This window comes from Anas platyrhynchos, chromosome 2, assembly GCF_047663525.1.
Source record: "Anas platyrhynchos isolate ZD024472 breed Pekin duck chromosome 2, IASCAAS_PekinDuck_T2T, whole genome shotgun sequence".
NCBI classification, from domain to species: Eukaryota; Metazoa; Chordata; class Aves; order Anseriformes; family Anatidae; genus Anas; species Anas platyrhynchos.
In genome coordinates this window covers 157,896,381-158,040,559 of record NC_092588.1, presented here as the reverse complement: position 1 = coordinate 158,040,559, position 144,179 = coordinate 157,896,381, and the positions used below count along the sequence as shown (strand labels likewise).

Here is a 144,179-nt window from a genome sequence, read left to right as displayed (position 1 = left end):
TTTAATTGCTTGCAAGTTTTGCTGGCCTTAATGGGGAACTTAATGTTCATCTGCAGGGAATATTATGGGTAGGTGCCAAGAAAGTTTGACTGTACTCAGGGCTGGCCATTGGTTAGCCACTGGCCTAGGACACATGGAGCGGGCTCAGAGCATTCACTGGATTCATTGCTGCCTTCCTGCAGTCCTTCGCTTTGGTAGACATCACCAACCTGAGGCTTCCTCAGTGTTTGTGTGTGTGTGTATGTGTTTTGGAAGTCAGAGAAACTCGGGCAAAATAACAGATTTCCCAAATGATCTGTTGTTTGCAGGGCCTGTCCCAAGGATTCCCCCAAAGGACATGAACCTTCTCCTTCTGCCCCTCCTTTAGCGCAGTCTGTACTGGAAAGAGCCACTGCTGGTCTCAGCAGGGCTTCCAGAGCTCTTGCTAACACATAGTGGCAAGATTACGTTTGCAAGGGTGTTTCTGAAACAGGTTTTTGACAGTATTTAGGCCACTACTCTAGTCCGTGGAAATCAGTCTCTGGGCTGCCTGCCTAACATTACTTTGCCTTTTCAGTGATTTACCCCTATGACAGGGAACTGCCAAAATGTAGGAAACTTCTCAGGTTTTGGGGTTGTGAATTAGGTAATTCAATTGAAATGAGGCTGGAGAGCTGTTTCCCTTTCAGCTGTTTTTAACCGTAATAATTGTCTCTTCAACAGGTAAGTCAGGGACACTTTTTTTTTGTGTGTAAAAAAAAAGAGGTTTCTCTCAAAGAATGAAGGAAAAAATGTAGCATATTCTTGTGAAAATAACCATGAAATGGACCATCGAAAAATGACGTCTTGATTTATAACAATGAAATAAGCAAATAAAGATCTAAAAATAACTAGTTCCCCATTGCTCCTTGTGCACCGCACACATTCACAGAGAATATCAGTAAACCCTGTGCATATCTTTAGGAATGGCTTTCCCATACTATTTGCACAGTAAATACCATGTGGCAGATAGACGCTGTGAAGCATGGTAAGATTTCTTTGCAAAGCAAAAGAAGTCCTTAAAGTTGGAGAAATTAAGGGGAGCTCTGCAGCATCTCACAGGTTTCTTTCTCATGCCCGGTGATGCCCGCATGTAAATCATAAGGACCTTGCAAACCTTTCAGTTTAAATATTTATAAATATTTAAGTAAACACCAGAAAGAAGAAGTCTCACTACCAGGAATTCTGTTTTGGGCAAGTTTTTGGAGTCTTGACATCAGCATCTGTGGGCTGTGAGCAGGACTTTCACTATGACCTTGGACAAGTTGTACATGGTGGTATGCAGATCTTTGTTACTGTCCCTGTACTTAACATTCCTGCACTGTAAAAGGAGGAGGGGGCAACTGCAATAACTTCTCTTAAAGGACACTGACACCTTCAGCTGGAATACCATGACTTTATGGCAATATTCACATAGGATATTATGACACTGTGGTATGAAGGGCAGCTAAGTCCAGTAAAGAGCTGAGCTGTAATAAATTAAAAAAAAAAAAAAAAAGGAATAAAAAAGATCACACACAAAAAATAGATATTCATCTTTGTAGTCACAGCAATTTAAAAATCATCAAATACGTTTTCATCCAAATAGGATTTGAAATCAATCCACGTCTGTGTTTTTGTTTTTTTTTTTTTGTTTTTTTTTTTTTTTTTTTTTTTACAAAAACTACTCATTCTACACAGTTATCCATCCAAATTATTATTTTTCCCTCCAGTACAATTTGAAACTATGGACTCTCTTAATGGTTTCTAAAGCACTAAAAAATATGTATTGATTTTCTAAAAAATAAGGAAATCCTGTACTCCCTTGATAATATCTCTTCATCTTTGTGGAGAGTATGCCATTACCTAGAATATACAGACTCAGACCAGGGAACACATTAGCAGATTCATGGTCTGGGGTTGGGGTATTTTTTTTCCCAAAACTCATAGCAAGGGGAGATGATATTCTCAAAAGAAATTTTCATGGGAATTTTCAATTAATTTTTTTTTTTTTCATCAAAAATGCTTTTGTTAAAATTGAAGCTTTTTGCTCACTGGGGCTGGGTCTGGCAAATATACTGCTTCCTGTTCCATAAACCTAGCTCTGGTGGAGCTCAGGCCATCTGGTGTAGATCAGAATACCTCCCTAGATCATTGTACAACATTTGAAAAAAAAAAAAAAAAAGAATTAATGAGATTTGAAGTTCTCCAAACATCCCATTTCTGCATTCCAGAGTGAAACTGGTTCAACTCAGTCTATCACTAAAAACATAAAGAGAAACAAACTTATGTCAAAACAAAATGTTAAAAGTGATCAAAATCTGTGTTTTGATGTAAAGGTCTCAATTATCAATATTCATTCTCAGACATTATTTTGCAATTTTATTTTTGGAGTTTTAAACTTTTTTTTTTTTTTTATTGATTTTAGAGACTAAAAAGTCTCAAAACTATAATATTTCCATGTAAGCGTAAAATACTTCTCATTTAATTTTACCTCACTTTTGCAGTATGCTGTCATGACAATGGTCCATCAGCCTGATTTTGCACTCCAGAATCATATAAGATTCTCCCGTCTTTTCTTTTGGTGTTTCTTGGTCAAGATTAGGGTCTGTATTGGGATCTGAGTTAACCTAGATGTGGGGTACCTTTAAGTAAGTAGCATTATTCTAAAGTTTTATTGTAAAGATTTTAACTCAACATCTCCATAGGACTTGATTTAATACTTACAATTTTTTTTTAATAGATGGGATGTGATTAAATGTTGCTCGAAACTCACAGAAAAGTGGATTTATTTGTTTGCTTATTTGTTTGTTTGGTTTTCCATTTTTTTTTTTTTATTTTTTTTTTTTTCTGTAAGAGTTTGGCTGAATTTGTGGGAATGCTTTTTTTTAAGAAAGTGTTTAACTAGAACAGCCTCTGAGCTTCACTTTGGAGAACAGATTGTCCTTGGGAGATTCTGTAGCAAGAGGATTGTCGTTTCCATATAGGTATCCTTCATTCCCAACTGAAGGCTGTCTAGGGGGGCACATGTTGCCAGAACTAAATTCTTCTCTCCTGAAATCAATTAGGCTGACACAAAACTGGAAAAATCTTTTAATGCACTGAACACAAAAAATGGGAAAGACCGTTGCAAAGTAGGTCATTGACCCTAAATGTCATCTATAACCAGCAGAGAAAAACTCTCTAAAGGCTTGTTGTTTGCCTTCATGCTCAGCACCTATATTGGTATGGATTGGATGCTGATCCATTAAAGGAGGGGATGAAACAGGTAGCTGGGTGCCAACATTTCAGCAACCAAAGTTAGCTGAGGTGAAATGTTCCCAAAGTTCTGGGTACAAAGAGGTCACACAGAGACAGCTGGCCTGTGTGAGAATCTGGAAGGAGCACTGCTTGCTATACAGAGTTAACCTTAACAGCCACGTTGTCCTGTGCCATTACTTGATATGCTTATTGTAGCAGCATGCAGTAATATGGGTGCCTGGGGAAAAAACAGTCAGAGCTTATTTTTGTGGAGCACTGGTCTTGGAGCCTCGTGAAACCTGGTCCCCTCGAGATGCTCTGCAGGCTTCCGAACATCTGCAGGGACAGTCAAAAATAAAAGGGTCTTTTTCTGCAAGAAAAAATGTAAGGGCATCTGGGATGGGAAATAAGCAGGCAAATGGCATTTCAACAACAAATGCCCTTCTAGGTGGGATTGTCAGAGCAGTTTGTGTACATGGCTGAAGAATCTGTTTGAGGCTAAAGTGACTGCAAGGACTATATTCCAGAGTAAGTATGAACACAGGAGAAATTTATGAGTTAGCAGTGAACATATGTGTGAGAAGGGCTTAGAGATGGGGGGAATTAAAAAGCAAGAGTTACTTTGTGCCTAAAAAGGATTTAGTTTGTGGGGTAAATATGTTGTATTGCTGTGCAAGAGAAAGAAAACAAATGGCTCTCTTTAAAATGTGGTTGTATTAAAGAAATTCAGTTTATGGGAGTAATATCTGAATTACTGAATATCTGAATGTGACTACAAGGAAGACAGTGCTGCATGTGACACCTTTGTGTTTGTGGGGAGGCACGCCTATAAGTCACAGGTTTTGTAGGCATGTTTCTGGGGCATTTGTGTATGCAATCAGCAGTTGTGGTGCACATGCCCTGATTTTCTGTATATTTATAGTTTAAGAGTGGTTTTGAGTGTAGCTCTGGAGGAAGAAGGATTTTTTGTGTGTAAATAAGAGTCCCCAGCTTCTGTATGAGGCTCAGCAACAGGTAAACTCATGGCTGACTGGTGGCAGGAGTGCAGGGTGCTTTGTAACACAGATCCTTAGAAAGCATGATACAACAGGGCTTACACTGGAAAGGGGGGGCCTTTTCTTGCTAGAAAAAAAATAAATAATAATTATTGGGCCCAAGGTAAGACAGGCATGATTAAAATTTTAGCATATTGATGAACCTCTTCCCTCTGCTGTCCCTGAGCCACCCGTGTAGCACAGCAATTGCTGTGGGGCCCATTTCTCATAGTCTTTGAGGAAATGATGCTCTGAGACATAATGAAGGCATCCAGCTAATAAGGACACGTCTGATTCAGAAGAAAATCTGCCTGGATATCCCACATAGCGTACCTGCACCATGTCCAGATTGTAAGGTGAAATAATGTTATGTTACAGTAAGACACAGGGAAGATGCAGTCTTGGTCACTTTGAAACCTTTTAGGATGTCTGAAGATCACATTGGGAATTTGGCCAAGTTTTTCTGGAGAAAGAAGTGGGAACTCTGTCCATGTGCATGCCTAAGCCGCCAAGATCAGGCATCGAGTCAGCTGTACGTGGCCTCCACATGGGCTCTACCTCCCAACACCCTCTCATCTTTCTCGCTCTCCAACCTATTTTTCCCCTCGGTTTCATTCCTCACAGGTGTTACATATTCCCATTGTCATCACCACTGTTATTATTGGCCTGCAGTGCATCTCAGTAGAACTACTTTTAGAGAGCAATTTCCCTCCTGTGCTTGCATATTTGAAGGTTTCTGAAGTGGGCAGACACCTGCCAGGCTAAACTTAGCCCGTGCTGGGCCTCTTTCTCTCCCAGTGGTTTCTTCTGAGCCTTTCAAGCACAGAGAAATTTGAGCAGTGAGCTTTGAGGAGGCCCCAGGCCAAAATGACTGAAAGTTCAGCAAAGACAAAAGACCCCATTGCAAACTCCTGGGAGTCAGTGGGAAGTTTTTACTTTCGATTTTTTATGGGATTTTCCTCTGACTCACCGTTCTTGCTGTGGACCAGTGCTCTGGCAAGGTGTGAGAACTTTTGCAAGTTTATTGTGATTTATTTTTAATTTAGTGTGCTGCACATGCCTCCTAGGCATGGGCTCTAAAATTGCATTGATCTGGCAGATACCTTCAGACGCAGAGAGACAAACTCCTTTTCAGCATAACAATGACACAAACTCCCCTAGCTCTAGAATAATATTTCACATGCCACTTATTGTAAATAACAGATATTTTTCTTAGGATAGAATGAGTCTTTATTTGAAAATTGAAGTCAAGGCTGACTTCTAGTGAGGAAATCTGGACTTTTAGCATAGATGAGATATCTCTCAGCTGGTTGTAGTGAAGAAAAAAGAGCTCCAGCCTGAAAGCTTTGGCTGCATAAGTTTGTTACTATCTTAAACACAGGAGCTTAATAAACAATTCATGTAAGTGCAGAGAGTCACTGGAAAATGTGATTGAGTCGTTAAAAATTTTCCATGACTAACAGGTACCCTCATTTCCCTCTTGCACAAGAACATTAAGGAACCAAAGTGCCCAGATATCTTTGTGATGGGCACAAGAATGAGAAAAGAATAAATTCTACTCAACTCTACTCAAACCCCAGCTGGGCAGGGTGTTCTGTCCTGCTCAGCCTATACCAAATGGAAATATGAGGGTGAGTGAGGAAGGCCAAAGGTTCTGACATGATCTTTTAACATTTAATATCACTGAGTGTCTCTAGTTATACAGCTATCTACTTTAGTTATACAGTTAGCTAATTTATGAGTTTAAGATTATTTAATGATCTGATTTGACATTCTGTATTCTGATTTTGATCTGGATGTGCTCTACTGAGCCCAAAGATTTTGGTTAGGGGAAAGCATTTTGAGTCCAATAAGAAAGAAAGTTTTAAAAAGTGCATTTATCTGCCATATTTCAGGCATCTACAAGTTAAATATACAAGACGGAGCTAGTTTCTTCAGGCTCCCATTAAAGAGAAAGAGACAGTTACAGAAGTTCATTAATTTCACCCTAAAATTGCCATACAGCTCAGCAGATTTGGTTTTCTGCAGGTTTGGGAACTTTTCCATTGTATAGACTTTGGCTGGTGAATGTTCTCTGTTCTACCCGAGACTCTGCTCCAAAAGAAATGATGGACCAACTCCAAAATCCTGTCTCTGGGCTGCCCAGGAAAGAGAATTAGATCCTCAGGATCCTGAACTCTCTTTACCATGTCTGAAAGAAAATCCCACATCCTCCCAATCCATCATCCCTATGAAGCTGTGGGGAATCCAATTTCAGTACCAGTGGTTCTTCCTAGGAAAGATCTGAGCTGGGGACTTCAGCTCACGTTGGGCAGCAGTTCCTGCAGGTGGGAACTGGAAGGGGATCATCCTCCTGGAGGGGTTTCCTCTCCTCTGGGACAGCTGAGGTCCATGGCATGGGACTTTCCCTCTATAAACGACACTTTCTCCCATTCTGCCTTGTTCCTGCTGCATAGCAGGAGGCTCAGAGGTGTGCCATTGGTGATGCACGAGGAGCTGAAGCTCAGCCAGAGGTTGCTGTCAGGACTGTCAGCAGCCTTTGTTCCCTCTCCAGAACCTCCTCAGCTGTGAGGATCTGTTGGAAGCAGCTACTTCAAGCTTTTTCTCAAGAGTCAGTGGCTGAGACACCCTGCCGTGTACACAAAACCAGGTGCTGTTCACGCTTATAATGCTCCAGTAGCAATTTCTTTAAGCCCTCCTGGATGGACCCCACTGATAAGCATAGTTAAAATGCCATGCTGCCATAGCACACTTCTAAAGACAGCTCTGCTCTTTTATTCTCTCCTTTATTTATCACAGTCTGTCACTCTGGAAGCATGGGACATTCCCAGCCTGACTTGCCATTGTGGGGCAGCTTTTAATATCACAGAGAGCACCTTTCTCCCTTCTGTCCCTCCCTTTGGAGCAGCTGGCCCAGGTTGACATGAATTTGGCAGCTTGCTTTGCAGAAGTGCAGCAGTGCCTGAAAGGCAAATGGGATATTTAAACATTAGGAAACAATTTGTGGCCTTGACCTGGTGAAATGTTGCATTGGATGGCAGGATGGGGGGATGACTCAAGTCCCTGTGGCTGGGGGCATCCCCAATGGGCAGGGTGCAGAACTGTGCAATGGCAGGTTTTGAAGGGCTGTGATGGGAAAACAAGGGAAAGGGAATCAGATCAGGTGGAAAAAGAGACTGTGAGATCAGCAGGTGGAGAGGGAAGGTGATCTGGAGGATAGAGCCTTGGTTCATCCTCCGTCTTTCTTGCAGACCATGGCAGATCATGGCTCACTCATCAAATACCTGCTCGTGCCTTGGTTCCCCTGGAGAGAAATGGAGGATGATAATCACATTTTGTCCCTTATGGTTTTTCAGCCTGTATACAGGAGATGTTCCTCACCAGCTGCTAGCAAAACGCTGTCTTGAACTAGAAGGGTGAAGAAATAGACATTGAGGAAGCATGCACTCGTATGCAGCAAAAGGGTTTCTTTGTGGTGTATTCCACTCATTCTTAAGGCCAAAACCAAACAGCTCTGGAAATTGAAGTTGCTTTCCAGATGGATTTTCTGGGCCAGTGAAAGTCTGGCTATCTCTGTGTATCTCTCTTGTTCGCAGAGCTGGGCGACGTTTCTCGTAAAAATGTTTTTCGGGGAGATTTGGCAAGTGCAGTTTGGTGGCACTGGAGTGTTTTGCAAACACACACAGATTTTTGCAAAGGGTTTTCAAAAGAATATGAAAAGGATCAAGAAAATTACCAGTTTCAGCTTTTTTAGTTAATCCCCTGTTTAGATTCTTTTGATCTGAAGCAGCTACTAATTTTAGAGGGCTCTTTCCTTTGTATATATATAAAAAAATACCCAGAAATTTTTAATGGTTGAAATTACTACAATTTGGGCAAAAGGGAACATTTTGACCAATCTGGAATATTTTTTTCTCCCTCATTTCCAACTAAAACTGTCATCAAGTAAAACACAAAACCAAAAGCTGTTTTCATTCTTAATGAAAAAGAATTTTTCCCTGAAAAATTGGAAATTGCTCAGTGGCACCCTAAAATACATAGTAGTATGATTTAAAAAAAATATAAAAATAAAGATTCTGGGCAGTTTCCCCTTCCAAGTCTTTGTTGTGCAGCTGCCAAACAATAATTTTTCTGCAATGTCTGAAGTCTGTGGCAGAGAGAAGTACAAATCCAAACCTGTAAACAGCTTGGCCTTATCTAAGGGATATTCAGATGAAAACCTGTCAAGTTTCATATACTCTTTTTAAAATTTGAAGTAACTCAGAGTTGCAGCATTAGTGAATCTCTGGGCCTTAGCAGTAAAACGTGCAGCTTTCTGAGTCTGTATCTGGATCGCTGAGTGCCAGGAGCACAGTAGAATTTTTTGAACATGGCTTTTTTTGTATCTTGTGAAAATAAGACGATTTTTTTTTGTAGAGGGTGTTAACCACCAAAAACTAAAAGTAAGCTTTTCTGCAAACGTGGCTAGAGGTGTTTTTTTCTCACCTCCCTTCACATTTCCCCCTGTACCCCTGCATGTTCCAGTTCTCTCTGTCTGTGCACTCCTCATGTCTGTGCGCCCCTGGTCTCCCTGCAGCATTCCCCAGCCTTTAGGCATGCAAATGCCCCTCAGAACTGAGCCAAGCCAAGAGCAGGTTTGAAAGGCTTTGCACTGCCCTCAGCAGGGTGGTTTAAATGCAGTTACTATTTTTCTGGTTCGTTTTGTCTTTTCAGTCGTTATCTCAGACCAACTAGGACACGAGAGCTGTTTATTTCTGATATTCCCCCAAATGTACTTTACAGCTTCTCAAAAGGATGGGTTGGGAGAATAATAAATAAGCCCTGTTTGGACAGCTTCTGGGGTTTTCAAGTGTTTCTGTAGCAGGTCCTGACCTAGAAAGCCCTCGTGGCAATGCATCCTGCCACAGAAATTTATCTTCTGAGATCTCAGCCAGGGTGTTTGTCTGTTTCTCCAGCACGTGGCGTGGATAAGGGCTCTGTGAGCTTGTTTGCACAGTCTATAGCTGGGCAGGTCTTGTGCTCTGGGTGTTTGCCTACGGTGGGAACAGGGGGAGAGCCACCCGACCCAGCAGCCTGGCCATCGTCCCTCCCAACGGTGCCTCCCAGCTTTGCCTTTTTCTCTCTGGTCCTTTTCCTCTCTCCAATCTGCCCCTGGATAGCAGGGAGTTATTAAAAGCACACTCTGGATACGGAGCAGCTCTGTAATAAGATCTGCATTTCTCACATAACTGCTAAACCTCAATCAATATGGTTTTAATCACCATTTGTGTAACGTGCAATAACTATTAAATTTAAATTAAATGCACAGCTCAGAGCATGGAGAAGGCCCTGGCCAAAGTGCTAACTTTTCCCAAGTTGCTGGAAAGCTGGACTGTAGAGACAGATTATTTATTTCTCTCGTAAACCAGCTAAATCTTAACTTGGAGAAGGGAGAAAAATGTTAAGAGTAGCTGGGGTGGAGGCAGGGAGGAGAGTAGCTCTTAACAAAAACTTTGGTTTTCTCCTAACTTTTGCGAGGATGTTAGCATTCAGGCAGCAGTGCCCAGGTGGACTTTGCCCTGGTGTCAGTGCTGATAGGATGGAAAACACCCATTAGTGACCAAAAAAATATCATTCCCTGCAGGAAGCGAAGCCTCACAAGTCATGAGATGGGCTGAGGACATGACTAAGTGATGAGTGGCTGCCTTCCCTCCTGGTCCTGCACCCGTCCCTTCCCAGGGGCAGGCTGGTGACTGCACTGTTCCCAAAGTGTCATGAAGTCCCTGCCGTGCTGGCCAAGGGCAACGAGTCTCTAAAGATGCCTACAAAGAGCCTTAGCCAAACACTCCCAGTGTGGGTGGCTGAAATGCAGCTCCCTGATTGAAGAGCCCTTAAAAATCATTGTGCACGCCCCAGCGGTGCCCCTGGGAGCAGTCACCTTGGATAGAGACCTATCCCTTCACTTCTACACTCCAGCAGCTAATGGAGATAGCGATAATTACAGCTCTGAGACAGATTTCTGTGAAGGGCTTGGAGGTGTTAGAAGAGTGCAGGTGATGCAAATACCTAAAAGCTGATACAGAGCTCTTCCCCACGGCAGCAGGACAAGGCAGTGTATCTACACTGATTTTCCATCAGAGGCATGCACTCGGTGCCTGATCTGGACTAGCCCAAAGTGGGGAGACCAATTAGCTCTGCACAAAGCCCAGAAGCATAGGAAATTCTGCTTCTCCATGCACATGGCTTCAGCCCAAGCCAGCGCCCACCTCGCTGCACAGGCACTGGCACTTTGGGTCCCAAAGCACCCCAGCCCCCTCTAAAAGCTGTAGTGGCTCTGAATGGCTTCAAACTATGGAGCTTTCTGATGTCAGACTAATAGCAAGCTCCTCCACCTTCATCCTCTTTCCTCCCACAGCTCCTGGGCTAGTTTGTTTGCTTAGACTGCGCTGTAAGGTTTCCAAATAGCAAAAGGATTGGTTAAAGCTCAGGTATTATTAAAAACAGCAATAACAAAGCAATGTCAAAGCATATTTCCTAACAATATTTCATTTTATATATATATGTATAAAATTATCATATGCTGGCAGTAGAAAGAAGTGGAAAGAAATATGGGAAAGGAAATAGATGTAATATTAGTAGAGGGGCAATGCCAATATAATCGCCAGCATTTTTTTTTACTCTTAAGCAAATTTCCTTCTTGAACTTAATTTCACATTACATTGTACGCATTCATCTTACATGGCATTGTTCCCTCCCCTGTCCTATCTGCAATCTGAATCCTAAAAAAAAAAAAGCAGCCGGGGAGAAGAGGGATGTGCTGATTTATCCCAGATCAATACCTGGGTTTTACTTTTTGAAAAATCTGTGTTGGCTTCTACCGAGAGATTGGGCATTTTTATTTATTTATTTATTTATTTTTTTAAGCACAGCTGGAAAAAATGCTTGCCAAGGGAGATGCTCGCCTCTGGATCTGGATTTATGGTGGTCCCTTATAAATGATCATCCCTCACTTCTGTTTTTCTCTGGTGGCTCAGGAGTTAATGTGTGTGTCTGGTTGATAATGTGAGCTGTGCATACTTTACTTGCATGTGGTATGTACGTATATACATACATGCTATATGCATGTATGCATAAGCATATATACATGACAGAAATGAGGGTGTGCATATATATGCCTGTGTATATTCATATATACATATAAATTGATACACACATACATGCAAACATATATGTAGAAGAGCAAATGTTTACATCCATTTATGCCCCTGTGCAATTCGTATTCTTTCTCCAAATGCCCATTCCATGTGTAAGCACAAACCATACCTGCAAGGTGCCTGCATGGTCAGTTTGGAGACCAGTGCCCCCTCTCCAGCCCTCCAACAGGTGTAGGAGAGCCATATCCTGGGGCCTGATCCATGCTGTGAAAGCTGTTTGCTCCAGCAAATTAATGCATCCAAAGCCCAGAATAGAAACAGAAACAATCCATCAATTGTGTTTTCTGGGAAGCAGCAGAACATCCCAGCCACTGGGCAGACGTGGGTGAAATATCTCCTGCGAGAAGCCTGTTCCTGTGAACAGCCTTAGAAAAACAAACTGGTTTATGAGCCACCCAGCCTTAACAAAACAGCACCGGGGAGCAAGGAGATAAAAACAGGCTCACCAAGAACCCGGCTATGGTTAAGAGCAGCCTGACAATAACCACTGAATGTTTGAAAAAAAAATAATAAAATGTCGGTAAGGAAAATAACTTTTCACTGTTTGTGGCTGGTGCTGACTGGTAGGTAACAGTCATAGCCTGGCAAGGGGTAAAAGTGCTGTTTCTCTATGATTTAATGATTGCACAAAGAAACTACCCCAAATGCCCCCCCCCATCTGTCTGTAAATGAAATGTCATCGTGTGCCGTGCTGCTTGGTGACAGCACTTTATAAACACTGCCTCTTGCGCACAGGCTTGACTGCATCCAACGTCATCGCCTCCTCCACCAGGCAAGAGGTGGCTGCAGTGGGTCCCAAAGGGCATCTGGGTCTGAGGCTGGGGAACCTTCACAGGTCTCATGGGTCTCGAATGAAACTCTGCTGCAAAGCCCCAAGAAAACAGCCATGGGTCAGAGCACTTGTTAATGCGATCAGATCTTGGACCTTGACACTGCCGCAAGTGGACTTAAAAAAAAAAGAAAAAAAAAGAAAGCAAAACAAAACTTTTGAAACATCAACTCCAATTGTGGTTGTAGGAAACTTCAGACTTGGCTTCTTTCTGTGTAAGTTAATAAACCTCTAAATCAAGCAAAGGACCCCAGCAGACTGCAGTGAATTGAAAAGAAAACAACTCGTGGTGATGAGAGGGAGAAGGGAAGGGTTTCTCCCTCTTCCTTTTTTCAATCAGAATTTCAAATTTCGATTGAAGGTCAGGCTTCAAAATTTCCATCCTCTTGACCAGCCCCCAGCTGGGGCTCAGCTTTTCAGACTGGAGCTCCCTGGCGATGCTGGGGTCGGGCAGGAACATCCAGTACGGCTGCGGTTGCACCGCGAGATCAGAGCACGCTATGATTTATATTTTTTTCATCTCACAATGAATAATGTCCTGTTTCAGAAAATAATTTAAAAAAAAAAAAAAAAAGAGAGAGAAAAACAACTCCCCCCACCCCCAGCATGAAGCCAAGTGGATCCCACTGACAGATTAGTTTGCGCTCATGGATTTGCTACGGGGAACTTTGGGCCCGTTTGAAACTGGGGCTGAGTTACAGTGTGATTATTTTGGGAGCGGTATGCACGCTGCGCCTGCCAGCTTCGAGAAACAAAAGTTGAACTCTCCCCGCTGCCAGTGTGTTATCGCAATGAGTGTCTGGCAGAGGTGGCTTAATCCTATTTTTTTCAGGACAGTTTCAGGGCAAGGAGTGCGGTGTTTTAAAGGGGTCCAGCTGCCGTTTGACTTTGCAGGAGCTGCAAGGATATGGGGATGGACTGCATTTGCTGGGGGCTGGAGGCTGGTGGCATCCCATCCCTGTGCCAATAGCAGGGGAAAAAATGACACCTGGAGAGTTCAAGCAATGAGCTCTGGGGCTGAGAGTTGTTTGCAACGTGTTGCTGTATGAGCTGGAGCATTAGTACGAGCATGGTATGGTGATGTCGGGGGAAACCTCAATATTTGCTACCCAAGACACCAAGGCTTTTCTGCTTGTGCCACCGGGCTGCCAAAGCCTGCCAGACAAGACCTTGGAGGATGAAAAACATGATAGATAGTTGTGGTGGCCAATGCTGCTGGTGGAGGTACTTTGCCAAGGCTATTTATGTCTGAAGAGGAAGGGTTTCAGCTTCCACCTCCAAGCCCAACTCCTGGGCTTCCAGGAGACTTTGCCTTGAAGGCGCCTTTCTGCTACTTCTTGCCCTAGACCCATCAAGATCCTTTCGTTTAGGCCAGCAGAAGGCCTCCCATGGCCTCATCCACTACAAGCATGACTGGTGTGTCAATCAGCAACGGCGAGGGCTTACACAACCGTGTCATCTGAGAGGAAAAATGGTTCAGCAAAGGGTGCTTGTTTTCAGGCTTGGTGGGGGAATTAAAATATTAGAAGAAAACAGCTTGGATTTTCAGGAGGAGGTTTCAGTGACACAAGAAAAACCCACAAAAATTCTCATTTGGCAACTCGAAATGAGTTTGTTCAGCCTGAAAAGAATTGTTTTGGTAGGGCCTGGAGTAATCTAGTGTGGGGGACTGGGATTTAGTTTTACGTGAAATATGCCACTTCAATATAAAAATGCTTGAATTAAAAAATAAAAGGAAAAGAAAAACCTGCCAATATTTACAAGAGAAAAACATTTGATTTGGGAATGAAAGCCAAGGAAAAAGGCTGTTATCTTAAAATAATAAGAGTAATAATAATAATAATAATGCTTCCTTTTTTTTTTCTCTCTCTCTCTCTCTCTTTTTTTTTTTTTTTTTCCTTACTTAAGCTGTTTACGAAACTAAATACAGAAGTTTTTGACTCTTCCTGGACATTTTTCCAACCTATCGTATCCACCAAATAAATTGTCTGTTGACTGCTTTTACTTGCCCTCTTTGAGACCTTCCATCTTAAGGTGCTTTTACTGTAAGGGGTACAAATGCAGTGCTGACCCAGAATTAAGTGGGGAATGGGGGAATCTACCTGTCTCCATGCCTGTTGTGTTGGGAGATGGGCCTATTTCCTCATTGCCAAGGAGGTTTGAGGGTCTGAAGCCCCCAGGAATTGTTGTAATGATGTCCACGAGCCGCATCCTTGGGACTTTTCCCCATTAGAGACCCAACCCAAGAGCTACTGTCTACTGCAAGCAGACAGTGCAGGCAAAGTCTGACCTCCTTTACACCCCAAGCTCCCCTCCAGGATTTAACAGAGGGTATTTTTTAGCTTTTATAATTTCTTATACAGTTGAGAACATCTGAACAAACATCTGCTGGTGAGGCTGGTGAAGGGGGGGCTGCAGAGAAGGCGGGAGGCCAGCTGTCAGTAAATGGCTGGAGAATCTAAAAACCATGGAGCTACAGGGAGAACAGTCAGTCTACAAAATGTTTTATATTTCTGGTGCTGCCGGTTGCCAGAAGCTGTCTCTGTTCTCCAGAGCATCTGTGTCATTCTCTTGTTGAGGCTCTGGAATTTCCCCTTGCGCTCTGGAAAACTGCGGCAACGCATTCCCCATCCAAAAAAAAAAAAAAAAAAAAAAGAACTATCAATTTATAGGCTGCTGCCAGATTTGGAAGAGAACGGTGGCTGGAAAGTGCCCTGCTCATTAAACCCAAAAAGGTATTTACAGGAAACAAAGAAATGAGGAGGATATGATGTCCTGAGAGGGGACTGCCACCCAGAGCTCTGGCTCAGGCAGAGGACACAGGGCATCAGCACCAAAGGGAGAGCTGCTCTGAGTCACTGCATGGGACAAAGCTGAACCCATGCTCTGCAGACATCTCAGGCTGTGGTTCCTCACTCAGCAGGGATTCAGAGCACCACACTCTGGCAGAGTAGATTTAGTGTGAGCTACAGAAGTTCAGGGTTGTGTTGTAATTCCTTCCTCGTGGAGGAGCCACATGGGTTCCCCAAATCGACCTCTCAGCATGGCTGCACTGCTGATCTCTTGTCTCTCTGTAACCCTTCATCCTCCCATCACTTTTAGTGTCATGCACTTACCTCAGCTTCCCTTCTCCAACTCTGTAACAGCTCTGAGCATCTCATGGAGTGACTCTGAGACCCAAACCAGTGCTTCCTAATCCCAAACCAGACACTGCTCCTCACACAAGGCCTCTATATACACTTCCAGAGGTAATAAAAAGCCACGGCAGACCTCATCCAGATTTATTTCAGGCTGAAATAGGGACCTTAAAGCCATAAAGTCTGCTGAAAGTATAGTAGCAAAAGTTGTGGTATAACGCTCTATTTTTTCAGCTCTTAGGAAACCCAGATAAAAGAAAGATTCGAGGTAACCATATTCTGTCAGATAAAAGTGTGTGCTGGAGACAAATGTGGTTTTGTACTTCCTTATGTGGCAGCATCCTCTGCATGACCTTGATTAAGACTTTCGCTCATTTTTCCTGATCTTAAAGTAAATAACATATTTTTTTTGATTGAAAATCTTTACCTGTTCAGCTACAGATAAATGTTAATTTCTATCCTAACTTCATTTTCATTATCAGTGTAGCTAGATATTGTAAAAGGTCAACTGTTCAGCTCTTGAACTCCAAAAAATATATTTTCTGCCATTCAAAAAACAAAACAAAAACAAACAAACAAAGAAAAACAAACAAACAAACAGCTAATTTCAGGTCAACCTGAAGCTATTTCTCTTCTGAAATCATTAGGGACCAACCATAAAACTGCAGAGAGTGTGGGTAGTATTTTATGTTTGGGCTTCTATCCTGCAAAACTTTCAATGTTAACCCTCCCCCATGGAGACCAAGTGGATCTGGTACTGTCCAGGGTCACAGCTCATGTCCTGATCAAGTGTCTATGCTGTGTGATGCATCCTTACCCACCAGACCATAAGCAGAAAAGAAACAAACAAAAAAGTCCTTGGGAAGCCTGTGAACTAAATGTAGACGTACCAAAAGAGTTTCAGAAGCCAGAGATGATGAGAAATCAGGAGTGGCTAGAAAAAAAAAGCAAGGGAATGAGACTTGACCGTGTGTCAAGGTTTGTCCACGGACAGTGGAGGAGTTTATGTACGTTGTAATTGCTCTATGCATAAGTGACGGGAGAGAGTACAATGGAGATGATGTGTATTAATAGGTTTAAAAGGTCTTAGTGGAAAAAACCCCACATGCTTATGAAATACAAATGCAATCTCAACACAATGATACTGATCTTGATGGTCTTCTGGGCCTCTTTCCATCTGCTGCATTTCTGCTTCCTAAATCGGCCTCCCAAAAGCACAATAATAATAATAAAAATAAATAAATCAAAAAAAAAAAAAAGAACACTTTTCCTTCTCCAAAAGTATCTCTGCCACAGCTAAGTACAAACCTTTCTGTTTGTATTGGGATTCCTCAGAGTGCCATGAAACAAGAAGAACATTGCTTTATTTTTCTGGAGGGGCTCTTTTCTTGCATTGTCTAAATACCTCTCCCCAGATAACCTCTCGGATGTTGGTTAGCAATGGTTTTATTAATAGGACTTCTTTCAAACTTAGCTATTACTGGCTTGTCATGCACAGAGTTATGTGTTTGATTGAGATACTGTGGGTTTATAAAAAAAAGTCCCCGAGATAAGAAGCTGTGAATGACGTTTGTGGCGCCAACGGGTGCACTTATCCTTCTTGGTCTCTCTGGGACAAAAACAGCTTAATGTCATTGTTTAGGCAAAGGGGACAGGAGCATTAAGGCCATAGCTGATGCCACTGGTGACCAGGTAATGAAGCCAAGATTGGTAAAACGTCAGGGAAACTGGCATAACAATTGGTATGAAAAGGATTTAATTCTGTTGCCCGGTTTCTGCATGGAACATGAAACACAGTCCCCAGATCAGGGCAGGGGACAAGAGGAAAGGGGCCGGCAGTCAGCAGCTCTGCCTCTGATGGTGTGGGTGCTTGGCATTCATTTAGAATGTCTTTGCCCTGAAACCACATTGGCGAACAGAAAAAAAAAAATGCCAGAGGAAACTTAACTCTTCTGTAGTGTCAGCATTTTAAAAGCAAGCAAACAAACAAACAATCAAGCCCCCAAGGGCGGTCATCCTAGTTTACATCCAATGAACTGGAAAATGTGAAGCCTATCTGGGAAAGCGAAGTCACACTTAGTCTTTTGCAGCCTCCAGCTTTGGGTGAAGATGGATATGCTGTTGTCTGAGCTGCTGTGAAGCTGGGTACATGCCTGGGGAGATGGGTGGGACTGGGCATCAGAGCTACTGGTGGGGGCTTTCACCAGATAGCATGCCTGCTGCAATAGACCAGCAGAAGCAGAGCTGCCTCTGAGCAGGGATATGGGGCCACTGTCTGTGGCTGCAACGCACTGGGGGTCCTTTGTCCACTGATTATCTTAATCTGACCCCATTTTTACAGCCTGTCTTCTGGATGTCTCTTGTCTGGGGTCTTTGGGCAGTGGCCTTGCATACATAAGAGCCGAGCCTTTGCTGTTACTGCATGGAGATGGCTTTGGTCTTGTGTGCTCCACTCCGTTCTGAGGGAGAGGAGAGGGAAAACCAAACCATCTTCAATCTAAATATAGCCCGACTTCATTCCATCCGTTCTCAATGATACCTTGTGGCCAGCTAAATGATGACTTGCCTTTCCCTTCAACTCCATGGTGGTATGTGCTGAGAGGGGAGAAAATAGCAGCAGCCACCACCCACACATCTCTGCAGCTTTCTTGAGAGGAAGCCGTGTCTGGGTGGTAGGTCTGGACAAACTCTTTGCCACTGCCCTATCAGCTGTCACGCATGGTCCTCCAGCTCTGAGTGGTGTTTTGCTAGGGGCTGTGATTAGAGGTGAGGCATGCTCAGCCTTTCAGCTCAAGCCTTCCCTTTGATCCAGCCATGGGAATTTGCAGGCATCTATTTTATTTATTTATTTATTTTTCCACTCTGGCAGTTTCTCTTAGCTTGCAGCCTGCCAAAGGGCCAGCTCATGCTGGGTGGGATTCACCAGATCAGGAAAGGACATCTCCCTCTGTGCTCTTTTTGTCCTCCTTGTAGAACTGATTGATCCGCTCAGAGAAAATGAGGGCATGATTCATCTCCTCCCCAAACACACACCTAAAGCAAGTCTGATCACCCCCTTGAAGTGTCCATTCCTCTCTGCTGGTATAAATGGAACGTGAGATGGCTGATACTTCTCTCTGACTACATCTAAGTGCAGCTGAGATGAATTCTTCCCCAGAAACAATCCATCACAGTGATTTAAATATGAATTGCCAACAGCTCTGGCCTTGTTTTACCCACAAGGGCTATTGATGCCTAAATAAACTCAATATGCAATTAGATTCAGTCAAATTCTCAAAGATTTATATAATTAGACACACTGATTGCAAGGCCATCTGCTGACAATGCACATGTATAAATGTGTTTCCAAATGGGCATTTACTTCTAATTAAAATGAGGTGTGTGGATTTGGGATAGGTGATTATAATCTTCATGAAAAAAAATAAAATAGTGTGAATCCATGTGTGTGTTAGAAAAAGAAAGAGCATCACTATTCTTTTGGGGACTCCTTGCTAGTGTTTCCTAAATGCTTCCTTCACAGAATCACAGAATCACAGAATCACAGAATCTCTAGGTTGGAAGAGACCTCAAGATCATCGAGTCCAACCTCTGACCTAACACTAACAGTCCCCACTAAACCATATCCCTAAGTTCTACATCTAAACGTCTTTTGAAGACTTCCAGGGATGGTGACTCAACCACCTCCCTGGGCAGCCTGTTCCAATGTCTAACAACCCTTTCAGTAAAGAAATTCTTCCTAACATCTAACCTAAAACTCCCCTGGCGCAACTTTAGCCCATTCCCCCTCGTCCTGTCACCAGGCACATGGGAGAACAGGCCAACCCCCATCTCGCTAGAGCCTCCTTTAATATACTTATACAGAGTGATAAGGTCACCCCTGAGCCTCCTTTTCTCTAGGCTGAACAAGCCCAGCTCCTTCAGCCGCTCCTCATAGGACTTGCTCTCCAGGCCCCTCACCAGCTTCGTCGCCCTTCTCTGGACCCGCTCAAGCACCTCGATGTCCTTCTTGTAGTGAGGGGCCCAGAACTGAACACAGTACTCGAGGTGCGGCCTCACCAGAGCCGAGTACAGGGGGACGATCACCTCCCTAGCCCTGCTGGTCACAGTGTTTCTGATACAAGCCAGGATGCCGTTGGCCTTCTTGGCCACCTGAGCACACTGCTGGCTCATATTCAGCCGACTGTCCACCATCACTCCCAGGTCCTTCTCTGCCTGGCAGCTCTCCAGCCATTCCTCTCCCAGCCTGTAGCTCTTCTTGGGGTTATTGCGCCCCAGGTGCAGGACCCGGCACTTGGCCTTGTTAAACTTCATACAGTTGACCTCAGCCCATCGGTGCAGCCTATCCAGATCCTCCTGCAGAGCCTTCCTACCCTCAAGCAGATTGACACACGCACCTAGCTTGGTGTCATCTGCAAACTTACTGAGGGTGCACTCAATGCCCTCATCCAGATCATTGATGAAGATGTTAAAGAGGACCGGCCCCAGCACCGAGCCCTGGGGGACGCCACTAGTGACTGGCCTCCAACTGGACTTGGCTCCATTTACCACAACTCTTCCAGACAGCCTCCTGGCTGCTTCTTAGGCAACTATGTTATTAATTGGATTTTGTTCAAGGTAAATTGTGACCGAGAATTGCAAACAAAGTGATAATCCCCTGAATGAGCTAGTTCAGATAAGAACGGAACGGGGCAGGCACAAAAGCAGTGGTCTGGTTTTCAACAATTGCGGGATTAGTCATGAATCTTGTCTTCCAAGACCACCAGATGTTTTCTTGTTTTTCTTCTCCTGAACCAGAATATGCTCAGAAACACTATGGCACGGAAAGATAGGCAGGGCTGGGAGGGAATATGCGTGGGTCCAGGGGATTAGAGCTGTTTCGGTGCTTAAATGAGTTACCTAAGTAATTGTCTTCTGCCATTTTATATCAAGACAGATGAAACCAGTAAATCTCTCTGCACCAAATACCCTGTCTTCAATAGTGGCCATCCCTAGCTACTCCAGCAGCTGATGCAGGATACCGTGCAAGAGGGTCAGGGAACTTCTCAGCCACCAATCATGACAAAAAAATAAGAGCTGCCTGGAAGGAGATCCCCATCAGCACAGAGTTACTCACTGGGTGATGTTATGTATGGGTAGAGTGAGTTTGGGGCTGTCTGCAGCTGCCCAGTAGATACTCATTTTGTCCTATCCTATAAGTGCTAGAGCTCCTTGTGCGGCTCAGGGTATCTGGAGACAAAAAACCACCTGGGAGCTGTCCACAGAGACCCTGGTGGAAGAAAGAAATCACAGAATAATAGAATCATAGAATATCCTGGTTTAGAATTGGTGTTGCCATGCCATGTCACGGATGTCCTGGCATCAGGAATAGAGAGCTACAGCAGTTCCACCCTTTAAGAGTGAGAAATCCCAACTAAATGACGAAGGGTTGTGTCACGTTGTATTTCACTTTGAGTGAAGAATGAAATTTCCACTACGATGCTGGCTGCTTTGCTGGCAAAGAATAAAATATGGTATTAAACAATGAGAGGTGGACAGCTCCAAAAAGAAAAGTAGATCCCCAATATATTTATATGTGTATATTTCCATGCAAATTTGTGCATATCAAAATACAGTTTCTCTTCATTTATGTATTCACCATAAAGTCATTCTGTCAGTCTTCCTGCTTTACAGGAATATCCCCATCAGCATAGATGCCAATTATGTTGATATTCCACAAGAGACAGGTGTAGCTGACTCCCTGTAGGCAGAAAAAAATATTTACTGGGGGGAGTGGAGTTTCTCTTTTAGAGCATCAATCTCCCTGTTTCTCTGACAAATTTATTTGGAAGGAGGTAAAAACTGCACCAGTTATATAAATATATAAAAAAATATATAGTATAAAAATATAAATATATAATGTAAATATTATATTAAAAAGTTAAGACCAAATCCACAAGCAAGGAATTCATTAGAAGGGGTGCATCCAAGGGCACCATCCTTCCCTTTAGGGTGCTAATGTCTGGATTTTATTTTTTCTTTCCAGCCATCTTATGTAATTTCTTGTAATTATATGTGGTAAGCTGTGCCTTGTCACATCTGTCAGCAGCAGACTGGTTATAGCAATGGAATCTGGAGAGGGCATCAGTGGTAGGGGAGTAAGTAGGGATAGGGGAAAGAGGTTACAGAAGAAACACAAGAGAAGCAGAAGAATGGAAAAGGGTATCTGCAGCTGCTTTGTGCTGAAGGTGGGGCTGATTGGTAAGGGAAAATAGAGGAGGAAGGAATAAATATCTACAGGTTCTATAAAATTATTTTATTGGATTTATGCCTCTGCCACTTTCAAGCATCCGTACAGGGATATTAAGCAAGGGCTCTCCTTATTTGCTTCATTTTTCTGTTTTTATCTGCCTGTTATTTTTTGTCTCTTTCAGGTTGAATTCACCCCTGATCAGATTGAAGGTGAGGAAGATTTGTTTCTCTTCTATGCAGAGTAAATGCCATCATTTGGAGGTGCTGGAGAGCACAGTGATGTACATGGGTGTGGGTATTGGAGCTCCCTTGAGATAGCTGTGCTTTAACTCATGGTTCTGTCCCTGTCCTGTCCCTCCTCCGAATCCTCTGTTATGTTGGTCAAAGGACAAGGAGGAAAGTCATGCTCCATGCAAATCAGGCACTTATTTCACTAAAGGAAACATCAGCTCCTCTGCCAAGGAGGCAAACTCAAAAATGAAATAAACAATTCACCCCTCCAAACCTCAGTCCAAAGATATGCTTTTTAGTTAAGAAAACCCACCAATAAAATATAAGTACTTTCAAGAGAAAGTCTCCTGACCATGCTTTTGAGAACTTTTCCCTGTATTCAATCAGAATTTAATTTGTTACAGTTTTGTGACAGCTCTCCAGAAACCATCAAATAATGACAGTGATGATGGTTTTTCTTTCAAAGGAAAACATCAGCATTAGTTTCTGAGCCCTTTGTCCCAGCCCAAGAAAATGATACTGAAACCTCATGCATGAAGTCCTGGGAACACTATTTGCTGCAGCTGTCCTCTTTTCCCTCAACTATCAGTGCGCTTGTTACTTAAAGGATAATTGATAGATGGAGTCAAACATCTGGCAGAGTTTTGCTTTGGTCTCTAAACCCTTGGAAGAGATTGGTAGAGCCTATGAAAGATGGTATCAGAAAATGAATTAATGAAAACAAATAAAAAAAAAAATCACAGACCATCCAGGCAGGTTGATTCAGAGAAAGGAGATACAGAAAGAAGGATTTTTTGAACTGTAACCAAATGTCTTAATGCCTCAGAGACTGAGGCTTTGCTACAAACTTCCAATATTACCTTGGGATTTTCAAGCCCCACTTCATGACTTTAGTTCTGATCTTCTAACAACAGGTCAAAAATAACTCACGATTGAAGGCAACTACTAGTTTTGAGGAAACTTCCCCTTTTCTCCTCCCCAAATCATGAGAGAATGACAGGAGAGGCCTAGTTCTGAGCCACAGACCTTTGAGCTATTCCAGCATCACAGAACAGTTGGATTGCTGATCAGATAATGCCTTGGGGATTGGATAGGACCCTCCTAGTGTCTATGCTTTATTTCTCCTCCCTGAGGAGAATAAGCCCTAGAGGCTCGATCAAAAACAGTGAAAATAATAGGATGATTCTGGGTGAAGAAAAAAAAAAAAAAAGGAACGATAAAAAAAGAAAGAGAAAAAAAGAAAGAAAAAAAAAGGCCATCAGCTCATTGGAATGGCTTGGAAAAGGCAAATCTGGAACAATTCCAGGGCTGCCAAAGAAGGTAGAAAGTCTGGAGCAGATGTAGAATATCTCTAGAAACAGAAATGTGCATTTGCTTTCTTTACAGCAGCCTCTGCTGCCGTCTGATGTATCTGTACACACTGAGCAAAGCTGGGAATCTGGGATTTGTGAAATAGGATATCCTTGTAGCATCAAAGGGAAAGCCATGAGGCAGGAAGCAGATAACATCACCCGTGCGAGAAATGCAGGGAGACCTGCATGTCAGCCACAGCAGGATAACAGAAAGTTAAATTGTGTACTAGCACCAGGGAATGACACTAAACACACCTACAGTTAACCCCACAGATGTTTCATCAGTTCTGCCCTGGATCACTGGAAAGAGTGCTTAATGGTCTGAATGTCACCTGGGGAATGAGCTGAAAGGCACTGCTTATCTGTCAGTTCCTCAATTGTCAGTTCCTCAATGCCTTTCCTCTCTGTCTCTTCTGGTTCTTTTTTTTTTTATTTTTTTATTTTTTTATTTTTTTTCTCTCCTCTCCTTAGCTCGACCTTTAGAAAGTTCTTGGGTTCATACAGGAGCAGACACACAGTTTGCTTGAAGATAGGCAGATACTCACTCCTAGATAGAGTTCAGATGCTTCAGGTGTGGCATTATATCTGTGGCATGGCCCGCAGCTGCTCCCAGGTTGTCCCTAGCATGCACTGTCCTCTGTGCTGGTGTTCACCTTTGAAAACCTTGTCAGGAAGTGAGCTACTGGTTTTACAAAGTGGGCAATCATCATCCCAGTTCTTGAGACTGTTTTATTTTGTGTTAAAAACACAGGTCAGGAAACAAACACCACTTGCCATAATATATAGCTGTTATACTGGCTGCTGGCCAGACTTGAGAAGTGGGACTCATGGGAGCTCTAGATTATTGCCTTTTCAATTTGTTTTCTCCTCCCCATTCTCTCCTTTCTCAGACATACAATATCTCCATCTCTCCCTTTCTTCCACATTTCACTTGCAAAGTTTTTGTACTGAGTTCATTTTCAGATCTGTATTGCACTTTTAGGTTTGTCAAACTTTTTGGAGAAAGTCATCAGGAGGTCAAAGTCACCTGTCATACTTTTATGGTGTTTATTAATAATGATAATAATGATAATAATGATAATGTAACAACAACAACAACAACAACAACAACAACAACAATAATAATAATAATAATAATAATAATAATAATAATAATAATAATAATTTGTTTTTCTTTTTAACCCTCTACTGTATAATAACATTATCTCTCTGTTTACCAGATGGGGATCTAGCTGTCTTACTAGGACTAGATACTTACCTGTTAGTCAGTTGAAATTAGCTCAATATGAAATCCACACTATATATTAGACATTACTGATTCCATGGTGGTGGAGAACAAAGAGATAACACACTTTTTTAAGGCCTTTTCAATCTGTACCCTCTAGGATACTGTGAACCTGTTTCTTTTGTTAAGGAAAAGATGCTGCTGTGCCAGACTTATTTCGCTGCAAGGAGTCGGTGCTAGGGTAGCCCCCCAGATGTTACCATCAGAGGAGGAAGGATGGTCTTTGGGTGAAGCCACGTGTTACATATCCATCCTTACACGTCCTCCTGCCTACCCTGCCAGTGAGGTTCAGTGGTTCTGGCAATGTATATTTATTAAACTGAATTCCTGGCCTCTTCTGAAAAGAGAAGAATATGAGCTATTCAACTGAGAAGATAGGTAGTAATTAGGCATATGAAAATATAAACTGCTCCTGCCAGTGGTTTAATGGCTAGAGAGAGGACAAAGGAGACCATAGCTGTGCTGGTTTCATTGCTTTGATGGAAACTTGCATTAAGCCAGCAAATGCAAAAGCAAATAAAAAAATAAAAGCAGAAAGGCTTCTGCATGTTGACAAAATGGAGTTTCCAAGCCCACAGGCGAATGCTCTGGTCAGAGATGATTACGTCTGAATTTAAATTGAGAGAGAGACGTGAGCTGTCAGCGACTGTGAGGAACTGTGAGCCTTTGGGAGGTAGAGCAAAGGGTGCTCAGGCGGCTGGGCTCCTGGATGAGGTAGGTGGCAGGCAGATGAGTAACTCCTGTGTTTCCCATCCACCTTGGCTCCTGAGACCCCCAAGGAAATGAGATTGCTCAGAGTGGGCTCTGTCCCCCTTCTCCTGTCAGCAAGGAGCCCATGAAAATCCACTATTGCCCTCTGCTGGAGTGAGGGCTGCTGGTGGGACCTGGGCTCCAGCTGGGGACAGGGAAGGCCAAGGTCCTCTGAGAGAGGGGCAGGGAGAGAAAACAAGGGAAAGCAGAGAGCAGAATGCAAAGAAAACAAGGGGAGTGTTGATTAATCTGAAATGAGAAGATTGGATACCTCCTTGAAAATATTGGATGAGGAAGGAAATGAATAGGATATGAATGGAATGATAAAAATGAAAAAGAGGGGAGGAAGGAGGGAGGGGGGAAAAACAGCAGCATTGGAAGAAAGGAGGAGAAAGGGAAATAAGAAGATAAAGAAGGAACAGGGAGAAGGGAATAATCTAGAGGATAAGGAATTGAGAAGAGAAAGATGGAGAAAATCCAGTGTGCAGAATAAGTGGCTGAATAAATGAATTAGTCAAGATCTAGGAAAGAAAGATAGCCTTGTGTTCGGAGAGTGGGAGGAAAAATTCAGAAGAGTAACAGCAGGACAAAGTGCAGATTCAAATCCAGCTTAAATCCAAAGGGATATTTAGGATCACTCATAGACCACGCACCGTGCAGTGTGTTTGGTAAAGGACAGCAGCTTGCACCCTGAGCTGCTCCTGTCTGCAACGTGTCTGCAGTTCCAGAAGGGAGAGGCAGACCTGGGCAACTGGAGTGTCTGAGGGTCTGCCCTGGTACCCTGCCTGCCCCCATTAATTAGTGGAAGAACAGGGATCCTCTCCCATGCCACTGCTCTTGTCAGGGTATTGCTGCTTGCAGGGGTAAAGGACTCAGTCTTTGGGTAGAAGAGATGAGGATATGCCCACAAAGATGTAGCAGAGGAGGTCTGGCTGTCTTTCAAGGGAAGGGCTCTGCTTGGGCACAAAACTGGAAGCAGGCAGGTGTGAAAGCACTGGAGAGAATGATTGCATTTCCACGCATGAGATCCGGCCTGGGCTCAGTAGCTGACAACCAAACCTGAATTTTCCAGACACGATTGGATCTGGTGCTGGAAGAAAGAAAAATCAGAGGATTCTTTGAGATCTGTTCCTTGGCATTATTAAACATAAGCGAGCAATTACAAGTTTTCAATATACATTCACCTTCCCCCACCAACAACATACCATTGTGTGATTATTCCACTAATTGATCATGGCATATCTTGTTACCTGCTAATGTAGGTGCTCCTTCATCTGTGGGCTGTCAGAGCTCTCCAAGTGCGTAATGCTGAATACGATATCCAGTTAGCTCAAGAGCAGAACTGCTACTGAATTCTGTGCCATCCTCACTGCTCCTGCTGAACTGGAAAGATCTCAAGGCCAACCATCTCTGTGAGGTTTTCTGCACTTTCTGATGTTCACGAAGACGGAAATACCATGAGAAAAGCATTTGACCTCTCTGATTCCATTCCCTGGTTGAACCGGAAAATGCAGGGGAGGAGGAACACAAACATTGCTGATAACAGTGACAGCAAAGCTCATCAAACTTGTTCCCAAATTGCAAAATAAAGGGGTTACACTGAGTTAATTAGGGGGAAGGTCTAGGCTTGCTTTGACTTAATCTGACAGAACATGGCATGCATTTCTTTCTATCTTTTTGTCTTTCAGAATTTAAGGAAGCCTTCTCACTCTTTGACCGGACTCCCAAATCTGAGATGAAAATCACATACGCACAGTGCGGAGATGTCTTGAGAGCTTTGGGGCAGAATCCAACCCAGGCTGAGGTCATGAAAGTGCTTGGCAGACCCAAACCAGAAGGTTGGTGTCCTCTGTCTTCATTTTGAAAAAGATCTTTCCAAGAATTAATAATGAAGCTGATGAGGTCTTCTTTTTTTAATGGAAAGATTAAATGTGAAACACTGAAGGGTATGGAACAGCTTCTAAAAATCTCTAGCAGAAAAGTAGTGAAGGAAAAAATAGATCTGTCTGTCAATATAATTGTCTCAAATTTAGGAGACTGAATTCATGTGATGGCCAATGTGTGTTAATACATTTTACAATTACATGTTTTCACCTTTTGAAATTGCTTTGCTGACAGACATTCACTTGTGTTTACTAAAAACTCAGACACTTTGAAGACATCTAAAGAAACAAAAGGATAGACTGAAAGTAAGGACACAGTTTGTTCTAGCAAAGTATATGTTAGATGCACTGTAATGACTGCGATTATATCTCTCTTCAACATTCACCATGCACAGGATATGTGTTTAGAGCAAAGGAAATCTCTCCTGGACCATATCCACATTCAGGCATATTCTAGATGACTTCTCCATCCCTTCCTTTTGCTGAGATTAGTGGGAACTGACAATTAGGCCCATATTCAACAACTGGCATGTATCAGGATATGGCAATGGCACAGTGGCGGATGGGACAAGCAGTCAAAATGGACTATAACATCCAGTGATGCTCTTGAAAGGCAAAGAATCAGGAAAACAGGACTCACAGACCCAGTCCTGCCATCCTCTATTCACTCTGAAGTTCCTGTCCCAGTATGGTTTTAAACACCTCTGTTTTACAGAGATGTAAAGCAAAGCTGATTTCATATCAGGATTGGCCTCTTCTTTTATTGTCTTTTGCTTAGGTTCGTACTTTTATGTTGCATTAAATGCTTTACAATTCTAACTCCACTTTCTGTCCTTGCCATTTACATATGTCAGATACTAGGAGATATCAATTTATTGGTCTGTTAAAAACATATTTTTGTCCTTGCCAGAACTCTTTTTCCATCTCTGACTATCCGTTACTCCATCTGTACTTATAATATTCCCATGTGCTTCTCTTACTTTTAGCCAGAATTTATTGCCATGATTCTCCTACTCCTGTTACCTGCCCATGGTGCATGCCCCAGCTCTCCCAGAATCCTCCAAAACTTTAATTTCCATCTGTGTCTTTCTAGACATGAACTCCAAGATGATTGACTTTGAAACCTTCCTGCCCATGCTCCAGCATATTGCCAAGACAAAAGACACGGGCACCTATGAGGACTTTGTGGAAGGTCTGCGTGTGTTCGACAAGGAGGGAAATGGAACAGTGATGGGGGCTGAACTCCGCCACGTTTTGGCTACTCTGGGTAAGGTGAACCTTATCCGATTTCATCACCCAGGTCTTTCCCATACAGCTTGTGGCGATTTTTCTGCTCAAAATGACTGGGCAAGACTTCAGTCATTATATTGTCCTCAGAAATAAAGACAAAAATAAAAATAAAATTATCCAAACAATGGAAAACCCATCTATTCCTACAATATATGTCTCAATTTTTCTGCACCTTTTTAAACTGTCATGTATTTAACAGAATTGTTTCTGAAATTCAAAAGCTCTGTTTTTAAAGGAGGAATCAGTATTTCACTGTCTTCTCAAATCCTGACTTCAGACACTCTGTTTTTCATGAATAGTGACGAAAACAGCATGAATTACAGTCAGAAAATTTAATGTAACTTAATGACAGGTTTCAAATTTGGATTAGAAGGCACTTAAATATTGTCATCTGAATCCAGTAAGCATTTCTCAAGATCAGCCTTTTCTAGTGGGGTTTGTCCACTATTTTTAAAAAAGGATGACCTATTGCAAAAGAGATTTGACTTAGATAAAAGGATTCCAACAATCATGACCTGGGATATATGACAATCAATTGACCTGGGATATTGATTTAAAAAGCCAAATCTTTTATGCTCAGGGATTTCTATTCCATGACACATGTTTCTCTGTTGACATATGCTATAAAAAGTAATGTTATATTCATTTTCATCACTGATACTTTTGAATAATTTTGGGAAACAAATTCAGTGATGACCAAAAAAATAAAGAAAGAAAGAAAAACAAGACAACAACAAGAAATCCTCACCACCACCTACAGCAACAACAACAACAACAAAAAGTCAGGATTGATATCCTACCTAAGCTTACATTAGGCAATGTAACCATTCTTGACAGTTTTGATAGTTTCACTGCACTAAAAGAAATGATTTTGAAGTCGTCCTTCTGTTTCCAATAATCCAGAATAACATGGCAATATCTGATTTTCCAACATTTTTAGGAAGTATTTCAATCTGAAAGACAATTATATTTAGAATGGTATTTTTTTAGTATCGCTCAAATCCTAGGCACAACCAAGTATTCTGTAAATTGGCATGTTTTTCTGTTTGATTTTGAAAAAATCAGTTGAATTTTCAGAGGTTTACATCAGCTGAGGACTTGTTCCTTTGTGGCAGAGATCAATGATGTAAAAGCAGAATGTAAGTAGTAGGACACATCCAATGAGCTTTGTTTTCATTTCTAATATTTCAGCTGATATTACCTTAAAATTTTTCCCATGCCTTTTTAGAAGTCATTTGATCTCGTCAGTGCTTAATATCAGAATAGAGAGATCTATTGGATTGATTCCTCTGTTCAAGCAGAATGAAGCCTTATGGGTAAATACGTGCCTAATATTTAGATAATTAAATTAAATTAAATGGATCATTCATTCAATTCAGAGATCCCCAAATTGATCTTGGAATATTCCTGAATCGCAGAATCACAGAACCTCAAACTCATAGGCATACTAGAGAGTGACTTTACTGAGAATTTGTTTAGTGAGGACTTGGTTAAGGACTGACAAAAGCCTTAAGGATTTGGCACTTAGAGAAAGCTTATTCTTAGAAGAAAGAGTATGTGGGTTTCCATACTTATTCTGTCTCTTTTCAGATCAAATTTTCTCAGTTTGCAATTTCAAAAGAAGCTTTCCTAGCAGTCAGCACCACAAATTAGCTGAAGAGAAATTCTCCCATATTTCTGTCTCACTCTTTTGTATTCTCTGGTTCTTTGAACTGTTCTTTAGAAATTCTTTAGAAGGGCTTAGAGGTACTCAACAGTTATTTTGCTTTCCCCCCAGGTGAAAGGTTGACTGAAGAGGAAGTTGATAAACTAATGGCTGGTCAGGAAGATGCCAATGGTTGTATCAACTATGAAGGTAGGTAAAACCAGTCTGGTCTGAACAGTGGTCACGTACTAGAAGGTTTTGTTGCATTTTTTTCTGTGAAGACTTAAATCAAGGAAAATCTTGCTCCCGTAATAAGTATGCATGCTTTTCCAGATTTTAGATTAATTGAGACTCTATAGTTCACCTGATGTGTTGTATCTGTAGTAAGTTTACTTGCATTTTCCATAGCTGAATAGCCAAGGCCTTTTCAGGAAGCAGGCATAGGTCTTCTTTTGATTTATTTTTTTTTCTTCCCTATTTTTAATACCTACACCCAATATTTCCTTGTCATCTCAAAATCAGGTACTCTGTTGAGAGCTCCCTACAGAAAATCATTAAATTTTCTTTCAAAATCTCAGCAAAAAAATAAAAATAAAAATAAATAAATATATATATCCATGTATCCTCATTGGTCCTCTGACCTAGGAATTCCACAAGACCTTCCAAAGACCTTTCAGTTTATTTCACTGCTTGTAGAAAACCTGAATGAAAGGATTTTTTCATGAGTAAACGGACCATGTTTCTCTCATGCATCTTGCAAGTATACTTGCTTCAGACTCTTCATTACAATACAATATTCTAGTAAAGATCATGAAAATATGATCTTCATGTTACTGTACACTTTTGAGTCCTTCTTTGAAGGTTACCTAGTGACTGACTGCTGTATTGTCCGGTGATTCAACTGGTCTGTCATCTTCATGGAGTCTGTTACATTTTTGCTCGGTGCTCTCCTTTGTTTTACAGATGCTAGTGATCTGATCTCAGGGAAACCTTTCTTATAAGCCAATAAGTAGACATCTGTAGATTTAGCAAACCCAAATGACCCGTGATCTTATGGCAAATTCAGAGAAATTAATTGTAGAGCCAGATTATTAGGAAAGAAAAAAATATGCTGCAGTAAGTGTTTCTCTCTTTCCTTTTGAATTTCAATATCATGAGTACTTTTTTAATGATGAATGCTTTTTCAAAATGCAAAAAAATCGAACGCAAAACCTTTTGTAAAAAAAAAAAAAAAAACCAAACAAAAAAAAACCACCACCACCAGCAAAAAAAAAAAAAAAAAAAAAAAAAACACAAGCAAACATCAACAATCACGAAACAATTCCAATTGGCTTTGACATGACTTGTTTGTTTCTAAGCCTAAATTCACTTGCAGAGGTATAGTCACAATACCTAACTAGGTGACCTGTTGTGTGCTCTGAAGGTTCACTCCAGAGCTACTTTCAGTGTCTCCTGCCTTAGTATTAATGTGCTGAAACCTTGCAAGATGATGACCCAAAATTTCTCATGGTTGTATGCTTTGGAAAGATGGTACCATACTGCAGCCAGAGCAAAGGGATTAAGCAAGCTATGGGTTGACAAATGTTCCTTTTCACTGGCTACTTGGTGCTGACTACCCTGCACTGTAATATATATTATCTTAAGGATTTACAAATCATTTAGCACCAAGATATCTGGAGTGTTATTTACAAAGTGATGATGTCTTCATTACATCAGAGGAAGCAAGAAGAATGAATTTAAATAATGACTTAGCTGATATATGTGGGACCTTAATGGGTTTAATGAAGGGGAGTTGATATATGATCCTGCTCTTTCTCTTGTTTCCAGCTTTTGTGAAACATATCATGGCTAACTGAATACCAGGTAAGTCTCTTCTGTACTGTTTTCATATCCTATTACTTTGGTTTTGGCATCTGAGATAGGCTGGGGGAATGCGTAAATGATTAATCCAGTAGTGTGAATATTTTCAACATGTACTGTAAGGAAGTAGATCAAGAAAAATAGAAGAGTTTCTTCATCCTATCAAGTGCACAGCAAATCAGTAAACTTTATGAAATTGTCTGGTGAATCTGGACACCTTTGTTTTAGAAGTTCAACATAATATATCCTAAAAGGATTTGATTTCCAAAGAAAAATGCCCATTCCCTGATGATTAACCGGAAACTTTAAAGGATTTGCATTTTGATGTCCACTTACAAGGCTCTGCTCCTAGACTTTTCCTAAAAATGCAATGGGATAGAATTGAGCTGACTAGAGAAAGAGTGGGCAAAAAATATGAAGACAAATAGATAAGCAGTAATGCATGCCTATGTCTCTGAGCCTACTCTTGGAGGATAATTATTGGTCTTCCATAAATCTGGCTCCCAATCTCTCCTGGCAAATGGATTGGTTTTCCAGGAAAAGACATGAGCTTTGTCCAGCATATCTTCTGACTTTATTCAGTAGTGTTCTCCAAACCACAGTGCCATTAAGGGTATCTCAGTCTCACCATTGCAAATGAGCTGAACTTCATTTCCAGTATTGTCTGGTCACCGTTTATTTTTGTATTCCTGGAAAAGGTGCCAGCTGTTTTGAAATGGCATTTGCCACTGTTTACCTCGGTTCAGCTGTTGGGGAAGGTCTGACCTGAGAGTTAACCAACTCTATCTATTCTGCAAAGTGTCTGATAAAGTGGAAAAGGCAGTGGCTTCCTCTAGATTCATTCTGGGTTATTTTTCTTCTTCTTTGGTTTATTTTTCTACTCAGTCTTGACCAGGCCTGGTTTTATTTTGCTTTTGGAGCTGACATTATCCCATCCCGCTGAGACCTGTCTGCTGTGTGGTGACTTCTGATTATGCTCACTGGCACCCTAGGGACTGAGTTAAGTAAGAGTCAAATCCAGGACTTTGGGACATTTGATCCAAGATATAATTGACCAAAATGTAAACTGTCTAAAAAGCTTACTGCTTTTTCTTATTATGGTCCAGTTTTCTTTCTTAAAAACATTTATCTTCTCTGAACATACACACAGTTTTCCAGCATTAGATCCCAGTTTTCATTTCCAAAGATCTGGACTGGCCCACAGCCATAGTGGGTATTCCCACAGTTAGCATTATCCTTGCTTATTGTTTAGAGATATTTTCAATCCTTAATCCTTTCCTAAATCCATTGCCATGGGGTATTCCCATTATGATGCCAAATCACCTAAGGCAGGGTCTGCCACTGAAGAAAAGTGAGCGGTGTTATGCTGTAAAGTTGGCAAGAGGCTGGAAGCTGCAGAACAGGGGCCAGAAAGAGTGTCTTGGCTTGTGATGGGTTTGGAGAGGAAGCTGAGAGCTCCCTGATTCATCGAGAACCAATGTGCCACTGATATGCCAATCAGCCATGATGAGCATCTTTTAGGGGTGGCATCTTCCACTCCCTGTTGTGTTGCTGTTGGCATGTTTAGAGGAAGATAAATGCAGTCTTTACCCTTGAAATGCCGATGGCCCTTGCCATAGAGCATATAACAAACAAATCCCAAAACTCTGACTTTGAACTAAGTTGGATTATGGTTCTTGGTTCAATAATACAGTGGTTTATGTTTCTAGGTCTTTTCACATACTAGTTGAAAGTTAGATCTGCATTCTAATATAAGAACTGAACTATGTCTTTCTGTTTCTTTATTTTCTGAGCATAGTTATTGTGACTACACTGTATTGACTTTACTTATATACAACCAGCAAAAATACCTTAGTTAACTTTAAACATGTAAGCTGAAATAGCAGAGCAGTACAGCTGGAGAGACAGCCCACACTGTGTTTGCAGGGGCTCAGTTAGTGTCACACCTATAGGTTCATGGTGTTTGAGATATTCCAAGTGTCTGAGATACCTATGGCTTCACAGATATGATTCAGAGCCCATGACAGATCTGTGTCTGCTGGAATAGCAACTGGAGGCCAGGCAGGGTACTCTGGAACATCTCAGGAGTCTCTAGGTGCCAAGGTGTCGGGACGTGAATTTTGCTCTGTGGCTTGAACTCATGTGACTGTAGGAGAAATCCTGGAATATGCCAGAATTTGTCTGGCTGACATCATCTTCCTTGGCTTCCATCAGCTTAGGATGCCTACAGAAAGGCTCAGTTTCCAGACCTAAAGGAGATCCAGTCAGATGGAGCATGCAGAGTGAGTCACCTCATTCAAACACGAGACGTAGATGCTGAGTCCAGCTGCCAGTACAAAGAAGGAAAATTTTCCATGAAGCCTAATGCATATTTCCCTTCTGCGTAGGGATATTCTAAATAGAAGTAGGATAAACTGTCTAGTGGCTCAGGAACTGGACTGTTTGTTTATTTATTTATCTATTTATTTTTGTAAACCTAAGTCTTTACCCTAACCTCACATCTGCCACGTTTCTATCACCTTTCTGCTTCCCATGTTTCATCCATCATTTGCATGTTGAGGTTAAGACTGCAGGGTTGGGAATGATTATAGATTTTTTGTCATGTTGTGTGATCTTTGAAGTCAGCTGGCATCTTCATAGGGCAGAGACTCTCATCTGCAGGCCATGCTGCCTATAAGCTGAGTACAGATATATTAAGATGACTGAGGCTGATTCATGATAGTGTTTGTTTCCGCTTTCTTCCTCTTATGCTTAAAAATAACTTCATTTTTAGGACAAGACAGGCACTGAGAACCCCAGATGCTGGCCTTGGATTTTGATGTATTGGAATGTCTTCTCATTTCTCAGCCCAGATTCCCATTACAGAGCTACAAAATGTACCGTCCCTGAAGTTATTTGGGTAAATGTTTTTTGTTTGTTTTGTCTTGTTTCTTCATGGGAAGAGGATGGCCTTTGTGGAGATTCAATACACTCAGGAAAGTGAAGAAGCATGGAATCTGAACCATGAATACCTGGGCATTGTCTTTTTTTTTTTTCTTTTTTTTTTTTTTTTTTTTTCTGTTATGGAATATAAACGGCAATATTTTTAAGAGGGAGGGGAGAAAAGGGAGAGCAAATTTTTGTCACTAAGTCAATCAAAAACGTATTTGTCACTTCTATACCATTCTCTCCTTTCCTCTCTTCCTTCCAAAACAACTGGACCTTTCTTTTTGTGTTTATTGCATTTGTAAAAAAAACATCTGTAAGAGAGTAAGGGAGAAAAGAAACTAGAACAACTGTGTAAATCTCATAAGTGCAAGGAATACTCTTGGCCTTTGGTGAAAAGTGGCAAAAATAGAATATCCATCAATCAGCAACAAATGCAAAATTGTTCATATGTTTCTCAGCTTTGGAAAACACCACCTTTAATATGTGTGATATAAAAGGAAAAACAAAACAAAACAAAACAACAACAACAACAAAAAAAGATGTGTGAAATGTATGCTAAAATGGATCCCTTCTCTGTTCTCCACAAGGATATCTTCCCATTTCAAGTCTGGCTTGTGAAACGAGTAAAATGTCTTTCCCAATACAAACTGGAAATTGTTCTGATATACATGTCTCAGTCCTGTAGCCCTGTAGCTTCGTGCATTAAAATATGGGATTCTTTGTCTCCTGGTTTCATTGTTGTTTCTGTGTCTGTGTGAGGGAAGGGGAAATAGGAAAAAAATGCTTTTGGGAAAAACCTCAGTAGAGGCAAAGTAAAACTGAGAAGCATGAAAAAAAAAAAAAAAAGAATAAGTTGGCTCATTTTTCTGGGGGAGAATCGTTGAAAAGGAAAACAAAAAACAAAAAACAACAACAACAACAATCAACCATTCTGTCCTTTGGTGGGAAAAAAAAAAGAATACTGAAGCTGGTACAGTTCATTAGGAAATAACAAAAAATCCAAATTAACAACACTCCATTTAAGCAAGATGTATTGTTAAAAGATACATCTTCAAAACTTAGTGGAGGAAAGATAGTCATTGGAACACTACTAAAGGACCAGAGTACTGGTATGAGAGAACACAAAATTATCAAACACATAATACACAACCTGTAACAAAATGTACATATAAATAATCATGATAGCAATTCTGCAGTTAGAAAATTAAATGTAGTATTAAGATAATAATAATAAAAATCTAAAGGGAATTCAAAACTCTGGTGGAGATTGACAAGTGGAAATCTGTTCCTAGGAAAAAAAAAGGAAAGAAAGGTGTTAACTGTACATGAAGATGCAAATAAGAGGCAAGAAAATATATAACCATGAATGACTGTTTTTGGAGAATCTACCTCGGAAGCATCAATCCTAAACAGAGAAATGCATTGAACAGGCCACTGATGAGATCACAACAGTATCTCATCAGGTGTGCTTTAGTGTGCAGCGGACAGACACCAGAGATAATCACCACCATCCCTGGGCCATCTCCTTGGGGATCACTTTGTGGGCATCTACTTCCCTTCTCACCGTTGGCTCCTGTGTTTTCTTTTTCTTTTTTTCCTGTTTTTTTCTTCTCAGAAAGAGCAGTCAGGCATTGGGACGGGTTGCCCAGGGAGTCACTGTCCTGGGGGGGTGTTCAAAGAAAGGTTGGATGTGGTGCTTAGGGACATGGTTTAGTAGTGACATTAGTGGTAGGGGATGGTTGGAGAACCCTTGGGCTCTAGCACTTGTAAGGCTGAGGAGCACCTTACAGCTCATTCTGACCATCTCCTTTCTGTCCTCCCTTCCCTTGTGTTATATTTGATGCTTATCTTAGTGGCATAGATATTTCTGTACTATAAGGACTACACATTGTCAGATATTATTACTGGCTTTGTTGTTGCTGATCACAGGTGAAACACCCATATAATCACATGAATCCAGCAACTGGGACTTACACAATGCTCACGGGTATTCCAGGAAAGCTTCAAGGGCTGGTAGTGCTGCATGTGAGCATTCAAGCCCTTTGGTGGAGCAGAATGAGGGGCAAAAACAACCAGGCTAAGCACAACCACTCGGGTTAATGAGCACCACATGAGCATGCTAGGCAAGAGGACTGCCCAAGTACAGCACCTGGGGCACGCCAGCAACCTGGTGAAGCAGAACAGAGTAAAATAACAGCTGGTGTTTCACCGAGTGCATTGGCAGGGCTCTTCGTGGAAGGATATGCAGGTCAGCCCAAGGTGCATAAGCAAAGCTGTGTGTGGGAGAAGGCTGGAACAGTGCCTGCTGCCTCCTGTATCCCAGGATATGCTATCACTGAATTTTGTTTTCACAAGCACAAGATTCACTCACAAGCAAATCAGAATAAATAAGCAATATCTCCCCCTTCCCTTCCATTCCTTCTCTCCCCTACCCCCCAATCCTGAATTAAGAAAAAATAACCTCCTATCTAGAGAATGTTTCTTTTAAAAAAATGTGGCCAGGAGACATGCCAAGTTTCTGGAAGATCTTTTTATAGCACTAGCATCTGGCTCTTTGGGAGTCTCCGTAGGGAGTTTTGTTGGTGACTTTACATCTGCTGTGGTTAAGCTGCTAATGGACTGGCTGTCTGGGCTGCTGCCTGCTCTGCTGATTTCTTAGTACCATGCTTTGGTTATTTGAGGAGTTTGAGCCTATTGACTTCTTGCCAGAATTACATAGTACATTCCAGCAGCGACTTGCATTGCAACACCCAGTCATGCAGAAGGGGTTTCAGATGGAGCAAGGATATTGGCTGGCATTTCATTACTCTCTCCTTAAACCCACCCAAGCTTGGATGAGAGTGGGGTATGAAGCATGGACTGTTTTTGATCAGGAAGCCAAAGAGAAAGTTAATACTAATATATATATATATATTTTTCACTGAAGTTCATAATCAAATAAACAAATGAATACATCAACAATTTCATTTTTGGGATCAAAAAAACTACTTTGTCCCTCCCCCAGTGATATATTTCAGCTCAGTTTTTGACATATTCAACACTCTCTAAAAACTCTTTTTTAACTTCATCTAGTTAATTACTTATTTGTAGTGAAAAATCAAAATGTTCCATCTGTATCATTCTGAAATGAAACATTTTTATATTTTCAATATTTTTCTCTCTGACTCTGATTTTTTTTTCAGCCATACCTGTTGTGAAAATTACACATGATTTTAAGCATGAATTTCATCCATATTGCCATTGCCCAAAGACTATGAAGTTTTTCTTGGAACTGTTTTGGGGGTTCATTTTTCACAGCTGACACATTTGAATTTGTAATAGATTTGCTCTTATGATGAGATTTATTGCCACTTAGAAATACCATTTTTTCCCTCCACTGAGAATAAAGTGATCCTAAGCAGCTACTTCAGGAACAGGTTTTTTGAAGTAATTTCAGTGGATTAATTAGGAGTGCATCTTGTCATTTGCAATGCTCTAGAACATTTCCATTCCTCCTGGCTCTAGCTGTTGCTTAGAAATATGCATATCTTCTGCGTATTCTGATATGTGATTATTATGGATGAGACTTATCTTATTCAACTTTTAAGCTTGACTGATTTGCTTACAAAGATTGTTTCTCCATAGACTTTGCCTATATATTACTTCACCCCCTCCTCACTCCACCACTCACCATAAAGCTAGGGCGATAGGTTTATTTGATTTATTTGGTTGTTGTAGCAACATTCTTGGAGGGGTAATGATGTGAAGAGGTCTGAAAATTCAAGCTTAGAGGTAGAATTAATATCCAACTATATGCTGCTGATCTTAAATATATATATATGTGTATACATAGAGATGCAACTACACTTCACAATGTAGACCATGTGAGCTCTGAATTCACCAAATGCCTTGTGATATAGCATAGCTATTTTTCCCCAGTTTCATTTAACATGGAAAATTCTTTGGATTCCCTAAAGTTTCTTATGTGTCCATCTAGGCTTCTTCTCACATTTATCTTGCAAAGTTGTTGAAATATGTCAAAAGCCCAACAGAACAGCAAAATGAATGTTTTCATTTATACATCCAAAAGTGCCTGTGTTTCTGTACTAGCTGTTCTGTGAATTCCTTCACTTTCCTGTAATAAAAGTGCCATGGGAGAGTTATGATGCATGCCAAAGATAAAAGACAGGAGAAATGAAGAAAGAAAAGTTCGTATGTGTGTAGGTAGACCTATGCTGAATTGAAGCAACTGTGTGTCATTTAATTTGGGACGGCACTAGCATTTGCAGCTGGGCTTCTGCTCCCACCAGGTAGAATTGATGGGTGCGTAGGTGCATGCATGCAAACACCCAGATAACACAGAATTAAAGTATCTAAAGATGTAATTTGACATTTCTGGAATGAAGTTTCTAGTTTGATGGTACTAGGCTTTTGGGAGCCTAGTACCAGATAAAAAAAAGTAAAATAAAATCAAACATACCAGAATCTCATAACCATACCATAAAATCAAACATGCCATAATCATGTAACACAAAGTTCTGTTTCAGTGCAAACTCCCTGTTTTTCTTCAAACTTACTCAAAACTTCTGACATTCACTTGGTTTAGGCAGACTTATAGGTGGGGGATCACAGAATCACCTTTCTCTTTCATTCTAACTTCTTGCTGGGTATCCAGAAATTAAATGTTATTTAATCTAACTTAATTTAAGTTAACTTTTAGTAGCTTCTGTAAAGCTTGTATTAGAGAAGAAACTCAGCACAAACTCTAAACCATGCCTGCTGGACAGAGTGAGAGTATTGCAATTGTTCAGGAAAGTTTGGGCTGGAAGAAAATCCATGCAACTTTCTGCAGAAACTCAGTCCCTTCCAGCGCTCATGCAGTGCTATATAAAAACTGAGGCATTACTTGAAAATTTTCTGGTAGCTGCAGCTCAAGAAGGCACCTCTTGTTTATGTGGCATCTCCCTTCACACTTCATGCAAACCTTCTGGCTGCATGAGGTCACACCAAATTCAGACTAAATTCACAAAAAGTGATGCTTCTGCTGATTGTTTTGATTTTGAGGAGCTCATTATCTGATGATGCTCAGTCATGACTTCCTCCTACCAGACAGCCTGTGTTTTAGAATATCACCTACCAAAGGCAATTTTTAGGGAAGAAGAAAAGCCAAATAAAACAAAACCTCTATCCCAGTCAACTCAGCTGAAGAAAAAAACTCCCCAGAAAGTGCTGAACTCATGAGTAATTCTTCTCCACTGACATTTGTAAATGCTGAGAGATGGTAAATAATGGGAACAAAGATATTTGGAAAATGCCATTTTCAGGCAACAATTAACATCCACAGAGTAAGTCCATGCAAAACCTGTTTTTGAGAACCAAGCATTTCTTGAATGGAAATGCTCATGGCTTGCAGAAAACAATGAAGTTATCTTTTGAATTGTCTCTGTCCGACTCATGTCTCTGTGCTGCCGGTGGCATTTATTTTTTCTCACAGTGTACCCAATTCTGAAGTGTCATTGCTGATTTGAATTGTGGTAGGGTCAGTCCACAGTCTTCTCCCCAGGAAACACATAGGCAGATATTTTTAAAACACAGAAATAGTTTTGGATCTTAAATTCCCCCAAGGAATTTACAGCACAGGTATGTAGACTTCTCTAGATTTGATCAGATGGTTTTCATTCTGATTACCTCAATCTGAAAGGACAGGTCCTTGAAAACACGGCATGTGTTCACCACTTTTTTCCCCCCTTTTTCCCCCAAAGTAAATAAAATTTGGTTTCTTTCGTCCTTGCCTACAACATCATTCCTTTGCTGAACTGAATGAGGATCAGTGGATGATCATGCTGAGCTGCTTGGGATCAGTGTTCGCTCTGACTCACACTTGTGCAACACTATAGCATGATGTGTGGAAATGGAGTGAGCAAGAGGACTTCCAAGCTGGATATTTTGAAACTAAAATCCAGGTTTAGTCTGGACAGCTAATTTACTGTCTCCAGAGCAGAGCTATCCAAAGCAAACCACTGTCCATATCCAGACCTTGAATAAATTTTTATAAAATCTCTCCAAGGTCCCAGATACATAAAATCTTCCATATTCCCATAAACAAAAATTCTGGGGGTCCCAATGTTGTTCTGCTGACTTTTTCGCATTGTAGACAGTACATGCTTGTTTGATATGCTGGGGCTGGTGTGGTGTTTGCTGCAGGGAGGAGACTGGATCTTGGAAGCATGTGTGCACGGCCCCAACTTTAAAGGTAAATTTTATAGTAGTGATGTAGCTCTGCATAAGAATGGGTCTTGGGATAAACTGAGTAGCCTTGGTAGCATGTAAATAGTACGGTGTTCTACCTGTGGCCTGTGAATTTCTGAATGGCCAGGCATTTCTGAAGTGTAGGCAGTAATATTACCAGGTTAACAAAATGCCTGTATGCAAACATACCTGCATGCCCTTATCTTACTGAAGGATGCATAGTGCTGGTCTATGGAGACATGGAAATTTCTTTCAGGTTGTCCAATTGGGACACACATGTCAACACAGACACCATGGGAAGTGGATTAGAGTAAAGGGATGTGAAGGAGTGGACTGCAGTGGACTCCACCCCTTGGCAGTGGACTGCAGAGGTCTCTGCTTCCCATCAAGTCTTCTGAGATTAATTTCTCTTCTTCAGTTCAGCAATGCCATCTTCCCAAAAAGGCCAGGAAGGACTTTTGCTGTCCCACAAATGGAGTTTTGTACCCTTTGGAAAAAAAGAAAGTAGAGTGAGAAAAATGAATGCATACGGGAGGCAGCAAGTAAATACAAAATATTAATATGTTCCAATACTACATGTATGGTGAGCAAATCCCAGATTGAACAGAAGTACTATTAGCAGCTACTTCTCATTATTAATGGCTATTAACTTTAAAATTCCTAATAATCGTGATTCTTGGCTAGGATTACAGCCATTGACTGGGACCACACTGCACTTGCCAGAACAAAACTGAGCAAAGAGACAGTTTCTGCACTGTAGAATTGACAGTCTAGTTTCTTTTAAAGCTATTGTTCTCATCAAAATGCATGTTTATGATGTTTACCCAGTGATTCATGGCACAACCACACAGAGAAGTGAGTAACTGACAAATATACACCATTTTAAGCAACATTATGGTGTGCAGGAACTGTATGAAGAATGACTGAGGAAAAATTCTTCAAAGTAAAGCCCAAGCTTTCATGTCTTTCTGGGTCCAAATTGTTAATAAGTGGCGGAGTAAATTCCCACTTCTGTTTTGGAGAACGTAGATGGATTCGAGTATGAGAAACATTGTCAAAACCCCTCGTAAACTGGTGTTTTGCTTTCTGGCATTTTGCACCTCTCCTGCCTTCACACTACAGTTGACTCACATTGTCACGTCCCACACAGCAGCAAAGTGTGGGGGCTTTGGCTGTGAAAACATTTTATCACCCTAATAAATGTTGCGCGAAAGGCTAGAAACTTCCTGGTCTTCAAACACATGCTCAAAGTCCTTGTTTAGAGGCATTTCATGCTTAGAGGTTTTCACACTTTGCGCAGGTGAAATACTGGAGAATTTTGGCCTCCAGAATGAGCATGACCATGGAGCTAAAGTCAACTCCTTCAAACCCAGAGCTGATGCAATAAACTGTTTATACTTCACTTTTCTCCCTTTATATATGATTTTTAGTAGCATTTATAAGTGTGAGCATTGTGTGGTGCAGCTCTGCCAGCAGAAGCTGTGAGGATCATCACACAGGCAAAACTTCTCATTTATTGGTACGGTCTGCACACAGAGATGAACTCATGGCCCAGCTTCACCAGCTGAGGGGGAGCTTTCGGGGAAGAGAATAAGTGGCTTACGCCTGCAGAGCTTGGGAGGATGCTGTTGTAGGACACCTGAGACCACATTGCTTCTCCTCATCCTAAAGGGGCAGGCTGTTTTTACTAAAGAGACCTTTCCTCCACAGCTAACAATACAGTGCTTATGATAAATGGGTTTAGGAGCCAGGGAGCACGTGTGAGAAAGTACTGACACACCACACATGAGCCAATTTCAAATTGCTGCTATTTAAAACAGGGTGTGTGTGTGTGTGTGCATTGAAGTGATGTTTTCCAAGCTCAAAGCTGGAGTCTGCTTCAGAGCCAAGGTAAAGTTTTAAGAAATAATGACTGCTTAACTACTGTCCAGATGACCCTAGTTTTTTCTACACAAGCACTGAAAAAGGGGAAGAAAAAAAAAGAAAAAAAAAAAAAAAAGCACTCAGAATAATAAATAATAAGAACATAACTTAAAAATGTCCAATTCTGCTCAGTGCCCAGTTTGTTGTAAAAACAAAGCTTTGAAATGTAAAAATGTAGAAGAAGACTGAAAATATGTGCCACAGGGGACTATTTTCTATTTCTACTATAAATCAAAAGCACTGTCTTAAGAAGTTGCAAGGTTAGATTTGGTTCGGGGCATATCGATTTGTGGGTGGCAAAGTGTGTGCCCCAGGCTGTGTGGCAATTTCACGCTACTCCCAGACAGCCCTTAAAATAGAGCAGCCACCTAGAAAGCTAAATAAAATTCTCTCAGGTTTAGAAAACAGCCACGATTTATGGGAATGCACCAGAATAATTTGAGCCGCGTGGTTTTGTAGATCAGCTTTGACTAAGATCACCCCATGGATGTAGTGAGCTGCTCCTGCTCATGAGTCCTGCAGGGAGAAGGTACAGGATAAAAGGGGGAATCCAAGTCGGAGGATGTTTTGTTCCCAGGAATAATGTCAGAAGATGGTATTTCTGCCATCCCAAAGGAGGAAGGATGGGAGGGATGTTGTAAGGTATCCCTTCACCATGTGGTGGACCTTCCCCACATTAATTTACTGAGGACTTCACTAGCTGGTTTCATTTACTGCCTGCTACCCTGTGATGGCTGAATAAGGAATGAGCTCCCCATTGGGCTGTTTTAGGACATTAGCTGTTAATCACAGCTTGAAGACTAGCATCAAACGACTGCTCTTCAATAAAAATATCCTTCATTTTTCTAGAGAACCGCTTTTTAGCTGTTGTCAATGTATCCACCCATTATGGACACACAACCATCTTGTGCTCACTGGGATTAGGTGCTCACACGTACATGGCCACATGTGGCTTTGCAACCAGTTCTGCACGTATCTGCATCAGTGTGCCTGTGTCTGGGTCTGGCTCCCATCTATGGATGGAAATCTGTTTTGGAAGGGAGGGAATGTGACAGGTTTTGCTGTTCTTTTTTGTCTATTTCTCAGTAGAGAGGCATGTGTCTCCCTTTGCAGCTATACAGGCAGGGCTGAGAGCCTGTTAATGAGTATGACAAGCACATTCTCAGGGTACAAAACCATGTGTATGGTACATGTGCATGCACCTTGTTAGGCTGCTATCTTCCTTGTTGGTGAGAGATGGTAGAGCCAACATAGGCTTATGGTGCCCAAGGAACCTCCTGAGCAAGATGTGATTTCTAAAACATAGCACAGGTTATAAGGGACATTCAGCCCAGCCTTGGTGGTCAGAAAAGCCTGAACTCCACCTCACATGGCTTATTTTCCCATTTCACACAGTTGGTCTGTACCAGCTGGGAGGTCCCAGGGCCTCCCTCCCGCAAAAAAAGAAGATGCCCAGTGAAAAGAGGGCAGCTGGATCCCAGGGAAGTCTTCACAACCAACCAATGGAAATAACTTGTCTGTAATCTATAAGGCACAATAGTTCCAGAAACTGCTCTGGGGAAAAAGCACTCCAAAGGCTTCACATGGAGGTGGGGTGGTAGGCTAGGGAGCCTCAGACTCTTTTTTTCCTTTCTCTTCTCTTTTGCTGACTGTCAAGAACCAATTTCCCGGGTGGGAAGGAAGTGTGAACCTCAAGTCAGACACAGATACTCTATAAATTAACAAAACCTCAGAGAGACAGGAAGTGTCTAGCGACAGAGCAGCATAGCCAAAGACAACAGATCCTAAAGACACCCAAAAATGCTCCACCACCCCCTCCCAGTGCTACCATTAAACATACGTTGGCTCCATTTTGGCTGGGTTTGTTTCCAAGAGGTCAAGATGCTCATCTTGTCCCCAGCCTGCCTGGAGGTTACATAAACAAAAGACAGTTAATTGAAGACAGTTCATTGCTCTCCCTCCTTCCCTTCCTCGGAGGATGAGCTCTCAAAAACCTCTCCAGGGGAGAATGGGAAAGGAAGGGAAGGGAAGGGAAGGGAAGGGAAGGGAAGGGAAGGGAAGGGAAGGGAAGGGAAGGGAAGGGAAGGGAAGGGAAGGGAAAATTAGGTTGGACAAGCACAAAATCTGTAAGAGTGATTACCTGGATCATGATCAGTAATCAGATGCCATGAGTCCCTTTCTACCCATGAAGTCTTCCAAAGGCTTCATCTCACTAGTATACATAGAAATTCAAATATACACCATTACTGACTTAATTGCAAATACATATTGATAGTACTGAAACTGGTGATTTCTTACTGGTTTTCATGAAGGACACACACTGACGAAAGTCTGAAGAAAAGCCAGTTTATATTCCTGTCTTCCTTTGCCATGTTCTTTCCAAGCATGCTTCTCCCCCACCTCTCTGAGCTCCAGTAGTTGCAGGTTGATTTAGAGGTTTGATAATTTTTTCAGTGATTCCTGATTATCTGCTGCAGTACAATGAAAGATACAGACAGGGATCGTAATTGGCATCTTGCAAACAACTGGCTGAACAACAGGGATGTAATGAGAAATTGCTGAAGTACTGCTCTGCCTGCTACACACGCGGCAATGTATCTCCCCTCACACAAATGTGGCAATTTCTGAGAATAATATCCTTTAATGCTCTGCAGATTTCATTTGTCAGGTCTGATTGAGGATGGCAAAGCACAGAACAAATGTCCTTGGACAGAATCCTGTAGGACAGCGGTACGTAATAGCTGTCATACAGTATTTGCTATGGGATTTACGTGACTACGAGTCAACATTTCCACCTGTGCTAGATACCTTGAATTCTTTTTATTGTTGTCAGAGAGGTGCTCTGCTCAATACAGTTAATAAACTGAAGCAAGAGCCTTCTCATCCTAAAGGTTGTGCTGAAGGTAGTTCAGATGAATTATTCCCTAAAATCCCCATTCGTCTCTCCTAAATATAAAGGAGGGAAAAAAGAGAGTCTAACTCAGCTGTACTTTTGACACTGCAGACCTTACGGCTCCATTCTCCATCTGCTGCTATTTAAGAGCTTAATGTGGGCATGTTTATCCCCCCAAAGCCAGGTGGGTTTGGCAGCTGGTGTAGATCTCAGTTAAAGAAAGCCATGGGTAGCAGCCAGAAGAAGTCATTTACAGCTAGTTCATGCTGACCTCTTAGGTTGCTTTCTGACTAATTTTTGGTGGTTCTGCCCACTGGGCCACATCCCTGGTGGGACTTGGGATGATGTGGGCAGCAGGGGGAATGAAACTCTATCCCACTGTCTCTGCACCACATTATCACCTCCTCTCTCAAACAAGGCAGAGCAACGTGGTTGTGTGTAAATTGCTGAACTGGTTTGCTGGATCTGCTGAGACATTTCCACAGCCTTTGGCCACCCAGTGCTCACCTACTTGACCTCTGAAAAACCTCTGTGTCTGAGCATGCCATAATTTTCTCAGTCTTTTTTGGCTTCTCTCCAGGAATAACTCTCCTATTTTACTCTGCTTTTTTTTTTTTTTTTAAGGGTAACTGAAGCTTAACATTGTTTCAGACACACACGCACATAGATCTGCACTAATATATGTATGCACTTTACTATCTGGAAAAAGGCAAATTTGTCAATAGGAATAAAGCCATTCAGAGACGTGAGAGGCTGGGAGATGTACAAATCCTCCATTATTTCACTCTAAACAAAATAACCAACTCTTTCATAAAGGAGAGTTCAAATGTACTCTATGTTGCTCTGGGGGAGTTCATCTCTTATTCATTGAATTTTGCTGCTTTCTATAGAAGGCATTGAGTGGGAAATTGTGGAAGGGAAGGAGTGTGTCAGGCATGAATCTGAATGCATATTTGAGAGCCCATTCACAGTTGCATGGTGTTGGCATGTGAATATATTTTTCTGCAAGTCTCCAGACTTTTCAGTTTGTCATAGGATTGCAGGGTAGCGTTATGTGTAGACAGTATTGTAACCTCTAGTGGAGGCTAGAACATTTATTGCAGCAGCAAATGGCCTCTCCTTCTTCCTAAATGTTTATAGATATGGGATACATAAGTGGGGTCTAGACAGCTAAAAACAATCTGCTTTAATCAATTAATTTTATCTGAAGATATTGAGAAACAGTCCAGATAAATCACCAGAGAGGAGGTAGCAGAGAAAGGTAAGTGAAGGAAAGCTTTGTAACTAGACATTTGTATCTCAGGCATCTAAAGTTAGGTCAAGTAAATCTTGAAAGGGTGGAAGACATCTATCTACTCAGTGAAAGAAGCAGCTTCGTTTGCCTGTTGTTTCAGGTGAAAATGTAGAATACATCTACCTCTCCCAGTTTTGGGGCCCATTTATAACAAAGACATAGAGTGGAGCAAGCTCAGCAAGAGAGTAACCAAGATGGTCAGGGAAGTGAGGAGAGGCTCAAGAATCTATGCTTCTGTGCTCTGGAGAAGGTAAGGCTTTGTGGGGACCAGCCAGCAGCCTGCCAGTACCTGTGAGGAGTTGACCAAGAGTACAGAATCAGGCTTTGCAGAACGACGAAGGCAGGAGGTCAACAGATAACAGTCAGAAAGTGAAACTATGGTTGTTCAGACTGGCTCCAAGGAGGAATTTATATATATATTTACCATGAGGACAGTCAAGCAGTAGAATAAGTTGTTCGAGGAAGGTTGTGCACTCTCCATCTTTTGTGTTATTCAGAATCAAACTTGACATAGTAGCTTGGCCTGGTCTCATAGCTGATCTTGTTTTGAGCTTGAGGTTTAGAGACCTCCTGAGGTGAGGCCTGTAACACAGTAGGATCATGAGCACACTCGGTGTTTGTGCTGTTACCACAGAAGACTTAAATGATATTTTCTGAGCTCTGATGAGCCCTTTCAGTTGTTCTTCCCTCATTTGATCTTCCTTTGCTGTGGCTCCCTCCCTTTTGGAGTGGATGGGGCACTCAAGACTCAGTGTGGGTAGATCCTTCTAAAATTGCTGTCTTCTGAGCCTCTTCCATCAGCTCTGGTTTAAGGTGTGTGGTACTGACATATTTAGAGGAGTGTATTTGTGGGAGAAAAGGTGTGTTTTTGATTTCACACCTGAAGGAGTAAGACAGTGAGGAGGATGAGGGGAAATGTCATATGGTTTTCTTGTGACTTGTTCGGGTTTTTCAGAAAATATTTTCCTTTACTTTGATATCATGGTTGGTAGACCAGAAAAATAAAAATAAAACATTAAAAGTAAATAAATAAAAAAGAAAGAAAAAGCCTCACAGTTATATATTTATCCTTAAACCACAAAATTCAAGCATGACAGTATATTGGGCTATTTCAATACACACAGGAAAGCTATTGTTGAGCAACATTATTCCTTGGTTTTACTACTGTAATGCAGGGGCATGTGTTAGAGTTTAGAAATTCCCTAAAGAGCAGCTGTTGGCCTGTAGCAATTTAATTGAGAATGTAACTATGGCTAGTTGATTTTATTTCTAAATCTGTCTTTGGCTCTTTTTCCCTTTATCTTTGATCTAGTAGGCCTGATCCAAGGGCCACCCTGGACGGGGCAAATCTGCCTTAGAAATTGATGAAATTGATTTGGATCGGTCTTGGTCAGCACAAAGGTTATAGCCAAACATGTACTTAGCTTTATACCCCATCCTTGCAGCTGGTGGGAATGAACCTAAAATAAGAACAGAACTTTCCATTCCCTGAGGAGAGAGCTGGTAGAGATTTTTCTAAGCATATGTGCATCAACTGGGATATGTACTGCTACAGTTTTGATGCCATAAAAGTCAGATGCCTAAATCATGGCAACAGAAGGATCCTAGATACTCCAATATTACCTTGTGGGCAGTGGAGACAGACAGGTTCTTTCAAAGTGTGGTTTAGAGGAAGGATCCAATTAATTGTTCTGTATTGCCTTCTCAAGGCATCTTTTTTTTCTCTGTTAATAACAGAGGGAGCAAAGGAAGATTAGGTTCCTAATGTAGATATTGGGTTAGAGTCAGATGCAAATCTAGATGCTGACCCACCTACGCATGTCTGCCCCAGGTGTCCTACCTCCCCTCCCAGTGTAAGAAAGATCTAAGGTCAGTTCCATTTCCTCAGTGCATGTATGTGAAGCCATTTGAGATTCCCTAGGCCAAGTATCCTGCCTCCTGGGGGACCAATGACAAGGGACAAGAGAAAGTTTCAGGTAAACCAGTGTGCCTGAAATGGCAGTAGATGCCTCTATTTGGGCAAATGATTTTAACCTCAGGTCTGTGTAGACCATGACTGGATACAAGACACCCCATTTGTATAAACACACTGAATATAGTCCTTTGAATCCAGGTGATTGAATCTGCATGGTGGTGTCAATAACCTTTTACATCACCTGAACATTTTAAAGTCCCAGTCACCCCCCAAAATATCAAGAGTAAGACTAAGAAGAAAGCCTATTTGGATGTCCACTGGTGGTCAAAGCATGATTTACCTGGGAATAAAATGGAGCAGCATGATCCTGAACCTTCCTGATGATTTCCTTGAAATATATATTATTAGGCAGTTCATTAGCATACAGAGTGCCTGAAATGACCCTCAAATTAACATCTTGGTGCATGTAGAGCTCTGAGGAGACACCAATCTGCATACCAAAATGTTGCAGTTATTTTATCTCAGAAGTATTCTCATGCTAAGAGGTCTGAGTTTCATAAAATCAAACAGGGCTTTTGAGTGTAAACCCAGGACTTGACTTCATTTTGAAGGAAGTTTTCCTTAGGCCCTTATGTCTCAGCCTCTGTTGACTATAATTGAGACTTTACTGTCAAGCTGCATGGAATGTGCATGGAATATGATGGAATATGTGGAATACGTACATTTTAGTCTCTCTTTTTTTTTTTCTTTGTTTGTGTGTGTTCTCTATTGCACCAAATCTCTTTGGTTCTCACAGCTATTAAAACCACAGATGTTAAATGGGAAATAAATCATAATAGCATCTCATTGCTCATATATAAAGTTTGATTGGGTATTTAATACCTTAACTAACCCTTATGCAAACACCTCACCAAACTTGTGCAAGACTTGAGTCTCTTCAAGCAGATTTTTTAAATTTTTAATAAGATTTTAATAAGAGAGAGGTCAGGAAAGGGAGGCAAGGCAGAAAATAAGCCATTTAGAACTGCTTTCTTTATAAAGAAATTGAGAAAATATAGCAAGCCAAAATTAGCAACAGAGGAAAGTTTTATACAGTGGCCCTTACTAAAACCTCTAAAAATGCCTTTGCAATTACTCTGACCACACTATTTCCCAGATATTCCTGAGGCTAGACATGTATTGGATCCTAATTACAGGGAATATCATGATGAAGGTTAATCACTAACCCCAAAATTGTAGGGACCCACATGAACATCTCTGTAAGGAGATAACCAACATTTCTGTAGGATATATTAGTCAAGCTGTGATCTGTAATCCCTATTCAGGCCACTCACCACAGTACCGAAGGTAAATTTAGACATCTGTCATAATATCTTAGATTTTAGATAGGGATTCATGGCTCTATGTCAAGATGAGTCTCCCTGACTCTGATCCCTGCACAACCAACAGAGGAAACTATGGTGAGGCATAAGGCACTTACAGAACCGGACTGAACACGACCCTTTTTCTGAGTAGGAATGAAGTTCTATTGCCAGTAACCTGAGCACAACTTTTTTTTGTGCTTGGGATATACAATTCAGCCTCAAAACCTTGGCCAAACCACAACTGAGAGACTCCAGTGCTCTGTATTTGACACCTGACTTTACCAGAAAATTCATTGCTGATGCTGGATGTGGCTTTTGCCTTGGCCTTTCCTCTCCATCTGCAAAACACAAGCTATAAAAAACTTCTTCATCTACTCAGAAATGACTCATCTATCTAGTCACAGAAATCTAATTATATTTTAGATGACTAAAGTTATCCCACTCGGTCTCCAGTTACAAACTTAGATGATCATGTGTTTCCCCTTGGTCTTGTGTCACATCTTTTAGCCCTGTGTAGATATCTTGGGTATCAAAAGGTGCCTCAGATATCACAAGACACCGAATTTTAGGTTCCCAGATTGTTCCATGGGTGACTATCATTAAACAAAAGTGCAATACACACAGGATCATGAACTTAATTTTGGTCTCTTGAGAGTCATCAGAAAGAAGCCCATCTTCTGATATCTTAAACAGTTAAAAAAAGATTCAAATGGGAAATAAGTAAAAGCAGGAATATACCAGTTTTCTGATCTATACCAAAGATATTCCTATAAAAGTTTTCAGAATCCAGTACTCTTTGAGCACACTGGGTGAAGAAAAAGAAGATATTTGCTTTCTTACAAAGAAAGTTGTGGTCTTCAATACTGACACAGGATTTACAAGAGAGCTGTGCTTCCCCAAACTGCAGCTGGAGGTCAGGCAAGAGAACCCAAGTCATTTTCAGTAACAATTAATGCATTGTGCTCAGGGAATTGAATTAATCCTTCAGGCAGGAATTCATCTTGCAAATTCATGTGTCAAAATATAGGGGGCAGTATGTGGGACAGGTGTGGAAATTGGCATCACTGTCTGTGGTCTCAGCTTAAGCGTCTGTATCGATATGTAGAATCTTCATTTGAGATGTTCAGGAGGGTCCCATCTGATGTTTCTGTTCCAGGTAGGTGTCTGCCAGGCCCTGTGCTATGTTCACCCTCCCCTGCATGGGTGTCTTGGATACTGAAAGACATTTTAGATGGAAATGATTACTTAGACTTCAACAACTGAATTACATCCCTATTAGCTTTGCAGATGGACCACGCTCTAACTTTCACTGAATCCATCGACCATTTTTCCACTAACTGAGATGAGATTTTACACAAACTTTTCTCATACAGACATTTGCGTGTTTTCACACAAAACTTGAGTTTGAATCTGCAAGCCGAAAGTACCCTGAGTTCAGTGATTTGGTGCATGTGGTTAACATTTCTCAGAAGTTTTGCAGTATCCTGCAAGACTCACTTCTAACCTGTACCTCCCTAACTTTGGGTAAATTTCCTTCTCTTAAGTAATTTCATAGCACTAATATAGACACTAGCACAGTGTCAGGCAACATTTTGTTTCAGAGCTGGGAGAGATTATGGGCATGCATGCTTTTTACCATGGGTCAGTGACATGGGATAAGTTAATTAAGTGCAATGTGAGTAAAAACATGAACACTTTCAGTCATATGAATGTGCTCAGGAATCTTTCTCAGTGCATCGCTTTGTTTCCCTTACTGCAAACTTAAAGTGTGCACTACCATGTCACCCAAATTCAACACAGTGCCTCGGCATTTGCTTTTGAGCATGTGATGAAGCAAACCCCTTGTATCCACTCACAGCTGGGTGAGTTTTATGTTCTCTTCCAGCATTTTATTTCCACATTTTATTTATTCACTTTTGTGGTGGCAAATGACTCCTAAAGCACCTTTCAAGCAAGCAACATTAATTAAAAAAGACTGTTTCCAAAGGCGTAACTTGACAGACTTGAATTTACAGCTAAAGAGCAAAAACCAGTGTTTTTGGTTGTTTGTTTCTTTTGCATTGTTTTTAATATATGCAAATTACATGGGGATTCACTAACAGCTCAATTTAAAATTGTTTCATCCCCAATAGGGGCCATTACAAATATTGTTCAAAAACAAAGGACATAGTCCATTTATGAAAGTTAATGGAGCAGAACGTTCACTTTAATTCTGAGTATTCCCTGTGTCTCGTCCGGGCATGCTTGTTTGTGGAGTTTCATGTTTTAATTCAGAACAGGTGTTGGATGGAGAAATTGAAGAATAAATTGACCAGACAGGCAGCCTGTCAAGAACCAAAATAGGCCACCAAGGCAGGAGGTGGAAGAGAGCAGGTTGCAAACTGCATAACATCTAGGGAAAGATTGATGCTCTTGTTCAAGTGTGATTGAGCGACTGTGTATTTATGATTTCCTTGAGCAGAGTCTGAGGTTTATAACCTACTGGTTTTAGACTGTTTTTGGACATGGCCATCACTCACCAGAATTAATGTGCTTTTCTTCCTTACAAACATCTTCAAAAATGAAAATACTCTTCCTTTAAAAGGGAATATTTCAGCATTTTTGTATTCAAATCCTTCTTTGTTTCTTCTTCTGATCTCAAGCAAAAATGGAGTCTTTCTTCCCCATTTGTTTTTCTTTTCTCCATTTTTTTTTTTCATCCTCTAAATGCTTCCCATGACAGTAAAAGAAGCAAGTGACAGCAAAACCTGGGAAAAGAGGAACTGAAATAAAAAATACATTTTCAAAGCACTAAGAAATTTTATTATTTTCAATTAAAGGTTTTGTAAGTTCCTTTAAAAAGCAGAAGATGAGCTGTGTTAGGAAAATCACTGCATTAAAATTTTTCAACCAAAAAAACCCACAAACGAAACAATCTTGGAAGACTGTAACTTTCAACTGCCTTTGTCAGTACTTGGAGTCAACAATACAGGTACAATGTTAATGAAGAATTGAATATTTTTCCACCATTTTCCACCATTTGCAATGTAATTGCATATAATTTGGAGAAGGTGGAGGCTGAGATGCATACCCAGCCATGAGTTTCCAAGCCTCAGTATCCCAAGCCAGCTTATAGAGGTTTAAGCACACATTTCAGATACCAAATCCATAGATAACCCATGAGGAGCAGATGGCACAGGTTGTGATGTACTCCTTTTATTTGTTTTAATTATAATCTCAAGAAAGAAGGTATAGCTTCAGGTACGAGGTATAAGGTATATTCAGGTATAAGATATATTCAGGTATATATATATATATATATATTATATATATAGGTATTTATATATATATATTTAAACTAGGAGCAACTGCAAGTTCCTGAAAATTATTTTCTTTGTGCTGGGGACAAAGAATCACAGAATCATAGAATGTCTTTAGCTGGGAGAGACCTTAAAGATCACCCAGTTCCTCCAATCCCCTGTCACAGACAGGGATGCCATTCCCTAGATCAAGTTGCCCAGGTCATTGTCCAACCTGGCCTTGAACACCTCCAGGGATAGGGCATCCACAACTTCTCTGGGCAACCTGTTTCAGTGCCTCACCACCCTCTGTGTGAAGATTTTGTTCCTCCTAACTCTTAATCTAAATCTCTCCTCCTCTACTTTTAAAACATTTCCCTTTGTCTTGTGCTATCTGCCCAAGAGAAAAGTTGTTTACCATCTTTTTTAAAGCCCCCTTTAAGTATTGAAAAGCTGCAATGATGTCACCCTAGAGCCTTCTCTTTTTCAGGCTAAACTTACCTTTTAATTTATTGGTCCCAGCAAAAATCTAAGCTAGGGAGAAAAATCTAAACTAGGGATAATCTAAACCAGGAGCATGTCCTGGGACTCTATAGGTGTTTTCAAGGCATCACTACAGATATTCTCCTTCCTCAACAGGAAAACCAACAGGGAAAATGAAGATTTTTTCTAGGGACTGAAGCTGGGACTGGAGGTTCCAATGTGTACATAGAGCTTGAAATGGGGCACACAAAAGTTTGGTGAGCCCCAGTTTGATGTGAAACAGCTCCTTCAAAACGCATGCTCAGCTGGGTCCTAAATTCTGGAAATATCCACATCTTCCAAAGATGTGCCTGAGTGACTTGAGCTGTGAAAGTCTACAGCTGTACCAGACGTGATTTTACAGAACTGCTGCAAGAATATGTTCCTACTTCATCAGGTGCCATATAACAGTTTAGGCCTCACATAGGTCCTTTCCTTATCTACATTTCATCTGAATGCAGTTGGATTAGATTAGGTACAGAAATTTAGGAGATATTTTCCAGCTATAAATCTGATACAAATGAAGTTTATTTTCCACCAGCCTGAAATTTCGTGTTTCAGTATTTTTGAGGACTGAAATCAGCACTATCCCTGTGTTTCTGCTGATCTATCATAGCTGGAAGCTCAGCAAGCCAGCTCCACTCATCCTCATTTGGAGCACTTCAATCTCCCTGTACAAGAAACAGACCCAACAACATATAGAGGTTTCAGATGTTCTTGCATCATTAAGAACAAGAGGGAATTCATTAAGTTCTTGCTCTGTAAGATATTGGGGCTCTGCGTCTTTTTTTGCAAGTCTTTCTTTACCAAAGTCACCGTAATTTCAGTGAGGTTGTTCTTCAAGCAAAGCTGTTTAAAACCAACAGGATAATTCTGTGGGTTGGGACCTTACAAAATGGGAGGTGAACTGACTGTTATGTGATGGCAACAAATCATTGTATTATACCTACTGTAATAGGAATCACAGCTTACAGTATAAAAGATTTTCAAATGGTTTCAATCACATCAGAAACTCCGAATGGAATAAATTATTTAAATAAGTATTTATACAATTTACAAATAATTATTTATATGATTTATATAATTATTTAAATGTTGTGTGACTAAAAATTTTAAAGTTATACTGATTAAATAGCACAGAAGACTAGAAGAAAACCTAAATTCTACAAACTGTTTTTCACTTGAGTCCTCTGCAGAAGTTGTATACATACTTATATCTATGAAAAATACAGAGATGGAATCAAAAAAATAAATATTCTCCAGGACTCCTGCTTGCATGATAGTTGTACTGTAGCTGGATACTACCTAAATTATTCCTGTGAAGCTAGACTTTGTTTGTGCTGAAGTCAGCCCGTCTATATAGAAAGTTAACAGAGCCAAGTCATGGATGTGGGCAGTGTCCCACAGCTGCTCACACTATTACATTGTTAACATAGCCCCTAGCATTGCTTTGACCTGTGTCCAAGAGCAAATGCCCAGACAATGCTTGAGCACAGTGGGGATAGCACAAATGAGCTTATTCCCAGCATGAAGATTGCCTGTGGCCACTTTTTTAGGGTGTGGGAGGGAGATAGTTTATTTGTATCAGCCAGGGACCAAGAACAGGCTGATTAAATAATATGCTATTATTTAATAGCATAGACATGGAGTCTTGTGTGTTGGTCCCAGTTGGGTTAAGTTCATAACATTTATCTGTTTCCAAAACAGAGTTAGACAACTTGGTGTCATCATGGAGCATGACAGGAATCCAGCAGTGTTCCAGACCTAAAACCTGCACATGTGTGTGCATGCAAACACTCCCTGTGCTGGAGAAACTTAAAAGACCAGTGACAGGACAACGACCCCACTGAGATGAGTCCAGTAGAAATTCTCTTTATGGGATGTGATAACTTCTAAAGGTGCACAATGAAATTGCCTTGCAAAGGACAGTGTGGATTACAGGTGAGGAAATTGGAGAAAGAACAAGATATGCTCAATTTTCTCTCTGCTGCTTCTATAATTTGAGTATCTGCTCACCTTGCCTTAAATACACTGGCATTTATGGCTAGGTAGTTGCATTTAACAAGGAGACTAAAAAGGAAAAGCAGTGTGATGAGAAATGTTAGGTATGAGATAGAAGTAAGAGATTTTCCATCTGCTACCAAGGACAGCCCAGACTGGGGGAAAAAATAAATAAATCTCTGTTATCCATTTAAAGATTTGAAGTATTATATTTGATGGTAAGATAATAAAAGATAAATCCTAATAAGTTTTGTTTGTTTGTTTGTTTTTGTTTTTTCTTGGACTGAATTCATGTCAAAGAGGAGATTCCCACGGGCAATGAACAGAGACCTTTTCTGGAATTCAGAGCTCAACATCTAGACAAATTCCTTCCTCAAGTGTTCTTTAAATTCAGGACTTAGATCTTTCACTTTCTTCAACCTTCAATCTTCAATCTTCAGTTTCCCAGCTCTAAATCAGCATGTGATGAACTGTAGTGATGAGGATGCCTTATTCATGGGTCTTCATGTATTGAGAGTGTGATTTCAAGATTATAAAAAACAAAACAACAATTAAAAAATAAATAAATAATGTTGTCTAAGCTACCCACTCTGTCTACATGAGCTTAACTCCCATGAGTGGCCCTCCTGAACAGTTTTTGTACTCTCAGTGTTCTGCAAAAATTTCTCAAGAATCAAGCTGGATGTCATGTTTTAATACTCTACCCTGAATAGTGGCCAGCAAGATGCTGGACAGGCCTTTTACGAGTAAGAGTCTCTATAGTCATCCATGTACCAGTGATGTACTTATGCCACTCACAGCACATTCTCAGCCTCAAAGACAGAGCATCTCAAAAATATCTCTGGTTTAATTTCCTTTTATCTAAAGAAAAGCAGAACAATGTGTTGACTATTAAAGAGTTGTAAACAGCATGCCGAAGACTTTATAAGAGGGTGACTTGTTATGATTTAAGATCATCATTAGGGAATTAATTCAAAAGTTCTCAGACCTGTGGAAGCAATGTGAGAGGGAAATGCTATTTGGCTATATCCCATACACTTCTTTTTTTTCTTGTTTCTTCTTTGTGTTATGTTATAGATGTAGTAGACAAGAGTCTATAAATGTCACTACAAAAATATGTGAATAATTTTCTTTTTCTCTGTAATTCATTTTCCATTTCATGTTCTCAATGAGTAAGGCATTCTTACAGGACCAACTTCCTTTAGGATGAGTGCTCTGAAGCACTATACTTCCACAACTCACAAGATTTAGCTTCTCAGCTACTGAGAAAATATTGTCTGCAAGTCTCTCCGATATCTGAATGTGATGCACAAGCTGTTAATTTAGAGCATGTGCATAGGAAATGTGGTCCTGTCTGCAGACATTGGTGTGCTCTGGTCTGAGAGATTGTTCCTGCTCCTTTCAGTATGGGGTTAAGAGGTGATTTGCTTTATAAGGAAATTAAATAGGTGAAGAGGAAGAGAAATGGGATTTTTCAGCTTACCCAACATTTTCGGTGTGTTCCACTATATAGATTCCACTATATAGGTTTCAGCAGTAATCTATATTCTTCATGCTTTTGGCAATCTCAGTGCAGACATGGATCAACAAAATATCTGAAAACTACATTTCAAGTCCTTCATTCACTTTGAATGAAATAAATCATAAAAGGAATGAGCCAAGAAAGAGTAGAGATGGAAACTTCAAGACCTATTAAGAAATTGTGTAAAACTTGCAGCATTCTAGTATGAAATTCTGCATAGAGAGTGATCAAACATAGCAAACTTTCAGATAGAGTGGGAATTCATGGAATTGAATCAGTTATTTTGATTTAAGGTTAGCTGTCCAAAATAGAAACATGAGAGTCCCCTGCTGAAGCAGGTTTTAGCACTGGGTATGCTGAGCTAAGCCACAACCAGCTCCAAATTCCAATTACACCCACCTTATATACATGCAAGACAAATCAGAATCGGTGTGATGATTTCTCAGGAGTTACTGCTGATGTTTAGCCAGGTAGGTAGGACCTGTGTATGTGAAAGTATCATCTACTTACCCTTTGACTTTCCAGCCTTTCAGTGGGTTCACTTACCGACAGGCCATTTGGGTGGAGTTCAGCTGGACTTCAAGATCTGAATCGATTTCCCTGGGATCATAGCATAAAAGCTGAAGTTTTGGGCCAGAACTCCACCTCATGTTATGTAAGCATCACTGGGGGATGGAGCCTGCATTGGTCTGGAGGATTTAGACAGGTTTCTACCAGGAATCTGGAGAACAAAGGTCAGAGCAGTTCTTGGAAATGTTTTTTTCTACTCACTCACAGTTTGTAAATGAATTTGTGATGGTAAGAGGACAGGAAAGATAGTCCTTGGCAAAGCAAATCATTGTGGGTTATTTGTGAATTTTTTGAACTAGTTTCTTTCATTAAGTATCATTAAGCTCAAAGTATCATATCATTAGGAATTAAAATTAAAACAAAACAAAACAAGCAGACAAAATAAGGCATAGCAAAACAAACATAAAAAAACACTTTAATTTTCCAGAATTTGGAAGTTCTTTCCAGCCCAGCAAGTTTTTCTTATCCCCAGTAACCAATCCCCAATTACCTAAATGAACATCCGCTTGAAGGCTCAAAACTGCAGTCTTAAGGGTGCATATTCTGCCTTTCACTTCCCCGGGAATTTTTTTATTTTTTTTTAATGAAATACTGCATAACTGTATCTACACCCAGTCTAAGCATCCAAAATGAGAAACATCAACGTTCCAGCTCTCATTCTGAAAGGAGGAGCTCTGCCTATGATACAGCCTAATAAATTACAGACTGGTAAATAACCAAGACTAATTTCTTTAGCTCATCCTGTCCCTTCAAAATACCAAGAGTCAATGGATGACGTCAAGTCTGCGTGCTGGCTTTCAGTTTGGCTCACTGAGCTGCTGTGGCCAGTAATACCTTGGCTCCTCCAGGAGCTTTCACACCTTTGTGCACTTGACCTTTTCTTTGTAAGACTTGGCCTCAACTTTTTTTTATTATTATTTTTTTTTTTACACTCTGCTCATTGAATGAGAATAAAGCTTAGTGCCAGAAAGCTGCCACTGAAAGGATTGGGTAAAATAAAACTTGTATTAAAAAGACACTTCTTACAAGCAATTATCATTCTTGGGAGCTTTGGAAGTTCCTTCTGTGTTGGGAAGCAGATGCTTCAGAACATCTGTTGCACACAAATACAACTGGATTGACACCAACACATCCTGTTATTGTCTTGCAAAAACAGGGTAAGATTGCAGGTAAACAAGAAAAGGGTTGTAGAAAAAGTAATTGTTTATCTGAAAGCTTCCAGCCCCGTTCAGGAATTGTGCTGAAAGGCATGATTTCTCTTCTCTGCACCAGGCTTGATAATGGATAGACATTTGTTATGAGGGATTAATGATAATTGGCTCGGGAGCAAGCCACATCCTTGCCTTGTGTACTTCTGGCACTGTAATTCAACACGCTTTAGCCATGTTAGCCCATCTGGCTGGTTACTTCCTTCAGACATTTGGCTAAGCTAAATGATCTTGCTAGGACCAGTCAAGAAGGAATGCCCTAAAACTGCACGTGTATGCCAAATGAATATTTTTGGTTTGTCTTTTTTTTTTTTTTTCTTTTTCTTCCCAAATTGTAAGCGATGGTTTCTCCAGTGATTTCAATTGTTTTCATTCATATTCATTTCCTGGAGGATCTTAGCTAGATATTTGTACTTAAAATAAAATAAAAAAATAATTGTAATAACAACTCCTCTTCCTCTCCAAACCGCATACACTAGCACACAAAACTGGCGTACAGTATTTTGCTTTGGGTTCGCCCTTTTTTCAAACTCAGGCCAAAGCTTGGAATGCAGTTGTACATTTTTAGCAGTCACATTAGCACCAAGAAATAATAGCTGAAGTAAAGATGCCATTGAGAGAAGCTTTGGACATAAAGTGGAACATATTCCAGTCACACGCTTTGTGTAGCTCTGACAGTGTCACCAAAGGTTATGCTCTTTTGTTTGCCATGAAAACACTGCATGAGTGGATCCTGTGACCTGTACTCCAACTTGCCATGGAGAACATCCCATCTCACTTTCAATCTACCAGATACTCCTGTTGCAGTAGTGACTTTTTGTAACCTCTGACTATACAGGTGACAAAATGCTTACAAACTGGGTGTCTGGGACCACCGGCTTTGACCATGAGTGGAGGCCATCAATGGGCTGCTTAAAAAAGGCACTTTGGCAATGTTAGAGAAGAGGGCGTTCCAGTTTAAAAGCTTTCTTCCTGGGTTGAACAGAAAAAATAACTAAATAAAAATAAATAAAAATAAAAATAAATAAAAATAAAAAATAAATAAACAAAAACAAAAACAAAAACAAAAACAAAAACAAAAACAAAAATAAAAATAAAAATAAATAAAATATTGTGTGTGATCCCCTGCTAATCAGTCCTATCTCATGTATCTGGTGACATCTTCCAGGGCTGGAGAAACATTAAAACTGACTTTCTTCTGAAAGCACCTGAGTGTCATCAAAATGTCAGTTGTAAAAACACTGAAGAATGGCACTGAAGTTTTTCGTCACAATTGTCACATTTCTTAGTTGTGAGACATGGCTCTGTAACAACCTCTTTTCATTTTCCAACAGGAGAAAATTTATGCGGAGGTGAACTTTGAAGGTCTGCAGGCTGATACCCTACTAGGATGTTCAGAACAGTTTCAAGGATGCATCTCACAACTAAAAACACATCAGGAGATGTTTATTTGTTTACAAAGAAGTTATAAATTTTCATGAATATTCCAAAATAATGCATTTTCCAATTACAGTTACTTTTTCTCACTCGCGTATGATTCAAAGCCTGTGGCCAAATAGAAAATTCTTGATTCATCTCCCTGGGCTCTGAGGTTCCTTTTGGTCAAATTCTTGGTTCCTACAAAATCAAGGATTTCACTGCAGTTAGGGTTTTTTACATTGGACAGGAATCTGACTTCCCCAGTCTCACTGGAACAATGCAACCCTCCAAGGGTCACCCACTGACTTGTCTGTGAAATAAACATCTCAACGAACATAACATTCCTTGCTGTAAAATCAGACAAATTGCCAAGAGTGACCATATGAATAGCAGATACGACCGTCTAGTCAAGCCTGATAGATGACTTCTGGGATTCGGGGGAAGAATGTTTCACTTTAGTGAAGAGCAGTGAAGAAAAAGGGGACAAAACTTCCCAAGGGCTGAACCAAATTTTGTGGTCTGTAAATGTGTTCTATCATGTGAGCAGCTCGGAGACTCCTCTTTCCCAGACCATTGCAGCTACTACCATGTGTCTTAATAGAGTGGAATTCACTCAAGGCTTTGTAATGCAAATATCTCCACATGTGCTGATTACTGAGAGCATCTTCTATAGTTTGTAGTGATTTAGTCGAGAAGTGATTAATTTATAAAGCATGTGCCTAAAGTATGCCATGTGAATCCCACCTAATTTTCTTTTTTTTCTTTCTTTTTTTTCTCTTTCTCTCTCTATATATATTTATATATTAGGTACAAACAACAATCATCTTCTGTGAAGAGAAATGGGAACTCAAATCAGCCAAACAATGTTGAATAATAACCCTTGTGCTGAGCAAAGAGACAGAAGGGAAGTTATTTTCTTTCTTTATATTTTGCTGATTTCCAGTCCATGCCTGATTGTTCTTTTCAGGCAACTTTGATATCTTCTCTCCCCTTGCTATAAGGGCTGTGTTTCTGCCTCCTAATGCATAGCAGCAGAAACAGCAGATGGCCTTGTGATATGATTTGGGCTCTCTGCTCGAGGGTCTGCTGTGCGCTTTGGAAACAGCTGAATTTCAAAACACTTGGACACCACGGTCTGAGGGAACCAGTGAGCCATATAAGAGCACAGCACCCACTAATTCAACTGTTAAAAAGATGGGAAAAATGACACTGCTAATGTGGCAAATGGAGATAAAGACATGCTTTCAGGAAATAACCCACTGGAGGGTGCCTGGCTACATTCTTGAGAGTTTTTTTTACACCAACATGGTTCAGGAAGACAGGATTAAAGGAAAGCATCTGCCCTACAGAAGTCTGGGCAGTTCTTGCTGTGGCATACACTCAGCTGTGTTGACGTGGCACCTAACGCTGAAATAATTGTATGTATCCTGGTGTCCAGAAATATTCTCAGATGGGGTTGTCACATGGCAAAGCAGCCTGTGGCTGCAAGGACATCAGTCCAGATGTGAGGAAGCTGTGTTGGTTCCAGCAGCTAACTTTAGTCTAACCTCGTGAAAACAAAAATGGTCTTGGGAGGACAAGGTTTTTATTGGCTCTGTTAAGCCTAAAGGCATCCCAGTAGGCAGGTCAGGCTTAGCCATTATTATGGGAACCTTGGGTCTGATCCAGAGCCTACTAAGTCAAAGGGAGTCTGTCCAATGACTCCAGCAAGGCTTGGATCTGTCCCACTGGGTACAGGACCGGAGACCTTTGAAAACATTGTTTTCCTCCAGTTCTCCAGTGTACAACAATTTTAGAAGTCCTGCATCTTTCATTTTTCTCTTTCCACCCCCCTCCCTCACTCTTGCCCTCTAATATTTTTTCTCTTTCTCTTCTTTGGCAGTTACTGGTCTGGAAAAGTTAGAGGAGAAACACGATCAGGCTGTTTTCTTCGGTCACACGCCGCCCTCAGCATTGTCTCGGGTAACCGGGCTGCTGTTTGCTAACCATCATTACCTATTTCCAGTGGAATTGTTATCTGGAGCTCCAGGTTCATCAGGCAAACTGGTGCAGTGCAGCGGAGATCCTGCTTTTTATTGATTGCTCTGGTTTTTATTGCTCTGTTGCAGGCAATGTCCAGCCCTGCAGGTGCTCTACCAAAGCCTGTAGCTAGAGGCCAGCTGCAGATTATCACCTCCTGGGGTGAGGTTCAGAGCAATGTCACTGGCTCCTTGTTCTTCCCATGCTTTCCTCTGCATCTGATACACAGAGATGCAGCTGGAACTATTTTCTGTGGGGGGGGGGAGTCAAGATATTTTCTGACTGCACTGTGCCATAGTGTATATCTGGTAACAGCTCTTTGCTTTTTTTCTGAAGGCCACTGAACCTTACCTGTGTTTTATCCCTGTATTATCATGGCCTATATCTGGATAAAGGAAAAGGGAAGCAGCCAGGAATGCCTCCTGTACTTGAGTCCCTCAGAATCACCAATTTTAGCATCCTTGCAACAAACTCTCCCCCTGCTGCCCCTACTCCTCACCTACCTACAGGAGAGTGAAAGATAAGGATTATTATTGCAAGTCGAGAAATGCAAAATTAAGGGCCCTATGAGGTTATCTATACAAAGGAATCCTGTGTCATTGGAGATACTTTAGAGGTAACTTCAAGATAGGATGAGGGATATGACATGAGAGTTGCAGGAGACATGCATCCTCCTGGAGCAGTACCTGGGGCCCACACAAAGTATCATAAAGCAGCAAATGATCTATGTGTAGGCAGCTGAGTCATCTTGGGGCTGCACAGAGATCCCGTGCCAGTGCAGGAATCATAGAATCATGGAATGGTTTGGGCTGGAGGCATCCTTAAAGATCATCTAATTCCATCCCCCCTGCCACAGGCAGGGACACTTCTCACTAGACCAGGCTAAAAACCCCATCCAACCTGTCCTTCAGGAAAACTTCACCTGAATCTTATAAACTACAGCCCTTCATCATCACCTTTATATGGTTACACTGCCAGATCAGAGCTAGCCTTGAAAACAAAGGTCCTTTATCCAAATCTAGATGTCCTATTTCATTTATTCATTATTTGCCAAATTCAATTGACTTAACCTGACACATGATAACTGATTGTTTAACATTCTTTTGCAGCCACTTTTTGGGTTCACTGAAGGGCTGATTTCATTCTATTAGGATTCTTCCGCTTCCAGGATGAAGCCACACACTAAAATAACCTTTCTGTCTTTTTTCACTTGAAGGGAAACGAACACACGTTCAAGGAGATGCCTATTTTGGATCAGAAATACCATGAAACATGTCAAGAACCCTCAAATTAGTAAATTAGTGCAGCTTTATATCTGCTGGAGAACCCTCAAATTAGTAAATTAGTGTAGCTTGTTTACTACAGATTACTTGACACAGACCTATATTGAAGTAACTCAATTTCCAAGTGTATGGGCTGTATGAAACATTTACTTCCATCTCCAGGGCACGAGAATTTATGGAAGCAGCCCAGTAGCCTGACTCATTTCCTTCCTTAAATGGGATCCTCAGGAAACAACCCTGGAAATATCTCCATGGAATTTACAGTCCTTCATGCATCCAGTCATTAGTCCCACTGCTGAGCCATGCTTGAGCTGAATAACATGTTATGTCCTCAGGCTTTTTTTTTCCCCTGCTTTATTACTTGTATAGCAGCTTTTAGCAGCTGCACTCAGCCACCCCTGACCTCTGCTTCACTTGCTACATGAGGTCCTAGGGCTGAACAATGTAGACCCTAATTAATTCAGCACATGAAGTCTTTGGTTTGATAAGCAACAGAGCTGAGTAGCTGCAATGACACAGCAAGGTCTCTTTATTGAGCCACCACATAATAGATGGGTCAATCATGTGGATGTTTTCATGATATGCAAGGTCGTGGACATCCTATAAACTTCAAGGGTTTTGGTCTACAGAGTGTGCATGTCTGCGGGATGGAGAACTGATGGAGACTGGAGGACCCTGATTTACTTCTCCATCTGTCATCTGTTTTTTGAAGATTTTTAGCTGTATGATATCCTTGCACTGAGTGCTGTGCCTAAGACAGAAAATCAGCTTTGTCATTGGTCTCCTTGCTATGCTTGGCGAAAAGGCACAAGAAACTCTTTATCAAACTGAGCTCCATGTAGTAGTCCCCACAAATAGCTTGGAAGCGTCTCTTCATATAGCATATCTAGCTTGGTACAGGTCCCTAGGGACCACAGTTCTTGCAGGGTGGGAATAGACTCTACAGTTTGGTGAGGTTGGTCTAGCAGTTCGCAGAGAAAGGTCAAGAGCCAATGTCTGGATGAGGTGCACTGTAAAGCAAAGGTGTCTTATGTAGATGTGATCTCAAGAGAGGTAATTTCTATGGTGGAATTTTAAGATTCAATAACAAGAAGGGTTTCCCATATATACGGTATATATGAAGGACCTCTAGGATGGGCTGGACTATCTTAGCAAGATCAGTTTCTGTTATTTCTTGATGCTTATTTGCATAGATTTGTAGCAGCTTTTATTGTACTCCTTTGTCCTCTCCTGTGTTAGCTTATGCTGTTCCTTGCACACCACCTTTCCAGAACAGCTTATTTTTTGTTCCCTCTGATGTCTGAATAAAATACAAAACTTGCAGGTTTTTAAATAATAATAATAATAATAATAAAAAAAAAACTGGTGGAAAAAAGCATAAAAGAAATCAATTGCTGCTGATTTATGACCAAAACAAATCATGGAACAAGGTTCTGATTCTTTTGATTCTTTTCACTTCAGACTCTCCTTTTTGGAAAGTCTAATTTATTTGTGCAGAAGCTGCTGAAATAAAATCTGCACTAAAAGAGCTTCCAGCATGGAGCAGGTTTGCTTTCTTTGTTCTCTTTCTGAAAAAGGAGTTGGCAGTTCCTTTTCTGCTGAGCTTGCAAACACCAGCAGGCTGATCCTGTCAGAATCCCTTTTTCATGCTTCCTGAAAGACTGGATTTAGGCAATTCAGTGCATGATATTCAAGTGCACCAGGATGCACTTGAAATTCCTTGGAACTAAGAAAGCCTGCTCCAGTGGTGGGGCCTCTGAAAATGCATATCTAATTCCACATACCATCACACACCTCTTCAGGGCTTTAGAACAGTCTATGAGATTAAATTTTGTCCTAGTTGTTTCAGATGCCTAAGTACAAGCTAATGCATGGATTGGTAGCTGTGCCACGAAGGGAGGTGTAAGCATGAATCTTATTGGCACGTCAATGTAAGAGTTCAGAAAAATCATCTCTTTGATTTTCCTCACTGGTCAACATCTGTGAGTCATCGAACAGCCCCTAGAGAAGGAAACTCTCCCCTTTTATTCCCTGGAGACCTGCAGTTCCCAGTCTGGGTACTCTTTTAGAAAGTGCAATCCTCAGCTCAGTAGTAGGTGTGTTCCCTTGTGAACCTGGGGTAAAATCATAAAGTGAAGCTCTGTTATGTTGTTGAGATCTATACTCAGGGCAGCCTAACTGGAGAAACCTTGGAGGTCCTTAACACCAGAGTTTTGCTTCTCAAACTCATTGTCCTCTTCTGTATGCATATATGGGTCTGAATCAGGTTGGAAGGTAAGTCTCAAAACATATCAAACTGCACAAAATAAATCAGGAAAGAGTAGCACTATCTTTTGCATCCAATAAAGCATTCAGCCAGAGTGTAGAAAACTTCAGTACAAATCCCTCACTGATTAGCAAAGATTAAAAAAAATACATATAAAAAATAAGGATTTGCCAGCTGAGTGCAGTGCTCGCTACATAACTAGGGAGTCTGCAACCAGTTCTCTCCACTTCTTTGGTATGGATACTGCCCGTGGACATGAAGATATTTGGTAGAGCAGAGAAGAGATGCCAGGTTGGATGGGCTAACCAAGTTACAAAGTCCTTCTTTTGACCTTTTGACTAATGAATATTTATTATTTGATGGATTTTTCTCGGAACAACTACCTAAGAACTTAAATGTGTGCACACTGGTGGCATTTTGTGCTTGTCAGTGGGGTCTGATCAGTGTTCCTGACCAGACATGCTCATTAACTCTGCTGGAGACCTGCTTTGGGCTGGTGGCATTTCCCCTTTTGCAGAGCACCATGGCAATGCCAGTGCTTTCACATTCAGTTCCTTCTGTATCCTCCTCATTCTGTGTTACATTAGGCTCAAGTCTGAATCATGAGGACAGCTATGAGAGGTGATTATTTGACTGATCTGTTTTAATGCAAACTCAATCCTATATATTCCATCAGATTCTAAAGCAGATTGCGTAACGATTCAGAATTTGGTTTGAGAACATTGTGCTATACTTGAAGGATACATGGAACAGAATAATCTCTGAAAAGGGATAAATCCAGACAAATGATGACTAGAAGGAATCTGGGATCATTGTGCCATTGTCCATGCAGCAGGCTTGTTCCCCCTTTGAGGTTCAGCAACTGGATTTCTAAGTTTATTTGTTCTAAGGAACAGAGTGCAATTACCCTCCAGCCATGACAACAGCAAGACAAACACATGAGATTGATTATGTTACAATAAGCACCACAACAAAAGACATTTCACCTTAGCTGTGGCCCCAGAGCAGACTTTCTGGAAGAAATGAGAAAGTTATGGCCTAGAAAATAAAGCAATGAACTGGGAGTCAGGAGACTAGAATGTATATCTGGCTCATCTGGTTTTAAGACCAGAAAGGACAATTAGATCTTATTATCTGATATGGAAAACATGGGATACAAATTCAAACGATCATCCTTCCCATGAATCCACAAACAGGTGTTTGCCTTGGGAACTCCTGCCAGAAAATTATTCAGTCCTGAAGTGGGGAGGCCCTGACAGATTGCTCCAGTAGTAAATCACAATAATTTCTTAAAGGCACTCCATTTCTCAGATGAATTATTTTAGCTTTACTTTCCAAACCCTGGCATTTATTAGTCTATTTGTTTATTTATTTATTTTTCTGCTGGATTGAAGGGGACTTGAAACCCAGCATGTTTTTGTTAGAAAAATTACATAAGCTTATACATCAGATTATTAGCATATAATCTAAATAATAAATACCAGTTATACAACCTTTCCTATGCTGCAGAAGCATGCATCCCTCTCCCTTTCTTTCTGTCTCATAGGCACCCAGTGTAGCTGCAACATGTAGAGTATACAAGACACCTGAATGAGTCTGACATCTATGACACAGGACCTACAGAAGGTCTTTTTTACTGGCAGCTGCAGTCCAAGCAGGGTACATTGGGTCATCTTAAATGGCACCAGGCACCTCTGTTTAAATAACCAAAGCCTTCTTAACTAATGTGGACACATAGACATTTTGTCTACTTTTTTTTTATTATTTAATTAAATTTAGTTCAAATATAAGATTCTGGAGCTGAATCCAGCTCTAGATGCCATGGTGAAAAGCTTAACATTGACTTTGTGTCTTTACTAGACCTCTGACCGTGTTTCTTCAGCCATTTGTGTAGTTCTGGAAGGGACACCAAGCAAATATATGTTCTAAAATAATATTACTAGCTATAACAAATTGCACTTCCAATAAGTCATTTTTAGATAGTAAGGAATTCTTTAAATTAAAAATTTCATTTTTTCCTGATAAAATCAACAACTAGAACAATTCTTTTTAATTTTTATTTTTTCCCATAGGAGACCCATGAATGAGGAATTCTTTCACTTTGGATTTTAAAGTCTGTAAATTTAAAGTTGTATTTCATTACAACAAAACATTAACATAAATTTTTATTCTGGCCCCATGGTGAAGCGTGATGTCATGTTAATAAAATCATGATTTGTTGATGTCCTAGAATCCCTAAGATCGTTTATGGTTCCCAGAAGATATTCCCTGTAAAGGTCTTTACGTTTTTTTTTTTTTTTTTTATTTATTTATTTATTTATTTATTTTTGTTTCAGTTTGGTCTTTTGATGTTCTAGAAGGCAGTAGGTTTACTTTTTTAAAATGAAACGTATTATTTTATCAAACTCAGGACAAGCTTTGAGTTAAGTAAATATCACATGCCTTACATAACGTTGAAAATGCTGAGAAATTCTGGAGAAAAACATAAAAGACTGACACTGGATATGTCCAAAACAGAATAAACAACACTTGATGATAGTTTGGGTTCATCAGCAGGCAAAAGAGTAGCTCAAGGAGCAGTTTAGCTTTTTAGGCACTGTTGTCATTATGAGGTGCTACATTCTGGACATATAAAAACCCTGTAATACACATTAGACACTTGAAAGATCTGGCCAGTAGTAAAAACTAAACAGACAACAACAATAAATAAAAAAAATGAATGGATTCTCTTGCATGGAGAAGTTTGGAAGTTAGGTACATAAAATATTTCCTGTGTCTCCTGAGGGAAGATCAAGTGGCTTAACTTATGGTTTAAAAAAAAAAAAAAAAAAAAAAAGGCTTTCCTTAGATATGATATTACAGATGCTAATTCAATTATGTTCTGAAATCTCCTTCTCTTGTAGTGGTTGGAGACATGTGAGAGACACATCTGTTAGAAATAATTATCTTGCCTCAGAGAAAGCTGAATAAGATGATTTTAGAAGGTCCTTTCCAACCCCAAATTTCTGTGATTATTTTATTCCTGTCCTCCTGAGATTTTGTTGGAGTCTGTTGTTAGAGAATGACTTAACCTACTATTTAAGGGTCACATAAGTGGTATCTTGACCAGCATCATAATATCACAGTTCTTGAACTTCTTTTGATATTCAAGAAAACCATGTGCACTGTTGCTTGGACAGTCTAATCCTAGATCTCTTACTATTTTTACATGTCTTTTCTACCTCTCCTACCACTTACTCTCCACTCAATATAAAAACCATATTCCCACTCATTAGGAAGTAATGTGCAATTTTAGTTCACTTAGGTTTTAAAACTAGCCAAGGCCTTTTTTTTTTTTTTTTTTTTTATAGTCTTCGAAGTTTTTCTTCTGGAAGAATTTTTATAGGAAATTAAAGGAGAAGGAATACAAGATTAAAATCACATCAAGAGACCTCAGAAAGATGTATATTGTTGACTTAAGATTCTGCACTTAATGGCTAGCAGCAGGCCCCCAAAATAATACTGCTTATTTTACCTGGAGTAAATTCACCAGTTTGAGCACACAGATTTTTGTTTCTTTGAGTAGGGTATGAGTACAAGTTCTGAAATACTTTACTCTTTACAATGTCATTTTCTGGAACTAATGGGTGGTTTCAACCCAAATATCCACAGCACAAAAATTTTTAAATGAAGATTTATCAGGTAACCTGCTTCCTCTTCTGTCACCTAGGATTGGGAAGGAGAAGTTAAGTAGCCAAAGACGTAAAACCAAGGGAGAATTTCATTGACCAAATGCTAGATCATAGTTAAGTCTGTGTTGGGTTTTGGGGGAGCACTACAATGTCCCATATCTTGTGACTAATTTCTGGTCCTAGAGACCTATGTCAGAGCTGGAAGTGTGTTTTACTCCTTTAAATCATATCTAGCTCTAACTTGAATAGATGTATGGCTATTACAGAGATATTTCTATTACACAACCTGTGACAGAACATAATTTTTCTTCTTCTAATTCCAGCCTTTGGATATGAAATGACAGGTTATACCTTCTTCTCTCTGATAATACTATCTTTCAGTTTAAAAAGCTTTTCTCCTAGTCTACATTGGCATTTGTTGTTGTTATTGTTTTATTTATTATTGTTATTGATAATAGTCATAACAATTCTTTGGTACATACACAGGGAGCTGTTACATCCTCTTTCAGCCTTCCTCTGATGAACAAAACTAACAGATTTTTTCACTCTCCTAAGAAAGACTTTCTTTTTCCTAGTTATTATATGAGGGAGGGTAACAGAAATAACTTAGGTAATCATTCTTAATCTCTTTCTTTCAGACTCTCTATGAGAGAACCATGGAGACTTATCTCATTTAGGTTATCTGCCATATAGGTATTTAAAAGTGATTATCTATATAATTTGGTGTTTTCTTTGAGTGATTTGTCTCTGTGTACAGATATATTTGCATATCAACATTTCCATATCCATGTAGCACTACAAAGTGCTTGGTACGAGTATGAACACCCAGTACAACGTGATCTTTTCCATTTCTCTGCTGGAGGCTAGAGGGCTGATGTTGTGCCAGGATACACATTCCTTTCAAGTGGATCCATCTAAAAAACCTGAACAACTCCAGGAGGTAAAGCCAGCTAGATTTCTCAAGATATCTACATGGCGCTTTCTGGTAAAAAAGGATCTTGGCAGTTGTAGTGTACCCATTACTTATTACTTGCAGGCCCTATCTGTACCCAGACATGTTGAATGGCAACCTTTGCTCCCAAGGGCCCAGATACCAGCAGATGTCATGAGAAATCATGGTGAGGATTCTGAAAAGATTTTTCCTGGTAAAACCCAGGCTTCCTAAAAACTTCCTAAAGTTTTCAGATAACAGGCTACTGAGTTACAGATCTTTTAACAAAACTAGAGTAGGTTTTGGTTGACGAAGTTTGCACATTATACTCCAAACTCTCCTTCCTCAGCCATCCCTGATCTCAGCTGCATTCTGCCATTTGTACTCTGAATGTTTTCTCAGTCCATGCCATTTTCCTTGGCTGGGATTGCAAAAAGTCTAGCTCCCACCCATATGCCATCAACAGCCAGAAACTGGGAAGAAGAGCCTATGTTCTTGAGGACCTAATGTTGTTAGACTTGGAACAACCTCAAGACAATTCAGCAGCAATAACTCCAGCACAAAAGCAATAACTACGTTCATTAATTAGCTAATACAATTGTTTTTAAGAGTGGCCTGGACATCTGCAGTGAACTCTGAACTACCTCTAACAACTCAGCAGAAGTTAATCTTGTTCTTAAGAGACTTAGATCCTCCATTTAGGTTTCATTCTTCTCATGGGAAATACTAGAAGGTATTAAAATTGGAAAGACTGAAAACTACTGTCTGTGTTTAGAGCACACACCCAGAAAGTGGCGCTTTGAAGTACAAGCACATCCTTCATTTTAAAGGATTAAAGCTTCTTAAGTTTTGTGGAATTTAATTTTCCAAGCTCTGGGCTCCTTTGCTTGGCAGTACCATCTTTCCTACATGCTGAACCTGAGAGGGAGTGCAGGAAAAAAACAGTTCAAGAAGCCTGAAGGGAAACTACCATGAGGAAGAAGGATTTTAATCTCCGTATTAGGGCACTTGTGAGAGTAATGTGTCTTGTGGCTGAAAACTCTGACTGTGATGACCTGATACCACCACGCTGACCATGCTTCTAGCAGAGAGCCCTTCACATTCCTGGAAATACAAGTTTTAGATGCCATCGTTTAAGAGTGAACATTGATTCAAGCCTTTAAGACACAGAAAGTGTTCAGGCCACTCAGCTTTGAGTATGCCTATAAATCCAGACAGTAAAGCATCTCAGATATGGCTCTAGGCATTATCTCAACACTAGTCCTGAGGAAAATTCCCAACTCAAAGTGTCTAAAGTAATCTATGCCCTCACTGAATAGAGAGACAGGAATTAAGTGCAAACCAACTTCCTTCTGCCTGAGTTTTGCAGCCTGGAAAGCCATCTGGCTTTCTCCAGGCCAGTCAGGGGATGAGTCAACAGATAGGTGACATGGATAGCCAGGGAATTTGGGTTGTGATCTGGGCTGTGTTCTCAATCTAATGTGTTTCATACTTCTTCCAAAAAATAAAAAAGGGTAAACTTCTCAAAAAGACACAACTTTTCCACTGTTATTTAAAGATTCAAAGCAATTCTTGCTTGCCTCTGTCTTGTGAAATCAGCTGAGGGAGAGCCAACCTCGTACAGATGTGTGACTGTTTTGAATGCTCACACACTACATTGAGAACTGTATCTTCCTCTGGTCTCCTGGGTCAGGGGAGGGCCAGATTGATGGGTGGAGATAGGGATTTTCATGTCTTGGTTCTGTAACTGGTAATTAAATAAAGCTTGTCCTCAGATATATTTCCGGAGCCATCCAAAATTTGATCTCTGCTTTTCCACAAACAGCAAATTCTGACTGCATTGGATGGGGACTCAGCACACATTGTCCTCTTTCTCCTCTTCCTTCTGATCAGTGATGCTATATCCTTTTATTTCAAAACCTCCTTTTTTTAAAGGGAGGATAAGGAGTCTGACCTCCCTTGCAAAGTGGATTGAATATTACTGAAGAAAAGCCAGGTAATAATAAGTGCTAACATTACCACAGCACAAAGCAGTTTTCCAAAAATGTCCAAAGATTTATGTCTATTTAGGCTTCATCAATTTTTATTCTAGACTAGCCAATACATACTTTGGCTTCACTTGTACCATAGTCAGACCCCTCTTGCCCTTTAAAACTTGTCAGCTATATGCAACTTTTTCAAACCTGTACCATAAAACAATACCTGGAAAGCATCCATGCCAGCTTCACTTTTAGGAGAATCATTGCAACTTCATCCACTGCTATTGATCTCAGCCTGGTGATATATTAGTTTTTCTCTTCAATGAGGACATTATTTATGCCATCCAGTTCATTAAATAAATTGAATAGCTGGTACTAGGAGACCATTACTACCCTGTCAGGTCTGAGAATGTATTCTGTGTTCCTTCTCTGTCCCAGAAACCACTGACCAGAGGGCAGAAACCCAGAACATGTGTATTAAATTATCTGCATGCTTCACATAATCCCAATAAGCATTGCTCTTCTTTGTCTAACACAGTTCACTCCTGCCAAAACCCAACAGGCCTAATTTAGATGTGCAATTATTAATAATAATAATTTTTATTATTATTATTATTCTTTTGGATAAGTCTTATTGAACAATTTGTTAAGACAATTTTGTTCTGGGGACATTGGGACATCCTCATGCTACAGGGCAAGAGGACTGGTCCATCTGTAGCTGATCTTTGTGGATTCACACCTCCAGTCCTGGAGTCCAAACACCCTTTTTTGGCAATGGGGAAGGATTCAGAGAGCAGTAATATCATTAAAGAGAACCTGGATGCTGGGAAGCTGCTCAGAGAAGCTGCAGATGTCCCATCCCTGGAATTGTTCAAGGCCATGTTAGATGGAGCTTTGAGGAACTTGATCTAGTGGCATATGTCCCTGCCCATGGCACAGGGGTTGGAATTAGATGATCTTTAAGGTCCCTTCCAACCCAAACCATTCTATGTTTTTATGAATAACTGCAACAGATGTATATCTCAGTATCTCAGGCTGGCTTTGAAGATACAAAGGACTCATTAGTGGCTGGGTAGCAAGAGGGCTGAGGTTTTGTTGAGCCAGGCTAGTAGACACACAGACATGGAGCATTTGGTTACAAATGTTATTTGCAAGCCGATGTGGTCCCCAGAGAGTAAGAATATCCTTGCTGCATTACCAAGCAGGATACCGAATAGTAGTACCTCAGATGTTAGCAAATTTGTGATCAATTAAAAGTTCTATATGAAATGCATTACAAAGTGTTTTAGATATAAAAGAATTCATGTCTGTAATAAAACAGATTCTGACTGTTAAGCCCCTGAATTTTTATTTTTGTTTATTTATTTATTTATTTCTGAAACTCAGGGCTTCTGGAGAAGTGGAGCTTGGAGGTCCACCCAGCAGCAACTGAACTGAACTGGTGAGTTCACCAAAATGGACTACCTAGCCAAATGTTGATCCATTTAGGGTAAAAAAGGGTTCCTCAGGGCAGAAAGTTCTTGTTTTCTGTTACTGTCCTTGGCAAATGTCACTTCAAAGTTTATAACCTCACGCAAATCTCAACTTCTGCTGACCGAAGTAGCCCCAAAGTGCTCCTCACCCTCTGCAACCTCTCACTTTAAGCACTGCCCTTCAGCAAACTGCTTCATTGTGATCCACAGGAGGAAGCAGATCCAGATGAACATTTATCCCAGAAAAGAAAGAAAAAGGTCAGGATTCACCAAAGATCCAGAAAATGATTAGTGCTGACAGGATCAAGAAGGCCTCGTTTTCTGGGCAGGTCTTGGATGGATTAAATTTCTGTATAGTTGTGAACTTCACTCTGGCTTTTCTTTGTGTAGCAGGGCAACAGAAAGAATTTGAGGAGATCCCCTCAGGTTCATGTAAATAGTGGTTCAGCATAGTTCAACGATGACCACCAGTTCGCCTGCACTCAAGGAGATCTATAAGCCTGCTTTTTGCAGACTTTATTTTCATCCCCTTTCTTTACTTTATGTATTTATTTATTTAAGAAAAGCAAGTATTGTCTGTAACAGGCTGCAATGGTTCTGGCACTCTAAACCATAAAACTGAATTAGACAAGCTTAGATTTTGTTTTTAATGTTTGCTTGTGTAAGGATGATGGATTGTTTTTCTGCTTGGCAAAGTCCATTTGGCTTGCAAGAGGCCACGTACAACCTGCCGATGAGAAAACCCCAAGTGCTGAAACCACAGGTCCACTTGCTGTTAGCAGCTGCTGACACGGAAATGAGTTCTGAGCCTAGTGAGATCTTGTGCTGTATGGGCACAAAATCTGAGTATCTTTAGAATGGATTATGATTAATTTACAAAAGGGATGGATGCCGCGGGGCCTGTCAGTGTGCGGTCTAGACTGAGCAGCAGTTCTTCTTGCCTGTCGCATGTTTATATGCCAACTGCATATGGATGAGCTTGATGGGACTTCAGTATACCACGCTTCAGCTTGGAAACAGGTGGAAAAAAAATAATAAAAAAGTCACATGGGATTAGTGTGTAGGTTCAGATGCCCAAATGCAGGTGTTTATATATGTGTCCTCCCATGAGCTTTAGGCATAAGCTTCCATGAGAAAAATCAGAGATCAGCACAACTCTTCCACTGATTAAATGCACTGAGTTTCATCCCTCATATTTAGAGAAAGGATAAAAAGGAAAACGCGAGTGGAAGATGACATTCTCTTATGATCTCTGCACATCACAGCTGATATGAATGAACATGCAGTATTAGGAAATTCCTGCATAATAAAATTAAGGGACTGCCCTTTCTTGATTGTAATTCAAATACAGGATGAGGAGCAGGCTCCAAAAGCTCTTCTCTTCCTTCTTTTCTTTACCCACTTCTCAGCTGCTTCCAGCATCTAACTGAAATTCAACTTAATTCAGCTCAGTTTTGAAAGCACTGCTCCATTCCTAGGAGACTTGCATGAATGTCCTCTGTTCCTCTGCAGAAAAGTGCCTTGATGCCTCTGCTCTTGTGCCTGAAACCAAGAGCAATGTGGCACAAACTGGATCAGTCCTGACAAGTGAAGAAGGACAAGCTGTGCTCTTTTTCCTCCTCATATCAACCATGCAACAAATGTGCCCCTGACTGTACAAGCTGGAGCAGGGAGCATGCATGGCTCTTTCCATGAATAATTAATTAATCAGTGTTGGTGCTCACCTGCAATAGCCAAAAATGTGTGATCACAGCCCCCTGATGGTGCTGGCGCCTCCAGTGTTTGTTCAGTGGAGCGTATGGATCTCCATCACGTTCGTGCCACCCCCAAAAAGGTGGTGCGAGACGTGACGACTTGCTTAGGTGCCTGGGAACAACCTGAATTTTGATGAAGGAACCTTTCCCATCAGGATTCAGCTCCACAGCCAGATTGTTGAGCTTTGTTTTGCAAGCACTCGTGATTCCCGGATGAAATGGTCGCTTTGGACCCATTGACCCCTGTGTTAAACCACCACAGAGGGTATATGGAAGGGACAGACTTGACTGCGAACAAGCTGAAAATGGAAATTAGGTTTCCAGCCACCAAGAGTGTGAAGATCTAGGGATATATAGGGATAAAGTGTTTGCAGTGTTTTAAAAAATTAATGTGAAAAAGCTATGAAAGGCGCTGAATGAAGTGGTATTTGATGTTTGTGACATGAAAGCTTAAGCATCTAATTGAATGCAGACACTGAAGAATGACATGACTGCTTTTTGTTAATTTTATCTTTTTTTTTTTTTTTTTTTTTTTTTTTTCACATAGACTATTATATTAATTATATTCTGGGCTTCCACAGGCTCTGTTCAAGAGGCAGAAAGGGACTTTCTTTCTCTTCATGGGTATCTTGGTTTGAAGAGAGAGAGATTTAATTTTTAATTCCCCTGAAGCATCCAGGAGCAGCTACAGATAAACACAGGGTACACTTAGAGGTATTAACATTTTGAAGGAGTCTGGTAAACATAATTTGCTTAAACAATCCTCATCATGTTAATAAACAATCTGAAGTCAAGAAAGCATTTTCTCCCCAGATCAGATTAGCAACAAAAATTGTCTGTATTTATTTATATATATATATATTTATTTATTTATTTTTCATTCTTTTGTCTTCCTCTTACCTTCCTCTTCCTCTGAGATGTAGTCAGGATTTTTGGATCACCTTACATGTTCCAGAGATTCTATACCTTGTAGAGGGCCATGACCAGGACTGGCAGCTCTATAGGTCTTTTACTGCATCAAATGGAGGAAGTACTATTTTTAATAGTATTATTATTAATAATAATAATGTATATATATGAGAAGTCTAAAAAGTTTGTCCTTTGACAACAGGAAACATACTGTGGATGACGGTGTAGGAGGTGTGTCTGTAAACTGATGACCTGTGATATGCTTTGAGCATCTATTTATATTTGCTGTAAATCCCTGTAAACACCTGCAAAGAGCTTTTAGAAGCCCACTCCCTACACATGAAGGAGCTTGGGACAGAGACCCAAGATCTGCATTTTGGATTCTGGTCCCCAAGCCGTTATTTGTGAAATAGGTGTCTGACACTTGTAAAGCAAGTCTGGTGTGAGTGGCCTCGTGTTCACAGGGCTGTGGGAATCCTGCGGCACTTCAGGATGGATTTAGGAAAAATAATATCTAAATAAAGCTTGTAAGCTGCACAGCACCTGTTATTCAATTTCTGAGGCCATATATCACCCTCTATCGTATTTCTAGGAAATTATTAGGCTGCCTTGCCTTACAGCCCCCAACACTTAATGGAACAAGAAAATTAGTTAATGGCAATTATACAACATCCACGGTCTAATCTCTCTGGAATGGCCTATAAATGTTTTTAGCAAGGCAGAGACTGTCCTTTGCCAAGTCCTTTCTTATCACACTGGATGAATATCCCAGAACCAGATCATATTTTTACTTCTCTCTCAAAACCTACACACATGGGTTGTTTTCATTCATCTCAGAGAAGCTCCTAAACTCTCAGCTTTTTAAAGGGATGTCTAACATTTTTCAGGATTCTATGTTCTGTTATCTTTTTTCTTCTTCTTCTTCTTCTTATTTTTTTTTTTTTCAAGAAATTTAATTACAAGACATTTCAAAGTGGGAGAACATCTCTATCATGTGAAGCACGTATTTCTACACAGCTGAAGCTCCAAATTGGTTTGTTTGTTGGAGATTTTCCTCCATCTAAAATTCTGAACAATAGTAGGGAGAGCCGCTTGTAAATGAGTAGACAGCTGATATAAGTAATCAATGAATATTGAAAGAATAAGGGAGAAAGAAGGGTTTAGGTTTCATTTTTAGTTTCAGCATGGTTTACTTTATACTTCCCTTATGCTCAAAACCAAATATTAATAATAATGATAATAGAGAATAATTATGTTTGGACTACAAACTTTAATGGGTAATGGGGAAAGAAACCAAACAAATTTTCCAGCTGCATTCCCAGTTGTAAACAGCATTATTGTAAACAGCATGATCCACAATAATTTCATAGGGTGCTTGATGGTCATCATCTTTTCACAAGGAGACAGCATCTTTCCTGTTGAAATAGGCAACAAAAAATGATATTTCTATTGTTCAGTGCTAAGGGTGTGAATCCTCAGTGATGAAGCCATTCAAGTATTTGAATTATTTTACATGAAAGTATGCTTCTAATTTAGTGAGTTCTCAAATTGAGATTTAGAAATTTCCATTCACTATTTGCTTTGAGACACTATTAGGACAAGAGATTAAGCTTTTGTCATTTTTTTTTTTTTCTGTCACAGAAATTATGAGAAATTTCAATGAAAAATACATGGCTCTTTTTTCTCAACAATTCAGTTGAAGAGAAATATTTTAGCCTTCCCCAAATTGAAATGTTTTAGTTTTACTTGTTGAAATGAACCTTTGTTTTAGGCTTTTTCATCATTAAGTTGTGTTTCTCTGATGTGGTGTTACAGCAATAGTATCCAAAGTGGTTTAAATCTTTTTCCCTTTGCAGGAGAAAAGCTCTATGGTCGGATTACATCTTTTGTCATGCACCAAGTAAAACTTTGTCAAAAGAATGCATGCCTTATAGTAAACACATGGTGAGCAGTCTTCCAGGCAATTAATTCCACAAGACTGAATGAGATTTTGAACTACAACTCCCATAAATCAATACATTGATAGGACAATGCTGTTGATCTGATTGGAAACAAAGCACCTCACACCAGATACCAGCAAAACAAGAGTATTCCAATATGATTACCTTAGTGGGCATTCATTATTTTTACCATCTTCTTCATGACATTTTGATTTTGATTTTGTGGAACTGCATTCTTCTGCCCAGAAGTGTTTTAGCTAGAAGAGAACTAACCCTCCCTATCCATTTCAACCTTTTCTAGGCTAAGCTCCCAAGGAAAGAATATCAGTTCAGGATCTGTATCTAACTGTGCGTATGTCTGTATATGTTAGCTTTATGTATTTACATACATATATATATATATATATATAAAGTTTTATAGGACCTATGTTTATATATTCGTACTGCATTCGGCATGAGGCAATCACAGTTCTGAATGGGAGCCATAGATATCTGAGTGAAATAATGAAGAAACACTTCCAGTTAAACTCTTTCCTCATCACTTCCAGCAAGTTGATCCTTATTCCACGGACTTGCCTTTTCACCAGGTTTGGGGTTACTCAAGCAGGACAAGGATTGAAACTTGGCCCCATATTCTGGGGCTTGGACCCTGGAGTCTGTGACTTGAGGCAGCTTTGAACACAGATGGCCTTTGATGACAGGAAATGACTTATGGCTTGACACACCAGACGGCTACTGGAATACGGCGTCCAGCTAGGGCCATGCATTTATTCGGGAGCGCGGCACTGCTGGGAGCAGTCGCCAGGCACCGTGTCCCGGTCTAACTCGAGCCACTGTAAATCTGCCACATGCTCAGGAAGGGGGAAAATAGCATCACCAGGCGAGTTCTTCTCAGGTCACTTCATGAAAAAAAATAGAAGAAGGGGAGTCTGGGATGGTGGACAAGGGGCTCCTGGTTACAGCAGAGCGTCTGAAGTGTTTCTCCTTGAGCCCTGCCAGCAGCAGACGATAGGGCTCTGTTTTGTTCCTTTGCACAGAAGTGAGAACACATTAGGGCTTGGATTCCACACTCGAAACGTATAAAGGTTCTTGAAGGAAAAAAAAAAAAAAAAGAGAAGAAAGAAAACATGCGCACACACACACAGAGCTGGCTGGCCCTTTTTTTTGCTAGGTACTGGAAGTCAGACTGTCATCTGTGTCAGATTTCCTCTTGGCACCGGAGCTGGCTGGCTCTCCCATCCAAGACTGTTAGCCAATGGCAACAGAAAATTTATCATGACTTGACTTCTAATTGAGTTTGCCTCTTCTTTCTGCTGCAGCCACAGGAGGCTTGGTCTGCTGGTTGTGAACAGATTTGCAAACGACACCCAAAATGTTCCAGGAGAGCAGAGCTACACAAATAGGGCATATTTTCTTATGTTTTTTCAACCCCAGAAATAATAATAATACACTGGCTGATTTATAAATAGAAACTGGAGAACCCTTTGGAATTGACTCCATATCCGCTTCGACTGGATGGATGCAGAGTTTATTCTTGCTGGAAGCTAAAAGTCTAGGAACATACCAGGAGCTGCAGTGACGGAGAGGAAGATGGGATGAAGACTGGGTCCTGGATGGTGGGAAATATTTTTATTCTCTGTCAACTTCTGCTGCTGCTATGACTCCTGGTTCCTGGAAAGAGGGGGTGTATCTTCCCAAGAGGAAGGGTGGAGGATGTCATCCCCAAATATTTTCTTCCTACAGCTTTGTGTGTGTTTGCAATATTCCCTAATAAGAAGAAGCCTTCCTCTTTCTAGAGGAGGTGATGGGATATGCCACTGGGGAGAAAGAGATGGTGTTTGCAGCCAAAGCAAAGAACAACCTACCTGGCAAATAACTTCTTGGGGTGTGTGGGGAGCAGGGTGATGTGCACAGCATGGGAGAGGCGTCAGTGCATGGGGTGAGAAGAAAATCCTGTGAAGTCAAAAATGAGACTGGGCAACAGTACCCAGGGCCAGAGGGTTTTCCCTCCCTGTGCACCTCTGCAAACCATCCTGGTAGAAAAGGTATGACTGGGACGGCCGCAGAGGCAGAAGACTCCTGGGCTTGGCTGCTAAATGTCAAGCTTTCCTTCCCTGAGGCAGTCAAGACACAGGATTGACAAAGTGTAGAAGGAGAAACAGAGGCAAAAGGTGCTGCCCAAGGTCATAGGGAACAAAGCAGTATGCAGTCATGCTGACATTTTAACACAAGGCCTTGGTATTTAGTTCCCATGCTTGACCCCCTCTCCTTCCCTTTGCCACTTCATTATGTGGTAAATAAAGCATGTCAGGCCCTGCTTTCTGGCTCCGAGGCAAAGGTACACATGATGATTCATGTTCCCACACAGGAACTCTTCCCCTCTCCTCCTTCCTGAAAAGAAAATGGCCCCATCCAAGCTGTTGTGTGGGAATTGTCCCTGGATCCTGCTACCTCTTGAGCAAGGCATCTCTACAAATTCACAAAATCAGAGCACAAAGGCTCTGTTTTATTTGCTAGTGAATGATTAAGGAGTATATCTTCCATTCTGGGTTAGGAGGAGACCGTTGTATTTGTGGTCTCCCTGAGACAGCAACCCAATTAGTTCAGCTCCGAGGTCTTCTGACGTTTCACAACAATGCATGAATGAATATCATTGTCCTTATTTCTGCATGAAAGCCGTTGGGGGAAAAGGGATGAAGAGACTCACTCAAACTTTATAAGCTGTGATTAAAGGAACAATAGCAAGGACCCACATTTCCAGACACTTAGACTAGTCTTTTGTCATCTCAGTGTTTCCCTCCCAGCGTTACATCCTCCAAATAAGTAAGGATGCATGCTCAAAAGCTTTATATATGATTGAGAATCTTCCACATAGTAATTTTCTCAAAAGAAGTCACTGGCATGTTCTTTCAAGCTTTAGACTAAACCTGAAGCACTTACAATAATATAACTTGCTTTTTGCTTGCTACAGATGAGGAAGATGTACACAACCTGTTTTCTGGGGCTTATCTGAAACTTTGTAATGCAGTATACAATAGTGGCAAAACGGCTGGTGATAGGGAAGACATGTCTAAAGCCAGCATGGAGTAAATAAATCACTGTGTGCCAAAAGAATCTGCAGGAAACCACATTTTGTAATGTCTGAGATAGGGAAAATCCAAGAGTATTTTGGAGTTTATGTGAATTATGAGAGATGAGAGCAGGAATGCAACTCTAAAATAAGTAATAAACGATGAGTTTAATTTGGAAGAATATGCATTGATTTTTATCTCTGTCTAGTTCGACTTCCCCCTAGGATATTCGTGGTCTGTGTTTGATAGCTTTCTCTGAACGTGTGTTACAACGACAGGCCAACTGCAGAGATGCTCGCGGGCACATAACTACAGGAGATATCAAAAGAAGAGCATATCCTCTTAAACAGCTCGTGATGCCATCATTTATGTGGTTATTAAGGTCTTAATGATATTTAAGTGACTCAATTGAAAACAACAACAACAAAAAAAAATGATTGGTTGGATGTCAGATGGCCTGTGACAATTTAATCCAGCTGAGAAAGTTTCCTTTTTTTCCAGTGTACTTGTCAAAGACTTTCTTCTGACTGTCTCTGAGCCTTCCTCAATGTCTTGACATTGACTAATCTTCTATCTTTGCCTCCATACCATAATGTAAAGAGCAGCAGAAGCAGAATGAGCCTGGAGAACTTCACCGAAAGCACATCTTAAGTTTTTAGCAGAGGCGGAATTGAAAAAGTGCTCTTTGGGACCTAGACTGATTTCTGTTCAATGCCAACATTTTCATCATGCCATCATTTACAGAACACACTTCCAAGAGTGCCTGGAGGTCTTGTTCATAGATGAAGCTTTTACTCTGAAGATATTAAAGGAAGATAGGTTAAAAAATAAATAAATAAATAAAATCAAGACAGAAAATTAGTATTATTTCGCTGAAGCCATAAAATAGGAAGAATATCAGTTCTTTGCTTTCCCTCATTCCAGTGTCATGGCCTTTGGTCTTCAAATCCCCTTCCTGAATTTAAGCTTGTGGACACTGGTTCCTCTCTATAGTTTAGCAGAGGCCTTTCAGTTGCACCTGTATGCTCTTTTTTAAGCCTCAGTACCTCAGACAGAAAACTTAAAATCAGTACTCAGGAGAACAAGCTGAAAAGAACAGGGACAGAAGGCAAGAAATCCAGGATCCACAGATGTCCTGAAAAATCGAGCAATATAGATCCTTCTTAAGACCCTGGTGAGATGAGGATTAAAAAATGTTATTTTGCCTGTGTGACTTAAAAATAGTTTAAACAACCACTAAGCCCACAAGCCCTCTTTATTGTGTGGAGCTGGTAGGGCTGATCCTGCATGCACAATGACAGAGGAGCTCTGAGTGTGGCATGGCATGTTCCCTGCTGGTACCCTCACACGAAGACTCCTTTGGAATGATTTTTGGATTTTCCTACACACCTTGCTCTTCTGTAACCTCACATGACACTATCTGGTGTTGCAGAAGGATTGACAGAAAAGAGTTAAGCAGTTGCTCTACTCTAAATCTGTGGGAAAAAGTCAGAGCCAACTTTAAGCTGATGTGACGATCCATGCCTCTATTTCTTAGGCTCTCCAAGAAGCTTCATCCCAACCAGCAAACATACACAATACCAACTGTCATTCTGCAACTACAAAACAGCACAGCCTGGAAAGTTCTCCGGTGTTTCCAGCATGGATTAGTCACCCTTCTGGTAAGGCTTTGGCAGCTTTTGTGGGTGGTCAGTCCAACAGGTGGGGCTGACATACCAGGGACCTTAGTTCACTCCCCTGCTCTGCCAATACCAGGACAGATCCTTCCTGAGAACCAAGGGGTGCAAATCGCACCAGCTTCCAGAGAACGGGGTTTATTCAGCACATTCTTGTATTCAGGGTGTGAAAACACACACACAACACAGCACTACAGTCTGGCAGCTGTCCTGACGACATGTGAAATGTTCCTTTCTGTCCTTGCTTATTCATGATTTTTACTCGTTGCTCGGCATTTTTTTCGGAGGATGATGATTTCCTTTTTCTGCTTGAATGCAAGATCCCTCTTTCTCCTTCACTCTCCTGTCATTGCCATTTGGTCTAATCTTTTCTTTCCTTAGAAAATGCTTCTGAAGTATTAATAGGAGATGCTAGAGCCCTATCGCATTAGTCTGAAGAAATTGTACATTTCCGTAAAGTGATAAGAAGAAAAATTTTAAAAGTGCCCGCAAGGAAAGATGAGAACACTGAGAAACCAATCCTTTATTTTGGTGCCAAGCATTTTACTCATGACCATATCACCATGTTCATGTGACTGGAACACAAAACTTTTGCAAATCAGGAAACAGCAGAGAAAATAATCTTCTTCCATTATGATTCCATCTTCATCCACAAGATCCCAAATTACCTGTGACCCCAGCCAAAATTGTAGGCATGTGTGTGTCTGGTCATGCACACTGTTGATCCAGACTCTGGCTTGCTGAGTTGACTTCCTAGCATGACTTTGGACCTTGCAGCTATGGACTTGCTCAATGCTCACTGCTGTGATCCTTTAGGACTGTCTAAATCGTAAGTCATCATCTAGTCAACAGTCAACACCATAAAACCATCATCATCTAGTCAACATCATAAAACCATCCACTGAGTTATGTACCCCTACCACGTCAGTGCCATGACAGCTAGAGAGTCGTCTCCATCCTTGCTGCTTCATTCAACTTTCCACTGAGCTGATTTAATCACTAAAAAGACACATTAATTACCTTTCTCCTCCACTGCTGCCTAATTTTCTGACATTTCTCTGTGTGTTTATCTGACTAACAGAGGAATCTGCTGAATGCCAGTCTGGCATGAGGTGAGAGGCATGAATGTGTGGCCAAAAGTGTGGGTGGGTGTTGGGGGTAGATAGGAGGAGGGAGGTGTATCCTACCCATCTGAGAATACCTGAGACATTGGCTCATTCCATGTCAAGAAACTGTACTGCAAAACATGTGTGACCAGATACTTTTTGCTTGTTTCCTACCATGGCTGTAAAGGGAACATCAGACTTTTGATAATTGAAGTACTTAATTAATATTAACTGGCTAATAAAGAAAGATGTGTCTCATTAAATGTTGGATATGTGGAGACTGCAGCGTGCACACAACTTCCTGGATTTGGGGAGGGAGAAGAATGGGATGTTAGATGTGAAATATTATGACCTTTTAATATTATTATTATTATTTTATTTTATTTTTTGGAGAGCATTGTGCCCTTGCAACACTTACATTTGTTCAGAACAAAGGTCCCAGATGAAAGCTGCATTTTTAAGTTTCCTGTCTGTTTTGGAGCCCAGTTCTTCTTGGTCTCACTGCTGTGTTTGTCAGGTTGAAGCACAGCTCTATGTAGTTTAAACCGAGAAGGTTAACAGATCCAAGTGAAAAATCTGTTTACCTTGGAGTTTTTTAAATGTCATGCAGTCATTTCCATTGCTTGTGGCTTTCAAAGTTATTATTTTGAATAGTATTAGCACTGTAGTATATAAGTGTCCCACTTTATAACAGAGACTCATTATCTTAAGTTCTCACAATAGTGTTATCCATCAACTTTAGGAAATCAGAAAATTGTGTGTAAAAAAAAAAAAATAAGAGCGGGTAAGGGTTCTGTTTGTTTTTATGGTGACTACATATTGCTATTTATACGTTTATTTCAGCTTCTAGATTTTGAGTTTCAAGGAAGCTATATTGCCAAGCAGCAACAATTACACATAAAAATTAAGTTCAGCTCCAAGAAAACATTTAGTTTTCTTAATAAAGCCAGAGTTAGAAGCTGAGATGTTCATTTAGTTCTGTACAGTTCTCTGCATTGAAAACTGAGTCTGAGTTTCTTTTTCAGACACTTGAGTCCAGAAGACAGGGTTTTAAATCTCATCATAATTGGTGAGACTGTAAAAATTGAATGTTCACTACAAAAATACGCTTTGTTGGAATGCACTCCAAGGGTAAGAAAGGAAATGCTGTTCTTAGATTTTCACGGATGGATCATTTCTAAGAGCTTGGTGTTCAAAAAAAAAGACTGGGTTTTTCAAGTTATTTCAGGGCCTCAGGGATTACCTTTACTTTTGCTTTACAAAGACACTTCTCTGGACAAGCTGAAAAAAACAGGAGTGATAGACATAAACCTAGCATTTCAACAGATTTTAGAAGATTTTTCCCTTCTGCTCCCATTGAGAGCAATGCCTTCCTTCCTGTGTTGATTGTGAGCAACAGGAGTCAGACACTTGAAAGCTGAGATAGAAATAATTAGGTAGATATATGACATGTTAGAAAGGGATGGATTTTTCCTCGTCTTCAGGATAATTTCAATTTTTATTTATTTATTTATTTATTTTTCTGTTGCACTCTTCCCCCTGCAAGGCAAGAGACCTGTCAATGAAGTCATTTATTTCACAAAAATCAGACTATTTTCAGCAAAGCTGATGTGTTCTACAGGAAAGGCTTTTGACCTGTCAATCAGGTACTTCCAGAAAAAGCCTGCACAAAATTGGGCACTAATTGCAGGTTCAGGCTCCCTTCCCTCCTATGCCCCTGTGCTCACTTAGAGCTGGTGCTCTTTGGGTGTTCACATTTTCAAAATTCATCCCATCATCAAGGCTCATGCAGAAAACCTAGTGACAGAAATGTGATGGCTCCAACAAAAAGAAAAAAGGAAGTCACGGATATTATTTTTTTTCCAAGCTGCAAATTCTTTTGTGCCTTTCATCCTTGTTTCCATCTAATGAATTAAACTATTAAGCTGGTGAATGCTTATTAGTTGTAGTTAAAGTCTAGAAACAGTTCAGCTATCACTGAGGTTTCTCTTGACACAAATAGTGATCCACTGAAATCCATCAGCCAGTACAGCTAATTTTCAGTATAATACAGTAACAGACATAGGCCTGCTCCTCAGCATAAGTGAACAGAGTGGTAGATTTAATGGATGGGATATCATCAAGGTCAGGATTCATTTGCTTAAATACCAGTGTCTAGTGCCACTTGCTGCCCCAGGTTTTTTCACCTGTCCTTCGTATTCCAGCCCCAAATGGTGTCACGTCTACACACCCAATGGAATGTCCCAGCAGCTTGGTGCATCTCCAGTATCTTCAGTATCCAGACATCTTCACTACCATTCCTTAATCAAAACCTGACCCCCGCGTATGAAGTCTACTTTTTGCCATCTTTCTCAGAAATGCTGGCAAAGATCTTTTCTGTAACACATATTTAACGTTGTTACTTCTGTAGTTTGGTCTGTCACTTGAAATATACCCAGACGCTCCTCTGCTATTTAAGCCAGTGATTTCAGAGTCATTAGCACTCCAATTAAGTTACTTTGATTTGCTATGGATAAATTTCTGCAGAGAGCTAATTTTGATGTAGCACAGCAAATCCAAAAATGACAGTTAACTTATTTCTATTTCTATTCCAGGCACTCTCTGGGTTTTCTTGCTTAGCAAAACATAGCCAAGACTCATAGCAGCTACCAAAATAAATTAAAAAAAATGCATAATTAAGAACACAGTGCAAAGTGATATGGAAGCAGCAGCAGAAACTGACTGATACCTGCTAGCTGTTCTATGCTTCAAATACCATCTTGTTCTTCCAAATCCATGCTGTCTGCTTACCTGGATGATTTCTTAGAAACAAAACATATTGTAAAGTTTTCTAAATGTGCTATTTTCAACCTAAGCTGGACCCCTGAACTTTTCAAAGCTTACCAATCTCTTTGGGTTTAGAAAGGAGCAGAGATTTAGACTTATGGAAAGAGCATGTAAAAGTGATAGAATGTAAACTTTTTATTTTATTTTATTTTATTTTATTTTATTTTATTTTATTTTATTTTATTTTATTTTATTTTATTTATTTTATTTTATTTTATTTTATTTATTTTATTTTATTTTATTTTATTTTATTTTATTTTATTTTATTTTATTTTATTTTATTTATTATTTTTTTTTAAAAAAAGGACAAGAAGTCCCATTTTACTAGCAGAGCCAAATTTTCCAGAAGCTTCTTAGATTTAAATATCATATTAAGCCTAGCCAGTGTTACAAGTATTTTTTTTTTACCCTTAAAATGCCATTAAATTGGAAATTGGTTGCTGAGTTTGGCAGGTTTTGCATTGCTGATAAATGTGCCTGCATATGTTTACAGCGAGATGTATAAACATGTCTAAATGCTGTATCTCCTCTATATGCTGAGGAGATCCACCCTGTAAGTAAGGTTTCATCCCACTGTTCAATATTCTGTTCAACTGATCCAAACTTTCCCCAAATTGGTGGTGAGGATTTTTCACTGTGTGGAGATTCAAGGCTGTCAAGTTTTATAAACCCACATTGGATTCTTGCTGATTTGGACATGGTCCAGTCTCCTTGCAATAAGATGCTTGTGCAGAAAGCCTTTTCCACTCACTCCACTGCCTATAGTTAATGACACACTATGGCAGTTCTGATCAGGCTGTCAAAGAATGAAACATTTTAGCAATTCCTTAGAAAATAATTTGACTATATGAATAACAAATGAATGCATTTGACATCAGGCTAATCCTCTTCCTATCCTCTCCAGGGTTTTACTAACGATTCAAAATGGTGAATGCTGCAAAAATATCAGTGTAGATGTAGAAGAATGAGCAGGTTTTGAATGACCAAAATGCAAATATGAAATTATTTGGGATAATACCAGGACACCCAGAACTCTGAAATGTGCTAGCCAATATAAATGAAATAACTGAAAATTGTGGAATAAGTGGTGTGAATATGGGGTTAGGTCAGGTAATTGGTCAACAGAAGACAATATCACTTCCCTTATTCATAAAAAAATATTTTCCAAGAAGCTAAAAAAGAAAGTAACAGGAAATGTTGAAAATACAGGCAGATGTATGTGATCTTCTGTCTCTTTACTTTTTCTTTTCTTTCTTCTTTTCCTTTCTTTTCCTTTCTTTTCCTTTCTTTTCCTTTCTTTTCCTTTCTTTTCCTTTCTTTTCTTTTCTTTTCTTTTCTTTTCTTTTCTTTTCTTTTCTTTTCTTTTCTTTTCTTTTCTTTTCTTTTCTTTTCTTTTCTTTTCTTTTCTTTTCTTTTCTTTTCTTTTCTTTTCTTTTCTTTTCTTTTCTTTTCTTTTCTTTTCTTTTCTTTTCTTTTCTTTTCTTTTCTTTTCTTTTCTTTTCTTTTCTTTTCTTTTCTTTTCTTTTCTTTTCTTTTCTTTTCTTTTCTTTTCTTTTCTTTTCTTTTCTTTTCTTTTCTTTTCTTTTCTTTTCTTTTCTTTTCTTTTCTTTCTTTTCTTTTCTTTTCTTTTCTTTTCTTTTCTTTTCTTTTCTTTTCTTTTCTTTTCTTTTCTTTTCTTTTCTTTCTCTCTCTTTTTTTTTTTTTTTTTTTTTTTTTTTTCCCTCTCTGGAGAAGGAATATTTGTTATGTAAAAAGTGCTGTTCTGTAATGCTCAGTGTGTAGACAGCCGAATGTGGAAATGATGAAGGAGAATTTTGGCTGCCTGGCCTTCCATGTGTGAAAAGACTTAAGAGGTTTGGATGTCATCTTGTTTTTCCTTAGCTGAGTGAGGAATCTGATCCAATCTCTTAGTGAGGCTTTTTCCGTTTTAGATTGGTTATGGAAAAAAAAAAAATATCTTTTGAAGCATTTGAAATTGTTTTGCTTATGATTGTCCCATCAGCGAAGGGGGTTTTACACCCTTAGACAGGACTGGCAGACCAACCCAGCAGCCTTCCTGCTGGCATTCACAAACATATCAGGCTTTTAAAATGTGGGTTATGAGCACAAAAATGATAGCCTGCAATGGCTGTTATTCAGTGAAGTGATTCCTTAGAGTGGCTGAGGCTTGTATTTCACTGCTGAGTGTCTCAGGCTAAGCTGGTACACATAGGTCAGATCTCCATTTGATAAATCTCTAAAATATCCTACCCTGAGGAGCCTGTACATCTTGCTCTGACTGTAAAACCTTTCTCCAACCCTCGTTTACAGTCTTCTCTACAACACCATCCTCCTGCAAATGCCTCAGTGCAATCGTTAGCAGCATGCTGACAAGTGGAGAAAATGTCTTTTGTCTTGCAGGTAAGTCTTTAACCTTTACATCCAAAAATGACTCCTTCCACCCACTGGCTTCCTGGAGACAAACAACCCTTAAATCTTCTACGGCTTTAAGTAGGTTTAAATTCCAGTGCAAACTTGTGTCTAGCTGTTCTGATTCTTCAGAATCAGTCAGTACCCACAATTAAAGCCTTAAGAAATGACCTAGTTCTCTTAATCTCACAGTCCCATGGGTAAATAAGCAATAGTTAATCAGAGAGCTGAGAAAACTAAGGTTCAATGGCCAGCAGCCTGCATTGTAGTGTCAGGTTTTCTTACAACGTGGCACAAAAATATGGCCATACAAAATGCTTATTTCCTTTGCACTGGTAAGAGCCAGCTAATAATGAAAGGTGCAACCTGGGCATAAATTACACATAGTTTGTAGGCCAGTCCTGAGCCCACTCTGGGTGAAATCCTCATATTTTTCAATGCAGAGAGTTGCACAGAAGGGTCAAGGATCAGTGCAGGCTTCTAAGTTGGTTTCACAGGTAGCATCATTTTGCTGTCTGCTGCTCCCTCTGCTAACAGTGTCACGATGTCTAAGCATGTTTTTGCAAGGTGCTTTGTGGCTAAAATGAGGTTTCAAGAATGAAGGCAGAAAAGACAGATTGACTGCCCTAAAGCAGGGACTAACACCAATCCTCACATTCATAACCATGTGCTTTGGAGGGGAATCAGGCCACTACTGGTAAAAACAGGGAAATGCCAGATTTCCTCAGCACCTTGTCTCGGGTTTCTCACTTCAATATCTGATTTTTCATGGAGATATGGAGGGAACCAAGACCTGAAAAAAGTCCCAAGTCAGTGACAAGTGCTCCTTGTGGTGGGATGGTGGAGAGCACATCAGATGGCACTGTCTGATCCAGTGCAAAAGGCAATTCTGTTCTAAGGAAGGTAACACATATTTTCTTCCCTGCTTGCTGCTGTGTCTCTGTACAGAGTACTCTGTATATTTCTCAGCTATTTTATATGTTTTTTCACAGGATGAACACTACCTGTCAACAGTATTTTTACATTTTTGCCAGTTTCCTATGAAAATATATCCACTTGCACTGTTTGATTGTGTCTGTTTATATGTTTCCATCTCTTCATCTTACCTGCACATCCTTCCCCTCAACAATGAGTTAAAAACAATAGATTCTGTCAACTGAAATTGATAGATGCAGGCTTAAAGATACAGATTCCAGAGAGATTTTGCAGCAAAAGATCCCCAGACAGATTAGAGAAACCTTGCTAATAATTCCCTTGATGTAAAGAAGAATAACATTAACTTTTATAGGCATCGGATCCGCACAGGAAAGAGCTGCTGTAAAAAACCCATTCTTAGTTTCACTGCTACTTGAAGTATGGCATTTCCAAATTACAACAGGACCTCATTGTTAATCCCAATCCTGGATGTCATCAGCCCACTCTCACTGGGATAATTTTTCAACACATTCCACCACCTCCACATGCATAATTTTCCTCTTAAGGACCTTTTAAGTGCAGCAGTTTAAGATCCAGCCCAGTCCTTCTTCCTTTGATGAGGCTCTGTGGGCAAACTCCTTGCACTTAAATGTTACAGTAGAGCCCCTGAGAAGCTTGAACTTCTGGAAATAACTTTGGCAGCCAATTGGCACTTAATGACAATTTGACTTAATACATGGAAACATATCCAGAAAAACAAGCATGATCTTATGGACATTTGTTTTTGCTGCTATTGGCAGTTAAATCAAAACCCTTTGTTGAGGTCTTTTAGCTTTCTCTGCTTCTATCTGGATGGTGCCTGGTCTTTTTTACTTTCTATTTTAGATTTTTTTTTAAATGTAGTGCTTTTTTGAGGAGTGTGTTAGTTTGAAGCGTTGTTATTGTGTTGTTTCTTTAGATAAAACACAGAGAAAACGACGTTTAATTCTGATAAAGAATACATATTGCCAGGTAAAACCTTCACAGGATTACTTATAGGAATAATTCATTTTAATTCTCAAAAAACAGCAAGTGATGGCTTGGGAGGCAAATCTCATAAGGAGAGGCTGAGAACACTTGGATTGTCTAGTCTGGAGAAAAGAAGTCTGAGAGGAAACCTCATTGCTCTCTACAACTTCCTGAGGGCTTCCTGAAGTCAGGTTCTCTTCTCCCTTGTCAGCAATGACAGGATGCACAGGAACAGCACAGAGCCATGCCAAGGAAAGTTCAGGCTGGACATTAGGAAAAAAATCTGGATTTATAGTAAAATCTATTGGTATCTTGACCACACACACAATTGGATCATATGATATGGTATTGTACCCAGTCTCTCATTTCCTAGACATCTCGTAGATAGTTTGTGGTGCAGTATGATACAGAAGATCATAATAATCCCTTCAATTTATGTCTGCTGAGAGGGACAACTTATTTTATCTAAATTTATATATTTGCAGTGTAGAAATTATTCCTGAATTCATCATCCCCTTCTTATTTGATAGCAAAGCCAATTTCAGCTCAATTTACCTGAACTACTGAACTTCAACGTGAGATAGATTGCATCCGAAATCCCACTGACTTCATTGGCTGGGTAAGCACTGATGTCTGTTTGGTGATGGAAAGACTATTTCAGATGGAGATATAAGAGGAATTAGTTTCTTTTTTTTTTTTTTTTCTTTTTCTTTTTTTTTTCTTTTTTTCCTGCAATATGTGTTTATCTGTCATAACTTCTAAATAGCTGTAGCAGTATGTAGACAATCCCTCCCTCCCTTCCTCTTTCTCTTGTACCCTCCTGTCCCTTTTTTCCTTTTTGTTTTCCTTCCTTCCTTCCTTCCTTCCTTCCTTCCTTCCTTCCTTCCTTCCTTCCTTCCTTCCTTCCTTCCTTCCTTCCTCTCTCTCTCTCTCTCTCTCTCTCTCTCTTTCTTTCTCTCTTTCAGTTGTTGTTATTGTTATTGATACATTCAGCCTGGGAAACACACTGCAAACAAACTTTGCAAAAATTACAGATTAATTAGCTACAAAATTAGAAGAAACCTCAGAAGACACACAATTTGAACGACCATTCAGTCACAAACTCTGTTGAGAAACAGAAGTACTGGAGATGAATGACTCTCCAACAGGACAAAAAAAGCACCAAACATTTTAAGAAAGAAGGTCATGAAAGCCTGACCTAGACTTTCCATTCTGATAGATCAAAGGCTTCTGGATAAGCATCTGGATTCTTGGGGTTTCCTGTCTGAGTCAAACTCTCCCTCTAGTCTTTTTGAGGTTCTCCTGTGACTTATAACAATGTCTGCGTAAAACTCATCCCCGTTTCCTACTCTCCTGATTTCCTCCCTCACTGGACAAATACAAAGAAAGAGGCTTGCAATTCCAACTGCACCTATTTTCAGCTTGGACTGGTGCCAGAGAGCTCATCACAACTGGAGCTTGGCAAAGGAACTTCTTGCTGGCAGACCAAGTGTTTGGCAACTAATGCAGCAAGTGGAAGGCTACGGCTGGCAGTTTTCCTCAGATGGCTGAACCAGCCAGCTGTGTGATGAGAGCACGGGAAGTAAAAGGTCAGCTCACACTGGACTGCTAATTCCCTTGGAAGAGGGTCGATGACCTAGTTGGTTTGTCAGCCTAAGTGTCTTCATCTGTTTGCCACTTGACTTTAGAGATGCGGACATGAGTTTAGAGGGGAAAAATTACTTTAGGAATCAGGACAGTATGAGCAACATGTATCAGATGACAAGAAAAATAGTACAGAAATCTGAAAAATGTTAAGTGCATTAGCTTATTAATGGCATGCTCTTACTGCAATGAGCAAACACCCTTTTTGACCTCCAACTCTTACAGCTGCTTCCCAACTCTTGAGGAGAGAGCCTGGATTCAGTCAACAAAATAACTGATTTTGTGCTGGAAAAAAATGCAGTTCAACTTCTTGCTAATGTTTGAGAACCTGGCAAGAGAAAGGTTGCGTACCCATGTCAAAAGACATACCCCTGTATCATGGCATGCTGTGCCAAGATGTCAGGCTCTGTACAAGTAGAAATATCTATATTCCTGATAAGCAAATGCTTATCAACTTGGACTCAGCAGTAGCAGCCAACAGAAAACCTGCCAAGAATAGCATCCGATCAAAGACAGTCAAGAATAAAAAGGCCTCCGTGAAGAATACATCTGATCTATTACTCTTAATAATAGAGCATTTTTGTTCTGTGGCAAATTCTATGAATTTTTGTTATTAGTAATTTTAAATATGCCTGTCTGTCTTTTCATAGCATTTAAAATATTATGAACGTTTTGCTGATGTGTTGAGTCTTCTGAGAAGCTTGGGAGTTGCCTAAATATAGGCAAAAAGAAAAACCTTTCTGTGAATACACTAGATGCACTGACTAATTTTCAACCAATACTTGAAATTATTTCTCTCTCCATTGTCCCTTCTGCATATTTTTTTTTTATTATTATTTTTTTTTCTTGCAAATCAGAAGAAAATAGTACTGGAGAGCATTGAAAAATGCCAGTGCTTTAATTCTGAATCAAATTCAAGAGTTTAGAAGGACCAGTATGTGGACAGCTATGTGATAGTTCACTCAGAAGTCATCTCCTAAGAAGCCTGGAGTTAGATCCCACTGTACATGACTTGAAGGGCTGCCGTTAGTTCCTAAGTCCAGTTACAGATTTCCTGTGCACTCTTGGACACTTAGACCATTTTTTCCGCTGTTGAAGTTAACGACTTCAGTGAGGATATCTTATTTCATCCTGGCCTGGTGTGGAACAAACTGTCCATAACTGTGAAGTATTTGTATACCATGGGGGTGGTTTTGTACTTGGCTTGTTGTGATCTTGTAGGACGGAGTCCTGAGAAGCACTTCTGACTAGTCCAGCATCTTATCTTCTGACTTTCCTCAACTCAGAAAAGCTGAAGTCCTAGCATTTAAGACAGCTACTGAGAGACCTTTTTATGTACTTCCATGGACAAGAAACACAGTTTTTTAGCTCAGATTCTCAAGATGCTTTGCTTCAGAAGCTATAGAGCAACACTGACCTGAAGCAATGTAGGGTCAATCCTATTGCAGTAGGAATCCTCCTCACTTCTCTTTTATTCCTAGCAAATCAAAGCCCAGAGCAGGCAGTGCTGCTTTCAAAACAGGTCTGCAATTCCAACTGGCAGAAACAAGACAAGTTTCAGTAAGGCAATTTGTAAATGGACACTTGGGTGTTAAGCTTACACCAACCTTGTAAATTCATTAAGAGAATGAAATGAATTAGATGCAAGTTTACTTATTTAGTAAGTAGAAATTTTACACCATGAATGTTTCCTTAGATCATGTGTTTTTAGCTTCCTGTGCTGCTACATTCTGCCCTTGATATGAGCTATAATAGTGTCACGTGTTACAGCATGAGTTACCTGAGCCCCTTCGTGGAAGCAGGGTTAGGTACCTAGAAGCCACTGAATTGCTTAAACCATGAAGTAACATAAGAGGCATGTTTTTTCTCCAGCCTGCATTGCACATTTAGTGCCATTCTCTGGGATCAAAACTAAGCAAAGCCTTGTTGCTGGTGCTGCTGCTGGCTCATTCAGATGAGAATTTTTGGTTTGTGTGCAAATTAGGCAGTGCAAGAGCTGATCTGTGCTTCCATAGGAACACGCCAGAATGAAATTAGAGTGCAAAAATGGGAATAAAGCTGTCATCATACAAACAAGTGGGAGAGGCCCCAGTGGTCTTTTCTTTTTGGAAGGCCTCATTGCAGCACCACAGCAGGGGAGTAGTTTTCATGAGATGCTGAGTGGAGAAAGAGGGAGGGTTTCGAGAGGTTTGGTGGAGCATGAAGCTCTTCCCTCAGCCAGAACATCCCCTGGAGCTTAGGCTGCATGTCAGCCTTCATGCTCAGGCCACTTTAGAAATAGAGCTCTCCAGATGCTTCTAAGAGCTTCTTGACCTTAGCATATTTTTCTAGGGAAGATATTCCTTCTGCATTAAACAATTTGGCTTGTTTTGCCCATAAGCACCTGGTCCCACATCCTGTTCCATGCTGCAAACTCTGGTTGACAGGACTCAGGGGAATGACTGCTCCACAGGAGTGACCAAGGTGCACTACTGCATACACTTGCTGGGAAGAAGGGATGCTGAGAAGGGCTGGAGTAAAGGGGAAATACTTCATTTCACACCTCCACCTTTGCATTCTGCTCCCTGGCATGTGCTGCACGAGGTCTCTAGGAACATGCACCACCAAGGGCACAGAAGAGCTGCCTCTGCTCTAACACCGACACAAACTTGTAGTGACAATATTGAAATTGAACCTTCCCTGAGAGTCAACAGAATGACTCACTGTTTCCTCAGACATCACAGAGGTCTTAATTCGTAGCTGTACCTACAAAATGCTCTCCTGAACACACAATCTGTTCCTCATTTCGCTCAGCAGCGTGATTCTAATTACCTTCTTCTCAGCCACTAATTTGAGGCTATCATTAGTGCAACAGTCTCCAAGTTTGCTTTGAGGCAGGGATGTTGATGAGTAATTACACACTTCATCTCATCTTTAGAAGGGAAAAAAAATGATTGCTTGAGGAAAGTGGTTGTGCGATGGTTTGGTTTGTTAAGCACATGTTTCACTTAGCTTGGTGGGAAAATAGTGCTGGGGGAATCATCTCAGCTGCATCCAAGCAAGCCAGTAACATGGGTATTTCATGCCAATTAGCTGTGGTTTGAGACTTGAGTTTTGTTTATTAATAATGAGTTTTATGTATGTTTTCAAGACTGGTAGTTTAGGAATGGTAATTTAGTAATTCAGGGGCAGAGAAAGAGCCTCTCCTTTTTTGAAAATGGCTATATCAACTGCTGTAGAGGATGATGCTAGAAATCCTTTAGATAAACAGCAACCCGCAATTTTAGTGAGCAGCCTATTTTGGAGAAAAGCACTTTTTCTATTTCCACTGCTTTGACAGAGGAAAGATTATACTTTTTGAGGAATGGATATTTACTTGACTGTCAAAGCCTGTTTGTTTTTAATTTACTATTTTAACTCCAGGTATCTGTCGTCTACTGACTCAGTCATCTTCTTCCTCATAATAGAGAAGCAACCTACAATAATTTAATAACAATTTAATATTAAACTACATTGTTGTAGTGAAATCCACAGGTTATCTATTCACTGTGGGTGTATTTTGTTTCCATGCAGTCTCATTTATTTTGCACTTGTTTTCCCTAACTATTGTACCCCACTCCCTCCACTCCCTAACTTGTGTATCTCCTGGCTTAAATGAAAGAGAAAGGAAACGCATGAGTTTGGTGAGAGAGGAAGGTGTCATGATGCTAATTTCCTAATGCCATCGACATGCCATGATGACACATCTAAATAGTAGCCACGATACAATGAGGTAAAATTTAGCTTGTGGATCAAAATTTAAGCTTGGTGTCAATGCATGTTCTAGATATCCCAGCTTTCACTGCAATAAATGCACAGCCAGTCAACACATGTCATTGGAATGGAGACAGCAATTCAGTTCTTCCTAAAGAGGAAGCTTACAGGAGTATCCAGATGACCATATCTAGACATCTCGTGTCCATATGAGATTCTGTATGGAATCTTGTTTGCTTTCCAACTGGCACTGCAGGAAGGTATGGCTCTCACTTAGCTCATGTATAAAAATTGGCAGCCCTACATGGATATCTCACATATCTTGAGGTGTTTCAAATGTTAGTAGACTTCTAAGTTTAGGAAAGTGAATCTCACCCACACCATTGTGTCTATCGATTCACTCTCTAAACTCTGTTAACTGCAGCTTTCCACGGATGATAATGTGAATTTGTGCTCCTAACTCACATGCAGACATCCACGTAGCCTTTTTCATTTAGGTATCTTCCTCTGGGAGCTGTTTGTTAGTCCTTAAGCCAAAGGGTAAACATTCCCTTTATCCTGTAGTCATGGCTCTCAAATGAACTATGTGTAGTTTTTCAAAATAAGAATGGAGAAGCTCGGGACCTAGAAGTTTACCCCCTTTTTGGTAAAGAAATCTGGACACTCATTGATGTAAAGCCCAAGCTGGGTACTGGGTGTGATCTCTGCTCTGAAAAAGGCTGTGTCTGTGTGGGACTTGTCACCTTTGCCATATATGCAGACGAGGTGTAACAATTTGATATCTCTACCATAAATGGTGATACTGTAGTTGTTTCAGGACTGTCTTCAGGCCAAGAAATTTTGGGATCCCAAATCTGTCTGCATTCCTGCAAGCAGATATGACCTTAGTTCTGCTTCTTCCATTGGGTATCATCCAGCTAAATCATCTTGCTCTTTAGAGTGAGGGTTGTCTCTAACATACTGTTTGTGAAGCGCCCAGCACATTGGGCTCTGATCTTGGCCGAGGAGTTTACTTGTGGTTTCATTTAAGTCATCGCTATTATTTCATAAACTAAAATATCTGTAGAGGAAAGCAGAAGAATTATGATACATCGTTTCTAGCTCTTCTTCTTGTGGCTCTGTGTCCAGAAGTAGAATCTGTAAATAAAGAAGTATCCATGCTATTCCACATGTTGCTTTTTTTTTTTTTTTTTTTTTAATATAAGCACTAAAATTAAGAAAGTTTGTTAGAGACCTCTGTTAGACTCCTATTAACAGAAATAAAGTAGGATATATCTATTTTTTGAATTATCATTTTTTGAATGGAAAAATGGAACTAAAGAATGATGATTCAATTATAATTCCCAAAAATGATCATCATATTTTTTTAAAAAAGGAGGGGAAAGGAGGAAGGGGATGCAACCATGGCTGGATTCAAGTCTGCAGTTCCATACCTTCCTCCTTATTTCATTATTTAGTTTTAAAATTGGAGAGATTCAAGCACTGAACCAGTAGTATGAGGTTTTAATGATTTTTTTTTATTATTTTATTATTATTTTTATTTTTTAATTTGTTGTTGTTGTTGTTGTTATTGTTGTTAAAAAATGAACTATCAGGTCCAGTCTTTATTATGCATGATTTGTACAGTCTTGGATGATAAGAAAAACATCGTAGATTAAACAGTATTTAGGCATAATCACTTCCAAACAATCTTCCTGGAAACATGAAAAGAAAAAAAAAAAAAAAAAAGTGGAAGAAAATCCATACAAAAGAACACAGACTGATTAACTCTTATGCATGTCCATGCTCTCCAGATCATTAGATGATTGTTTTATTATTTAACTTTTTTGTTTGTTTGTTTGTTTGTTTTTGTTTTCAAAAAAAGCAGGAACTGGCCAGAAAGAGGAGTTTATGAACCAGAATTTTCTTTTCCAGAGACTGAGCCTGAGCCTCTTAGATATCATCCTACTCCTCCTTCCTCATTCTCCTTCTAGACCTAGAAAACTCAGGTGTGTCTTTACAGCCAGAGCTGCAGCTTCAGAAAGGTAAGGAGACACGTGAGCTGTAGGTGGAAGTATGATACCCTTTCAGGGCATCCAGAAAATGTTAAATAGCAGTAGATGGGGGTTAAGGTCTCAACATTGACCTGCATTCTCTTTTGGGACCCTATGTCGTCATCTTCCTAATGCATTTCTTGATGGCTACCAGGTAAATTACATAGATGTCTATGAACACTCAGTCTTGCAAATCTGCACCTTTTCTCTCCCTTCCCCAGCTGAACCCAATGGCTAGTCAAGTACTCAGCTTGGAGGATAATGAGCCATGTGTTCACACCCCATTAGGCAGTGAATTTGATCAACGATGCACCACAAATCTTTCAGAATCCAGGCTCTGTCTCCAGTGCGTACAGCTCTGAAGAGATCTGAGAAATGAACCATACTCATTCATCTGAGAACCAAAACTGCAAGGCTACCTTTTCTTTCTCCCAGGCCAGCAGGCAGAAATGCTGCTTTATTTTTTGCACTGGAATTTTGTGCTCATTTTTAGAATGGAAGATGTTGTTCCAGGTAAGTTAAATAAAGCAAAATACTTCATCCCCTGCAATTCCCACTGATGAAAATGATAAACCTACTGCATCCCCTGAAGGCTACTATTCAGATCTATTTTTACCATATTTTCCATAATACTTCTCCAAAACAAAAATGACCAGAGCAGATTGTGTCTTATAATCAAAACAGAAAATTAAATGACGAGCAAGATTTCTCTGTTGTTTACTGTTGTCATGAAAATCCACCTAAGGACCAGAGAGTTTTTGCAACCATTTCCCTGTAAAGGAAACAAAGGCCTCTGATAGTGTATCTACTATTGAGTAAATAAGATATTGAAACCTTCTTGGAAAAAAAAAATAAATAAATACAAAGCCCAGCAACTGCATATCAAGTCTGTCATTAACTCTTCTAGTTGTTAGCTTCCTTTGTCATCTTCTGGTAAATTTATACCAGAAGTTCTGAAGAAAACCTATGTTTTTCAGTATGCTGGAACTAATGGAGAATTACATGGTGGTCTTCAAGGGAAAGAATAGGCAAAAAGAGCCTTCAGTTCCAGTTCAGGTTAGTGTCATTCAGAAATCATTGCCAGCTAATGCCAAGGATTTTTCCATGGCACAGGTGGGCAGTAAGCACAGATGTGCTTCTAGTCCTCAGGTGATCTCCATGTACAATTGACCACAAGGCTATGTGAGGCCACCTGGCTGCTCAGTTCAGCAAGGACCACTTGGCAGCTGAAGCTGACCTGTTCTTGAAATTAAACCTTCACATTGCTCATTCCCTTGATATGTGAAGCTTTTCCTTCCGTGCTTTCCAAAAATGTGTTCTTCATATATAATTTACTTTCTGCTTGTGCAGTGGAGAAGATGGGCTAATGCTTTTGCAATAATGCTAGCATGTGGGAGATCTGAATACCTCTTCCCAGTTTCTCCTCAGACACATGATGTGACTCTGCCAACTCATGTTGGGTGGGATTCATCTCACCCAACTTTATACGTCTGCAGTGCAGACGTCTACGCGGCTTCACTAGTTGCACTTGGCTGCTTCCACTGTCGATGGAGACAAATCACATTTTTAAACCATGGTTCCTCTGACTTGTTTTGGCCATCTCCTTTGGGATGATGCCTACATTTGGCCAGATAAATTCCACTGCTGAGCTTCAACTCTCTCTTTAAAATAGGGATAAAACTGAGGGTTTACTCCCCATCTGAGTGTTAAGGGATGCTGTGAAAGCCTGGGTACCATTTAAGGTGCCATGGGTAGGTATGACCACATCCTAAAACTTATTGTTTAATTTCCTAATCTTCTAATGATATATGCTGTAGGAATACATTTTGTATACCCAGAGATAATTGTCTCAGTTGAATAATGGCAATTATGATGTACCTTGACAGAGACACTAAAATTTGGATAAATCAGAGTATCGGTGGCCAACTGGCAACTCTTGAGCTTCTCCACTAGCATAAGAAGGTCAAATCTGTATTAGCTAGATCATTGCTGGCACAGGGCACACAAATCTCTCATTGTGGGAGAAATAAGACACTAAAAGCTGTCATCACTAGGACATCCTGAAGCTTAGTTTCACACCTCACCCTGATCCATCCCACTTCATACTGGTGGAGACCTGGAGAAGCACTGCCATCTCCCACCTGTGAACCACTATAAGCAGTTCCCCTTACTTGTCTTCTCCAAGGTGTGTGGCAAAAGCTGAGTGGTTCTTGGAAAACACAAGCTTGTACCACAAGAATGCCTTTGTGCCCAGATCAGTCAGGATCAGGGGAAGGTCATAAAGAACACCTCCATCCCTTCCACCCTGATCCATTTTGAGTACTTCTGGAAAGCCCTGAAGATAGTCCAACACGTACATTTTTAAAAGAAAGTTATGAAGCCAAACAAAATACCCATACCCACATAAATGAATTCCACATGCTTTTCAGTGTGTTACTTTAGGATGGATCCACAGATGGTGTAAATCAGAAGAATACTGCTGATTTCGAAGGAACAGCACCAGCTGACCTCTGTGAAGGAAATGCCAGATCTACTTGTTGCAGCATAGTTGGCAAAACACATTTTGCATCAAAACTATTTTTTTCTCCTTCTATTTTTTTTTTCCTTAATGGGGAAGAAGAAAAATGATCTATATAAATAACTAGACTGTACTGCTCTGTCTAAAAGGTCAGGGAACATTTTACAAGCTGGACTCCTAGCCAGAATTTGTGACCTGTGTTTTTCAAATGCGTCTACAGATGGGGACCCTTTATACAGTAGTTAAAAAATGTGGGAAAATAATAAAATAAGGAATGTTTCATTTGGGAAAAGAAAAAAAAAAAAAGGCAACCCAAAACCTCTAGTTTGTATTCCTGTTTTTTAATGAATTCAGTACAGGGGAAGCATTCTTTAATTTACGTGTGTGTTTGGAAGGGAGGGGGAAGGTACTAAGCCTACCGGAAGGATTTGAGTATTTAATAAAAGCAGTTGAAAATAATAAAATTAAAACTAAGGAAAAAATAATAAGGTAGCTTGAAATGTCATCATTTTAATTGCATTTTACACCAATCCTTTCCTGTTTGGAATGCAAGACGGCCTATAAACTCTCTTCTGGACATGACCCAGTTCAGATTTAAGTTAATGGAAAGACACCCTGAGAACTGGTTTTGTGGGTTGAGTTTTATATGAAGAAATAGTCCTCTGGAGCTTGACTTGGTTCTTTATGGAGATGGGAGAAGCTCACGGATTTGGATGGGTCATATCATCACCTGACACTGACTTTGGAGCAGCTGTCTTCCCAGCAAATCCATCTAAATAACTTTTAATTCATGTCATGGAGAACAAGAGCAGGAATGTGTGCAATATATCCACAAGGCCAAGCAAGAACATCTCAAGAATATCTCATGGGGACAATGTTACCTTTCTCAGTAGGTTTCTGATATTTCTTGGTTTTGGCAGAGGGAGAAGCAATACAGGAAGAGTGTCCCTTGTAGTATTTTCTTTGTCTGTGTACAGATGGGTTTTGCAGTTGCAACCATGAAAGGAGAAAGCTACCTGAAAACGTTCAGAATTCCATCCCACACCTTCTGCAAATGGCATATCTCTTCCTCTTAAAGTTAAGTAATCAACCTTTTCAATGTATTTTGTAACCAAATAGTAAAGCCTTCTTTATCTGTGCCTGTAGCAGTTTTACCTTTTGTTACTGGGGTAAACACTTTAACCTCCTACACAGACCTTCAGCATTCCGACTCCAGAACTAATTATGTTGTATGAAAATGCCCATTTTCTTAGCCAATACTTCCTTCTAGATCCTTATCTTCTCTACACGTGGTCTGGTGTGGATGAGTAGACAGCCTCTGTATGTATACAGCTTGCATAATGTGGCTGTTTCTATTTTGGAAAGCCCAGGGTTTCAAAGAAAAAACAGCTTGGAGACTTCCACAGAATCAGGCCATGACCATCCTATCTAACAGCCACCAAAACCTATTTCTTCCATTAATCTCTCAAATCTTTTTCTAAGGACTTTATTTCATTTGTTATTCTTAATATCCTATGCAAACACACTCAGCTACTGAATTATTCTTTATATGAAATGAATTCCATGTGACACTTTTTTTTTAACCATATTGTCTGAGAATTTCACTGAAGCAATATCTTCTCACCTTATTTTTTAAAGGAGGAAGAAAGCTGTATGTTCCTTATCTGTCTCCTCTGTACAATTTATGAATATTTAAATCTCTATTATAGCCCGTTTCAGTTATGTTTTGTTTTTGTTTTTGTTTTTGTTTTTGTTTTTTTCCAGATTAAAGCGCTGTTGTCAGTTTAGTCTTTTGATGAAAACTGACCCACCTTCCTGGTCACCTTTCTCTTCCCAAATGCTTCATATAATAAGAAGACATCTAGAAGTCTTATGGAAAATGGAAGGAGTCACTGATACTCTAGAAATTTATTCATCTACCACAGCTAAAGAAAGTCCCTCTATTCTTCATTGGAATGTTCTTAATTTATGAAAGCCAAACATCTGTTGTCACATGCTAAAATGACAGCATTGTTCGTGCTTGGGAGGTATGGTGCTAATCTGAATGTTTTCTCCCTGTGACTGTAGCCTGTTCCTCCCCCTGTTACTTTCCATGATTACAACTGATTTATGCCACTCCAATATTTTATCCTTGGGGACTTCAGTAATTTTTCTCCTCCTAGCAGCTGTGTATCAGGCCTACCTAGGCCATAACAAATGTTTCCAATAGCTGTGATTTCTGGGTTTTTGATTTGTCTCATCCAGCGAGATTCAGCCCTGCAGGTCAGTGAAATATTTTTAGGTGAGTTTTTATTGGCTGGAGTAAAATATTTTATTTTATTATATTTTATTTTGAGGAGGCAAGATGCTTGCTTCACAATATGTATTTTTAGAATTGGGCAGGAAATGGTTTTCTCATCCAGTCCTGAAAAAAATTATATAAAAAAAAAAAAAAAAAGACATTTGAAAAAATAATTCTTTTCTGTAAAGTGGGATGAAACAAAAACTATGTGAGTATTTTAATGGAAAGAAAACAGAATAAAATGCTGAGACTTCCCCAGTTGCTGTGGTAACTGGACTACTCAGAAAGTTTCATAATTTTACAGTGTGTAAGCTTTTCCTCAGTTATAGACCCAAACACATTTTGCAGTGTAGTTGCCATCCCTGACATAGTGAGTTTAAGTTTGTTGACAATGAGCTTGCTTTTATGGTCTCTTAGAAGTTGTTCCTATACCTTAAGTGGTCCACAGAAAGAAAAGCCTCCGAGTTAAGTTCAAATCTTGCTAAGCTGTTTCCCTCAATCTAAGAAAACCACCAGCTCATTTTTCAGTCTCTTCCACTGAAAATATTTACAAGGAGGACAAAATGGTTAGAATGAGGATTTATAAGTGGGTCTCTTACAATGTTGAAGAATGTTCCTGCCATCAACTTCTAAACATCTTTCTAAGGCTTTGATGCAATCACATGACCTAGAAGTAAGATGATATTAGCAAAAATAAAATAAAATAAAATGTTTTTTATCCCATTTTTTATTTTTTTAAACTATATTATTCTCAACAAAATTTTTCTCCAAAGGAAAATAAATAATGATTAAAAAAATAATATAAATAAAAGCCTCAAAAGTTCCTTTGATCTGGAAATGCTCTTACTGAAGGTACAATTTCCAATGAAGTTAAGATGGACCTTCTAATGAAATGAAGGTATGGAATGAGCCATGCAGTCATACCTCACCTGGTACTATTGCTGTGGTATCACCCTGAATATTCTCGAAAAATTAAAAATAAACTTCAGAGTCCAGATCCCTGAAACTAATCTGTATAGAAAACAAAGTCAATACTAAAGGACTACTTAGTATTCTTTAAGGGTAACTGCAACAATTTCATGTCCTGTGATTTCTTCTGGGCACAAATCAAAATTTAACGAGGTGCAAGGCTGAGAAAAAGGAGTAAATTGAGGTGGCATGTACAATACCGGGATATTTTACTGCTGCTTGGAAAATTATTTGGGTAGTGAACCTTCGTGTTATTTCATAAACGTGTCATGGTGGAATAGCATCCTTAGTGCAAGCACTAAGCAATCTGCAAACACATCAAAATGTAATTTTCAAAAAGGAGTCAACCTCCCTTCCAAGGTAAGTGCAAAGAGCCAAGATTTCACTAAGGCCAGCAACAAGGCATGCAGTTGACTACTCTGGCCTGAAGTTCATAGTCCTGTTGGGCTGTTCTATGTCTGTGGAGGAAATAAGATGGGAGTGATCCTAAAAAGAGGCAGGGTAGCCTAGGAAACTAAAACCTGCCCTAAAGGCTTGAAAATCCTTGTTTTCATTCAAGGTTTCCCTTGACTGAGTAACTTCTTTTTTTTTTAACTTCCTTGTCTTTGAAGTCTATGATAACCTTTTCCTTATAAAGTACTTTATCCCATTCTCATTAAAAATAGTGATTAAAAAATTAAAACCAGCTTGAACTCAATTTCATTAGATTGACAGTTTAAACTCTCTAAGAGTTATTCAAACCATGGGAGATTATGTTCTTGTTTCATTCTTCCTGAATCCTTGGAATGACATCATCACTAGCTTTCAGATTTCTACTTTCCTGAATATAGATTGGGCATCAAAGGCCCATTGCAATTGGGCAGCTTTAGGCGAGGTGTAAATACACACACACGCACACACACACACACACACTCACACAAAATTGTAAATCTGTCATCTACAAGTATGTACATGTATAAAGAAAGAAAGAACTCTGCTTCATGCAAGATCAACTGCTTTGATATCTGGAGATCTAGATTCAAGTATTTTCTGTGCATTTCATCTTATGTATCTCACTAACTTGTGGACATTGGTGAGCTCAGTTTCTCTCAATTGTTTAGGTCAATGGATCTGTGCATCCCAAGTGCAGTTGAGTAAGAGTCAACATACACAGTATGAAGTCAACACATAATCGGAAGACACACACATGTACGTTGTTGCACAAGTGCATTTATGTTGAAACAAACCCATCTATTAGCCTTGAACGTTCTTTTGAATGACATTGGCTTTGAATGTTGCTGGTAGGAACTATTTTGTTCTTTATCTTCTGAAGTTCAAGGAGTCAGAATTTTGGCTGAACACCACAAAGAATTGCTCAATAAAATTCCCTGCAGAAGACCCCAAAGAGTGAATATATCCCAATGGAGTTCGATGGATCACTACCAGCATACAGCTTTGTGCTCCAGTTTTATATGTTGTCGTTGCCATTACATTCCCCAAATTCACCCTTTGACGTGAGTCTACAGCCCAGTTCCACCGATCTCTTGGGACTGTTGAATGACTTAGTTAAATTTTGCAAGAACACCAAAAGAACAGTTTGAAGCAGATGCGTCCTTTCCTTTTGTCATAAACGAAATACAAGTAGTTCTGGTGCTTTTTGGGCAGTGAACATGCTTGTCTTTACAGTCATTTACATTTCAATGAGCTGGTAATTATAGTCCAGGGTGCAGCGATCAGAGAGATGGCCTAGATGTGCTTTCGATCCCTTTACAGCTGGAGAATGGTCAGACAAACAAGATATTTCATTTGTGTGAGTAGTGGGGAGATTTTGGCCTGTGATCAGTCTTCATTTGTACCCATAAAGCCTCTAAGGGAAAGGGAGCTATTAAAGAACATTGCTGGCAGCTATGTGTTTGCTAATGAGGGAGTCTTTATGGAGCTCCCTGCTGAGTGAAAGGGAAAAGACTGGGTTTTATTTCTTTGTGTAGCCTGTTTGGCAGCTACAGATGAAATTATGACAAAGAGGCAGAAAGATTAGTGATCGTCAGCAAGTTGGACAATGCAGGCCATAGAGAGCCAGGAATTTGATGGGAGAAGGAGGGAAAGTGTAGGGAAATATAGATTAAGGCTGGGTGTCGTGGGTTGACATGAGCCTCAGTTCTCACCATAAGTTATCAACTATTCCATGTTTCAGTTTTTTAATCTGCTGTGGAAATTTCAGCCTAAAGGCCTAAAAATGATAAGGAAGTTTCAATAGCCAAAAATGAGTGATAATTAGGAAAATACTATGAACAGGATAGAAGCAAATTGCATATAGCTGTATTATTTTATTGTAATCTCTAGTCAATTGGCTGAGGGGAATAAAGTAAACATTTTGGCTGGAGCATTCAGTTTTGATATATTTAAAATGATACTTTTTGCTATTTCAGTTTAAAACATGCTTTTCTATATCATTTTTATTTCAAGGAGGTGAAAGGATATTAAACTGTTGCTCATGCTGGCTTAACACCTATTATCGTGCTGTCCCAAATCAACTTTTTAACCTTTAAATTTTTCTTCCATCATGTCTGCCTAAATCTCTTCTTTATTTCAGCCCATAACAACAACATTCTCTACTAATGTTCTGTCTCATGTTTCAAGCCAAAAAAATAAACTATTATTTATCTATGTCTAATCTGTAAGAACATTTTATAAAGATGGTACAAATGAGTAATAAGGTAGAATTAAGATACGGAAGAAGGAAAAAAGAAAAAAAAAGAATTTCAGGACAAGACCCCTAAAGCTGAGGATGATTATTATTAATCTTCCAAGGGAAGATCTGTATGGGTGGGCAAATAAAACAGACTGTGGGAAACATCATTAATATGGACATAATATGGTGAACAATCTCAGTCCATTAGTTACGTGTGGTTTCTGCAGGTATAATGAAGTAGATTTGGTCACTCTGAGTGTAAGAAGTTTGTTTTTCAGAGATTTATGGCATAGATGCAATGAAAATAAATAATTATATTTTAAAGGAACGATCCAACAATCCTTTATGTTTAACAGATTTATTCATGTATTTGTACTCAAATGTTCTGACTGAATGAGAGCTTCACAGAAAAACATTCCATCTCCTCCATGTTCAGGAATGTCTATCTGTAGCTTCTCTTTCTGTTTTATATCTTCTTCAGCTTTCAAGGAAAAGTTTCCATGCTGAGTACTCAGACTGACAGATGCAAGGATGTCAGAGCAACTCTTCTTTGACCACTGTCATTGTCATTCCGAAATGACAATAGCTTCAAAAAAACTTTCATGCACCAATGCTCTGTGGCAGCAAGCCTCTGCTGCATAAGGGATACTGCTATTGCTAAATTCCACATCAAGGCATTTATGTACCACAAAATCACAATGCTGGGGGGGTCGTGTCTTTCGTAGGCTTTAAATACCTGAAACATATCCACTGTGATAGCACAAAGATGCCAAACTGCCTTATTAAGAGATTTTGTCATGAGCAGACTGCAACGTCAGTTTTGTCAGGAGCAGACTGCAATGTATGCTAATTTATTCTACTGCAAAAGGCTACTAAGCAACTTGTAGAAAACTTGCCTTTGGTGTTTCTAGAAAATTTTGTAGTGGATACTGGCATATTTTCTCTAGCTGAAAATTTGAGGCTCTTTATACATTGCAGTAACAGTTTATTTGGTGCAATTAGAAAGATCAGTGCATCAAAGAAGGTGATGACCTGGCCCCATTAACTCCACTACATGTGGTTTGGGGATTTTTGTTTCAGACTTGATTTAGTTTTGTGTCTAGATTGAACATACCCACAACTCATGTGGTATGAGGCTGTTTTAAGGATTAGTCATTTGTTCAGGTTCTTGCCACAGAATATTTTCAGTTGGAGGACACCTCTAAAAGTTGTCATGCCTAACCCACACAGAAAAGAACCAGTTTAGGTCAGGTTGCTTGATTTGGTCTGGAGAAGTTTTTAATATGTTGATGGATGAAGAGCCCTAATTTATCTTGGCCTCTCTTCCACTATCTGACTAACCGTAAAATGTGTGATATATTTCTCCATATCTAAGGGGAATTTCTCTTCTTTTAGCTGCTGTCTGTTGCCTTTTCTCCTATCATGTTGCAACCCCAGGAAGACTGTCTACATCTCCTCACTCCTGTTAGGTAGTTGAATAAAGCAAAAAGTTCTCTCCTTGACTTTCTCTTCTTAATACTGAAACCACTGCCCAAAAGTCTTGTTTTCATGAGGGAGCATATGCTGGGTGCTTGCAGTAGGGTTGCTGTTTTAATTTTCTCCCAAATGATTGCAGTTTGCACAGTCTGAGCCATCCCACTAAACAAGCCAATGGATGTGACTCCATCCACACAATGATGTGACTGTGGGGTTTACTACCAAACTGCACTTCTGCTGCAAAATGTAACACCACTGTAGATTCCTCCTATATTTTCTACCCTAATTTTGAATAGAGGATGGTGGTTGAGCACCAGTCTATGAGTGCTCTTATGATCATACTCAGTTTTGCTTCTTCTGAAAGATTATTTCTCTGCTGAAGGCCAGACACTAAAACACCATGAGCCCAACACTGTCTCAGCCCCAGAGATGACCCTGTGGAACTATCTTCCCTTGAGGAAATTGCAATGAATGTACACAGATTTTTACACTTCTGTTTTTAACAAATAGTTGGCTCAAGTTATTAGAGCCTTCTAATCCTGCTTCCCCAGCCGCAGGAAGGTCTCCTTTGATTAAGAAGAAGAGCTGAAGGGCATGTTTTCTGCTTACCTCCAGCACACTCCTGACCACAGATGAGTTGGGTACGTGCAAGAGGCACTAGGATACACCAGGGAGGTTCTCTGTTGGACAAGGAATTGCTTTCCAACACTTCATGTTTTCTGAGCAACACTAAAGTGGGATTCTTCAACTTAATTTCAGACATCTGCATGTCATCAGATGAATGACATGCAAGGAGACCACAACGTGGAAGGAAATATGTTCCTCTCAGTATCACTGCAAATGTTCACAATGTTTTATCAATTCGTAGATGTTAGTGCCAAAAGGGATTATTAGACCATTCAGCTGGACTTATTGTATTACACAAGACTTACAAGTTCACTCAGTTTTCCTCATGATGAGCCACAGACAGATTTTGCAATGCACAACAAAATGCAGCTTTAAGCTCTGGTCCCAAGCACAGCTCTCCCAGTCCCAGATGTGTTCTGATCCTCTCATAAAAGCAAAGCATGGTAGCCAGAAATAAAGGGATTTTGTTTTTATGAAATAAACACTTGGTGTTTGCAAAATAAAGCATTATAACCTAAACCATTTTTTGAAGAGATAAAGGTATATTTTGAGAAAAACTTTTTTTTGAGGGGTTTGCTGGATTACTTTCTTGTTGTTGTTCAAAGCCATAATGTTTATGGATTTCAGTTGCCAAAATGCATTGGCTATAAAGCAAAAATATAAACTGTTGGCTGCCAAAAGCCCAAGATTTAATATACATACATATATATATATATATATATATATATATATATACACATAAATTGCTGAAATTTTGCCTTTTTTTTTTTTTTTTTTTTTTTTTTAATTAGACACAGAAACTTTTTGGGGGTGACAACAGGGAGTACTTTTCAGTACATTCCAACTATTATGTCTATGAATACATCTTTTTGCTTTCTGATACTAGAAGGTGTACCTTCCAAAATCTCTAGTATTGCTAGGAAAGAGTGTTTAATTAATGCAGAAGGATTTAATGAGTTTATAGTAGTCATTCATCTTGTGATAGAGGTAGGAGGAGGAAGGCATGGTGATGTTTTCACACTGAAAGAGAAAAAAATTAACTTGCATCATTCTTCCTTATTTATTTTAAGTATCACCATCTGGCTTGTAAATCTTCATTGGCTGTCAGGGAATGTAGCCTTCCTTTCTAAAGTTATGCTTTTCTGGAGATTTAAAAGCAGGAGGAGGAGAAATATAGCTAAGAATGTAATCTGAATCCAAATACAGATGTCTATTGAATCTAAATACACTCTTGGCTCTCCAGAGACATTGTTTGGAGGTTTCAGCAGACCTTTTGCTCTAACAAAACGTGTGAATCTGTCATGCTGAGGTCCTGGATCAACATTAGGATTAGCATAACAGTGGTGGCCTAGATGCAGCCTGACTTCAATAGGTGACTTTGAGTAGTGTGAAGCAAGAGACCAAGCACACATTCCTTGTAAATGACTTCCAGCACAAATCTGATTCATTCATAAGTTAGCAGACATCTTTTCCACTGGCCTGGGATCAGAAAATTAAGTTTTTTATTCAGTCTTCCTGTTTCTTATTTGATCTCCATTCTTAAAGACTGTCGCCTTGAAGTTTTGTTGGCAAAAGATGTGATGAAATGAAAGATGGAGGACAGCACTGCCTGGTTTGGGACGAGCAGCAATGACAGACAAGGGAAGTGGAGGCAGAGGAAGAAGGTGAAGGAAGAAGGATTCAAGGAATCTCTTTTCTGAATGTATTTTAAATGTAAAACTTGCCTTTGCTTATAGCAGGAGAAACCTTACAGTTTGTACACTTCATTGTGGTTCCAGTTCCATGGATATGAGAGATTTTCATTTTTTAACCTCCCTCAAAACAAACAAACGAACAAACAAGTAAACAAAAAAAAAAATCCCCACAAACCAATCTTCATAACATCAAGATATCTCTAGAGATGTGGCTGTTAGGCAGTGATCACGGAAGCATAAGAAATAGTCAGGCACAACTTCATAAAAGCACCAGGTACCTAATCCCAGTTCAACAGCTGACACAGTGAGTGGGCAGCCAGGGACACTTAGAAGAAGACTTAGAAGTTTAGACACACAATAGAAATTGTTTCCCATTAAAATGTAAGAAAAATGGTCATGTTAGCTTCCGAAGAAGCTGTTCATGTTTCCTCCCTCCCACACACCCTGTGTTTTCTGCTATTTGCTGTTTTTTTTCTCTTCATTCTCTCCACTCACAAGAAGATACTTGTACTGAATTGAGTTCTAATTTGAAAATCGGGTTGAAAACTGGGAAAGAGTTTTAAAAGGATTTTACTTGGCTGTTTTATCTTAAGCAGGTGCAGAGCCCCTGCTCTATCATATGATGGAAATGCAACCCTCCTTTCACGTTTGCTTTGCCATTATTCAGTCTTTGCTTATGGAAATGGTGATGTATGCATGTGTGTTTTTTTTCTGGATATGGATGTGAAGACTGGAAAATTATGGGTGGAAGGGTGGAGGGACTGCTGCTCTAGCTGCTAAGATCACCTTGACCTATAATATTAATAAAACTCTCTGTCTCCTTTGCAACAAGTGAGTGGGGAGAAAAAAAAAAAGTAAAAAGTAAAGCTACTGTTTTAAGTTAGTTGTGTTTTTAATTGACTTTGCATGAGCATAAACAGATAGATTAAGTTCAGATACACGTGGACTCAATCTTTGCTTTGTTAAAATAGAATAACAAGATTAAAGTGATTACAGTAGATATAAAATATCTGGTCTGTACCAAAGCATGTGAGGCAATGTCTCATGAAATTGTTCTTGCCACATAAATTAAAATCAGCCTCTCTGTGAGCAGCTGCATAGGCCGATCATTAACTGAAATGCTGAAAACAAAGAACAGAGGGTAATGAATCATGCATAATATTACATGGCATTGCGGGAAAGCAGTTTAGTGGAATAGCCACATGGATCAGTGTTAGTTAACATCCCCATTCATGATCTGGCAGAGGAATGCACACAAGCATGAATGAAATTCGCAGATCTTACTCAAGTGGGGAGTGCCAAGTCTATCTGTGAGGACAGAGGATTAGTGGCCCAGGGCCAAAAGAGGTAAGGCAACAGCGATCCAAAATGATAATTAGTGAAAAGGGGAGCTGGGAATTGCCCATGCCAAAAGAGATGTAAGGGAGAGCAAATTAAATGAAGCTGCACAACGCGAAAATGTAAACATACAGGGGAAAAAAAAAGAAGCAACAGCACCTCTCTGGACCCATTTCTATATAAAAAGTGAAGAGAAGTCTCAGAGTTTAAATAAATAAGGGAGACGATGATGTGTCTATTCAGTTCTTAAGCAACTGTGAATGAAAGCCTTTGCTATTCCAAAGGCTCAGTAAAACAGTGAGGAGTGTTTTCATAAATATATAAAAAGGAAAGACAGCATAAGATTCATATTTGGGTAATTTAAAAAAAAAAAAAAAAGTGCTGCCTGATGAGAAGAGTCTGAAAGTCTGTTGATAGCCATTGCTTAGAGTAAGCATGGGTCTGAATGCCACAGGTAAAAGGTCTGTGAGTGCCTGTGGATGCTCCTGCTCCATGACATACAGGTGCTGGATGTACTGCTCCTGGGAAGCTGCCAACAGACTGGGAGGAAGGTAAGAAAGAGAAATCAGTATGCTGGGAAGTTTAATGGAGAATGATCCTTTTGCAACGGAGAAGAACTGCAATTTCCATGAAATCTCCTTGGATTTGATGATGGTTCTTAGCTGGAAGAACTCAGTAGCTGACAGGCAAATATTATTATTATTAGTAATAGTAATAATAATAGTAGTAGCAATAATAATAGTAGTAGTAGTAATAATAATAATAATAATAATAGTAATAATAATAATAAATATAATTAGACCATTTTTTCTCAATCAAAGGAGCACTTTCTACCCTCCAATTTCCTAGCAACACACCATGCATTAGTATCTTGTAGAGATACACCCCAAATGGTTCACTGGTAAGCCCATGAATTCTAGTTGGCAAGCAATGACTTTGCCAGATACACAGTGGGTAACAGGAGTAGACCAGGGAGAAGGGAAAAGGGTGGAAAGAAAAGACTGAAGCCATTGGTGAGAGGAAGTGAGGCATTGCTCATTTTGTTATTTTCTTAGACTCACTTTTAAAAGCAATGTTCTCATTAATGAGTTTAGATAAACACAATAAAAAGGCAATCTTGCTAGAAAACTCTTAAGGTTGTTTTTCAATACTGTAATGCGGGAAAATTAAAAAGAAAACATATTTATCCCTTGGTATGGCACAACCTGTGGAGACCAGTTCTTCGTACTTTGATCCTTTGCCTCTGAGAAAGAAAATAAATAAATAATTAATACAGAAGCATATTAACAATACAAGGTGACAGACAAAAGCAGAATACTTCCTGCCTATGATGGGTCTGCAAAAGAGAAACCATACTGAGATGTGTGTCATAAATCTGGCTTTAAAATTCAAGACTTGCAGTGCTTTAGGTATGGTCAAAACCTGGCCTGGCTTGTATAGAGATTTTCATTAGGGGAAAAAGAATTTTAAAATATCATTTCTAAGAGAATGAGTGATTTAGGGGCACTCGATGTTTGGCACCCATTCTTAAACACTTTTTAGAAATGCAGAGCTTCGTCTTTTTTAAAATCAGATTTCTTTTTACTGTAATTCCAGCAGAGCTAAAGCAGATATACTCTCAAATCATTTCTATTAAAGCCAATTTTCCCTGGTGAGAAATCATGGATGTGGGTCTCTATTCATAAGATATAGCTCAGTTTTAAGACTCTCTCTACTGTAACTTCATCTGGGTTGGAGAGGCATTGCACCTGATTTTTATGGCATTAGGAAAAAGATGTACATTCTGAAAATGGCTCCTAGACAGGTAACAACAATCTTTTCCCTCGATGCTTGGATAGAGTTCCCCCTGTGATAAATGTGTAAACAGCCACTTGGTCTCACTTCATCCCCTGCCTCCATCTCAGCTCTCTGACTGCCTCTCTCCTTTTTAGCACTTCAGGTCAGTCTTTCTCCTGCAGCCTCGCAGTTCTTATCAAATTCACAGACAATATAGGTTGAATTAAAATTATGACAGAGCTCCCCGATCCCTGTCACTTCACCTCTTCTTGCAGAGCAGCATTCCAAGTGAGTCAAAATGGCTCAGAGATCTGGTTCTGAAAATAGGCACATCTGCAATGCTATCAACGCTCTTGCTTGGCTGAAATTTTCCAATATTACTGTGTTTCAATGCAAATTTGTTGTTGTTGTTGTTTTGTTTTATTTTGTAGAAAACAAACTTATTCGTGTGTGTGTGTATTTCTGTGTGCACAAATTTTGGCATTCAGTATCTTGCCAAGAATTTCTATAGGGACATAGATAGAAACAGGCATAGATCTATCAATTCTGGTTGTTGGTGGTGTCTTGGTATTGTTGTCGACACTTGTGGGGAAATAAAGCAATTTTTTGCACATACTATATTCCAAATTTCTTTCCAGTCAATAACAGCTGCCTCAGCCATACTAAGCCTTGCTTAATGTGGCCACTCTATTTTCTTGGCAGACTGTCACACAGAGTATACCTCAGATCCCAAGTCTTCTGCTCCAAGTTCTCTCATTATGAAAATTACAGGGTACATCTTGGCCTTGTTTGTCCAATCTGAATGGCTGCTATTCCCTCCCTCAAACACCCAGTTATGAAGGTCCCCTCTAAGGCATACACACTCACACGCTCACACACACATATTACTCAACAAGACTCTATTTTAAATGCTAATAAATGTCTACGGCTGATTTTGTTTGCTTTTCTGGTTAACCATCTTTACTACTCCACCTCCATCATCTCTTTTTCCAGGAAGAATGTTCCATGTTCACCCCACAATTAAATTCCAGACAGCCTGTGAATTCAGCACCGAGGGAGTTCTTGGGAGATTTCATCTATTATGAAAGATAGATGAAAAAATAACAACCCTTGGTTGCTTCCAAGGTGTACAAACTATATTTGACCACCCAAACACAAGGCAATGTTCCTTCCAGTTATAGAAAAAATAAAAATAAAAATAAAAAGCCCAGCTCAGACACTATGGGAGACTCTTTTTTTGGAAATGCAACAGGGTTTAGTGCAAACCAAAACCAAAAAAGTTCAACCCAAACTATGAATGCAAGAAAGGGGGTATATGTGGTTTGCTCCTTTTAATAAGCTCCCACCTGATCCCAAGAGGGTTATTTATATTTTAACTACATATGGGACATAGGATCTTTATCACAGAACAGCAATTTAAAAATTACAACATCTACTTCAAGGAAATTAAAATTGGATTTGGCTGAAGTATAATCACACTACTGTCTTTTCTCAAGGTCTTCTTTATTCTCTGCTGGACTCACCTCCACAGCCCACTACCAACCCAAAGTATCATTTTGAAATTCCAGATATAGGACAGCAAAGCTGTCGCTGCTGTCAACCTAAATGTTCTTCCATTTAGAGATGCTCTAGGAAGAATTAACTGAAAGTATGTAAAAAAAAAAATTGTCAGGAGAAAAAAAAAAAAATAGGAGAATTCTGCCAAGGGAAGAAGAAGCCACAGTAGAATAGAGAATTATGAGGAAAGGAGGCAGAAGGAGGTAATAGCAGCTGCATTTAGGACAAACGGCTTTAACTGCCTGAGCAGATTCCCCACTTTGACTCAGCATAGACACAGTCCTGGCCTTGTAGCTCCTAACCACAGCACCTTTGGCCCACGACACTACATGATTTAAAACAAGGGACAGCTAGTGCCTCTGTAATGTTCCAGCTTGCTGACAGGCTGGCATGCTTTGGTCTTGAATTATTTCATTATCTAGTCCAACAATCCTGCTTATAGAAGGGTCACCTACAGCAGGTTGCCCAGAGCCATGTCCAGATGAGTTTTGAATTTCTCCACAGATGGAGACTCCATAAACTCTCTGGGCAACCTGTTCCAGTGTTTGACTACCTCACAATAAAAATGTTTTGTTTTGTTTTGTTTTGTTTTTTCTTCTGTAGAAGTAGAATTTTCTCTATTTCAGTTTTTGTTCACATGGCCTCTTGCTTTGTCACTAGGCACCACTAAGAAGAGTCCATCTCAGTCTTCTTCACTACCAGTGGTTGCGTATTTCTATATAAAGGTAAGCTCCCCCTGAGCCTTCTCTTCTCCCAGCTGAACAATCCCAGATTTTTAAGCTTTACCTCATAGGACAGTTGCTCTTAAGTCCCTTAAAGGTATCTTGTGGCCCTTCACTGGGCTTGCCCCAGTGTGGTGAGGAGCCCAACACTGGACCATCTGATGAGGTGTCTCTGGCAGTGCTCTTCCTAATGAGGCCCAGGATGTTGTCTGCCTCTGCCACAAGGACACGTTCCTTGTTCATTGTCAACTAGGTGTCCACCAGGACGTCCAAGTACTTTCCTGCCAAGTTGTTTTCCAGACAGTTGGCCGTCAACCTGTATTGATGCAACGAATTGAATGAGCTGGAACTCTCAGACGTACTCAGCACGTCCTGTAACACAAACCAGCCAAACTTACATGCAGACCCAGCAAAACCCTTGAACTCCGCTTCAAGGCAACACAGATAAACATGGTGATAGCCTTTCCTCTCTCCAGTGTAGGATAAACGGGAAAATTAGTGTTTGCTCCATTTATTGAAGATGTTCTCATGGACATCATGCAAGACAGTAGAGCCCAATAGGAATAAAAGCTGTGGAAGAACTAAAGTAACGTACAGATTTTTATCATTTGCCCCTATATGATCCCAGAAGAAAGCTACATATTTTTGAGTTCCAAGTAAATATTACCATACACGCAGAATTTTTGGATATCCTAAACTCTAGACTTACAGGTGTTTGAACTGCAGTTAGATGGGCTGTTAGTACGCCAGTTATTCACTACTGACTATAAAAGGTATGAGAAAAAATGATCTTAGATTAGACAACTTAATAAATTCAAAAGAAGCTTCAAATGCTGAAAATGGAATCACTGTCTCAAGGTCTTTAGGGTGCTCTTTTGAAAATTTCTCAAGCCATCAGATTGGCGTAGGTCACCCTGAAGAGAAAAGTATTTTTGCAAAACTAATATAGGCTAGCAAAATCCCAATCCATTAAATATGCCCTTCAAAAAAAAATTTGATATCTATTCTTTTTTTCTTTGACATAGATAGAAAAGACTATTATTTGGAAGATGAAAATACTCAGGGGTAAAAATGTGGCGATATTTTTCAAAGAGATAGATAGATAATTACATGATAGAGGATGAAAAGAAAGACTGTAACTATTGTTCTAGTCTGACTGAATATCTTACAAGAAGGGTATTGAAGATGGTCATCAGTTCCATGCCATCATCTGATCAGAACCAGGAAATAATCATCAGAGAGAAGATGAATAAAAAACTGGCTCTTACAAGCAGAGAAATTTTAGCTCCACTTCATTTAAAACTTCAAAAGAGGACATTACAAGATTAGGCTAAAAACTTGGAAGGAGTTCAGCTTGCGCCGTATGTTATCCAAATGTATTCAACCCTCCTTGACCCTGAGTGTGCAAGGCAGCTGGAAGGCAAGCAGTCACTGCATGGAAGGAATGAAGATCTGGTGGTTAAACCATTAGAGAAGGCCCCAGGAGAACTGCTCTTATTCTTCAGTATGTCCACAGACTCCCCACATGAATGTAGGCAGGCAGTTTAGTCTCTGTGGGCCTCCCCTCACTTCTGTGATGAAAACATACCAATGGTCCACATAGCTCAAAGCCAAAATGATCTGACACGAGTGGCCACAGAGTCCAGTTCTGCAGAACACAAAGGCTAACTCATTTATTAAACCCAGCCTCCTTCTTGCCTTGCCTATTAAGAGCAAAGCCTTCTCCATGGCAAGGCTTTCTCTTACAGCTTACATTTAAAAGCCCAGAGTCATCCATCTGGCTGTGGGCTCTACACTGAGAAGACTAAAAAAGGACCTCACACATAGCCAAGACTCTTTCCAGTTATTGCAGAAAGGCAGCCAAGGAGTATGTGAGATCTCAGATAGGCTGAAATATCTTCATGGGTTACCTGTTTGCATGAACCAGCTCTTTCTGTTTGTAAGGTCTTTCTTGGACCTGTATGCTGCAGGAGGTTTCTGAATGGCCCTATGGAAATACAATGAATAAATATCGACTATTATGGGAGCTTTTAATGTTTTATCTTCAGCAAAAGTAGGTGGAAAAGGACACCTTCCTTTGGCTTGTCTTTCACCTCCTATGTCTAAAGTCTCACAAACACTGGAGAAAACACCTGACAAGGATGTGGCTTTTCACAGCAGTGGCTGTTTTACCTGCTGCTAGCTCTGAGAACTGCCCCATCTCAGTGTAAAGAGGCAGACTTAGCAAACAGGACTTAGAGTAGTTTTGCAGTTGGCACAGAGTGGACACAAAGTAGAATGTGCACCCCGTAGGGACAAAAAGATCCTGCATCTGCACTGATGTCCTCCATCGTATTTGTTTTCTGCAAATGATCCACTGGAGTTATACCTTTACTTAGTACTTCTGATGTTCCACTGTTAATTCCCTTAATTTCTTCTGCCAAAATAAGTTTCAAAAGGCCCCTCAAGTGATCTGATGTGGCTCTCCTTCTTTCATACAACTGGTATCCTGGACACAACATACCTGTCACACAGAGCCTAGCATTACAGGGATGAAAATGCTTGTGAGGTCTGAGAGAGAGCAGTGGCATTGCTTGTCATGCAGACATGGCTACAGAGCAAGAAAGAAAGCATCGAATAGGTAGAAGTTTCTGGTGATGAATCTGGAGAGAAAAAGGTAAGAATTGTAAAGCAGCACTGCTGGGGCAGGTTCAGGGAAACCTTTCTTTTCATTGGCGTGCAGGAGGTGACAGACTGGGACAGGGAAGAGTTGAGTCACTCGGAGTGCGGGAAGCTGTTGTTGGCTGGATGAAAGAAAATAGAGGAAACAGGAGGTGCACAGAGTGCTTCGGAGCATAGATGTATGGTCACCATGGCAATCAGCCCTCCCCTTTTATTAAACTTTACCCTGCATATAAATAGTCCCAATATAGATAAGGTTTCGTGATGCATTCAATATAAAAAATCCATTTCAATTTTTTTTAATAATAATGCTGACACTGAATTGTCTGGGCAGAAAGGGGTTTAGACTCTTTTATTTAAATAGAAAAAGTGAACATGATCCAGCAGTTTCCACAAATAAGGTAAGGGAAAATATTTTGCTTTGCCCAAGTTAAAGAAAAAAAAAAAAAAGAAGGAAAAATTGGAATTTGGAGTTATGTCTCTTTCTAAAATAAAATTCACACATATTTGGCAGAAATATAAGCCTTTGAAAATCATCCTTTGCATGAGAGATTTGCAGCTATCATGTAATTCTTCCATTCCAACTGAGCACACTATATCCTCACCACACAATTCTGTGGTCCAGCATGTGAGGGATCTGTCTTCAGAAGATATGTCTGCATCCATGCGGTGACCCTTTGGGAGACATGGTGGACATCATAGGCTGGATGCTAAACAAATACATCTGACCCTCCCTTCTTTCATTCATCTTCACCTATGCTGCTATGCATTCATCATGGCTGTAGAGGGCATCCCTCCTTTTTGCTCCTTAGAAATCCCATGGGTGCCAAGCATTAGGAGAAACAGGAAGAAAGTCTTGCATTCTCCGTGACAAGGGGAAGGCTGTGGAGGAAGGTGAAATAGTGGGATCAAGACCCAGATGATAATCAAAACCAGACCATATTGAGACAAGAACTTTGATATGGGAAATCACAACAAGGAGTATTCCTCCAAGCAAAAGTACAAAGTAGACAGAATCACAGACTAGTTTAGGCTGGAAGGGACCTCTGGAGGTCTGTAAGCCACCCTGTGGTTCTGTGATGCCATTTGCAGCAGCAGAAAAGAAACCAGCTTATTCTCTACTGGTCTAGCTAGTGACAGCATGCATGTCTCCACTGCAGATCTCTACATTTACAAAGTTCCCATCAAGGTATTTGTGGAAAGCCTTTCAAGTCATGTCTTTTTATTACCTCTACAATTTCTTTTTGTGAGGAGTACTAAACCAGACACAAGCTGATGGACTGCTTCCAGCAAATCCTTCTTGCCTGAGAGAAGGCTGAATAAATTGTCTGGTGCCTGGGACAAGACTCAGACTGCTCAGGTGCCAGGGTCCTTGATGAGTTTCAGTGAGGATTCATTGAACAGAGGGTGAGATTCATCTCCCGAAGCACACCTCTAAAGCAGGGGTGATGCAGGATGCCTCCAAAATGCCTGTTTCTCACCATTGATTGTAAAGTGTGGGATAATGAACTCAGCCGGAGACATCTACATTATCAACAGCTAAAGCTAGCTCAGGTGACAACTGCTTCCAAGAAGACCATGTGCAGTTTGCTTACCACCTGGTCATGCACACATTCACATTTCATTTCTTCCCTGGGGCTGCCTTTTGAATTACCAGAAAGCATAACCTTGACATTGTCCTTTATAAACTCCCAACGTATCAGCTTGAAGCAACACCAGGAGCTTACTGGTGGTGTTTCCTCTGCAGGTTTTTTTTCCTGTGTTAAGCCCAAGACAGGGTCAACCAATTAAAAATGTTAACAAGGGTGAGATTTGCAGTGGCTGTTCAACACAAAAAGGCATAAATGTTGTGCAAGAGGGGACAAGGTTCGAGGACTCATGGGTCAATGCTCCCATTGCCTGAGCTGGTGAACCAGCATGATTTTGCACTTTTCATCACTGTTTTCTGTGTGTCCACATTTCTGGCCAGTCAGTAGGGCAGCTCTGGCAGGAGCAAGGGAACAAGAGAGTCCCTAGCATTGTGCTCTGCCTGCCAGGTGGGCTGTAGTGAATGTAGTTAGCAATTGCCTGAGGCAGTTCAGGCAGAAATCAGCATGTTCACCCTTCCCTTTAAAAGCTCATGGCCTCTACAGCCATGAACTTGCATGGCAATCTTTTTTTTTTTTTTTTTTTTTTTTTTTTTTCCCTGCCTTTTAAACAGTACTAATTTGGTCTAAGCTCTTTTTAATTGCTATATAAAGGCTCCCAGAGCCCTGTGGCATGAAATTATTAGGGATCAGCTGTGACTAATTACATTTTTCGACTTTACAGGACACAGCTCCAGTAAGATTGTTTATTGTTGCTCTCTTTGTTTTTAAAGCCAAGCTGAATTTCAGTTTGGCCTTGGGAGAGGTCAGCTCTCTTGCTTTTCCCACATGAGAAAAGCAAATCCCATACTTTTCAAATAAAAGCTTAGTTTCATTTATATTGTCTTTCCCTAAACTCCTTCCTATAGAGTGATATGGAGACTCTCCAGTAATATGTCTTTTCTTATCAAAGGATTGAGCAGGGCTCCAAAGCCCACAGCCCTTGGCTACCTGAACAAATCCTTCCAGGATGATGTACTCTGTTACAGAGGTTTTGCATGTCTTTTCCCACCTATCCCCAACTGATAACACTATTCTTAACCTGGTAAATGTTGGGAATTGAGCAGGAAAACCACACTGTTGGCTCCCAGTGCTCTTTGTTTTATGTGATCATGGCTCATTGCTCTTTGCTGCAGTGTAAGCTGGTTCTAACACTTTTTGCAAGAGTTATTTTCACCTGTCTTCCATGGTACAGCCATGGTATTACATCTCCATCTGGCAGAGGTATCTGTCTGTCTTGTGAAGACTGTTCATTCATGTTAATTGTCAGTGGGGTACTTGAAGGATGCTAATTAACCAGCCTAGCATCAGCACCTACTACATCACACAGTTTTCCTTATATCCTCCAGAGCATAGGATATTTAGCACATGCAAAACAATCTTTTGGTGTTTGATAACTGTTGATCATAAGAGGTTGAGTACTACATGTGCTAGCAGTCCAGTGGCTCAGAATCTCTGTTTTTGACCACTTTGTGAGTTTATGTGTTGATATTGCACTCTATCTAAATATTTGTCTGGTATCAAGAGTTGGGACTTGACTTGTTCTTCCCCTAAAGGTGACACTGAAGGGGTTAATCAAGCCAGGCAGTTGGAGCAGACATACCACAGACCTGTTCCCTTTAATTACTTTGCAGGGCAAGAGGAGAGAAATATTGCCTCTAGGATCAGAGCGCTTTATGGCAGGGCAAGTGGAATAAACCAGGAAAACAGCATCACTAATTAACTTGCAGTGAGCTGCAGCACAACCCATGACTTTGTGAGGAGGAACCGAAATAGCTACTGAATTGCTCTCATGACCTTGTTATCTGGTGTTTCTGCACCAAGGGAGGACATGGAAGGAAGGAAGGACTTCCAATGTGAGTAAAACAATGGATCAACTATGGCATCTTTTGCTGCATGGACTTTCCAACCACAGAGCTCTCATAAATTTTGTATCCCGACTTACGTACACACAGCTCACGGTTTTACTTACAATGTGGAGTGACCATGCAGAAGGATATCTACGTAAGGGTTAGAAATACATAGCAATTAGCAGTTCAGTAGAAGAAGCACAGAATGATGTATAAATTAATTTGGTTCCCAGAACAGTTGAGAAATTTGGGTAAATCTGCAGAGAGCTCCGAATTATGGGAGTTCCTGTAACCTGAGTTAGTTTGTAGAGAGATGTTATGGGTAAATCCCCACTGCCTACCAGTCTTGTAGGAACACCTGAGTGGAATTCAACCCACCCAATTTCAGATAGTTGCATCTGAGCTATTGCACAGGCTGCATTTGTACCACTGAAGAGAAATAGTCCCTTTCAAATGCCTATAAAATAGGGCATAAGTTGTCCTATTTAATTTTAATTCTTCTGGACGGGGTGAATTGAACTATCCACATATTGAATGAAAGGCAGTTGTCCAGACACAAGCACTTGGTACCCCTTCAAATACAATCCCACACAAGTTTGGCTTCTAGCTGCTGAAAGGTCTTCTGTCACTTTGGCAGTGGAGATTCCTCAATTCCCTTTAATGCCTCAAATGGCATTAAGCAACTGAGTCCTTCCTTCTCTGAGTAATTGTGGGTCACCCCTTGCTATGTAAATTCAGCTATTTTGCTGTGATCAGATCTTGTATAACCATACCTGGGCTAGCTTTTTGTTCTTTTTTATTTTTGTTCTGAGCTAGTCAGAACAAAACCAATTTGAGTGTGTCTCAAACTCAAACCTGATGGTGTTTTACCATTTTGATGTCCAGGCACACCTCCTTTGTTATAGAAAGGAGTAATTTCTCAGTCCTGACTCCAAACAACAAAAACTACATAAAAGGGCTGAGATGGGCATTTTGAGATGGTTTCTACTGAGAAAGAGAACACATGGTGAGAACACATGAGTCTTCATATATATAACAGGCTGTTCAAAGAAGAATGGAATAATCAGTTCTCTAAGATGCTTGGATAATAAAGTAAGATGTCATATTCCTTAAAAAAAATCAGATGTTAAGAAAATCTGTAGTGGAGCGAAAAGTCAGGCACTGGAAATAATTGTTTGCATGTGAGTATGGAATCGCCTTTACCAAGTATCTTTACAGGTAAGTTTGACAAACATCTGTCAAAAAAATGATGTCACTAGAAAGAAGGGGTTAATTATCTCTCTGGAGTTTTCTTCTCTTCTGTGATTTTTTGATTCTGCTCTGGACAAGGGCAGAATCAAAAAATCACAGCAAGTTTAGACCACAGCAAGTCCCACAGTGGGTATTTAGGTGGATAACAAGAATATTCAGCATAATCATATTTAATGCTATTATGAATTCTGGAAGGACTAGGAAGCATCCTGATTCAGGATTTACTTTTCCTGGTCTGGCTTATAACTAGATCTCAGTTTGGGACAGATAATTTTACATATGCTGAAAGGGAATGTTAGAGAATTTAATGTGAGATTTTTAATGAGCAGCAGAAAAAAGTCCAAAGAAAATGCTCTTATTCCTTCTGCTCTGCCCTAGAGAGGAAGAGGGAAGTCAAGGTCAAAAGGTTAATCCAGCTCCAAGGATGAATTCCCCTTATGACAGAAGACTCCTTTCTAGATGGAGCTAATAAAGAAAAGGGAATTAGAGGTAGAAGAATGGAGGAAGTTAAACTTCATGTAGTTAAAGATGATTCTTTCACCTTTGCCAATTTCCTTGCTGCGGGCAACATTTATTTGCTTGACTGACCTCTGCCTTTTCTTGCCTTGATGATCCATGTCTGCCTATCTATGGCTTAGAAAAAGTTGTCTGGCAAATATGAAGCACTTTGCTAAGTTTGGCAATGCTATTAATAGTGTGCAGGAGCTGAACATTAATTGAGAAAGAGATCTAAGTGGCTCAGCTCATAGCTCATTTTGAACACTCCGCATCTCAGCAGTCTTTGACTTCATCACAATTAGCTAGTGCTACCTACACATTTTTTCAGAACGCGTTGGAAAAATAAAAAGACGCTCAAGCAAGCATATGCAGAGCTAATCTACTGTTATTTCAATGAACTAATACAAGCTGGAACAAGGTAATAATTTTGTTAGAGCCACAATTTAAAATGATTCAGTAGACCAATACAGTTCAAACAGTCAAACTAATACAGTAGATAATGAACTCCAATTAGGAGAAAAAGAGTAAAAAAGAGTGCTGTGGGAAGTCATAGAAGATTTTGAAAGGCTATGTAGTTCATTTCTAAGTCCTTAGGCAGAAACAACTCTATAAGCCACCCTTGACTGACATCTACCCTGTACTTAAAGATAGCCACTGTGGGTGACTACTGCTCCAATCAATCAGTTTAATTGTATCACTACCCTTTCCATTACAAAATTTGTCTTAATCATCAAATTAAAACTTTTTTTTTTTTTTTTAAATTTATGTCCAGGATTTCCTGACCTGATCACCATGTACACGGAGAATAGTTTGTTCTCTTCCAATCTGAAGACCATCCCTCAACACTCAAAAGCTGTTTTTGTTTGTTTGTTTGTTTGATTGGTTGGTTGGTTGGTTTTTGTTTCATTTTATTTTATTTTATTTTATTTTATTTTATTTTATTTTATTTTATTTTATTTTATTTTATTTTATTTTATTTTATTTTATTTTATTTTATTTTATTTTATTTTATTTTTATCTCCTCTAGCCTCTTTTTCTTCACCTAAGTAAAACAAAATTATTTCAGCCTTTTCTCTTAAGCCATGTCTTGCACTGGGTCTATTAAAAGAGCAAACAGCTTCTTGTCAGCCAAAAGTTCCAGGCATTGCCATGGACATTATTATTGGAGTGTTGTTGCATACAGTAGCAAAGCAAACACTTCTCTTTCCTCTTCTTCCTAGTGTATGACCAATTTTATAGATATAAGAAGTGATAATGCCACAGTCCCTCCCATAAGACTGTCCTTGTGCTCTATGTTATGGTGAAAATGCATAATAAAAATAAATCTTATCCATGCTCAACCTTCTGGACTACAGTCTGTATTTCAATAACAAAACAAAAAAAATGTTCAAAGTGCAAGCTATGGAGACATTTAGATTTTTGGAAGCAGGAATAGTTGCATAACTACATCAATCAGGACACACACTTCATAGAAATATGCAATAAATCATCCAATATTATTTAGCTTCTCTTATCACACAGTCTTAGCACGAAAACTGTTTCTAGCTTCTCTTTGGATAATGAAACAGTCTGCGTTTTGTACTGACAAATGGTTAGGGAACTCATATAAAGTACTAACTGCACTTTTGCCTTTGGATCAGCGAGTAGATGGGGGGAAAATATTTACATTTTTATCAGAACACAAAACACCCACAATTAAGCAACTAGATTCTTCCGAGAACGTGTTAAATCTGGTCTTGTGTCCACTACAATAAATATTTTTTTCAATTTGAAAATAAATGTCTATTCTCTGTGGGATTTTAAAACTAAATTTCTAGTCTTGGAGAGTTTTCCAGGCTCCTTCGTAAGGCAATGCAGTGACAGTGGCATCTTCAGAAAGCAACTGAGTCTACTGAGTGAAAGGTGTTTAAGAGAGGCAGTGAGGCTCACACTTGGAGACTTGCATGTCTCCAGGGATTTCAGACTCCTTTCCTTGCTTGGACTGTCTGGTTCCTTTTGGCTATAGTAGCGTTCAGCTTTACAGAATAGTTCATCTCAACTCTTTAAACACCTGTACTGGGATGAACTCAGCTGTGTCCTGCATTTCTGTACATCATAACTGTGCTAATCATGCATGGGCTGCCCTCTCAGTGTTAACCTCTTGGAATCAAAAGCCTCTTGGAAAGTGGAAACTCTCCTTTATCGTGGCTTTCATGCTTTAAGATGAGTTATTGTGGTTTTGCAACAGAACAGACTGGTGTGTTCCCTCATCCAAGTTCTGTTTGAGAGATGTCAATCACAGACAACGGTCCAGGGTGCAGAGTAGGAGGCATGAATATCTTCACGTTCTGTACCTAGATTCACCGTGGTTCACCTGTTAAGGCCCATCCTTGTTTTGTTTTGAACTTGCCACCATAGCTTTTATGCTATTCCTAATAATTCTAGTTCTTGTACTGAAAAAAATAAGCAAGCAAGAATATCCTATTGACTTTCTGTGGGCCATTCCTATCTTCTGTCACATCTTTCTGTCACATCTTTTCCAGGATAAAGCGGTCAAGTATGTCTGAGCATTCCTTATTCAAAAGCAGTTGGATCACTTTACTCATTCTTGTCACACATCCTTGCAGACAGTCCTGCCTAGAGCTTTCCTTAGCCCCTGTCAGCAGAAAATCTACCTTATTGATAAGACAAATGTTTAATCCAACAGTAGAGATTGAGAGGGTGCTGAGGGGAGCAGTCTGCCGGAGGACTGATCCAGCTCCTCCCATAGCAGTAATATTTATCCACTCTGGTTTTAATCAGAGGTTGCAGCCTCCACTTGAGAAGAGATTGACTGCGGCTGAGAAGGTGCACTGAGAAATTTCCATTTTGAGCTATCAGCATTTCTGGATGAAAAAAAAATAATAATAAAAAATAAAACAAACAAAACAAATCACCACGGCAGCAACCTGCCTTCTCACCTCGAGTCCTGCAGTCAGACTTTGGGGACAAGGATGAATGCAAACCCTTCTTTAGTCAGCAAGAGCTTCCTGAGCTCTTGCTGGGTTTTGATGAGATCATGCTAAATTTGATCTCTGCTGTGGTTTTGATAATGGGCCATGAAAAGAACAGGAGGGAGGAAAAAAAAAAAAGAAAAAAAGAAAAAAAACACAAAACACCACAACCGGCTGGCTTCCACAAACAAACACTGCCCATGACATTTGTAAATACTCAGAGGTTAAGTGAGGCAGAGAACAAACTTCATAATTTCCTGAGCACTTGTCAGAAGCAGGCTTGGCTCAGAGCAGATGAACAGGATGGGGTTGATGGTCTAACTAGGCTGAGATCCGGCCTCCAGACGCTTTACATAAAGGGGAAAGATGCCCCCTAATGGGTGATCATAGAATAACATAGAATAATCTGATTTACAAAATCTCTTTTTTTTTTTTTTTTTTTTTTTTTTTTTTTTTTCCCTAAAGACTTCTGAATTCGCTGAAGTGTGGGTCCATAGTTCTCATCACTTCTTTTGGGGTCCTTAAAGGAAAAAGGAACCACAAAGTGTGATTGCTTTTCCATTTTGCCGGCCTCAGTTCTCCTTCAGCCCCTTCTGGGAAAACTGGCCAAAGCCATTTTTGAAGGAAAAAGGAAAGGTTGGCCCTGTGGAATAGCAAGCCTCTTGTGTGGTACAAGTCATTGTCCTCTAATACGTACAACAAATAAGTGTGGATGCATATTGGGTCATATGATGGAGAGGAGCACGGTATGAAGATGCAGCGGGTTTCTCATTTCTCAGAGAGTTTTATGGTCATACGGGTTCTCTCCACAGCACACACGGCTGGCCAGCTGAGCCTAAATTATGTGTAATTGACATTGGTGTAACAAGGACATCATTACACATCCAGATGTCAGAAACAGGAGGTGTGAGCCTCTTTATGGATGCTCCAGATTTCAGAGGGCTTTCTGGGCTATAATCATGAATAAGAGATTTTTATACCTTGAATGTTGTACATTGCCAAACAAGGTGAAGGTGATTCATGGTCTTCTGGGTTTTAGTCTCCAAAAGCAATTCTTAAAATCCGTCTGTTAACACAGAAATGTGACAGTATCTGAGTTCTGGCCTTCATTGTATATTGAGCCAAAAATCCACGCTACCTAACAAGGATTCAGACACCTAGTGCGTGCCTTTCTTAATCTTGCATCCAGGTGAAAGATGAATCTTTGTGAAGAAACTATCCCAGAAGCCAGACGAACAAGTTGAAAGCACAGTAAAGCTGGGTGGTGTGAACATGAACTCACTGTCCTTGAAAAATTAAAGCTCCCTCCAGAGCTGAAATGCAAAACTGGCAAAATGCAGCTAATGCTGTCACAGTGTAATAAACCCCTGTTTCTTATGGAAAAAAAAATGATCTGTTTCAGGTCATCACAGTTGAGCAGAAAGTCCTTTCCACACATCCCCTCCCACAACTACAAGGTGATACATATCAGAGTGTTAAAGCCCATCTTTAAGTACGCATGTTATGGTGTGACACCAGTTTCCTGCTCAAACTGGTGCAAAACATCTGGGTCACATTGTGCTTTTTATCCAAGGCACGTTGCCCTGTTGATTGTACCTTGCTGAACAAGACCGAAATTTTGCTGTTCTGTGCTTTTTTTTTTTTTCTTTTTTTTTTTTTCTTCTTCTTTCCTGTTGTTCTGACATCATGATGTTTTACGGTACTTAGGCAAGAAGGCTGGAGTTTCTGTTTTTAGCTAAAGAAGACAGGGGAAACTGTGGTTTTACACCTCTTCTGATCAGGACCTGCCTACTGCCTTGCCCTAACTGCCTTCCACTGGCACTGTTTAACAGAGAAGAGAAGCAATCAGACCTTTATGGTGTCTTTGAATCAATGTAATACATCTGATGGCATAAGCAATAATATGCAACCGATCATTTCATTTTAAGGTTATGTTTTCCATAATCATAAACACAAACAGCCAAAGGCAGATTAGATGAGCCAGGTGGGTATATCTCTGTTTCAAGAGAAACAGTACAGCAAAAAGTATAATTGGCTATGATTTTTTTTTGCACTGCACCATGGGCACATATCCAAAGTGCGGTAGGAATAGATTGGCAAAGCAGTAGTGTTTTACATGCTGTCTGTCTTTGATTTGTGAGGGCATTAGGATCTCTACATGGATTAGAGAAGGCCAAATTAGATGTTTGGTGCCAAATTCTGCATTCCCTTGTACCCATAAGATGCTGTGTTCATTGATATTAGGGCTATTTTAAGCTGTCCAGGCTGTGGACAATGGTCTTGAAGTAAGTGAAAATGCAGCTGACACCTGCCACAAGTCCCAGCAACAGAGCCTCCTAAAATAGCCATCAGGCAAATAGTATTGGGGCTGCGCCTTCCCTTCCCTTCCCTTCCCTTCCCTTCCCTTCCCTTCCCTTCCCTTCCCTTCCCTTCCCTTCCCTTCCCTTCCCTTCCCTTCCCTTCCCTTCCCTTCCCTTCCCTTCCCAGGAAGCAGAGAGTAATTTCTTTCTCCCTTCCTCTATCTCCCTTCCTCTATGCTTCCATGAGGCCTTTGATTTTTTTTTTCCCTCTTTCTTTTCCTGTTAATTAGATTATCTAAACCTGTGAGACTATTTTTTTTTTTTTTTTTTGAGGAGGAGGAGGAGGAGGAGGAGTGAGAGACTGGTTGTGGTGGGGTTTAGCTGCCCAGCAGGGTAAAACCACCACAGAAATCTATGTGCTTCTGTGTGTATTGGGTACCCAGCCTCTACTGAACTTAACAGCGAAGCAGTGATCACCTGAGATGCCCACACTTAGCACTAGGGCAGCTGGAGTTGATTTCATGCACCTAGTCCAGCCTTCAGCTGCCAGGCAGGACACAAAGGTGTCCAAAGGTCCTGCGCTATATTTGACAGTTCCCTATGAATGCTTTGGACACCCTACTGTGTCCAAAATGGCACTAGAGGTTAACAGACTCACATCTCCAATTTCATAAGTCATGGAGCCTAGGAACAGTTCATAGAATCATAGAAACACAAGGTCTGAAAGGATCTACAAGATCATCAGTCCAACCGTCCTCCTATCACCAATACTACCCATTAAGCTACTAAATCATATCTCGTAGCACCTCGCCGAGGCAATTCTTGAACACTGTGAGGGACGGTGATTCCACCACCTCCCCAGGCAGGCCATTCCAGTGTCTGACCACTCTTTGAGAGAAAAAGTTTTTCCTGATATCTAATCTAAATCTCCTCAAGCAGAACTTGTGGCCATTTCCTTGAGTCCTATAATTAGTTATCTGAGAGAAGAGGTCGACCATCTCTTCATCACAACCTCCCTTCAGGCAACTGCAGAGAGCAATGAGGTCTCCCCTTAGCTTCCTCTTCTCCAGACTAAACAACCCCAGTTCCCTCAGCTGCTCCTCACAGGACTTGTGTCCCAGGCCCTTCCCTAGCTTCACAGCCCTTCTCTGGACACACTCCGGGGCCTCAATGTCCTTCTTGTAGTGAGGGGCCCAAAACTGAACACAGTAGTTGAGGTGCAGCCTCACCAGAGCAGAGTACAGGGGGACAATCACCTCCCTGCTCCTGCCGGCTGCACGATTTCTAATACAGTCCAGGATGATGTTGGCCTTCTTGGCCACCTGGGCACACTGCTGGCTCATGCTCAGCCAAACATCGATTGGCACTCCCAGGTCCCTTTCCTCTTCACAGTCTTCTAGCCACTTTGCCCCAAGCCTATAGCATTGCATGGGGTTATTATGGCCAAAGTGCAGGACCCAGCACTTGAACTATTCACCCTAAACCCCTGAAATCTCTCATCATAGTTCGCAGGCTTCTCTGAGCTATTTCATCACTGCCTGCCTGAACTATGAGTAACGGGTAGTAATCAGTGGGGTGAACCAGCTCTGGGAGTGTTCTAGTTATGTCCCTGACCCGGGCCTCAGGTAGGCAGCACACTTCCTTAGGGCTCAGGTCTGCTCTGCAAATGGGGCCCTTCGTTCCTCTGAGAAGGGAGTCCCCTACCACAACCGCCATTCTTTCTTTCCATGGCAGAGGCAGTCTGAATGCGTGGAGTCGACTGCCTTCTCCTTGGTAACCTCTGACAGGGGCAGGGCAGGGGGTCCACCACCAGTTGTTTATCTCAGCCTGGGGTAGCTTAGTGATATAGTTTAGTGGTGGATTTGTTGTTAGTTCTGAGGTTGGAGACCTCCAAAATGGAGGTCTCTTCCATCCTAGACGATCCTGTGACCTCCCCAGTGCCTTTCTTTCCCTGTGGCACACCCGGGAGCTACTCCACCAGTCCACCTCCCCCCTCACTGAGACTGCCAGTAGATAGGCTGGGCTCAAAATGGAGGAGGGACAGAACCCTGTGAGCCACCACACGAGCTCCCACACCCAGCACCACAGCGCGCTGCTGCCCCCTCCCTGCTCATGGCGGGCACCGCGCGGCGCCGCCCTCCCGGGGGCTGTTTCTAGGCAGAGTGCAGGGGCGTAGCCGCCATTGCTGTGGCAACTCCTACTCCCTGTCAGTCTCTGTCGCCACAGTCGCCGGCTGCGACTTGGTCGCGGTGCTGGCCCGGGCCGACCCAGGTCCCTTTGAACTCGTGGTGGGGCGCTGTGGCAGCGTCGGCTCCGAGGCGGCCGCCTTCAGCTTCTTTCAGCTCAGCTGTGTGTCAGCACTGGCGTTTGATTGCCTGATTTGGTGTCCAGGCTTCATTTTGAGTGGATCTCCTTCAAGATAAGGGGAACTTACACACCCAGAGCATGCAGTGACATCAATATTAAGTGTATCTTAACCTGTGAGCTGACAGCCATCTTAGGTAACACTACAGTGCCAAGCCGTTGTTTCCCATCTCCCTTTCTAGCCTCCCAAGAAATGGCTGACAGATTTTTGTCAATAGTGTTCTCCAAAACTGTGAATAAATCTATGCAAATTATGTGAAAATGGGAAGCCACAGGCTGGAGGGAGAGACGTGCATAGTCTTTGACATCCTTACACGGTCTGAGTTTGAGTGGTATGAAAATGTACGGCTGGCAAACCCTTGCATCATGCTGGCCCTGGGGTCAGGAGAAAAGCTGGGGCACAAGGAAGCATGTTTTATTCTGAAGCAGCTCTAAGCCAGTGAGAAATAGATGTTAGCTGCTCTTTGCCTCGCTACCTTTCACTAGAATGAAACATCACCATGAACAACTCATTCCTGTGTAGGAGTTGAGTCCAGGATTTCTTTTGGCTGTGTTGACACCAATAAATTAAACTGCGCTGGGGCATGTTGTACAGCTGTGGTCAGTTATATTCTTAAATTCTTAACACTGGTCCTTGGCATGCTTTTGACCTGTGACAATTAGTATTCACCTAGACAATTTTGGCTTGGGCATCACTGCAAGCCAGAGACCATTCCAATAAGCTATTTGGATGCGGCCACTTTGTTTGGGAGGATAAAAGAGTTTAGCAGTGTGGATGTGGCCAGGTCCTGCCAACTGGCAGCAGGACAAGACAATGTGACCTGGCCCTGCTTAGTTTACTATTATAGATGTGATCTTTTTGTCCAGATGGCATAGGGAGGATGCCAAGACTGGTTTTGAGTTGTTGCCCAACATCCCTGAAAGACTGGAAGCCAAGCATTGGTTTCGGCTTTAAAAGAGATGGAAACCTTCTCTGCGTGGGCACAAGGCAGAGTTCCAGAGCAGAGGGTGCTCTGGTAAAGACAGAGAGCTCACTGCTGTGCCTCTCTGAGTCTCTTGGCTCCTCACACTGTTCCTTCACACCAGATGAGGAGTGACCTTTGTGAACACCTGAGACGTTACTTAACCTGAGGTTGAAAGAGTTGGTGATTTAAGTTATTTAGTGATTTAAGCAATACAGATGGTTCATGCTTTCCTAGGATGGTTGATGCAAGTGTTGTCCACTCCTTTAAACTCAGGTGTTTCTGTGTTTAATTCAGTGTGAACAGACTTCTACTGAGGCACTTTTGAAATGTGCCCTTTTGCATCCTGGTACAACACATTCTTATGTATTATGCTCAGAAGACCATCTCATAGGCCATATCCAGGGTGATAAGTGGCAAGACAGAACTCCCCCTCTGACCCTCAGGCAATGGGCACACATGGTGTGCGTCCCTGTGACTCAGCTTGCTTCTTACCTGAAATGGGATGCAGCTGGAAAAGCCATGGGTTAACTCAGTTCCCTGGATGGCACTTGGGAATCTGTGAGAACTCTGCTTGGCCCAGGCCCAAACCTTCCCGTGGGCTGTGCTACAAGCTTAACAGTGTGGTTAATTACTGGCCAGTACCTGAGCATATGTCCACCCTATGTTTAATTCAGCACTGTAGTTATGACCTTAGACTCAAGTTAAAGAATGTGAATACAACTTTGTCTTCCGTGAAAAAGAAACATATTATTTATTCAAAATATTGTCAATCCATGTTTTCGGAGGTATTTTTACAAGCATCTAGAAACCTTGAAAACAGAGGAATCCAGCGCACACCATTTTAAAGATGAGCTCTGCAAATTTTCTATTACCTGGGTCACTTTTTCAGTTGCTCCATATTGGAGAGAAACAATGAGACTCTCATTGCCTAATGAGGTACACTGATATCTGTAGATATTTGTAGTGTTGCTGTATTATCTCACTCTAGAATTAGAATTAGAATTAGAATTAGAATGTAGTGTTGCTGTATTATTTCACTCTAGAATTAGAGCAGCTCTAATTTTGTGCTGCATGTAGGGGCCCTGTACAGTAATACAGAACTTGTGTAGGCTTCAGATCTCTTGAGCAACCTGTGATTATGGGCTTGGTAACAATTCATCCACTGTATATCTGTCTAATGATAGGGTACATTTGGAAGGCAGATTATATGTAATTTTGCTGCAGCAGTTCTTATTTTTCTCCTAAATTTAGGATATCAAGAATGATCTGGAGATGAAGACCACACTCAGTTTTCAGCGGAACAACAATCCAGATTTACATTGGTGGAAGAAAGAGCAATGACACACACGCGCGCGCACACACACACAGACACACACGCACACACACACAAAAGTAACAGCTCACTTTGTTGCTGTCTGAAGTTCAGTTATTCAGATCCATGGCTAAGATATCTTAATTCCCTCTTTCTCATGGAAAATCAGTAAAGCAATAAAGATGTAAGAAAAGGCAAAAGGGAACCAATTAATTTTCTCAAAGCACTATTATGTTATCCAGGAGGTGCTACTAACTTACTTCTTGGTAGTTTCCACAATACCTCACAAGAATCAACCACAGGTTGCATCTCACAGTGCTGGAGGTGCATCCCACAAGAGGGGTCCTGAGGCAACAGGCTGAGACATTAACTACAGAGAGAAGGAGAAGGGTGGAAGAGAGAGGGTAAATACTGGGTATGAAGGCATGTCTGGAGCAGTTTCCAGTTCATTGTCTGACATGGGTACAGAGAGAAATGCCAACAAGTGCAGGGTTTATCTGACGTAGCAGAGCAGTGCTTTCTTCATCCCACGCCCAAGTACCATGCTCTGTCCCACGTCATGGGAAAAGGCAGAGTAGCTCCATTAGCACCAGGACAGCTCTGTCAAGTGCTAAATGCAAACCAACCTTTAAGCCTGAGTTTTTGTGACCCACTGGAGAAGAAGGAGACAGATACAATTACCTGGCTCAGCAGGTAACAGCATGTCTCCCAGCAGCTCAGATTTACGAACCAATTAATAGATCTTAGTGGATTTTCTGCCACGTGTGGTCAGTGCTGCTATTTCTGTGTAAAAGTACCATTGCACTTAACAACCTGAGTGGTGTTCTTCAATTAGAGCTCCTGAAAGGTAGTGCTTTATCTTGTAAAGGTGGGGTTCTTCAGTCTGTGGAAATGCACTGGTGTGCAGGTGCATTTTTTAGCATTGCTGTATAATAATTGCATTATTTAATGTGCATCTTGGCCAGTACCAAATCAAGCTTCCAGCTGTGACTGTAGCTAATTTCCCTTGTATTTGAGGTTTATATACTGGATGGAACAGTGGGATCTAATAACTTTATAGTTAAAGAGAAAATTTGAATTGCATCATAATATTAAACAAGTAAATGTTATATGGGAAAAAAAAAAAAAAAAAAAGAAGTGGATTTTATGTATGGTTCAACAAAACAAGTCCAAAACGTGTATAGGTTAAAAATAATGGAACAGAAGACTGACATAATAAGAGTGCACTAGATTTAACAGTTTGATTTCTTTTGGCTAAAAAAGTATTTTGTGACTTTGTTGTTATTAACTTCTATGAATTTGGATCACCCACTGATGTATCGGTCCACCAAAATAGCCCTTTTCCAAATGAAAACACGTTGAGACCAGATGTTCCTCTGACAGCACTGAATATTGTTAAACTGCATTAAGGGCAGAACATCATCAGCTGCCTTTGAGCTCTGTGCCCCAATTCCTGATACCATGCCATAGAAGTAGATTGATCAAGATGACCAGGTGAACAGAGAGGATGAATGGATATTACATTGCAAGAAAGACTACAGCAGCACGCAGACCATGCATGAGGACTTTTAAACATTTTTAAACATTTAAACATTTAAAAACATTTAAACTTTTAAGCAGTTCGCTGCAAGGGAGCATCGTGTTAAGAAACAAGTGTGTGTCTCATTCAGTGCTCTTCTGGTGGTCAGCTGAAGAGGTGCGTAAAAGGCTCCTGTTCCTATTAAGTAATGGAGTTGGCATGCTGGCTTTTGTTGAAGGGTTTTGCACGGTAACAGCATGAAAGGAGCTTCATTTAAAATCTGCTTCAGCAATCACTCTGCAAGCTGTTATGTTCTCAGCACAAGGTGTTTTGCTACAGCTGCTCAAAACAGGAAGCCAAATGAGAGATAACCTAGAAAATGTGGTAAACTTTGGCTCTGCCCTCACTCTCACCGTATAAGCTCAGACTACCTGGGACAGGGCGGTGGGAGGGAAAGCTTTTGCATGCAGAGGTATGAATGTTTTAAGATGAGTCCCTCTGATAGCTGCCGCTGCTGACCACATCCTTCCCACTTCCCGAATCACTATCTGCAGGCTGTGCTTGGGGCTTCCTGTGTCACCGCTGATAAGGTAGCAGAGAGGCGGCCAGGTGCCATCCCTGCTGCTCCCCTGCACAAGGAGGTTATAGACACACTTGCTAGGGCCACAGAATCTGCTGCAATAATGAAGAAGAAAGTTTTTTTCTGTTCAGTCTTCATCTGACGCAGTGAGAGTCCCACGATGCCAGATTTATAATGTATTTAACAGATTTACCTGGGGTGTAAGAAATGGAGAAAGTGTCAGAGCATCAGCCCTGTGGCCTAGTGAGCCCCAGATAGGGCCTCTGACAACGACCAAGAGATAATACTTCCCACAAAAATGACAAAAATAAAAGTAGGCAGTTAAGATACGGTGTGGGATCCCCCCAAAACTTTGGGTCCTGTGTTTGCTTTTAGCTTTGGTCATTGGAAGAAAGAGTCCATGGGTGGTTAGGCCTCTGGGGTGGACTTCAGCCTCTGGGGCATCTCCTCAACCTGCAGCCCTTGGGCTTGCAATGGTGGAGTCCCTTTATCAGGCCTCAGCGTTTTGGGGGTGTTAGGGGTCTCTCCTCCATATTATCTGAAAAGGAATTACTGCATATTTGAACTTGGCCGCCTCAGTTCTTGTATTTCCAGTTGTAGGCCTTCCTGTGCACTTCAGAAAGCCCTCAAGGCACCTCAACATTGGTTCTCTGTTCTGAGCCTCTAATGAGCAAGCAGATCTGAACAGAAACACAGAACTTTTCCACAGTTAACTCACAAATAAGATGTTTACTAATGCTCTTTAAAGCATCTTTCGTGTCCAGACTTGAGTAAAAATTCAGACCAGAACACCCATTAATTGGTGTCTTTTTTTTTTTTTTTTTTTTTTTTTTTTTTTTTAAGCAACCTAAGCAACTCATTAAACAAGCACTGGCCTTGCTTAGCTGACTTGATACAAGTAAATTATATATTGGCGAGAGTATGATCAATCCAGCATGCCTGTAGGCAAAAGTACAGATGGGATATTTTCCTTCTCTCGTAATATATGCATAGCATTATCAGAAATAGCATATTACCCAGGTGACTAAAGAGGAGGAGATCATTTTCTCCAGAGGCACTATTTTCCTGATAGTGTCTATCAACTGCTGCATAGGCAATAGCCAATTAGCTGGCAGATGTAAATAGCTCTCAAATTTCTTGCCTCTCAGTGCTTTTTTGACTAATGCTGAATTCGGTGACTCATTTTTCACCTTTGAAAAACATAAGGATGGTAAGACGTAGGGGAGGTGTTCTGATGGAAGGCAGACCATGTCTCCTCTACCCTTCGGTGCGGAATAACTAGTGGTCATCTAAACAGCTGAGGCCAGGATCAGCATGTCTGGGCATACTGGGAAGGAATTATGATGGATGAAAGTACCTTAAGTGGTTGTCGATAGAGCAAAACCAGAGCACAGTGCTTGCTATCCCATTCCTTGGGAGGCCTAGCCAGCTGACTGAAGTCAGAAATCAAGAACAGACTGATATCAAAGCCATTCTCTGAAGGTGCCTGGCTAAATATTGACTGAGTGGAATAATTCATTATTTTATTGATCTTCAGCTTATTCCATAAAGTGGGGCATGCTGAGGAGCTGGCTCACCTTGACATGGGTGATAAAAAGTTTTGAAGACCAAGAAAGACAGGGAGCTTATTAAAAAGATTAGCAAACACCAGAATAGTTTAGTTAAGGACTATTTTTAGAGATAGTATTATCCTGAATAAAGCAGTGTAAGAATCACAGAAAGATTAGTCAGTTTTACAGTACTTATCTTCTGTTCTTGTATTTGAGAAAAGCACAAAGCTTTTTTTTTCTCTAGGGGAATCATCTTTCCAAACTAACCAGGTTACAGTAGTTCAAAACCAAAGCAAAGTATAAAAGAAAGAGCAATGGTTGGCCAGGATTTCCAAATGTGCTGTATCACACAAAAGAAAATTGTTTATCACTATATATTTGAGACCCTTTGGTTAAGCTGAAGGCATGGGTGAAGTCATACCATACCAAGTGTACTGGTGTTTTAAGACTACTACACATTTTCATTGTTCCTGGAGCCAGTGCCACTGATTAATAATGTTGTTTTCTGTTTGATTGATTGTTTTTAAATGAGTAGTGGTTGCCCAGCCTTGAAAAACACACAAACTGGGGAAAACTCAGCACAGGAGGAGAAAAATACACAGAGCTGGAGAGGAGAACACAGAGCAAGGAAAATGCTGCAGGAAAAAAAAAAAAAAAGGCAAATATTGTTAATTGTTTGGAATGGGAGGATCAATAGTCTTCTGAAGGCTTTTAAAAAATTGCATTTGGGGATCAGAAAGGCATTTCATGCCAGAGATGATGGAGTATCTGCACTGAGCCCGGTTCACCCAAGAAAGATCCTGCAGTTGGTGCTGCCCCTGGTGTTGGAAATGCAATTGTCCGCATAGACCTACAGCCCTGGAAATGTTGCTAGCTCAAGTGCTCTGTTGCCAGCTCTCACCACTGCCGAGACCCTGTGTGCCACCAATACACCCTGCTGACAAGATGTTCAGTCCTACCAGTACTGATCAAAGAAGCTGTGTCCTGCTGCAACCCAATGTTCCTCTATTATCCTTATCAGTGGGATTGTTTCTGGGAAGGCATGAAGGGATGTCCTGTAGCTGTGAATAGTGTTTTCTTGATATCTTTTTCACTATTTCCATCCCTGAACCCCTACCCATATTCAAATACCTCTACCACTATTCAAATATTGTTCCTTTTTCCATTTCATGGTTCATCCATCCAAATACTAGTTAGGAATTTGTGAGCTTTTCCCTCTCTGGATGGGTTCCTATCCTCAGAGGAGCAATTTTCCCTACTGCCTCAGAATACTGTGACGGAGGTCACCCTCAGTACCAAAAAGGAGGACAAATCCATGATACCATGAGCACATTTCAGTGCTGATTTTGGTTTTATGGTTATCATTTTATATAGTTCTGTCAAGTAATGACACCCATTTCACATGGTGCTCATAGCTTTAGTTATTCTGGATAACATTGTCCTGCTTGCTGTATACGCAATGAATTTTTGGCTAACAGGATGTCTGTCTGTCTGGATTACCTGTCTTTTTAAAACTGTTGTGGATTATTTCAAAGCTCAGAGGAAGTTCTGGAAATCAGCAGACCCTATTTCTGTTGTTTGGGGGAGCGTTGGAAAATCTTGATTCCTTGCTCAGACCTCTGAGAGATGGTGGGGAAACTCTGGCAGTTTAGGACAATGTTAGAAAAACTTCTGTTAGGAATACTGCTGGTCTAATTGATGCTAGCTGAAGGGGGAAAAATAGATTGGATGAGCTCTGAGGTCCCTTCTAGCCCTTGTCTTTTCAGAAGCTGCTTCTCTGAGCCCTTGATGTGTGAATGGATGCTCTGCACAACCCTGGAGCTGGTTACTGGGAGCCCGGCAGGCAGTGTATGCTCTGTGTCAACCATTAGCAAAGTCAGCTAAGCATTATTCCTTTGAAGCGATTTTGTATTTAATTTTTATTTGTATAAATTCATCAATTAACAAGTGTTTGTGCCTGATGCAAATTCCATTTAAGTGAGAGGAAAAACTTTTCTTTCAATTTCAGTGAGCTTTCAAAAGGTCTTTCTGTGTTTTCTTGTGACAAATATACTGACAGCACATTCTTGTTGCTAGAAAAATTGCAGTATTACAGTCTTTTTTGTAGAAGAACTACAAATGTTTCCTTTATAATTAAGGCGCAGAATCAATCTTGCTATCTCGTTACTGCATTCATGGCTTGTATAGGGCTAGTCATTTCTGTGTTCTTTTTTCTTCCCTCCAGAATTCACTTAGCACGGCTTTCATCATTGTGATTGCAGATTATTCCTAACCGCTTTCAAACCAGAAAAAGAAACAAATCATCAAAACACTTTGAGTGAGCATAACAAGACCTCGAGCAGGAAATCTTCTGCCTCTTACAAATGCAGTACCTGAAAGATGTTTTAAACCAGCAGAGTTTCTAATAACAAGAAGAACCGAAAATGCGAAAGCTGATGTGATTGAGAGCAATGTTATCAATTCCAAACCTCCTGGCACGCTGCGGGGATTTGATCAGCGGGTGAAATACAAAACCTGAAGGAAAGAAGATTAGAGGGAATTCTTGGGTACTAACCCATGGTTTAAAGTCAGCTGCAAACCAGGCCTGGGCATATTTCCCATTTGAGCTAACAGTGATGGACGTGAGTCAACCTGACAACTTCCAGTCTCCTCCTGAGAGACTGAAGTCGTTGCCTTGCTCTGATTCATCCCCTTACAATAAAATTCTTGAAGTTAGACAAAATCATGCTGTCCCTACAAAACAAGGCCAGAATCAGTTTTTGTCCTGCTTGTTTCAACCTCCTGCTCCAACTGACATGAGGTGATCAGCCAGATTTTGTATTCAGGGGAGATAAAGATACCTTTGTTCTCTTTTGGTGCCACGCTCTTGTGCAGGAGAAAATAAACGAGAGGGTAAACTCATTTGTTTGGTATGCCTGGCCCACCCCATGGAGCTGCAAACTGCCAGTTGCCCAAATTAGAAGAGGATAAACTTTGTTTACCTCTGTTCACCCTTGGCTACAGATAAATCCTCAGCAGGTGCCAGGCATTACGGCTTCCTGAATTGTAATGAAACAAGATGCAAAGCTCCTGCAATCAGTTATGACTCTCGAGAATTGGCGTTTCGGAGTCCTGTTTGCTCTGAAAGAAAGATTGTAAATCTATTCGCTTTGTTTCTTAATAGGCCAGAAGCAATATCTGTACATTCTTCTGCCAGAGGGAGTTGTTATCTGGATGTATTTCAGTCTTGGACGTCCTGGCTGGGGCAAACACAGAAATCTCCATCCTACCTTGGGTGAGCCACTGATGGCTCTGTACGATGGATCTCCTGCTTTGCTCTGTGCTATGAGACCCATGCATAAAAATAGCTTTAAGGGGTAAAAATGAACGGGAGGGGAAAAAATCATGGTCTGTTGCAATTGTTTCTTTCCTTTTTAGCAGGGGAAAAATACTCCGTAAGTTATGCAGTCAATTGGTCATTACTCAAATTAAGAGAATTTGGACAGCTACATCAGTCACTAGGGAAAACAATAATAACAACAACCAGAACAAATCCCACCCAACCAAAAAAAAAGCCCTTGTTAGTCCTGTAAAGCTACAGTACAGTTCTGAACTGCAAATCACTGAGAGAGACGGGAAGAACTCAAAACAACCAGAATTAACCATAATTGAATAAGCCCTATTGCATATCAATTTATTTAAAAATAAGGAACTGAAGTCAAAAACAAGGGGATATTTTTACCAGCTATGTCTAGTTGGTACAAAGAAGCTGGATCTCCAGAAGAGGAGATGGATTGTTTGTTTTTTCTTTGCTTTCTTTCTTTTTCATTTTATTTTTTTTTCTGCCACGACAGCAATAATATGCTGTATTTTAGTATGTTATTTCCCCATTCTTTCCAAATCATGCCATCAGCAAATTCTTCTTTCCTTGCATCACTTTTAGTTAGAGAGAACCAGTCCCAGCAAGCGATTCCTCCCATCTATCACACACTACATGAAATTGCTGGCTGAGACACGATGCCTACAGCTGAGATGGTTCCTAGCCTGTTTTAGCTCATATTTGTGGCCAGGAGTTCTTATGATTCTGTGGTCTTGATTAGTTTCTTAAACAGCAATTAAACCTTCACAATCCTCATGTAAAAAAAAAAATAAATAAATACAGAAAAACTCTGAAATGTCTGCATATACTGTTTGTGATTTATTTGTGCAACTGGCAATTTACAGTCAAAGCTTAAGGGCTATAAGAATAGCTGGATACACCATTTGATTATACATCTATAACTCCTAACATAATAAGCGGAGTGTTTTTTTTTTCTTTGTTTTTTTATACCTCCCCCTTCCCCCCTTTCCCTCCAATTGCTATTTTTGTCACTGTAATGATGGCAAGAGTTTTTTCTTTGGGTAATTACATCTGTAATGCTGAATGCTGCTTCTCATTCACACTTCACGCTAGGCACTGGGTTTGTACTGCTACCTGCTATTGCTGCAAAACTTTTCAGAACCAACCCACTGTTCCACTTCCCATGATTACTCTCATTAAGCAAGGGCAAACTTTGAGATTTGTCTCAAAAAGGACTTTTTATCAGCAGCAAGTTTTGCTGCGAGTTTTTGAAATTTGCTCTTAGTTGGTTTTCTTTATTTTTGTTTGTTTGTTTGTTTGTTTTTTGAGTAAAAAGAAAACCAAAAAAACTGATCAAGATGTTATCTTTTGATTTTGAGTGAGGCCGTACTAACAGGGAGGATTTTACCTTTAGGCTGGTGGAAACATTTGGGTGAAAAGGAAAGCAGTGAAAAGGAAGAAGACACAATCTCCCTCCTTTCTTGCAAGCTTCAAATTAAATAGTTTCTTTTGGAAAGATGGGTCTAAATCTGCCTTCCTGAGCTGAAATTCTCTGAAGCAATTGCAGCTTAGGACAGACTTCTTCCCTCTCTGCAACTCTCCTTCCTCTCTTTTTGTGAACAGACCAAATTCTGTATTTTTGCAGGGATTTTCACCTGTACAAGTGCAGGAATGGCTGGTTGAGATCCAGAGAGGCAAGCAGACCCCAGGCTCCCTGTGCATCCTTATTGTCAAATATGCCACAGAATTGGACTTTGTGATGAGACATTGGCAAAAACAGCATCCACAAGACCTTTACCAGGGTCCTTCAGCCCTGCTCAACACTAATTATGGCCCCAAATGGGGGACAGAAGTGGTGGAGCAGCAGCAAAAAATATTGAGACATCTGAAGGCATGAACCATGTGGAAAGACAGAGAGAGAGGTGGGATTGCTTAGTTTAAAGACATGTAACCCTAAAAATATAGAGGGTGGGTTTCCTCCATAGGCAATCAATGATGTATCATGATGGGTATTGACTTAATTGCTCCGAGAAGCCTCCAGTGACAGAAATCCCACATCATTCCTCAGGTGTTATCCCTGGGCTCCTCTGCCCTAATGGCTGGGAATTTTCTTCTAAACTC

At 40.4% G+C, this 144,179-nt stretch overlaps 1 protein-coding gene and 4 long non-coding RNA genes across 9 annotated transcripts in view; 3 read left to right on the top strand and 2 right to left on the bottom strand.

Moving 5' to 3' along the window:
- The window catches only part of MYL3 (myosin light chain 3), a 57,405-nt gene extending 521 nt beyond the window's left edge, over positions 1 to 56,884 (top strand). The window contains exons 2-7 of one of the 2 annotated variants that reach the window (XM_072033942.1): positions 21,841 to 21,868; positions 26,965 to 27,114; positions 28,253 to 28,426; positions 30,227 to 30,304; positions 31,922 to 31,957; positions 56,583 to 56,884. In XM_072033942.1, the coding sequence (XP_071890043.1) occupies positions 21,841 to 21,868; positions 26,965 to 27,114; positions 28,253 to 28,426; positions 30,227 to 30,304; positions 31,922 to 31,950 (459 nt within the window). In that variant the 3' untranslated portion in view covers positions 31,951 to 31,957; positions 56,583 to 56,884. Of the gene's footprint in view, positions 1 to 21,840; positions 21,869 to 26,964; positions 27,115 to 28,252; positions 28,427 to 30,226; positions 30,305 to 31,921; positions 31,958 to 34,727; positions 35,612 to 56,582 lie in introns of those variants that run through there. The other variant, XM_005023309.6, reaches the window with a different exon arrangement.
- On the bottom strand, positions 37,240 to 46,075 carry LOC110353408 (uncharacterized). The gene is made up of 5 exons (XR_002403842.4): positions 45,842 to 46,075; positions 45,332 to 45,504; positions 45,174 to 45,245; positions 44,874 to 44,938; positions 37,240 to 41,597 (listed from the first exon to the last, which is right to left on the bottom strand). It is a non-coding gene; the product is annotated as an uncharacterized lncRNA (long non-coding RNA).
- Positions 50,303 to 59,282, bottom strand: LOC113842606 (uncharacterized). 3 transcript variants are annotated; one of them, XR_005263394.2, is made up of 3 exons: positions 58,369 to 59,282; positions 53,019 to 53,246; positions 50,303 to 51,714 (listed from the first exon to the last, which is right to left on the bottom strand). It is a non-coding gene; the product is annotated as an uncharacterized lncRNA (long non-coding RNA). The 3 variants fall into 3 exon arrangements; XR_003495126.3 differs by lacking the exon at positions 58,369 to 59,282 and adding an exon at positions 58,222 to 58,348 and having other exon boundaries at positions 53,019 to 53,261; XR_003495125.3 differs by lacking the exon at positions 58,369 to 59,282 and adding an exon at positions 58,222 to 58,345.
- A 24,369-nt stretch (positions 59,283 to 83,651) lies between these two features.
- LOC119715684 (uncharacterized) lies at positions 83,652 to 100,028 on the top strand. Of its 2 annotated transcripts, none has more exons than XR_005263010.2 (3): positions 83,652 to 83,975; positions 90,233 to 90,322; positions 99,545 to 100,028. It is a non-coding gene; the product is annotated as an uncharacterized lncRNA (long non-coding RNA). The 2 variants fall into 2 exon arrangements; XR_005263009.2 differs by lacking the exon at positions 99,545 to 100,028 and adding an exon at positions 91,106 to 92,135.
- Positions 100,029 to 112,806: 12,778 nt separating this feature from the next.
- On the top strand, positions 112,807 to 143,227 carry LOC119716149 (uncharacterized). Its single transcript, XR_005263915.2, has 3 exons — positions 112,807 to 113,788; positions 117,231 to 117,295; positions 140,964 to 143,227. It is a non-coding gene; the product is annotated as an uncharacterized lncRNA (long non-coding RNA).
- Positions 143,228 to 144,179: the final 952 nt, after the last annotated feature.